Here is a 144,179-nt window from a genome sequence, read left to right as displayed (position 1 = left end):
TCACACACACACACAGGAAATGTTTGTACTTTCCTCCCCCTGCTTCTCATTTTCCACCTAGAATAGACCAAAGCAGGGCAGCAACAGCAGTGCTAAGAATTGCAGAAAGAACTTAGTGATTGTTTAAGTCTTGCACAAATAGAGCTATCTCATTACGTTAATCCAGTGAATCATTTCCTCCCTAACCAGGCTGCATCCTGTTTGGTTTGCAATTTTTATTTTAAAATTTCCAAATCAATTTTTATTTGTCCGAATGAGTTTGTTTTGGCAATAACAGAAAGTATCAAGTTTCCCCAAACAAAGGCTTTCACTTCATCTCTTTGTGTCTTCGTCATTCTATGGGAAACCCAAATAAGGTATTTGATCTGAATCTGACTTCTGAGTCCAGAAACCACATGGACTTTTGCCAAACAATTTCACCGAACAAGTCCATGAATTTAAAGATACCAGATTTAAATTGCAGCCTGGAGTTGTGGACCATGGGTTAGCCCATTAATAATGATTAATGCCTGCTCTGAACCAGGCACCTTTATAGAAATTACTTCATTTCGGGGCGCCTGGGTAGAGACCTCTGCCTTCGGCTCGAGTCATGATCCTGGGGTCCTGGGATTGAGTCTCACATCGGGCTCTCTGCTCAGCAGGGAGCCTGCTTCCTCCCCTCTCTCTGCCTGCCTCTCTGCCTACTTGTGATCTGTCAAATAAATAAATGAAATCTTTAAAAAAAAAAAGAAATTACTTCATTTCATCATGACTCTATCTGTGCAATGTAGGAGCCATCATTATTTACATTTTAGAGATGTATAGATATTTGACCAATAATCTCTGCATGGTGCTATTTGCCACTGCTCCCTAATGATAAAAGTAGTTAACAGTAACGAAACTCATAGTGTACTGTTCTAAACACCTTTGCATATTAGTTCATCTACAAAGTCACTAGGTAATCTCTGTCAATATCCATGATTTATTGCTAAGGAAAAGGGAACATTAAAAAGTTAACTGGTTTATCTAAGGTCACAGATTGTAACTGGTGACCTTAGAATTGAAACCCAGCTAGTATTACCACAGAACTATCATTCTCGACCACTGCTCTGACTCTATTAGGTGAACTTAACATATATTCTGGTGAATCCCTTAGTATTATGCCTTGTTAATACCTCAAGGACTAAGAATCATGTTTCCTTTCTTTATTTTTTTTTAAAGATTTTCTTTATTTATTTGACAGACGGAGATCACAAGTAGGCAGAGAGGCAAAAGTTTCCTTTCTTTAAAGCACTGATTTCATCTTGCTTCTCCTCAGATCACAGTCTCCTACTGTTCTGCATTTCCAAAAGAATAAAACCCAGATTGTCATCCTGACGTCCAATAGACTCCAAATATGTCCTGGCTTCTATCAACACCTTCAACCTGAATCTTCCAATTTGACCATTTTACACATTTTACTTGTGTCTTTTATTGTGTTTCCGAATCCCAGTTGTCCGTGCTATTTCTCCCTATCCATGCAAAGTCCACCCTTCAAACCCATCTCAAGTTCCAATTCTACCCTGAGTATCTCCTCCATCTAGTTCAACCCATAGCAATTTCTCTAACCACTAAATGTCTGGAGTAGTTCTCAATATACCACTTGTTCATAGGACTCAGCCACATTGTAACCACAAGGCTTGCTCAGAATATTCATAACCTGCTATGTACTGTTTTTTGGTGTGTATGTGTAATCTCCCCAGTTAATATAAGAACTCTTTGAGGACATGGATAATGTCTTATATTTTCCTGGTATATTATAATAATATATTGTTATTAATATATATATTAATAATATATTGTTGAATGATACCTCTCTTGATCGGTCTCCAATAATTATTTTTTTGACCATTTACTACATTCTGTATTCCTTGTGAGTGACTCTTCTTAAGAGTGTAGACTATATAAAGCTCCAGTTACAGAGTTGGGCGTGATTACTTTACAAAAGGTTACTTTCTAACTAGTACCAACTATTTGTATCACTCTGGAAGGTCAGTATCACTGTGAAGGTAAAATAATTCCATTTCCATTTCAATAGTAGACCTCTCAAAGATGAATTCCCCCCAAACATCATGTTTCGCAAAAGAGCAAAAGTTGTTTTAATTTCTTAATAGTTTGGTTACTTATGCCAGGAAATGGAAGGCCATTATTAAACTTATTTCATCTTTTTTAACTTCATTATACCTGTCATTTGTATGAACAAATACGCTACCCCAAAATGGAAACTTGTATTATCCTGAGCACTCAAGTTTGTGCACTCAGGTTTTAACTTTTAATAGTCATTTGTTACTTAGAATTAATCTAAAAGTTCATTTAGTCATATGTGAACAAAATGTTAGCAGTATTCCTGGACTGGGTTTTCTGCAATTGTGCCAAGAGTCCAGAAAATTGACGAGTTGACTTTTCGAGTCTATTTCAACTCATTGATTCTGAGAATCCAGGATTCTTTGCCTGTCTACCCGCTTCTGGTTAAAGGCAACCACTTTGGTCTCATTCTCTCTCACACATTTTGGAAGGTCTCCAAGTGTAAAATGGTACAACATATGTAGCCTGCAAGCAGGGCAGGCATAAGAAACACCATAAGGATACACTAAAGCAAACTTCAAGCTGTGGAATGCTGGGAAACAATCACAGGCAACACACCAACTTGGCATAAAACAATCAGAGAATGAGGTGGCTCTTTTTGAGCAAAAGCATAATACTGGCTAGGAAGCATAGAAGGCCACAATAGAAATATTGTACCCAGCAGTCCATGCTGCTAGCCCAACGTGATCTTCAGAGGTACTAAGTGTGGAAGAACTGAGGGTCATTCTTTCATCCCATTTCAGTCACATGCCTGAGAATACTTCCCCAACAGCAGCCGTTTTGACTCTCCTCAGCTATCCATGCACACTGAATAAAACTTCTCCCCTTCTAGCAATTCTCTGCCAAGTGGAATTCCTACTCATTCAGAGGTCATCTTTTCAACAATCCCTGATTTTTCCAGGAAGAATTAACAGCTCCTTTTTCTGCAATCTCTCAGTATTTCATTGCATTTATATCAGTATGCAGTATTTATTTACTCTTGGGTCTGTCTTCCGGGATATACTATAAGCTCCTTCAGAGCAGAGACCATGTTATTTTTCACTATCACACCCCAAGTAACCACTATAGTGACCCACACATAGAAAGTACTGCATAAATGTTTGTTGGAAGGATAAATAAAGTTACTTATTTTTCCACCATTCATTTATTCATTTAATAACTATTCATCAGTGCTTCATTTATTCATTCAATAAATATTTATCAGTGCCTCTTATATACATTTTTCCAGACACTTAAGACATAGCAGTGAACAAGAAACACACTCTTCCTCTTATGGAGGTTGTATTTACTGAGAGGAGACAAAAAATGAACATAAACAACAAAAAAGATCAGACAGTAACTGTACTTACTGTGGTGAGCATTTCACAATGTATATAATTGCCGAACCACTGTGTTGTATACTTGAAACTAATATAATATTGTATGTTAACTATACTTCAATAAAAAACAAGAAGGATATCATTGATGTTGCATTATGATGAATAATGGGGAAAATAATATAAAGCAAGGCAAAGGATAAGGAATCTTAGACTCGATAAAGACTCAAGGAATTCTGAAATTGTCGCTGAGTTTTTAAGGTGATGAAATTCCCAAGCATTCTCTATTTATCAACTCAACGAAACCTAAATTCTGTATTGCCCTTGTAAATGCTACCATCTTTGTCAGGGCTGGTATGCGCTATTAAATAGGGAGAAATCTGTTAGGCTTGGGAAGACCAAGTAGGGAAATCTTAGTTTTTCTTCCCAAACAGACCCACCTCTAGATAAGACTTCAGTATGATTGGGCAAAACCTCCATTTCACAGGTTTTTTCCTAGTTCCTGATTCATACGGGATTCCTTTCCTCTTTCCCAGTTATACTAACTCTTCGACTTCCATTCTCACATTTCCTATTTCTGACCTCAATTCCCAAATCTTATGGTCCACCTACCTCTTTACCACCACGGTAAATGCTCTGGACAGACCACCAGATATGTCTCAGACTTACAGCTCAGACTCCACCCATCAAACTCTCAAATCAGCCCTATGGTTTTGGGAATTCTCTTGCCACTCTCACTGACTCAGCCATCCCCAAAGTTTGAGACAGTCAGTCATAGCAAGTGAAAGTTGTCCCTTATTTTGCTTCCCTCCTCGTTTCCTTACTTTGCTCTTTTAAGCTGCTATGTCTGAGGTGTATCCATCATTTAGTATACAAAGCTCATAAGAAAATAGTAAATCTTACTTTGTATCTAACTTTATTTATTTAAAATAATTATCCTATGATCTTATATGTGTGAAATAAGGTTTTTATGGAGTATAATTATACTATAACCAATACCTTAACCTTGCATCATTTCATAAATATGTGCATTTTTCAGCAGAGAGAACCTGTAGTCTTTATCAAATCCCCAAGTGTGTCAATTACATATATTTTTAAATGTTAAGAACCAGTATCTAAAAAAAAAAAATCAACTTGCACAAACCAGAAAGAAAAGACTTTTGAAATGATATTTAAGCATGGAGGGCAATACATATGCATCCTAAGTATAGGTAATGTTGAAAGAGATCACCGATCAACATTAACTTACATGTTGGTCAATGATCTGTGTCAGTTAAAATATCTAAAAATGCCAGCCAAAGAAACAAATATACATTCCCATTCTTAACTATATATTTCTTTATAAAAGTTTAAATAAAAGAGAAGAATCTTGGGTATAGGTCATCTACATGAGACACTTCAACTAATAGCATTGATGAATAGTAACCTTATCATAGTATTTAAAAAATGTTTGCATACATGAATAGGGATGTAAGTGTATCCTTTAATTGTAGAAACATAAATATTAAAAACACCAATGTAATTGTTTCAGAAAACTGGGCTTGTAGGCCTACTTTCTATTCCAACTTTTGCCTGAGGCTCACTCCACAAATCTTGGGAAAATGACTTAGTCTTTCTATCTCCATATTTTTCCCCATACAGCCATAACCAGCCACTTGTAAATCACTTATTTTTAAATCCATTCAAAGCAAATTTTTAATCTCAAGCCATTTTCCATTACTACTCAAGATATTCCATTCAATACCTCATAAGAACCCCATCAGGAGATGCAAATTACTTACACTATTATCTTAAGAACTGCTAAGTGAAGTCAAAGAATCAATCAGTAAGTCACATAATATATGTCCTATAGACAGATATAAAATAATTTTAAATTATGTTTTTGTTGTAGGAACAATTCCATTAATGTTCTCTACTAGAATAGGCAGCATTCAGCAAAGGCGATGCGTGAACCTCAGGGTATTGTACAAGAAGGTCAAGTAAGTTTGAAAGGAAAACAATCAGTCCTGTGTTTATATTTATATTTACTTTCTTATATCATACTCTTTGTTTCCTATATGTTTTATGTATGTTACAATATAATGTAAACTATATTATTTTATAGTATACTAGATACTAGCTTACACTAGTCTATATAAATATATTAATTTTAAATATACCATATTAACAATATTACTATATTATTAATAAATTATTAACATAATATGAAATATATAGTATTGTGCTGTAATGTGATGATTAAGGATTCACTCAAAACACAGATAAAACTCTTAAGATAGAGAAGCACACTGGGTAAGGATAATGTTTGCTGCAATTACTATTGATATCTGAGAAGTGGAATTTTAACATAGCATATTGTAGGGGTTGTTAAAGAGAGGATTATGCTGGTTAGCATATGGGCGGAATATGCTTCTTTAAAAAGAGCAAGGAACACTCGGAGGTCTCCAGTTAAGAAAGGAGAAATAACAGAGGTACATGCCCCTCTCTTAAGTAGCTTGCTGGCCTACTTCTCTTGGGCAATCTGTAATTAAGAACCACAATTTCCACTGAACAAGGTAAACCGGATTCTGATTGGGCCTGGGATAAAGAGATTATACATATTAAAAATGTATAAAACATAGTTCCTAGGAAGGAGGAGCGACACAAAACCCACTTTGGCACACCAGTGAGATCTCCATGACCCTGAGCATGAAATGTGAGAATGGAGAGGCATTGTACCTTGTGCCCATTTCAGGGCTTTTCAGAAAATAAATTAGAGCAGTGAATTTTTTTTTTACATGTTGATTAAACTGCTATATGAAATTCACTTATTCTTGAGTTGAAATAGAATGAAAACTCCAGGTTCTGCCTTAGAGGATGAGGAGGTGAGGCTGGGTCAGACAAGTTTTAGTTGCAGAAGGTAAACCATATTGTTCCCATTTGAGGAAACAGCCCAATGACTAATACTTTTACAGTCACCCTAGACTCTAACAGAACGCAGAAGAGGAAAAAAAGGATCTGCAAAGCACTTGGTGTTCCGTGGCGGATAGGCACTCCTTGAAGCCTAGTACTTCCTACATGACCCATGTTCCTGTTACTGTAGTAATATTCAAAAATGATGGCATTCCAAAAAGGGATAGGAACAATAATGTCCAAGACTACCTAAAATATAAATATGGCTCAGATTTTAGAAAATAAGTGTGGAAATCAAGAGTACTTGTGCTTTCTTGAAGTTGCTGGAATTTTTAAACTCAGTGGTTGTTGGTGAGTCGGTCCACACACCCGTCCTCATCTCCCCACCCCCACATTCCTGGAGATGCTTTGGGATACTCCCTGAGGCACACTGACGCCCCAGTAGATGGTTTGTGCTCACCCTCATGTTTTTTTCTCTCTCCTTCAGTTGTCATTCCTTCTCAGTTTATCATCATCATCGATAAAGCCTAGAGGTAGCTTGTCTGCCATAAATACTTATCTGATAAAGAAGGGAAAAAGCCTTTTGGAACATGACTAGGTGGCCTGTCTTGTCCTTTATTTGCCTGGGGAAATGTGAGAATTTGTAATCCCTATTGCTAGAGATTTCTGGTCATTTTGAAGCACCATTAAAATGATTATCAAAGCTTTAAATTCAGCAATGAAACACATGATTCTCTTAATGACAAGGTCAACTTAATTGGGTGTCTGTCCTAAGTGAAATATTGCTCATAGCTTGCATCTCCCAATGCAGTTTAACATAAAATAATATAAGTTGGAATTTTTTAAAAGGCGGTGTATAGAAAATGAAACTGAAAAAAATATAACTCCAGGCTTGAGTTTTCTAGAAGAAAGTTCAAGAAAATATAACTAATCAACAATCCTTATCAATTAAACATATTTTAATTAATTCATGCTAGTGGGCAAATCTGACTCATATCATTTCCAGGCCCATCTTTTAAGACAGACTTGTTTAAAATATGTTAACTTGATTTCTCATTTATTTTCAATACTAGCAAGGTTCTATAACCTTGCACTTCTTAAGTCTTGTGATTATGCTTACTGGTAAAAATGTTAATATGTGACCAAATTCTCCCTCCAATCGATGCATTTAACCTCAATTTGAAGATTTGTAATACATTTGTACCAATCCTAATTATTTTCCAATATTCACCAAGCTAGGAATTTTTGTGAAACCACATTTTTCACCCACTCTTTTTCTACAAATTGTAAATACATGGCACAGCAGAAGCCCTCCCTCCCTGACCTCAGGGAAACTGAATTAAATAGCACTTGGCACCAAGTGTTCAACGTGTATAATCATTATGGTAGGCCCTGTGCCAATCCCAGTTATGCACAACCCTCAGTATGCAGTATGAAGGAACAACAAGGATGGCAAGCATCCCATTGAAGAATTAATTAGCGGACCGCCTGGACTCATCAGGATGGTAAATAATTATCCTCTGACAAACTTAGTCAGATGTGAGAAGAAATTGCAGTTTGAATTGCTGTCAATGGTCACAATTCATTATATAAAAGGTACCAAGGGCTACATTCTTACATAGGACTTGAAAGATGCCCCAGTCAGATAGTGAGACATCAATGTTATGCTCTCCTGTCTACAGACCTCCCCAGCTATCCTGCCTTCCTGATCTCACCCCAAAATTCTTGAGCCAGCGTTTCCTTTTCTTTGACCTGAATCCTGGGACCACACTTAGGTGCCAAAGCGTTGGATTATTTCAAGGTACGGACCTACGTTTTTCTGCATGATTTTAATCCTATCTGTGGCTTCAAAATACAAGGACAGCTTCTTATCCATTCCCACCCTTGGCAGAAGAGACTTCACAGGTGTTGCTTGTTCTCTTCCTTTAGTACTATTATCAGTTTTGGTCAGAGGACAATGCTTGAGAACTAAGTGACAGATCATTGCGTAACCTACTGATGTTAGAAATGTATGGGAAGTGGGGCGCCTGGGTGGCTCAGTGGGTTAAAGCCTCTGCCTTCGGCTCAGGTCATGATCCCAGGGTCCTGGGATCGAGCCCCGCATCGGGCTCTCTGCTCAGCAGGGAGCCTGCTTCCTCCCCTCTCTCTCTTTGCCTGCCTCTCTGCCTACTTGTGATCTATGTCTGTCAAATAAAGAAATTAAAAAAAAAAAATCTTAAAAAAAAAAAAAGAAATGTATGGGAAGGACTAGATGGAAATGTTACTTCTTTCATGCTCTAAGTTGAATAGAAAATGTAGTTCAGTGTCTTCCCAGACAGTAGACATCCTTAAATTATGCAAACTGTGAACCAGGCCACTTGAAGAAACTTGAGGGTAAAAAGAAAAAGGCAAGTATAATTAGATACGGACTATGTGCACACTGACTACCACACTCTGAATCACTCTCTCACCCTCATATCAGAACACCTTATATACTCATGAGGAGAAGAGTATAGGATACTTTCCCATAGAAATATAATGCGACATCATTAAAATATATTTTACAACATGGCAGATACTCCCTTCTCAATTTAACAGGACAGTGGGCATGGGAGACCTGGAAAAGAAAAGTCATCTGAATTATTTTTACCCCAGCAATGTGTGCTAAATAGTCCTTTTGTCCCCTCAAGCAGCTAGACACAGAAGCATACCACTCATTGACATGTTGCCCTAAGTAGTCCATGCACTTTACACATTATTAACCCAAGATGGGTGCAGATCACAAGTCAAGTTACCTTTACTAACCCCGCTCCCCCTTAAAACATCTCTTTTTCACAAACAGAAGTGCTCTGCCTATTCAATCTTCTCTTAGGAGTAAAGAATTTAAGAAATAATGTCACTCACGATTGTGGTAACATAATTCTTGAGTCAGGAATTATAAATGTGACTTCCCCTCCGATGACTAAGGATTTTTTTAGTACTACACAGGAACCACATGGTTTGATACAATTTTAATACAAAGCAACAGAAAAACCTGTCTCAACTCTCCACCCTTGGGAACAGGAAAATCGGTTGCTTAGTAGAAGTGGTTTTTAACAAAAGGTCAAATGAAATTGTTTTGGAGACTTTGGGAGACTTTAAATAGCTGCTTAAGACAGGGAACCACTTACAGAGGTGAGTCCTTTATGCAGGTGTCTCCTTGCTCCTTCCATGTAAGTTAGGTCAGGCCACAGTCTCCTCCTTCACCTTCCCTCTGCTTCCCTCCCCTTCGACCTGTAAAACCATTCACACACAAAGGCTTAAAAGAAAAAATGCAGGAGTGTATCCATTTAGTGAACATTTATATTTAAAAATATAAAATAATGGGGTTGCCTAGGTGGTTCCATTGGTTAAGCATCTGAATCTTGATTTCAGTTCAGGTTATGATCTCAGGGTCCTGCGATCAGGCCCCATGTAGGGCTCCATCCTCGGTGGAGAGTCTGCTTGTCTCTCTCTCCTCCTGCCCCTCCTTCTCTCTGTCTCTCTTTCTCTGATGTGAGTAAATAAATCTTTAAAAATATAAAATAATGGTTACTGAATGAAAAAAAAAAAAGACTATGCTTCACAGAGACAGCATTCATTCTTGTGTACTGCTATTGGGATCAGGCAAAAATCTAGCAGGTAGAAAAAGAAACATCTAATCAGTGTGAGATTGAAATTTGAAGTAAGGTGAAAGCTTAGTCCTAGGTGAAAACTCTGAATGTATTTTATAATTTTTCCTTTAAACTTCATGAAAAAATTTGGGATACAATACCTCCAACAACTCTGCCGGGCAGGTAAGTGATGACTCTTTCTTCAAACATAATTTGCTTTAGTGGCTTACATTTTAAAAGGCAAGATATAGTAAAATTATGAGTGAAACTATTGATCTGCAGGAAACTCTCTTAAGGCAGCATAGTCCGACACAGGGTTAGCAGATTTAAAAAAAAAAAAAAAATGAGCAGAGCACTTGACAAAAAGGAAAAAAAAAGCTATCACAGAAAGTTTCTTGTTGATGGCACATGGACCAGACTAATCAAGAGATGATACACAAGGAATGCCTTCTCTGGCTAAGAGTTTGAATGAAAGGTATTTAGGTATTTACAGGCTCTTTAACTACGGAGTTTAAGTCCATGACTGTCTTGTGGAAGGAATAAACTCAGTATGGTATGAGACAAGAAGTCCTTTTAGGATAAAAAAACAAAAGGAGAATGAAACGATGGCATATATGAAAAAGAAAGCAAGGCATCTTGGATGCAAAGCACATGACCTCCATTTTTAGAGGACTCTCTTTTTACCTTCTTGCTTTTAGACTCAACAACATTGACAAAAACCACATACCATGACTAGCAGCATTTCACAAGCTCCAGTTTGGGCATCTTAATAAATGGGTCTATGATATGTCAGGGATTCTACAGTAATATACTGGGAGAGACTTTCCTCAGCTATGAACAGAAATAACAAACACACTCAGAGTCACAACCCTGCTTAAAAAGAGATAAAATGAATTGTCCCAAAGGATTAAAAAAATGCTTTTCATTTTCACCTTCATATTAACATTTCTTACCCAAGGGTGTAGTGAGGAATGTTTTTTGGAAATGATAGCAAGCGCTTTGAACTCTAATGATTCTTATAAAATTAGTCTTTTGTCAACCATTTTAAAAAGATTTTACTTTCCCAATGGAGATACAGAGTGCAAAAGCACCATCTTGTGGCTGAAAAGAAAAAATATTTCAATGCAAGCCAATCTGAGTCACAAATAACTTTTTTCACACATATTTTTTATGAAATATTTGTCAAGTTTAATTTTAAGCACTTGGTAACTTTCTCTGGAACAGATGGCTAACTGACTTAATACAATTTAGAACTGAATATACCTTTAATACATTTGTATACAGATAAGATTCATGATTACAAATCCCAGTACCTAATAACCATATGAGACTTAAATACCGTAGGCAAATTTGAAATAAAAATAGAATTTAATTATAATAAAAGCTTAGTCTTTGTAATTTATTAATAAAATTTTTCCTATTGACCATTTTAAATTAGAAATACAGTCAGTAATTTGTCCAATAGGAAGTAGCATTTTTTTCTCACAGAATTAATACAAATAAAATCAATTTTAAAAAATATTAGCATTTGTATGTGACAAATTTCATTCACAGGGAAAAGAGAAGGATTGAGATAAGAATGATTTAAACAGCAGTAAATATCCTGACAGAATTTGGTAGACTATGGGTACATAACCACAGAATATTTTTCTCTTTTAACAATACTGAATATCATCTGTCTTCTTATACATTGCAACTTTATTCCTATTTTTTCACCATTCCCACTTTAGAGCTGAAATAACCAAAGTATGGGAAGGTCAAGTAACTTGCCCAGGTTCACAGCACTGAGAGAAATCAGAAGCAGAACTGAATCCAGAACTCAGGGTCCCCTTCCTTTTTTCCAGTAGCTTCCAAACCCCATTCCCAGGTGTAGCTGGACTGGCTGCCCCAGGATTACCAAGGATGTGTTTCTAAACCCTGGAGATTTTGATTCGTAGATTGGCTCTGAAGTCCAAGAATCTATGTTTAAATAACTCCCTGTGGTTCTAGTAAAAGAAATCAGCGTATTTGAGCTGAAAATAACAGGCACAATCATTAAACAAAGTCAAAACTGAACATCAGTGAATTCTCTTTATTTTAGCTATCTGTCTTAGACTATCTTAATTCATAACTCCCCTTCTTCACAGTCTACTGCAAAGCATGTCTACTCTAAAATTTCTCCTGATGAACCCAACTACTCTTCTCAATTTCTCCTTCATTACATTAAAAGTAACTAACTAAAGGTAACATCAACAACCATCATCTATGCAGCAGATATCATGAAAGATATTCTAGGTATTTTGTTATGCTTATATAATAATAAAATATAAAATAATTGGTACTGTAAATTCTTTATAACCAACTGATTCTCACAGAATGCTTTCACTGATTTTTATCCATCTCTCTATCTGTAGCCAACCTATGGTTGCAAGTGAGAAACAAGTGTAGTTCTGACATGAATGTAATTGATATTTTATTTAGGTTAATTAGTAAGATAAAAATGAAAAAAGGTGTATGTTGGGTTTCATTCATTCATCAGTGAGTAAGTAACTGTTTTGTTGAATTGCATAATTGTTTTCAAATAACAGAAGAACATATTCTCAGTTTTTTGTACTATTCACAATGTAGAAGGTACACACAATGATATTCTTTTAGATTTAATCCACAATATTAACATTCACCATCATTTCTTATTTCTAAAAATCAACAAAATGATAAAATCTTATTTACATGGTTGTCAATTTATGTACAGCATATACTATTATGTATTGTTTTCATCCTACAAGTATCATTGACATAAATAATATTAAACACATATGTAATACTAAAATGTAATACTATAATTAGGAAGTCTTGAGTTTTTAATATATATTACCTTTGGGTTTAACATTATTTAATTAAAAGTTTATATAATTTAATTTTTTAATAATGACAGTTGTAATAATTAGATTTCTAAATTGCTAAAAAATTAACAATTGGCTTTTGCAAGGCACTGTAGTAGACTTCAGCACACCTCTAATTATTAATGTAGGGAAACTGAGTAACCCAAGTGGCTGATTTATTCTGTCTTAAAATAAATTGCAGGTCATAACCCAAACCCAGATCTCTTCACTTTCAGTTGGTACTCTTGCCCAATCTCTGAATTACCTGCCTACCCTGCTCATCTGTAAAATAATAATGATCTCTTATTTATATATTGCTTTAAATATTTTTCAAGCATATGTATGTGTGAAGTTTCACTCTTGTAATTTAAATTTTGTGTCTTTTTTCATCTAAAATCTCCTTTAACATCTGGGTTGTTTGTTTTTTAGCATAAGTAAATTCTCAATATTTTCTTACCTGACAAAAAGAAGTTAAATTAACTTAAAAACAACTGATGTCTAACTTCAAGCCAACATTTAGAAATTAAAATTAAATTTTGGAATCCTGCTGAAATATTTTCTTTTGAGATGCATTCTAAGTCTAGAATTCTCTTTTGAAGTTATATATTAACGATTTTTCTAAATGGGCCACAAGATTACATATCTGGAACAAAAGTCACTTATGAAAACAATATGGCCTGTCATCACAAAATTCATCCCAGCAATAGAAGAGGGAAATGAATGGTGAGAAAGAAAAATGAAAACAAACAAAAAAGTGGTGTAAAAGAGAATTCAGTTTTTCTAATCAACTGGAAAAATTTAATTCATATTTTTCTAAAGTTCTTATAAATTTTTAAAATAAAATTTTAGTGAAAAATCATTTAAGCCTTATTTATACAAACTTGCTTCTTCCTTTCTCACTTTATTTGAAATGAAAAATAAAAACTTTCTGAATGGTAATGGTAAGTGTAAAATTTTATTTGCACTTTCAACTGGTTGCAGAAAGTTAGCTTGGTAAATATATTGTAAATTTGAATTAAAAAAATAAGTATTTGGGGGCGCCTGGGTGGCTCAGTGGGTTAAAGCCTCTGCCTTCGGCTCAGGTCATGATCCCAGGGTCCTGGGATCGAGCCCCACACCTGACTCTCCGCTCTGCAGGGAGCCTGCTTCCTCCTCTCTCTCTCTCTCTCTCGCTCTCTGCCTGCCTCTCTGCCTACTTGTGCTCTCTATCTGTCAAATATAAATTTTAAAAAAGTCTTAAAAAAATAAATAAATAAATAAATAAGTATTTTGACAGCTACTTTGAAGGAAACTAACCAAGAGTTATTCTTAAAAGTGTTTGATAGATGGCAAAAGGAACTAAATTACAGCAAAATAAGTCAGACTGAAAAAGAAAAATACCATATAAGTCCACTTATAAAGGATCTTTTTTGGGTTTTTTTTTGTTTTTTCAAATAAATGAAATCTTTAAAAAACGAATAAACAAAGAGCATAATCAGAACTATAAATATGAAGAACAAACTTATGGGTGCCAGAGAGATGGAGGGTTGGACACAGTGGGTGAAGGGGAAAAGGAGATACAGTCTTCCAATTATGGAATGAGTAAGTCACAGGAATAAAAAGCAGAGCATAAGGAGCATAGTCAATGATATTGTAATGATGTAATGGGACAGATGGTAGCTATACTTGTGGTGAACATAGCATAATGTGTAAACTTGTCAAATTGCTAGGTTGTACACCTGAAACTAATGCACATTGAGTGTCAACTATACTCAAATAAAAATAAATAAATATATTTTTAAAAAGGAATACTGAACAATAGCTAAATATTAGAATGGGATTAAGGGTGACCCTAAATATTAGAAGATATGTGCTGCATGTAATATTATATGAGAAACACTGAAAGTTTCCCACCCACCACTTAAAAATATCCCTAGTCATCACCAGTCTACAATGGTTGCATAAATTCCCATATTAGTCTTGTAGGTATTTCAAGAAATGGTACTTCCACATCCACTGAATTGTTGTCAGCCATTAACTTCTCACAGAAATGACTTTACTACATTAGCTAGTCACTTGCAAGAAACTATTTAGGAAACTCAAGTTATGAAGTAATTGGAGTAAAGTTAGATTTGTGAAAAATTGCCATCATTAATGAAAAACTGCAGTGAGGAGATATGGGAGACTCGTAAATTATGTGGTCCAAATATAAATGGGGCAACACTAAAATGATACCTTTTGTAGAAATTTTGTTCCCTCAGAAAAAACAGATAATAAAAGGAAAGAAGTTTAGCTCTTTCATAGTTTACATTTCTTTCAATTTATGTAAAATGCTATTAGTTCATAACTCAACTGCTGAAAAATATTATTATTCAGTTAGAGATTTGTATTTTTCTAAATTTTGTTTTGTTAAATCAATGCAATTTAGATTATGGATATTTAAAATGTTCTATGGTCAAGTACTAGAATAAAAATCAACAATTAATTTTAGTTTCAGTTTAGCTACTACCTGAACTTGATTTCAATGAGTAAGGTCCTTAGTCCTCTGAATTTGTCCCTTTATCAACAAAATGAAGATTTTTTACTAAATAAACTCTATGATAGTTTCTTATTCTCTTCTACCTTTACAGATTATGATCAACAAATCTCGGGCAAAATTTCATTTCAATAATAAATACTTCAACAGGGACACCTGGGTAACTACGTTGGTTAAGTGTTTGCCTTTAGGTCAGGTTATGATTCCAGGATCTTGGAATTGAGTCCCACATCAGGGTCCCTGCTCAGTGGGGAGCTTGCTTCTCCCTCTGCCTGCTGCTCCCCCTGCTCGCACGTGCTCTCTCTCTCTAATAAATAAATAAAATCTTAAAAAAATAAAATAAAATAAATAAAATAAAATTCAACATATGCCTCTAAAAAACAAAGGGTTTTTTTTCCATACCTAAATGCAGTGCAGTTATCACAATAAAGTCTCAACCCTGCCTAATATCCAATTAACATTCAAATTTCCACTATTGCTTCATAATTTATTGGTTTTAGTTGATTATTGCACAGAGTGCAAAAGCTACTAGGTCTTTCCTGAAATTATGTATCCCTCCACCCCCTTATTTTCTTTCTTTTTTCCCCCAATGCACTTGCTTAAGAAGCAGAGTTTTCTCAGTAGAATTTTTCATACTCTGGTTTTTGCTGACGGGATCCCTTTGGTGTCATCCAGCAAGTCTCTCTATCTCCTCTCCTATGAGCTGATAAAAGGTCTTGAGGTTTGATAAAAATAATGTTTAATATTTTGGCAAGATTACCTCACAAGTATAATGTATACTTCTATTATGCATACTGTTTTGGCTGTTAAGATTAATCAGGGTGTTATCCTGAACCATCCATTTAAAAATTCCCACCAGTTTTTCACCTGTTTTAGCACTTATTGATGATCATTCCCTATATATATATATATATATATATATATTTTTTTTAACTAGGGATAGTAAAAGGATGATATCCTGATTTTATCATTTTCCCACACTTACTAATTGGAATCCTTCCTTAAAGAAAAACCTCCCAACTTCATTTCTGGTCCAATATGTAGTGAGCTTAGAAGTCCACTCCAAACTATCAACAAGTTAAAAAACTAAACAGACTGAAAATCAACAACTCCTCTTGGATTGTAAAGAAATGAGGTCACAGGGCTATCTTCCGTGCTTAAAACTGGAGAGACAAACAGATGGATACAGAGAAGCACTACTTATGAAAGCAGAAACCCACAAGAAGAAAACTCTGTGGGAACCAGTGTCAGGGTAGGGAAATCTGAACTGTAATTGACAAATTATTGGAAGCTAAGCATGGACAACCCTGAGAGTTAAAAACTCCAAAAGGGGGGCACCTGGGTGGCTCAGTGGGTTAAGCCTCTGCCTTCGGCTCAGGTCGTGATCCCAGGATCCTGGGATCAAGCCCTGCATCAGGCTCTCTGCTCGGTAGGGAGCCTGCTTCTCTCTCTCTCTGCCTGCCTCTCTGCCTACTTGTGATCTCTGTCAAATAAATAAAATATTAAAAAACAAAACAAAACAAAACTTCAAAAGGTCCAAGTCATGGCAAGGGGACGGGTGAGGACCACACTTTTCTGAGTTTTACCACGAGCAGTTAGCAGATTCTCACAGTGAGAATCAGAGGAAAAAAAAAAAAAAAAAATCCCCTCATGCTCTAGCAAGAGGAGAGGAAAAGAACCATATTGAAACACATCAGAGTATTCCATTTTTGTTAACAAGCTGTGCCCTCAGGAGACACTGTCTTAGTAGAAGTAAACTGCTGGGGTTTTACCAGAGCCTAACCAACCTGGGAGAATAGAAATACACGACTCCAGCCCACTCTCAGCCATTCTTTTTTACTAAGGGTTGGTGGGGAGAAGCACTGGTGATGTTCACAGTCCAAGTGCACAGCCTCACTAAAAGACCAAGACTTAATTATAAGACTACAAAACACTTCCCCTATTCTCAAACCACCACATTAGGACTATTTACCAGTTCTGTTGTTATCGTTGTTATTGTTTTTTACCCAGTACATCATGCCCATCTTTCTACAACAACAACAACAAATCACAAGGCATACTTAAAGGCAAAAACCAAGCAAACAAAGCTAAGACCAAAAAAAAAAAAAAAAAAAAGAAGAGATTGCATCAAAAGCACCAGAGTCAGACATGGAAAAATGTTGAAATTATAAGGTCAGGAATTTTTTTTAAAACTCACTAGTATGCTACGGGCTTTAATTAAAAAAAAAATAGACAACATGCAAAAGCAAATGGATAATGTAAACAGAGAGATGGAATTTCTAAAAAAGAATAAAAAAGAAATGCTAGAAAAAAACTTCACTGTAACAGAAATGAAGAATGACTTTCATGGGCTTATTAGTCGGCTGGACATAGATGAGGAAAGAATTTCTGAGTTTCAGGGTATGGCAACAGAAACTTCAAAAAGTGAAAACAGGGATGCTTGGGTGGCTAAGTGGGTTGAGTGTCTGCCTTTTGCTCAGGTCATGATCCCCAGGTCCTGGGATCAAGTCCTGCACCAGGCTCCTTGCTCAGTGGTGATTCTGCATCTTCCTCTGCCTGACACTCCGCTGCTTGTGCTCTCTCTCTCTGACAAATGAATAAATAGAATCTTTAATAATAATGAATAATAGAGAATACTCTTAAAAAAAACAAAAAGTGAAAACAAAGACAAATAAAGACAAAAAATATATAACATCAAGAACCTTTGGGCAGCTAATTAATCTAACAGAAAAGTTAATTCAGAATAATAGCAACAATCTATTTGAATGTGTATGCTCACACATATATATACACATATATAAGCATCTGCTTTTATACATATACTCACATATGCTTAAATATACTGTGTATAAATGAAATAAATGACAGCAATTATGTAAGAGATGGGTGGGAGGAATTAGGAATATTTTTTAATAAGGTACTTTCACTACCCATGAAACAGTACAGTGTTATTTGAAACTGGACTTGGATTAGTTGTAAATATATTTTGTAAACTGTAGTCCAACCACTAAAAAATGTGGGAGGAAAAGGAGTATTACTTACATGCTTAAGAAAGGACAGAAAATGAATCATATAACATGCTCAGTTAAAACCACAAAAGGCAGGAAAAAAGTAGGAGGCAAAAATAGCAACAAAGAACAAGGGCAAAATGTAGAAAACTAACAATTATAGTAGACATTAATCCAACTATATCAATAATCACTTTAATATCAATGGTATAAATACACCAATTAAAAAAACAGTTTGTCAGAATGGGCCAAAAACAAAATTCAACTAGGGTGCCTGTGTGACAGAGTCTGTTAAGCATCTGACTCTTGGTTTCAGCTCAGGGCATGACCTGAGGGTCATGATCTCAAGGTCATGAGATCAAGCCTTGTGTTGAACTTCACACTCAGCTTAGAGTCTGCTTAAGATTCTCTCCCCATCTCCCTCACCCCTCCCCCATTCTCTCTAATATAAATAAATAAGTATATTTTTTAAAAAACAAGATTCAACTCTATGTAGTCTATAAGAAACCCACTTTAGGGGCACCTGGGTGGCTCAGTGGGTTAAACCTCTGCCTTCAGCTCAGGTCATGATCTCAGGGTCCTGGGATCAAGCCCCACATCAGGCGCCTGCTTCCCCCTCTCTCTCTGCCTACTTGTGATCTCTCTCTGTCAAAAAAATGAAATCTTTAAAAAAAAAAAGCAAAAGAAAGAAAGAAACCCACTTTAAATATAAACAAATATAGATTAAAAATTAAGGGATAAAGAAATACCATTAACCTAATCAAAAGAAAATGGGAGTAACTATATGTATTCCAAACAGAACAGATTTCAGAGCAAGGAAAGTTATCAGAGATAAAGAGGGACAATACATACTGACAAAGGTGTCAGTACTCTAAGAGGACAATTCTTGATGTGCATGCACCTAACTACACAGCATTAAAATATGTGAGACAAAAACTGATAATAGATAAAAGAAGAAATAGGTGAATCTATTAATATTTAGAAACTATAACAACCTTGTATCAGAAATCAGTAAGGTAGAAATTCAGTAAGACATAGTTGAATCCAACAATATCATCAAGCAACTGAATATAATTGACATATATAGGCTACTTCATCCAGCAATAACAAATTATTCTTCTCAAGGTCACATAGAATATCTACCAAGATAGAACACATTCTGGGCCATAAGACACACCTTAACAAATTTAAAAAATAAAAATTATACAATGTCTGTTCTCTGACCACAATGGAATTAAACTAGAAATTAATAAACAGAAAAAACAACTGGCAAGTCCCCAAATATTTGCTGATTAAATAATACACATTTAAATAATACAAAATTAAAAGGACTCTCAAGATAAATTTTAAAATATTTTGAATTAAATGAAAATGAAAATATAACCTATCAAAATTTGTAGGATGCAAAAAAAGGAGTACTTACTTAGAAGGAAATTTTTTAGCATTGAATGCATTTATGAGAAAAGAAGAAAGATCTAAAATCAGTAATCTAGGATTCTACCTGAGGAAACTAGAAAAAGAAGGGCAGATTAAGTTCAAAGTAAACAGGAGGAAGGAAGAAAGGAAAGAAGGAAGGAAGGAAGAAAAAGAGAGGAAGGAAGGAAAGAAAGGGAGGGAGGGAAGGAAACAAGAGAGAAAGGAAGGGAGAAAGGAAGAAAGAAAGAATTAAAATTAGAGAAACTCAATGAAGTTGAAAGCAGAAATCAATAGAGAAAAATCAACAAAGCAAAAATCTGATGCTTTCAAAAGACCGATAAAATTGATATACCTCTAACCAGGTTAACTAAGAAAAAAAGAGAGATGATACAAATTAGTAACATCAGAAAGAAAGAGGGCACATCAGTATAAATCATATGGTCACTAAAAGGATAATAAGGAATGCTATGAACATCTGTATGCCCAGAAATTTGTAACCTAGTCAAAATGAACAATTCCTTGAAAGACAAAATCTGCCAAAGCTCACACAGGAAGAAATAGGTATCTGCCAATCTATGTCTATTAAAGAAATTGAAAGCACCGGGGAGGGCAGGATTACCTTAATACCAAAATCAGACAAAGATATTACAAAAAAAAAAAAAAAACTATAATCCAATATTTCTTATAAACACTGATGCAATAGTCCTCAAAAAAATATTGGCAAATAAATCCAATAATGTCTAAAAAGAATTATATACGACAACCAAATGAGATTTATTCTAGGTATACAAGGCTGGCTCAACATTTTAAAATCAATTAATGTATTCACATCTATATATAGGCTAAAGAAGAAAAACTCCATGGCCATATCAGTAGAAGTAGAAAATGCATTTCACAAAATCCAACATCCATTCATGATAAAAACTCACCAAACAAGGAATAAAAGAGAACTTCCTCAACTTGAAAAGAACATCTATTAAAAAAAAAAAAAAAAAAACCTACAGCCAACAACATATCAATGGTGAGAAACTTGAAACTTTCTAACTACTTTTCAACATCATACTGGAAGTCCTAGCCAATGCAATAAGACAAGAAAATAAAGTAAAATAAAATATTTAGAGATTGGGGATAAAGAAATCAAACTCTTTTTGCTTATGGATCACATAATTGTCCATGTAGAAACTCTCAAAGAATTGATGAAAAAGTCCTAGAACTAATAAGGAATAATATCAAGATGTCAGGACACAAGGTTAACATACAAAACTCAATCCCTTTCCCACATACCAGCAATGAACAATTGGAATTTGAAATTAAAAACACATTACCACTTACATTACCAGTCCTCATTATGCCATTCCAAAAAATATATAGAAAGATCTATATGAAGAAAACTATGAAACTGTGATGAAAGCTTTCAAAGGATAACTAAATAAATAACCAAGACAGCATGATACTGGTGAAACAACAGATGAAAAACAGATCAATAGAACAGAAGGGAGAGCCCAGAAATAGACCTATATGAATATAGTCAACATCAATTTGACAAAGGAGTAAAGTCAATACAATGAAGCAAAGATAATTTTTGCAACAAATGGTGCTAGAACAACTGGACATCCATATGCCAAAAAAAAAAAAAAAAAAAAAATCTAAACACAAACCTTACACCCTTAACAATAATTAACCCCAAATGGATCATAGTTCTAAATGTAAAATGCAAAACTATAAAGCTACCAGAAGATAACATACGAAAAAACCTAAATGGCCTTGGATTTGGCAGTGAGGTTTCAAATACAACACCAAAGGCATAATCCATGAAAGAAATAATTGATAACCTGGACTTAATTAAGAACTTCTGCTCTATAAAAGACAATGTCAAGAGAATGAGAAAACAACCCACAGACTGGGAGAAAATATTTGCAAAATACACATCTGAGAAGAAACTGTTATCCAAAATATACAAAGAACTTTTAAAACTCAACAATAAGAAAATGAACAACCCAATTTAAAAATGGGAAGAGATATGAACAAATACCTCAACAGCGATGCCAAGTAAGTATGTGGAAATATGCTCAACATCATATGTCATTAGGAAATACAAATTAAAACGACAGTGAAATACAACAACACACCTATTAGAAAGGCCAAAATCCAGAACATAACAACACCACATGCTGGAGAGGATATTCAACACCAGCTCTCATTTATTGCTGCTCAGAATGCAAAAATGATAGTCACTTTGGGGGACAGTTTGGTATTTTCTTACAAAACTAAACATACTCCTACCATATGATCCCGCAATCATGATTCTTGACATCCAAAATAACTAAAAATTTGTGTCCACACAAAAACCTGCATACAAATGTTTATAAGCAGCTTTATTCATAATTGCCAAAACTTGGAAGCAGCCAGAATATTCTTCAGTAGATGAATAAAAAAATATAGTATATCCGGACAACGGAATTTTATTCATTACTAAAAGGAAATGAACTCTTAAGCCATGAAAAGACATGGAGGGACCTTATATTCATATTATTAAATGAAAGAAGCCAATCTTCAGATATTCTATGATTCCAAATATATGATATTCTGGAAAAGACAAAACTACAGGGACAGTTAAAAAAAAAAAAAAGTGGTTGCCAGGAGTTAAGGCGGAGGGAGAAATGATTAGACAGAAAACGGGATTTTTTAGGGCAGTGAAAACTATTCTGTATGATACAACAATGTTGGGTATATATCATTATAATATTGTCAAAACCCATAGACTGTACCATACCAAGAGTGAACCTTCATGTAAACTGTGAACTTCAGTTGAAGATATATCAGTGTATGTTCATCAATTGAAATAAACGTAGTACCATGATGGGGAATACTGATAGTGGGGGAAGATTAGTAGGGTGATAGGGGTGGAGGATGGTAATGAAAATTCCTTGTACTTTCTGCTCAATTTTGCTGTTAACCTAAAACTGTTTTAAAAAACAAGGTTCATTAATTTGTAAAAAGGTACATACAAAGGAAAAAGCAAAGAAAACTTCCCTTCATCAACTGTTTAGTTGCCCTGAGATAGAATTCATACAAAAAGTCAAGATATCAAGATGGCACAAGAAATGAACAGACATTTCTCCAGAGAAAACATACATACACATGGCCAACAGACAAATGAAAAAATGTAAAATGTTGAACACCACTTGGTATCAGAGAAATACAAATCAAAACCACAACGAGATACTATATCACACCAGTCAGAATTACTAAAATTAACAAGTCGGGAAACAACAAATGTTGGTGAAAATGTGGAGAAAGGAAGGGGAACCCTCTAACACTGTCAATGGGAATGCAAGCTAATACAGCCGCTCAGCATAACAGTATGGATGTTCCTCAAGAAGCTGCAAATAGAGCTACCCTATGACCCAGAAATTGCACTTCTAGGGATTTACTCCAAAGATACAAATGTAGTGATCTGAAGGGGCACCTGCACGCCAATGGTTTTAGCAGCAATGTTCACAATAGCCAAATTATGTAAAGAGCTGAGAAGTCCATCAATGGATGAATGGATAAAGGTGTGATATACATATACATCACATCTTCTTCGTATGCATATATATATATATGTATACACACACACACACACACACACACACAATAGAATACTACTGCCATCAGAAAGAATGAAATCTTACCATTTACATCAACATGGATGGAACTGGAGGGTATTATGCAGAGCAAAATAAGTCAGAGAAACATAATTATATGACTTCACATATATGAGAAATAAAAAAAAAAACAGTGCAGAAGATCACAGAGGAAGGGAGGGGAAAATGGAATGGGAAGAAATCAGAATGGTAGACAAACCATTAACTATGGGAAAGAAACTGAGGGTTGATGGAGAGGCAGTGGGTGAGGGGATGGGGTAACTGGGTGAGGAGCATAAAGAGGGAACATGATGTGATAGGCACTGGGTCTTATATACAACTGATGAACTAGTGAACTGTACATCTGAAACTAATGATCTATGTGAGGGTTAATTGAATTTAACCTAAAAAAAAGAAGAAGAAGTCAAGATAAACAAACATGTATTCTTTTCCATTATTTACCAGTTAGAATAATGAGATATTCTCCCGCATTTTCCAAAGGTTTACTGATTTTTAAATACCAACTTAAAAAACAGGAGCAAGAATAAATAGTAGATGTAGCCCCATGTCCTTACTTTGCAACCAGGCACATAAAACTTTTTAAAACTCATAATCATCTTTTTACAATTATAATTTTAGAACAATTTGTTATATGTATGCAAAGCAGTTGAGAGAAGGGTACAGTGAGATAGAATATGTTAGGAGTCAAAACACCTACATTCAAAATGCTAGTGACACTACCTGGTCAGATAACCCTGAGATTGTGTCTTAACCTCTCTTCACTTCTTCCACATGTAAGTGGCACAATAATACGTACTTTATTATGATAAAGACAAACACAATGCATCTAAAATATTGGTGCTTGACAACATAAGACTTCCCTTTATGATACAAAATCATGGGACAATCTACTTCATTTTCCCTACCTCTGGAAAAACAACTTTTGGAACAACCTAATAGGAAGTTGTCTAAATAAGTTTGTAGATAATCAAGATAACCGTAGTAAACCTCTCTACACTGTTGTGATGACACAGACATATCCTCTGGACATTGCCAAACATCCTGAGGTGGGGGAGTAGGGCAAAGTCACTCCTGCCATAAAGTAATAGTGACTTCCAAAAGGTAAAAGGTGAAATTATCTTGACCTTATTTTCAAACAAATGCCCTCATATTTGAAGGTACTGCCCACTGTCTTTGTGGTCCTTTGAAACTTCCCCTAGTTTTCAATTATCTGAAAATGTAAGTAGTAAAAGCCTAAGTATTAAGTTCATTTGAACCTTTATAATCACATTTACATATCCCATTTTCTACTGTTAGCAATTTGTTAGAGTTGTAACAATACTATGAACACTAAATATGTTCAGATCTAATTCTTTCTCTAAATATTGAATATAATCATTAAAAATAAGATTATGAAGCAAAATATTTCAAATTATCACTTTAAATAGAAAATCTAAAATTTACATACTGTATTTTGACATGTTTTTAGGGGCTAGATTGAAGATTGCAAAAATCAATCAGTTTCCCATAAGACATCAGCAAACATGCAAAGTCTTCAAGCAAGGACCTTCTAGAAACCCTAAAAAATAACACATCTTTTAGTTTAGCCTCCCCTACAAGACCCCATAAAGTCCTCTACCTTTGTCACCTTATATACCAGGAATGACAACCTTGGTCAAAAAAAAACTCATTTTGACTAAACCTGCAGCAAGCTGTTCACCAGAATTTCTAACAAATAAGCCCTTCTGTTCACTTGCTAGAGTCATAATCAACAAGGAGCCAAAATAAAAGTGCTGTTAATCTACTAGGTTCTTTAATCACTGAATAAAAGAAAGATTTGGTCACTGATCTGACAAAGTGTTCACCAATTGTTTAAAATGGAACATATAACAAAGAGCAAAAATATGTTTTTCTAAAAGTCAATTTCTAATATCATGTTAATGTGGTTACACATTTTAATGTTCAAGTCAAAGATAAATTTATAAGCTGTTGTTCATGGCTTTATCATAAAAGAAAACTATTTCTAGTAGGAAAAAGCACACATTTAAATTAGCATTTCCCATAATTCAGTAGTATTTACATAATATAATTCCGTCCTCATAGACCAACTATAAGGAGGCATCAAAGCAATCTAATAGATTTAATAGATTTATTAGATTTAAGAAAGTTAGGGAGAAGGAAGAAAAGAAATTGAAAGAAATGGATTTAAAATGCACTTTGATTCTTTTTCTAGTGACCACACCCCCAAAAATGACTATACATAAAGAAGGAAGAAAAAAATGTAAATTCTACCATAAATTTTCTTTCTGATCTTTGCAGGAAGAGTTTAGATATTTACAAACATTTCCTATTGAAAAGATAAGCCTTTTAAGCAAGAAAATTCTTGAAAAGAATCATCCTGCTTTAGATATCACTGCTAATATTACTGTTAATAAAAATAGTAATTACAAATAGACACCACTAATTTGAGCAGCTACTATATGCTTTATATAATCTTCACAACCACTAATGAAAATGGGATTCTTATCTCGGTCTATAGATAAGAAAAATGAGACCCATATTAAACAAGTAACTTTTTCAAAGTCACATAGTCAGTATGCTCAAATTATATTCTTTTCAAGATTCATGTTGTGTGTGTGTGTGTGTGTGTGTGTGTGTGTTCCATCTGAGAAATCTCTGCCAAACATGAGGTAGAAAGATTTTTCTATGTTTTCTTATGGAAATTATTTTAGCTTTAGATCTTACATTTTAGATCAATAATGCTTTTTTTTTTTTTTTTTTTTTTTTTTTTGAGAGAAGAGAGAGAGAGAAACTGTGAAATGGGGATGGGGGAGGGGGAGAGAGGGAGAGAGAGAATTTCAAACAGACTCCACATCCAGCATGGAGCCAGACCTGGGGCTCAATCTCACAACATTGGGGTCATGACTGGAGCTGAAATCAAGAGACGGATGCTTAACTGACTGAGCCACCCAGGCTCCCTGCACCAATTATTTTTTTATATGATCTGAGATAGGTGTTGAATTTCATTATTTTGCATTCAGATCTGAAGTTTTTCAATTTCATATGTTAAAAGGACTATTCATTCCCATTAACTTACCTTGGCACTTTTATCAAAATCCAATGGACCATATATGTGTGGGCCTAGTTATAGATTCAATTCTGTTCCTTTATTTAATTTGTCTGTCCTTAAATTAATATTACACTGTTTCATTTAGTATAACTTAATGCAAGTTTTGAAATCAAGTAGTGTGAATCCTCCAAATTTGGGAATATTTTAAATTTTTCAGGGTAATCTAAGTCTTTTTAATTTCCATATAAATTCTAAAATCAGTTTGTCAATTTCTATGAAAAAAATCAAAGCCACAATGAGATATCACCTTACACCAGTCAGAATGGCTAAAATTAACAAGACAGGGAACAACAAAAGTTGACGAGGATGTAGTGAAAGGGGAACCCTCTTACACTGTTGGTGGGAATGCAGGCTGGGACAGCCATTCTGGAAAACAGTATGGAGATTCCTCGGGACATTAAAAATAGAGCTACCTAATGACCCAGCAATTGCACTGTTGGATATTTACCCCAAAGATACAGACGTAGTAAAAAGAAGGGGCACTTGCACTCCAATGTTCACGACAGCAATGTCCACAATAGCCAAACTGTGGAAAGAGCCGAGATGTCCTTCAACAGATGAATGGATAAAGAAGATATGGTTCATATATACAATAGAATACTACTCATCCATGAGAAAAGATGCATATCTATCATTTACATTGACATGGATTGAACTGGAAGGTATTATGCTAAGTAAAATAAGTCAATCAGATGGTTTCATTCATATGTGGAACATAAGGAATAGTGCAGAGGACAACAGGAAAGGGAGAGAAAACTGAATGGGAAGAAATCTTTGAGGGAGAAAAACCATATGAGATTCTTGACTCCAGGAAACAAACTGAGGGCTGTAGAAAAGGAGGTGGACAGGGGGATGGGTTAACTGGGTGATGGGGATTAAAAAGGGTACAAGATATGAGGAGCACTAGGTGTTATAGTCAACTAATGAATCACTGAACATTATATCAAAAACTAATGATGTACTATACCTTGCTTAATTGAATTTAAATTTTAAAAAAATGGGGAAAAAAAGCCTGCTGGGGTTCTGATGAGAATTGACATTTTTATCAAAATTGAGTCTTCTGATCCATAAACTCAGTGTTGCTTTCTAGTTATTTGCCTTTATTAATTTCTTTCAATAATATATAATTTTTCACTGTAATGGTCTTGCATATATGTTTAAAAATTTTATTCCTAAGTATTTGATGTATTTTATGCTACATAAATAGTATTTTTAACTTCAATTTCCAGTTGTTTGTTGCTTGTATATAAAAATACAATTAATTCTCGTATATTGACTTTGTATCCTTTTCCATATTCATTAACATAATGTTATGACCATTTCCTTTTTTAGGAAAGGAATCTTCCTAGTTTTAACACAATAAAGGACATCAATTGCTGTTTAAATGATTCAACCAATCTTGCAGTCCTGGTTTAAGTCCAAGTTGGTAATTACATTCTATTATTTTTTCATATTTCTAGATTTGAACTTACTAATGTTTTGCTGATGATTTTTCCATCTATAATTATGAGACATTTTGATCTGTAGTTTCTTATCTTGTGTCTTTCTAAAATTTTTGTATCAAGATATAAGAGTAATATTGACTTCATAAAATGAGCTTAGAAGACTATCGTCTTAATTTCTGGAAGAATTTGTAAAATGTCGCTATGATTTCTTCATTAAATGTCTAAAGAATTTACCAGTGAAGTCAAGTAGTCTTGGAAGTTTCTTTGTTAAAAGATTTTTAACTACAAATACTACAAATTCAGTGTTTTAAATAAATACAGGACTATTCAGATTATATATCCCTTCTTGCATGACGTTTGGCAGATTCTATTTCCTAAGAATTTTTTCCCTATAAGTTGTCAGATTTATAACCATAAAATTGCTCATTATATTTCCTTACTATTTTTTAAAATATCATTTTAAGGTCTGTAGTAATGTTAGCTTTTTTCATTCCTGATATCTGCAATTTCTACATCCTCTTTTTCCTTAGTTTGGCTAAATACTTATTCATTTTTTTAATCTTTTCAAAGAACCAACTTTTGGTTTTGTTTCTGTTATTAGCTTTGGTTTTTTTCTATTTTATTGATTTTGCTCTCATCTTTTTATTCCTTCCTTCTTTCCTTTATGTTTAAATTATCTTTTGTTCTTATGGAGTCTTAAGTGGAAGATTAGATTATTGGAGTTAGCCCCTTCTTTCCTTTTCTCTCTGCTTTTTTTTTTTTTTAATCCAGCCTTATTGAGATGTAATTGACATTCACATTGTTAAACTTTAAGGCATACTGTGTGATGGTTTGATACATATATATTATGAAATACCACAATAAGGTTCATTAACACATCCTTAACCTCACATAATTAACATTTTATTATTTTATTATTATTATGAGAACATTAAAGCTCTACTCTTAGCAACTTTCAAATATATAACACAGTATTGTTAACTATAGTCACCATATTGTACATTATATTCCCAGAAATATCCTTTGCATCCTTTGGCCAAAATTTCCTTATTACTCCCACTTTTCATTTTCTTTGTTTCGCCACCCATCAATGGATACTAGGTTATTTCCTTATCTTGGTTGTTATAAATAAAGTCACAATAAACATGGTTATACAGATATCTTTTCAAAATAGTGATTTCATCTTCCTTAGCTATATTCTCAGAAATGTGGTTGCCAGATCATATAGCCGTTTGGTTTTTAATTTTTTGAGGAAACACCATACTCTTTTTCACACTGGGTATACTGATTAACATTTCTACCAACAGTGCACATGGGTTCCCTTTCCTCCACATTCTTGCCAGCATGTGTTATTTCTTGTCTTTTTGATAATAGCCATTCTCATAGATGTGAGATGGTATCTTATTGTAGTTTTGATGTACATATTTCTGATGGTTAATGATGTTGAGTATCTTTTCATGTATAAATTGGCCATTTTTATGTCTTCTTTGGAAAAAATGTCTGCTTAGTTGTTTTTTAATCAGATTGTTTGGGTTTTCTGCTATTGAGTTGTATGGATTCTTTATATATTTTAGATATTAGTCCCTTATCAAAAGTATAGTTTGCAAATATTTCTTTCATTCTGTAGTTTGACTTTTCATTTTGTTGATTGTTTCCTTTGTTGTGCAGAAGATTTTTAGTTTGAAGTAGTCTCAGTTGTTAATTTTTGGTTTTGTTGCTTGTGCTTTTGGTGTCATACACCCCCCAAAATTGTCTTTTTTTTTTCTTTTGTAATAAAACCATTTGACTCTATACATTTGGAATTCAGCAGCTCTTTGGTTGAATCCCCCCAAATTTAATATGTTGTATTTTTATTATCATTCAATTCAAGATATTTTCTAATATACCTGTTATTTATATTTTACCTATGGGATTATTTGGAAGTGCATTGTTAAATTTCCAAATATTTAGGGATTTTCCAGGTATCTTTCTGATATTAAATTCTAATTTGATTTATTTTGGTCTAAATGTCATAAATTATATGGTTTCATTTCTTTATCATTTTTGGCATTTTGAATGGCATTTTGAATGGCCCAGAAAAAATGTTCTTAATTACTGCTCCATATGCATTTAAAAAAGATGTATATTTTGTTACTGTTTGCTGAAATAGTCTATAAATGTCAGCGAGATAAAGATGGTTAATAGCATGGCCCACGTCTTCCTACTGATTTTTTTTTTTTTTGTCTATGTCTTTATGAGGAGAGAAATGTTGAAATCTCCAACCATAACTGTGTATATCTCTTTATTCATTCAGTTCTATCAGTTGTTTTGTTTTTTTTTCTCAAACGTTTTGGAGGTCTAGTTTTGAAAAATGCATATTTAAAATTATTAAAATTCCTGGATTAAATAATTCCTTTATTTTGTTGTTGTTGTTCAAAAATTGAAGCAAGCTTTATTTTCTGCTGTTCAATTTACAAACATTTTTGTCAATCAGTAACTTTGGTCAAATGCTCCAAATAATATATTTTTTTGTAGTTAAGATATTCTTTTTTTTTTCATTTTATTTTATTTTATTTCTTTTCAGTGTTCCAAAATTCATTGTTTATGCACCACACCCAGTGCTCTGTGCAATACATGCCCTCCATAATACCCACCACCAGGCTCACCCATCCTCCCACCTCCCTCCCCTCCAAAACTCTGTTTCTCAGAGTCCACAGTCCCTCATGCTTTGTCTCCCCCTCCAATTTCCCCCAACTCACTTCTCTCCACCTCCCAATGTCCTCCATGTTATTCCTTATGCTCCACAAGTAAGTGAAACCATATAATTGATTCTCTCTGCTTGACTTATTTCACTCAGCATAATCTCTTCCAGTCCCGTCCATGTTGATATAAAATATAGTCCTTTAGCATTATGTAATGTCCCTTTATATCTCTTGTAATGTTTCTTATTCTGAAGTCTACTCTGTCTAATGCTAATATACCTGCTTCACCTTTATTTAATTAGTGCTTATATGATATATCTTTTTCCATCATTTAACTTTGAATCTATCTATATCTTTATATGTAAAGTGAGTTCTTTGTAGACAGACCATAGGTGGATCTTGCTTTTGTTGATCCAGTTTAATAATATCTAGATTGCTTTTGTTTGTTTATTTATTCATCCATTCATTCATTCATTACTTCTTTTTTTTTTTTTTTTTGAGAGAGAGTAAGGGGCAGAGGGAGGGAATCTTAAGCAGCCTCTACACTTAGCATGGAGTCCAATGTAGAACTTGATCTCATGACCCTGAGATCATGACCTGAGCTGAAATCAAGAGTCAGACTGAGCTATCCAGGTGCCTCAATAATATCTAACTTTCAAATGGTGTGTTTGCACCATTTATATTTAATAGAATGATCAATAGGTTTGTTTTAAATCTACCTTTTTCCTTTTTTTCCTTCTTTTCAAAGACTTCTTTATTTATTTTAGAAAGAGAGAGTAAAATTGTGGGGGAAGGGCTAAGAGAGAGGGAGAGAGAATCTCAAGAAGATTCCATGTTGAGCACCAAGCCTAGTGCAGGGCTCAATCCAAGGACCTGAGATCACAAACTGAAACTAAGTGTCTGACACTTAACTGACTGTGCCACCCAGGTGCCCCAAAGCTACCTTTTTACTATTTGCTTTCTGAATGTGCCAAATATTCTTTGTTTTTTTTTCTTTTTTTTTCCTGCCTTCTTTTAGATTAAATGAATATTTTCTGACTTAGTTTTACTCCACCATTGGCCTATTAGTTATAGCTTTTTATTTTCCTTTTTAATGTTTTCTCTAGGATTTACATTTTACATCTTCAACTTCTCACCACACATTTTCCAAAAGTATATAATTTCAATATGTTTTAAGAACCATGGAATATTATCTTCTTCCACTAATTCATTGTTATTATTTTTATATTTTTTACCCTTATGTTATAAATACCACAATATATGGTGTTATTATTCTTGTTTTATACACTCAATTATCTTTTTAAAGTGTTTTAAAAACAGGAAAAAAAGTGTTTTAACATCTTTTCATGTGTCTTGTTCAACATCACTCATCATCAGGGAAATACAAATCAAAGTCACAATGAGATACTATTTCACATATATCAGAATGTGTAAAATTAACAACACAAGAAACAATAGGTGTTGGCGAGGATGTGGAGAAAAGGGAACCCTCTTGCACTATTGGTGGGAATGAAAACTGATGCATCCACCCCAAAATAGTATGGAGTTTCCTTAAAAAAGTTTAAAATAAAACTTCCCTACAACCCAGCAATTACACTATTAGGTATAGAACCAAAATATACAAAGATGCTGATTCAAAAGGGTTTATTCACCCTGATGTTTATAGCAGCATTATCAACAATAGCCAAACTGTGGAAAGAGCTCAAATGTCCATCCATTGATGAATGGATAAAGATGATGTAGTATATGTATACAATGGGAAATTACTCAGCCTTCAAAAAGAATGAATCTTGCCATGTACAATGACATGGATGAAGCTAGAGCTTTGTATTATGCTAAGCAAAATAAGTCAGTCAGAGAAGGACAAATACCATATGATTTCAGTCAGATGTGGAATTCAAGAAAGAAAGCAAATTAACATATGGGAGGGGGGAAATAAAGAAAAAAGAGAGAGGGAAACAAACCATAAGAGACTCTTGAAGGTAGAGAATAAACTGAGGATTGATAGAGGGAGGTAGATGGGGGGATAAGCTAGATGGGTTATGGGCATTAAGGAGGGCACTTGTTATGATGAGCACTGGGTATTATATGTAAGTGATGAATCACTGATTTGTACTCCTGAAACCAATATTGTATGTATGCTAGCTAATAAGAATTTAAATAAAAATTTGAAAAAAGAAAAAGAAAAAAAGGAAGGTCAATTTGCTTTACTCAAGTCTACAGATTCAAATGTTAATCTCATTCAGAAACCATCCTCACAGACATATCCAATAATGATTTTAATAATAATAAAACTCAATAATAATACATAATGTTTAACCAAATATCTGAGCATCTCATGGCCCAGTTAAATTGACACATAAAATTAACCATTGCACAATTTTCTTCTTTTGAGATTGTATGACTTCCTCCTCATTTTGCTGTGCTCTATCAGAGGCAAATCTTTTGTAGACCTCCTCTCTTTAGAGAGGCTTATCATTCTTTGAAATTCAGTGATCCTAGTTTCTTTGCAACTTCAGTCCTCTGATGAGAACAAATAAATTATGACTTTATAGATGATCTCATATTTTTGTTGTTAGATTAGGAGTAATCTATATCCAAAGTAGAGGCAGCTTTCCCCAGTATTCCCAACATTCAGACTAAAAAGTTTTTGAACCAAGACATGTTTATTAAACACCTGTCAGTTTTGGTTGTTTGTTTGTTTTACAATAACAGGAAAGGCAAATGATGATGCAATGTCTCTACTCTTAAGGCTTTACAAATCTAATGCATGAAAATGATGAGTTTGCAACACTAATTCTAATAGTTCAGCAAGAATAATTAAATATAATTCTTTAAGCTAAGAAGCCAGAACATTTAATCTACAAAAAATAGCTTTGCTGACTCAAATTTTGCATAGAGCCAGTCCTATGTTGCTCAATATCAAAATAATACTAACATGGTTTATGGTATACTTTTGTCTCTAGATTTTTCACATGTAGAATATTTGTAATAGCTTTGTCTTATGTTTGTCATCATTTGTAAGAATAAAATTAAGCTTCCTTATTTTTTAGATAATCATTCTAGGCTCCCTAAATTTTATTCCTAAATTTTAATAAGCTAACATCATGCTTAACATTTTCTTGTTCTTTATGAAGTGTATTAGAATTATTAGCTAAAATGTAATGGCCTTCAACTCATGGTAAAGATGCACCTCGTTTTTTTGTTGAATAAAAGTGTGGAAATAAGAAGGTAGTTTGTCAGATGGCTCCATTTTATATTAAAGTTTTCCTCATAATTAATATAAAAAATTAACCCACTTCCCACATCAAATACTATTTATATCTTACTGTTGAAGAGTTTAGTAAAATAACAATTGATTATTTTTTTTAATTACATGTTTTAAATAAGCAGAAACTTACTAGTTTCAACTTTGGCCTCATATTATAAAAATATGTTTTTAAAAGTTCAAGATGCAAATATTCTCTGGAACCTTAAGAAATTCAAAGGTTCTTGGCACAGTGCCTATAAATGTATTATAAATAAAATAATCTTACCCTTATATCCTTTCCCGAGTCCAAGGGTGGTAATAAAGGCAGGGAAAAAGACAAAGGCCAAAGGACTAGTAGCAGTAGCTCTGTAGTTCCTAAATCAACAATGAAAAACTTTATAAACTAAAACTAGCAGAAAAAAAGCATACTTTACATCCTAATAGGGAAAAGGGGAGCTGCATCGTAATGGATCATACATGTTTATAATTAGTCAGATTCATATGAGCAAACACATGAAAAAGGAAAGTGTTTCTTTAAAAGAAAATACAGGTGGGGCACCTGGGTGGCTCAGTAGGTTAGGCCTCTGCCTTCAGCTCAGGTCATGATCTCAGGGTCCTGGAATGGAGCCCCATATCAGGCTCTCTGCTCAGCGGGGAGCCTGCTTTCCCCTGTCTCTCTTTCTGTTTGCTTCTCTGCCTACTTGTGATCTCTCGCTCTGTCAGATAAATAAATAAAATCTTTAGAAAAGAAAAAAGAAAAAGAAAATATAGGAAAATATTCCATTGGTAGGGGATAATAAATTATTTAAAAAATTACATAAACCTCAGCAGGTATAAACCATGTAATAATCCCCTCACATCTGGAGAATTCTATTAAATAATTCAGAATATATATTTTCTCCAATATATGAACTGTGTCCCCACCAAAATCTCCACCACTTTCAACTGTTTGTTGTTCCTGTTATGGATGTGGTGCAAAATTCAAATCTACAATTAACCAAAGAGAAGTACCTGAAAAAAAAAATGATTCTTTCCTCCCATCCCCAGTACTATAGCCAAGAATGGCCTGAGTATGAAAATCATTACAATTTCAATGCCTTAGAATTTTCCGATATCCCACTGAAGATTAAACTGTTTTATAAAATTTTTATTTCAAAAATTTCTTTCAGCTTCTCTAAGAATTATTCAAGAATTATTCATTAAGAAGTAACAGCATCAAGGAAATTTTGTGGGCAGTGGCCAACTTCCACTTGCTCTTCTCCCTCTGTTTTCCCTGTTAACAGGCAGTGGAAAGATGTCAGTACAATTGGTATTCCCTAATGGGAAAATTTCCCACTCATTCAAAACTGTTCAGCCGACTCAGTACAGAACAAACTCATGGTCATGGGTCAGCGCCCACAGTTCTTTGCTGTTTGTCTTGTTATTTTTTAAACTACAATATATGATGATTGCCTTCCGAATTTCCATTTTCTGAAGACAGTATTACAAATTTATTTCAACTATTCTGATGTAGAAAGCTAATTAAGTAAACTAGTTCAGCAACTGATCACATTTCACTAATTTCAACCATCTGCCTCAACATTTGTTCCTATGTACACCAGCTTTCATAGCTTCATTCCTCTAATAGCAATTAATGAAACTGTTAATAAGCTACATATATCATACAATGTTGTAACATTTTACCAAAGGATAACACTAGGAGATAAATTACATTTAACAATTGTAGAAAAATGACTCTGATTATCAAATGTTGTACAACATCAACTAGTTTTCTCCTTAACTCATGCTTCTCAATTAATTCCCAATTAATTTAACACACATTCTATGTATAATTTTTAATTTTAAACTCTTGGTCAGATATGCCATCTATTTTTACAGGCTCTCTGCTTATATGAGACACATTTTAATGAAACACAACCTCTGCACAAATTACTAAGCCTTGATTTTATTTTCATTTACATTCTGAAGTTCACTGTGGGTTTTTTTTCCATAAGAATTACTTTCAATTATTATGGAATGCATAAAGATGCAAACTATACTGTTACCCAGGTTTTGTCCTGTATTCAAAGAACAGTACATTTATATTATGATTCTAATTTTTAAAATGAGATTAATTTTTAAACACCTTGAATAAAACAGTGCATTGAAAAACAACAGATTAATGGCTTTGATAAAATAAGCCCTATCAAACTTATTTAATCTTTTATAATAGCTTGTTGGCTCTAGTAACATTTGTACAAATAAAAAAACATAAAACATCATTTGAGTTTGCCAAAGATTTAGAGTTTATTTTCATGGTGACTGAGAAAAAAAATCAAGAAAAATATATTAACATGTCTTTAATACATTTTTATGAAATACACAGTGAATGCTGAAAGTTCACCTCATCAATACTAAGTAGCCCTCTCTAGCCACTACTCTCATTGAAATATACACCCATATGCATGTACTCACCCATACCCACAATTAACATACTGTTACAGAGGGAAAAACCCTGGCTATCATAATCTATCCCAGACATTTTTACAAAGCCACAAAATAGAAATAATATTACACATTTCTCCTCCAATAAGTTGTTTGGATAACGTAGCCCAAAGCCAAGAATTTTCAAGATGTTTTTATCAATTTCTAGTGAGTGATATGAACAAGAAAATATATCTGAAATCATAATGGCAAAAGAATTTTTGGTTAACATCATAAAAGTCAAAGTATGACCATCAGGTTAGATAGTTACTTGACTAGAGACCTCACTCGTATTATCTGTGCACAGCTCATCAGTTGTTCATAATCCTTCCCTGCTCTTCACTTAACTTGCAGATTACGTTGTCCTGTCACAAACTTAAAACTAACCTACTGAGAACACCTGTACATACATCTCGTGGAAAGTTACTTTTTAGATTTTGCTTGATACTATCATTTATAGAGATAAACAAGTATATATTGATATAGTTAAGTTTGGAATAAATGTTGAAGGACTATAATGTGCTATGCAGTCTTGGTTTTCCTGTGTTTTGCCTATTTTTTAATAGCAGCAATTCTTATGGAAACTACTGCTACTGAAATAGCCCAGAGAAGAATAATAAAAATAGTTCAAAAATAGTCATTAAATTCTTGGAAGAATGATGAACAGGAATTGGAGCCATACCAGAAATATTAAGCTCAAAATAATAATATAAGGCCTTTAAACTTGAGCATTTTATTATATAAATATGTTTTATTTTACAATTGCTTGCATAACTAAAATAATTAGGTTGAAAATCCCCTAAACTGAAGAGGCAGTGGAACTGAGAAGCACTACCCTTTTCAATTCATAGGAGAATAATCCCATCCAAGTTTAGAATTCATTGAAATTACTTTAGCTGTAAATTACTTCATCGATTGTATCCATATAATTTCACTCCTTAAAATTAAAAAAAAATCTTTTATATCTCCCATTTCATCCTAAGAAACATTCACTCTTAATTGTTGTGCCTACAATACTGAAAGCAAGGCCTACTAATCACAATCCTGTAATTTCTCAATAACTTAAAAACAGAACTAAAATTATACACCATGCCCCAATGAAAGAAGCTGTGCATGTACCATAGGGAAAGACAGACCCTCTCCCTTACGTCAAAAGAAGGAAAGGAAGGAATGAAGGAAGGGAAGGAGGAAGGAAAAAACATTTTGTGGTTATATATTACCCAAATATCACACCCAAAGTCAAAACTTAATCTATCTGCATTTCACTAAGGACCATGTCAATGATGAATGAGTAAGAATTCAACAATGTCCAGTTCAAGACAGTATCACCCCAGACAAGCCACAATGCATCTCATAGACTGAGTATTATGACCCAGAGCAATTTGTGTTTCAAAAGGTGTAGCTCAAGTGCCCTCAATAGTTATTCAACACATATGAGAGCTTTTAGGTTTCGTTCACCATTTTCTAACGTTGTTTACAATCACAATCCTTCCATTGTTTGAAATATTCTACCTTTTTTTTCTTTCCTTTTTCTTTTGGAATTTTTCTCCCTTTTTAAAAATTTCTTTCTATTGCAAGAAACCTATGGAGTGCTTCATGTTAATTTTCCGTAAAAACTTTTTATAAAAGGCATACAAAGGAAAGGAAGACAAAGAACCAATCCATTAAGAAGACAATAATGGGAAAAAAATAAGCAATTTGGCACAACCTAAAATAGTTGCAATTTTTTTTAATGTAGCAAAGGGTGGTTGCCATATTTCAACATCAACTTAAGCTGTGAAGTCTCTTGCACCCAAGGCCAAAAAACGAAGATGAAAATACTGTTTTTGACTGCTCTCATTATTCAGTCTTATGATGGCGCTTCCTGTGGTGAGGAGCAGAATACAAGCAGCACCAGTAATCATAACAGAGGCCCTCAAATTAGCTGGTCCCCTAGACATAACGGAGTCCTGAGTTCTTTCTGGTTCTGTCCCTCTTTCCTAAACTAACCTCTTAATCTTGACCTTAGTAACCTGGACTGCGGATAAAAGTAGAGAACCACACCGCAAAATTCAACAAGTACCACTCAATGATTGGCAGTGAGAAATCTGGTTTTAAAGAATTCATAGATCTGGATCTAACTCTGCAGGCTTGCAATGAGTAAAAACCTCAGACCCTACCCTTTCCCTTTACCACCATTCCAAACATAGCCACTCAACAGTCATATTTCTTTGAGTTGGTGAGACACGAATTCCAAATTAATGACTTTTCTCATCAGCAATCTACTGTTTTCCAACCAAACCTCCAAAGATTCAAATGTATCATTTGGAAAACAAGTAACAAAATCTAATATGCCTAGCATTATCAGGAAGATCAACTATTTAGCATGGATTTTGAAGCAAATCCTTTTAGCAATATCACTCTTTGAAAACCAACTTCTTTTTTTTAAAGAAGATAACTTCTGTAATGATAACTTCAGAGGATATCATTTTGATTATAAATTATTGAGCCTAGGAATTCATGAGACATGTAAGGTCCCTTGTTCTGGGTAAATTGTCCCTAATACACTTCTCCTTTACACAAGGAGTTCTCTAGCCTTCTTTGAAATCAGCTGTTATTTCTCATGGTTTTCACTATATTACTAATTTTCATCTGTTATCCATCTGTATATAATTGTCTGGGTAAGATTTTGAAAGTGTGCCAACCTCTTTTCTGGAAAAAATCTGGACTCTCATTTATCATTTAGAGTGTTTTTTTTTTTTTTCATTTACTCCCTGGTTCATAATTTGGTTCCAGATTATGGACTAAAATCTGCCTTCTGGACCCATTGGGATTCATGGTATTGTATATGTTATTGGTGCTTTCCCAGAGAGCATCATATGTTTAAAATAATTTGGCTTAGGTTACCATAAATAAGAGACAATAACGTCCCAGGAGATAATATATAGCTTATTAGCCTTATAGATATGTAAAGAGCCTTGAAATTTCATTCTCATAGGCATCTTGGGTTTCCAACCAAAAAATCCACTTAAATGAGAAAAACATATTCATTTCTCTCATGGTTAGCTCTGGCTCTTTAATCCAGGCCAACTCAAATACATACACATACCACAAACCATTAACACAAACCATAAATATCCACAAAAGTTTACAGCTTTTCTCCTTAGCCTCCTCTTACTTATTCCCAATCAATTCCCTCATTTCATCTTTACTAAGCCCCAGTCTTTTGATCTGTTGCTCTAAACTTTATTTCTGCTTCTGGTATTTGAGTTTCAGCTTTTCCAGTGAGCTGGGATGTTCTGGCTTTTGACTCCATGGGTAACCTGTGATAGAAATCCCTTGCTATGGCTCTATGATTTCTTTAAACATGTATTTCAATCACATCACAGGAGTAAGTTTGCAGAAATTTAGTCGGAAACATGTGAACAGAAAGTTAGTAATTGCTTAATAAGAATATTTAACTCTTTTCAAAACCATGAAAATTGCCAACCTGCGGACTACTCTATAAGGGAATACAACAGGATGTCGAGGGAACTTTTCCTATTGTTGTGGGAATTCTGCTGAAGTCCCAATGATGAAAATCATAGGCAAGAAGCATATTCACCTTCCAAAAAAAAAAAAAAAACAACAACTTGAATTACACCTATGCTAAATTTAAAATGGCAGAAATGATGTAACAATTTTATTGATCAAAATGACTGACTTCCTGCCTCTACAGAGTGGAAAATAAATTGGAAAGGGGATTTGAGATGGATCATAATATGAAGAGTGTTGTGTCATTCATTTCCTTTCCCCAACATATAAAGAGAAAGGAACTGCTTCCCACCCTTGAGCAAAAAAGACTGGAGTGTCTGAAATTCAGACAGACATTTAACTTTACAGCTAAATATTTGCTAAACTAAGGAGATATTAGGGAACCAGAAGTGAGTGACATGATGAGGTGATTGCAGAGTTTGTAAAGTGTGCCAGGGACACTGGGAACATCGGCGAGCAAAGAGATTGGAATCGGTTCTTACTTGGAAAATTTTGAAGGCAAGGATCTTGGTGGATTGTGAGAGGAGACAGTTCAGCTATGAGATCAACCTGTCCTTTTCAGCAGTTGGTGTGCTTAGAAAGCCTAAGTCTCCTTAGGCCAAATGATCACTACTTAGATAAAGGAGATAGGTTCAAAGCAAGTCTATAGGATTCTGTCCAAGATGGCTACATTCTGGGCTGAGGAACCCCATTGGAAGTGGCTAATTGATATGTTCTCCTGGGGTTAGGAAGTAAAAGAGGTCAGGCAGAGTCAACACTGTGTCAGAGAATGGGAGCAGGCTCAGAACAAATTGAGAGCCTGTCATATCATATTACCCTGACCTGGCAAAATCATCATGTGTTCTGGACAAGGGGCAGATGACTGTTTGCCAATGATTTAAAAATTTAGTATATTTAGTGTGAATTTCAGATGATAAATCGTAATAAATTTTTAAATGTAAGTCTTAAAAATCCATGATGGACTCTGCTGCAGAAACAGGTTTATGCTTAAAATAACACCAAAAAATCATGTGTTGGAGCATTCTAGCACATTTTATACTATCAATATCCTATGCCTGATATGGCTCTGAAGGCTGTATAGTGAACAGAAAGAAAGAAATGTGAATATAAAAGCCGTAAGTCATTTTTCACATAATGAAATAAAGCCTTAATTTAATGTTAACAAATAGAGATATTTCAAGTAATAACTTAGACATTTGAAAACAGATATTGAGGAGAGTTCCTGGAAAACAATGTGGAAATCTTGGCAATACTCTCAAATTGATAGACTATCACAACTCAAGACAAGGACTCAGCCAAAGTGGCCATCCTCACTCATCCATTAACAGACAGTGAAAGACTTTGGAATTTATGTCAAGATCAATCAAAATACTAAATGTGAACATTTCTCTCCTTTCTAAAAATAACCATCTGACTTAATACAACAAACCCACTGAATACATGAAAAGACAATCCAAATCTGACTTTTTTTTTTTTTTTTTTTTTTTGGATTTTGTTTATTTACTTGAGAGAGAGAGACAGAGATAGAGACAGAGAGTAGGAGCTGGGAGGAGAGGGAGAAGCAGGCTCCCAGCTGAGCAGGAAGCCTGATGTGCGACTCGATCCCAGGACCCTGTGATCAGGACCTGAGCCAAAGGCAGACACTTAATTGCCCGAGCCACTCAGCACCCCTCAAATCTGACATGTTTAAGGAAAAATTAAAAACAATACCTTTGAAGCTGAAGTGGTATTCTGAAAACAGGAAGATAGAGATCAAAATGTACATCATTTAGAAGAAGGGGAACACTTTTAAATTTGAACAATTTGATCATGTGGTGAAATCTTCCATTATGAACTGCATGTCTTCGAATACTTTCAAAATCTACTGTTTCTATTCTAGGCACAATTCTTCCAAGTTTAGATCCTCCTCAAATGTCATGATTTTGATTTCTAAAATGATCTTGTTTAGATGTAGCAAGCTGCATCTTCTTGCTTTCATTTTTTATGTTTATTTGAACTACTATGAAAGATCTTTTGAAGCAATACTTGGAATGTCTGAAAAAGAATCCAAATCATTTTGAAATTCACCTTAGATTCAACATTCTGTAGGAAAAAAAAAAATAAGAGGGAATAACATAGGTTACAGACTTGGAGTTTTTTTGCTTTTGTTCAACTTAGGATTTAACTGAACAGAGGATCTTTCCAAACTCTATATGTAGGGAGTTTCCTGTTCTTCCTGGTAAGAGAAGAGATTTTTTTATAGACATTTTTTTTATTAGAATCATATTCTCATTTTCTTCTCTCATATTTCTCATTTGTCTACTAAACTTATAGACGGTTGCTAGGTAATTAAAACATGTTTACATTTTCCGAGTCCTAGAAGCCGCTTTAAAAATATTTCAATGTTAGAGGTAAATAGTAACAACCACATCTTTAAATTAACATAAGAGTGGAAAGTAAATGTTATGATTATAGGTCCAGATTCCATTCAGGCATGTCTTGCTTTCCTTCCTTGTTTGCCAGTTAGCAATGTGTGGTACATTAGTGTGGCCCAGCTGAAGAAACACAATAGGCATGCCTGGGATAAAAATCAGCTGCAGAATGTAAAGCTTATATGGATTCTTTCCTTTCCAAAGATGTAGCAAGATACATCACACAGATGGGGGTTGGAGGAGAGCCCCAGTACCAACTCTTTTTCTGAATCCTTTATAACTAAGGAATGATTACTTTTCTACCATTGTGTCCAAATGATACAAGAAAAATACAAAAAAAAATAATTTTGCATGTGTTAGGTACCACCTACATCTGCCTACAGATCTTCATGACGCAGATTGAGAACAACCTGCATATGTCACTAGACAGAGGGGGTTGGAGCTCAGAGCACAAATCCCATTGGCAAGGATGTATTTTAGTGGGTTGAATTACACCCATTTGATAAACAACATTTGGGATCACCACAGGGAGGGCTTGGAAAGAGAGAGCCTGCTCACGAAGAGATGCTGATACCTGGGAAGAAGCAGGGAGGAAGTGTGGCAGAACAAAACCCATTTAACTATTGGTGATGGGTTTTCCAGCATGAGACTTGGCTGTCCATTGCCCTTGAAAGAAGTTGCATAGATATTGATATGCCCAGATAAAAGAAAAAAAAATGCTCATTCTTCAAATAACTTCTTTCATTTAAAGTTGTTCTTCAAATAACTCATAATACCTATAGGATTCTACTGCAAAAGACTATAACACAAACTTCAGAGAATTTTACAGTCTTCTGGGATAGAATCTTTTCACAAATTCAGTTGGGTTAAAAATAATTCCACTTCTGAGTCTGTCTAAAATTTTGCATTCGGCTAGGTGAGTTAGCTAAGATTTATCTTTGAAGTTTATTTCAGATCCTACACTGTGCCATATATATGAATGCAACTGATTTTTTTTCAATTGACCTCTTTCATAGCAATCTTGTTACATTAACTTACAAATTATAATAACTTATCAATAGATGGCTCTAATTTTTTTATTTATGCAATCATATTATCTAAAATACAATGACAATTGCATTTCTTCCCAACTGTCTTGGATACTGTGGATGAATAAATGAAAAAAGAGAAAAAGGAAAGTTCTTCAGATACTTGCAGATCATAAAATGGTCTCCTAAAATAATAATAATAATAATAATAATAATAATAATAATAATAATAAATAAATAAATAAAATAAAATGGTCTCCTGCTACAAAATTCTTCCCTTCTTGAGTGGTGGAATGCACAGACACTAGAGGTTTCAGACTGGGTTCACTACAGTATCTGGAATACCCTGACATTAAATATGGTAGCTATTTCTATATTAAAATGAAATAAGAAACTCTCTTTGAAAAGAAAGGAAAGAGAAAAGTGTACATTTCCACCAATTATAAAGTTCTCTAAATTAAATTTCCAATAGCAACTTGTTATTATGTCACTATCTTTTCATTTAAAAAAGATTATTATGTTTGAAAGAGGTGGAGGAAAGCAGAGGGAGTGTTTGGAGAAAATGATGTCTGTTATTTGACACAGCTCAGTTGTATACTTGATCATCCATAGTTTCTCATAAAGAGTCCTGAAGATAACCCTCTATACTTTAAAACTTTGTGCTCTTGGCCTGAACTCTGAAAAATATTTCTTTTTTTTTTTTAAGATTTTATTTATTTATTTGACAGAGAGAGATCACAGTAGACAGAGAGGCAGGCAGAGAGAGAGGGAGAGAGGGAAGCAGGCTCCCTGCTGAGCAGAGAGCCCGATGCGGGGACTCGATCCCAGGACCCTGAGATCATGACCTGAGCCGAAGGCAGCGGCTTAACCCACTGAGCCACCCAGGCGCCCCCCCTGAAAAATATTTCTATTAGTCTGGCCAAATATGTCCACTGCAAGCACTATAGACTGAGTTTCTCTACAAATAAATTACATATTCCTGTTTATTTGAAAAGCATTTCCTCCCTTGAGAAAAGGGAGGAAATCTTTGTATGGATAAATTGATTAGTTAAGCCTGTCCCACTCCAATTTTAAAGTATCATGAAGAGCTATATTTCAGCATTCAAAGATGTAGAGTTTCTCAGTTAAGTAGTGAGATATCCTTCATAGCAGAACAAGACAAATATTCTGTGTGACTAGAAAGTTTCTCCAGCTAATGATTAAAAGGAAATTTTAAAAAATGGGGACCAATATTTTATATAACTTGAAGGAAACAACAAAACAGAAACCAAGTCTGTTTGAGGGGCTTATGACATTTGGTGGTTATGCTGATACATTGTCCATATAAATGTCTAAGTATAAATTGACTGCAAGGCTGGCCTCTGTGTTCAAAAGACATAAAAATGTACTATAGGTAACTTAACACATGTAAAATTTACTTTTGCTGCAAGTGGAAGCATGTAATCAGGGCAAATTTATCAAAGAATAAATAATCATGGCACTTTTTACTCACTCCCCTCAACCCCCCAGAACTCAGTGTTGAGACTAAACTAAAGTCAAGAACAAGAATATCTTATTTTATTTTAGTTAATATGGACAATGTTATTGTGGTTTGCCAAACAGAACATTGAGCTGAATGGGGTATATGAACAGAAAGTGAAAAGCACAGGTTAAGGAAGAATGGAGTAACAGTCAAGATGAAAACAGACAAATATCATGTGCTTACACAGCACACAAAAGTATTGCATAACTCCAAGGACACCATTTTCAAAGAATAAAGTAGTGGAGTTTGCCAGAACCATGCAATGGTATTTCCTCTAGGAACTTGCCTAGTGAGGAAATATGAAATCATAGTCAAGATATTAAATGTTGCATCTGTTACAAAAAAAGGTTTGATCAGTGAAAAAGTTGGTTTCTGTCATTATAGTTGCTGTTCAAGACAGATCAGAATATTGTCAGACTGCAGTAGGGATTATTGACTTTGGCAATTCTTTCAAGCAGATCACTAAAATTTATAGCAAACTCTGAAATTGAAAAGAATGAAAACCCTGAATTTTAGCAAGGCAATTCCTCAGTGTAGCAATATCAGTGACCTCCTTGGGTTGAGTGTTTTAAGAAAAGGCAAAAGTCCCCTTTGCCCAGAATAGTCCCCAAGTCAGCCCACTAAGATGGCATTCCATCCATGGAGGCCTATCTTCAGTTTTGACACTAAAAAATTTTTTGTGGTAAAGGTATTTCTTTCTCCCCACTCTTTATTTGTTTCTACGGTCTTATTTTTTGAAAATTTGAAAATGATTTACATTTACACAAGAACTTGCACATAGCAGTTTATAGCAGCCTTATTCGTAATTGCCAAAACTTGAAAGTTACCAAGATGTCCTTTACTAGGTAAATAGATAATAAATTGAGATACATCCAGACAGTGGAATATTATTCAGCACTAAAAAATGTGAGCTATCAAGCCATAAAAAGACATGGAGGAAGCTTAAATGCACATTACTAAGTAAAAGAAGCCAATCTGGAAAGGCTACACGCTGTGTTATTCCAACTATTTGACATTATGGAAAAGGCAAAACTATGGAGACAGTAAAAAAAAAAAAAAAATCACTGATTTTCAGAGAGTGGGTGTGAGGAAGGATGAATAGGTGAGCACAGAGGTTGTTAGGACAGTGAAAATATGATCTTCTGGTATCACAGTTCTGTATGATACCACAGTAATGGATACATGTCATTATACATCTATCCAAACTCACAGAATGTGTACACTAAGAGTGAACTGTAATGTGAACTATGGAGTTTGAGTGATTATGATGTGTAGATGTAAGTCCATCATACGCACATTTCAATCACACAAGGTAGTATTCATGTATCTTGTCTCTGAAGTCTTTGGCCTTTATTATCTGGGAACTGTGGGATTCTGCCTGCTGACTAAATAGCAAATTATTGGGCTTAGTCTCCAATCTTTTTGTTGTTGTCATTATTGCTACAGACACTACTCCATAGTGTCATAATTGAAAACAAGGGATAATACTTAAACAAAACTCATTTATCAAAAATTTTAACATCAGGATAATAATAGCAACTGCCTTTTTTTCATGTGTCCCTTGGCCATTTGTATGTCTTCTTTGAAGAAATATCTATTCATATCTTCTGCCTATTTCTTGACTGGATTTTTTGTTTTTTGGGGGTGTTGAGTTTGAAAATTCTTTGTAGGTTTTGGATACTAGCCCTTTATCTGAAAAGACATTTGCAAATATCTTCTCCCATTTTGTCGGTTGTCTTTTGGTTTTGTCAAATGTTTCTTTTGCTGTGCAAAGCTTTTTATCTTGATGAAGCCCTAATAGTACATTTTTGCTTTTGTTTCCCTTGCCTTTGGAGACATGTCTAACAAGAAGTTGCTGCAGCCGAGGTCACAGAGGTTGCTGCCTGTGTTCTCCCCTAGGATTGTGAGGAATTGCTGTCTCACATTAGGTCTGTCATTGATTTTGAGTTTACCTTTGTGTACAGTGTAAGGAAATGGTCCAGTTTCATTCTTCTGCATGTGGCTGCACAATTTTCCCAACATCATTTGTTGAAGAGACTGTCTTTTTTCCATTAAATATACTTTCCTGTTTTGTGGAAGATTGGTTGACTATAGAATTGAAGGTCCATTTCTGGGTTCTTTATTCTGTTCCATTGATCTATGTATCTGTTTTTGTGCCAGTACCATACTGTCTTGATGATCACAGCTTTATAATATACCTCAAAGTATGGCATTGTGATGCTACCAGTTTTGGTTTTCTTTTCAAACATTCTTCTGGATATTCAGTCTTCTCTGGTTCTGTACAAATTTTAGGATTATTTGTTCCAGCTCTATGAAAGAGATCAGTAGTATTTTGATAGACATTGCATTGAATGTGTAGATTGCTTTGAGCAGTATAGACGTTTTAACAATATTTGTTCTAATCCATGAGCATGGAATCTTTTTACATTTCTTTGTGTCCTCTTCAATTTCTTCATAAGTATCCTGTAGTTTCAGAATACAGATCCTTTACCTCTTCGGTTAGGTTTATGCCTAGGTATCTTATGGTTTTGGGTGCAATTGAAAATTGGAAGGATTCTTTAATTTCACTTTCTTCTATCTCATTGTTAGTGTATAGAAATGCAACTAACTTCTGTGCACTGATTTTATATCCTAGCATGTTGCTGAATTTCTGTATGAGATCTAGAAATTTTGGGGTGGAATCTTTTGGGTTTTCAACATAAAGTATCATGTCATCTGGGAAGAGTGAGAGTTTGACTTCCTCCTTATTAACTTGGATGCCTTTTATTTCTTTTTGTTGTTTGATTGCTAAGGCAAGGACTTCTAGTACTACATTTAACAGTAGTGGTGAGAGTGGATATCCCTGTTGTGCTCCTGACCTTGGGGAAAAACTCTGTTATTCCCCATTAAGAATGGTATTCACTGTAGGCTTTTCACAGATGGCTTTTATGATATTGGGGTATGTTCCTTCTATCCCTATACTGCGGAGAATTTTAATCATGAAAAGATGATGGATTTTGTCAAATCCTTTTTCTGCATCAATTAAGATGATCATATGGTTCTCCTTTCTTTTATTAATATGATGTATCATGTTGATTGATTTGCAAGTGTTGAACCACCCTTGTAGCCCAGGAATAAATCCCACTAGGTCATGGTGAACAATCCTTTTAATGTACTGTTGGATCCTATTGGCTAGTATCTTGGCGAGAATTTTGGCATCCTTGTTAATCAGGGATATTGGTCTGTAATACTCCTTTCTGGTGGGGTCTTTGGTTTGGGGATCAAGGTAATGCTGGCCTAATAGAACAAGTTTGAAAGTTTTCCTTCCATTTCTATTTTTTTGAAACAGCTTCAGAAGAATAGGTATTAATTCTTCTTTAAATGTTTGGTAGAATTCCCCTCGGAAGCCATCTGGCCCCAAACTCTTTTTCAGGGGGAGGTTTTTGATTGCTGCTTCAATTCCCTTGCTAGTTATGGTTCTGTTCCCATTTTCTGTTTCTTCCTGTTTAAGTTTAGGTACTTTATTTGTTCCTAGGAATGCATCCATTTCCCGCAGATTGCCTAATTTGTTGGCATATAGTTGCTCATAATATGTTCCTATAATTGCTTGTATTTCTTGTATTTCTGCAGTGTTGATAGTAATCTTCTCTTTCATTCATAATTTTATTTATTTGGGTCCTTTATCTTTTCTTTTTGATAAGTTTGGCTAGGGTTTATCAAATTTATTAATTCTTTTTTTTTTTAAGATTATTTATTTATTTATTTGACAGACAGAGATCACAAGTAGGCAGAGAGGCAGGCAGAGAGATGGGGAAACAGTCTCCCTGCTGAGCAGAGAGCCTGATGCGGGGCTCGATCCCAGGACCCTGGGATCATGACCTGAGCCGAAGGCAGAGGCTTTAACCCACTGAGCCACCCAGGTGCCCCTCAAATGTATTAATTCTTTCAAAAAACCAGCTCTTAGTTCTGTTGATCTGTTCTACTGTTCTTTTGTTTTTATTTCATCAGTTTCTGCTCTAATTTTATTATTTCTCTTCTTCTGCTGGATTTAGGCTTTATTTGATCTTCCTTTTTCAGCTCAGTTAGGTGTAAGTTTAGCTTGTGTATTTGAGATTTTGCTTATTTCTTGAGAAATATGCTATATACTTCTCTCTTAGGACCACCTTTGCTGCATCCCAAAGGTTCTGAACAAAAAATCCAGTCAAGAAAAGGGCAGAAGATATGAAGAGACATTTCTCCAAAGTAGACATACAAATGGTCAACAGACACATGAAAAAATGTTTAATATCATTCAGCATCAGGGAAATACAAATCAAAACCATAATGAGATACTACCTCGGGCCACTCAGAATGGCTAAAATTAACAAGTCGGGAAACAGCAAATGTTGATGAGGATGTGGAGAAAAGGGACATCTCTTACACTGTTGGTGGGAATGCAAGCTGGTACAGCCACTCTGGAAAACAATATGGAGGTTCCTCAAGAAGTTACAAGTAGAACTACCTTACAACCCAATAATTGCACTACTAGGTATTTACCACAAAGATACAAATGTAGTGATCCAAAGGGGTACCTGTACCCCAATGTTTATAGCAGCAATGTCCACAATAGCCAAACTATGGAAAGAGCCCAGATGTCCATCGGCAGATGGATGGATAAAAAAGATGTGAGATATATAGATAGATATAGATGATATAAATATAGATATAGATATAGATAGATATAGATATAGATGCATGCCATCTGAAAGGATAAAATCTTACCCTTTACATTGACATGGATGGAACTGGAGGGTATAATGCTGAGCAAAATAAGTCAATCAGAGGAAGACAATTATATGGTTTCACTCAAATGTGGAATTTAAGAAGCCAAACAAAGGATCATAGGGGAAAGGAGAGAAAAGTAAAATAAGATTAAATCAGTGAGGGAGATTAACCATAAGAGACTCAACTATAGGAAAAAACTGAGGGTTGCTGGAGGGAAGGTAACTGGGTGATGAGCATTAAGGAGGGCACCTGATGTAATGAGCACTGGATGTTATATGCAACTGATGAAGTACTGAACTCCACATCTAAAATTAATGATACACTATATATTAACTAAGTGAATTTAAATAAAATGTTAAAGAAAAAAATATCATCTGGCATTAATTGCTACCCTAGCATATAATAAGCATCTACTATACGCCATACACAGAGCTAGGTGTTTTTACCCTACTTGTATCCAATTCTCACAACAAATTTAACAAATAGGCATTAAAATCCACAGTTTGCACATGAAGGTTCTGGGGTGTCTAAGATCCATCACAAGAAAACAACACAGCTGAGATATAAATTTAAGATTCAGTGACCTCAAACTCTGTCTGTGCTTTACTATACCAGGCTGTCTCCCTAAGAGAGTTTTGCACATATGGTTCTCTATTCAATGTTTTCATTTTTTACAAAAAATAAACACGGGGTAAATACTCATTTATTTTTATGCAACTAGACCTTTAATGCACAAAAGCACTAACAAACAGAACAATAAAGATGAAAGAAAACAAAGCAAATGATACCCAAAACTTGGCCATGTAAACCAGTGAACCTAGAACACTTCAGAAGAACAGCAGTACCCTGAGCAAGCCAATCGTATACCCATGAAGACCATTGTTGGCTTTCTTTCCTAAGATGGGCCTCCTCAGAGACAGACAAACACAAATCAGTAAATAAAGCTCCTTATTAAGTCAAATTCTGGTAACACTTTCAGTGGAGTTATGGGTGAAGGTACACATGAGAGGAAGGAAGTCATTTAAAGTTTTGATTTTATAAAATTTTATAATTTTTTTATTTTATAAACCCTGAGTTATTCTATTATTATTATTATTACTAATTATTACTACTACTACTACTACTTTACAAGCTCAGTCTTAATTCTGGTAGTATGTTTGAGCATTTAATAGACTTTATTTATTTATTTGTTTGGTTGTTTGTTTGTTTATTTTTAAGAAAACTCTATGCCCAACCAACATGACGGCTTGAACTAATTACCCCAAGATAAACAGTTCTATGCTCTACTGACTGAACCAGCCAGGCACCCCAATAGACTTTATTGTTTAGAGCAGGTTTATTTCCACAGCACAACTGGGCAGAAAGTACATACAGTTCCCATAAACTTCCTATCCCCTGATTTTCACTACTGCCACCATTATTAAGATCTTGGACCAGAGTGATACATAGAGTACTCCTAATTTAATAATTATACACTATTTCTATCCTCTCTGTGGAATTTTTTGAGGGCTGGTTCATCATGTTCCAGCTCTCTGAAAACCAGTTAAGGCATACACAAATTCTCATATAATCAACATGTAAGATAAATCTAAATAGCTCATTCGCAGCCATTTCAGAAATATCAAAATTGTAGCTGACACTTGCTGAATATTTTATTTGTCTGTGTTTTTCTAACCCTTGACTCATAAGAAGTCATTTAATCCTCATAACAAACATCAAAAAGTGGGCAAATATACATTTTAGTAAACTATAAAATGTCTCCATTCTTTCTATGGAATGTGTGGCATCCACACAAGCAGGCTACATGGGCCACGGGTAGATCAGCAAATGCATGCAGGAAAGGCAGGAAAAGTTTTAACACTTTTCAATATAGATTTATAGACAAATACAATAGTCCTCTTAAAGGGGAGTAATATAGTTCAGAAAATACATACCGTCATACACACTTGTGTTTCTCCCCCAATGGCCACTCAAAATGGGAAAGAGAAATTATTTAAACAAATAGGACTAAAATCAATTGGAGATATTGTTCATTGTACCAAAATACACGTTATTCTGAAGGATCTTGACCCTGTTTGCATAAAATAGATTAAAAATGACAAGTAAACAAGCTAATGCCAGGAGTTGTTTTTTTTTTTTTCCTAAGAGGAATTTCTACATTGGTACTATGTTTTAACAGATTCTCCTTAATTAAATGTGCCTCCTAGAGCTGGTTTATGATAGAATTATCATAAATGTCCATGATTCTGACCTTGAGATATGGCAAATCTTGAAATGCCTTCTGAGTCATTCTTTAAAAAGAAAATAATCTTCATTATCAGTGTAGAATTAAAAAAGATCTATAGTATGAATCACAACCTGTTCCAGCATAAGGAATTAAAGAAAATTTTTTTTCAAAATTCTGTTGTCCCTACATGTTGTAAATGTACTCTTGTATCCACTTACTGAGCAAATACATAGTGACAAAACTCCTAGGACTTTAAATGAATTCACATTTTATTAATTACAACTATGTGTGGGATGTATGTGTGTGTGTGTGTGTGTGTGTTAGGGAAATGTTTAGGAATGTTTTGCATATGTACGAGAAGGAAAAGAAAGACTAATTTTACCTTGCCAATGCTTACTGCCCATATGCGTCCATGGTGGTGTCCCAGCCTCTCCACAACTTGAAGGGGTCCATCGGCCACACTTTGGTAAGTACTGGTTCATTATGTTTTCTTTCCCTGAAAGCTGGTTAATTTTAGCATGTAGAAACTCACATATACTCAGTGTGTAAAATGAACCCAAATAGTCCATTCCTGGCTATTTCGGAAAATTTAAAATCATTGCTGACCCTCATTGAGTGTGTTTTCTTTGTCTGTGCTCTTTTGAGCACTGGGCTCATTAATTCATTCCATCTTCACCACAGCTTTGTGAGGTGGATGCCCTTTTTACCCTCCATTCCACAGATGACAAAAACAAAAGCCCAGGAAAGTTAAAGTACTTGTCCAAGATCACAAAAGGACAACTGATGGTCTATCTCCAAAACCTTCTCCTACGGGGTGAATGGGACTCTATTGTCATTTGTGGAGGCAGAATACTTGATTAGATTAAACTGTCCCTACCCATATTAGGACACTGAGCATTCCCTTCCTTCTCCCAATTAAATGCTAGTTGAAGTCCCCAGGCATTATGACAATTAAAAGTGGTTCTCAAGCACCAGCTTTTCCAAACATCACTTGGGAGAGAAATAGTCTAGGTTAAAAACACTACGAGCCTTATTTCGCCAGCAATAGCACAGCTCACTGAGGATTTACACACATATACATACACATATGCATATTCACATACTCATACACAGCCAGAATTTGAAGTGAAAATATAATTGAGTTAAACATTTTTCTTCCTCATTTTACTTTCTCAACAAACATTACCTTTACTCCATCCCTTACATCTAGAGGGCATAGACAGGATGAAGGAAAGACAAAGAAAAAAAAAGAACAGAAATATAAAACTTCAAGGAGACCAAATGGAAGGAAAAATTATCATTAACTGTAGGATCTATTGAGATAGGAGTGAGCTGCTCACAAGTCACTGAACAAGATAAAAATAGTCATAAAGCCAAAACCATTATCTGACTTGACTTGCCTCAAAATATGTTTATGTATTTTCAAAAAGCATTGAATTTCAGAATGGAGATGGCCCAGCAAATGACTGCAGTCCCAACGCCCACCAAATGGAAGAATGCCCCCGACAACTTTTGTGACAGATGGCCATGCAGCCTCTGCCACATGTCATTTCCAAGAGCTAGGCAGATCATTATCTACTTTTAGAAGGAATCCATGTCTCTCTTGTATGGTACTAATTGTTAGAAAGTCTTTCTCACTTAGAATAGAAATCTGCTATGCCTCAGCCTCATTTCTACCCCCTGGAACCATATGGAATAAGTTACATCCTTCTTCCACATGATATTGCTCCCAAATTTTGAAGCAGTTGTCATGTTGCCCCTGAGTCTTCTTTTACTCAATATAAACATATGCAAAACATATGATATGTCCTCCAAAAAACAGGATAACTGGTAGTATGACCAATGTCTTTAAATGCCCTGTTTCATTTCTTTCTCAATAGTAATTTTTACAGAGCTCCAAATCAGCACATGTGGTGTGCATTTGTTTGGGTGTGCTCTGTAAGCTCATACATACATATGCATGTAACTATGAATGTGCACACAAACAAACCGCATGTGGAGTTTCTGGGTTTGCCTGGAAACATACAGACACATGTATGTGCTCATGTGGAAAATCTACATGTTGCTCATCTTTACTTCTTTCTCAAGTGTTCCTTCTTTGTGTGGCGCCAGTCTAGCCTCAATATGTGGGGAGAGTTTGCCTAATTCCAGACTTATTTCATCCCCCTGGAATTGGTTGGGGGTGGGTGCTCTAGCTGTCTCTACCTTTCATAACTCAGTTATGAATGGATGCTTGCATACTTCCATGGCCTATGTACCCAGCACTGAGTAATTAATTAATCTTCATTTTCCAAAGGTAAAGAAAACAGTTAGACACACTATATCAGAGGACCTGAGTAACTCTGAAACTGTGTGATGATGTAAACAAAATTCAGATCTTGCGATTAACTACAAGCCTGACATTAATCTGAACCTATTTGTCTTTTCCTTTTTTAGGTTCATTTCCAATGAGGTATTGTTTGCACCATTTCTCAGTTAGTGCATCACTTGACCCTTTCCTATTTTGTTTACAGATTTGAAAAATCTACTTTGATATTGAGGGAAATGTCCAAAAGGCCTTGAGTTCAAATCTCTTTCATTTCTCACATTGGAATTTCAGTTTCACAGTTCAGTACTTTAGCAAGCCTCAAATGAAAGGGTTGTTTCCAGGTTATGATAATGTAATTGGATCCAAAGTCATTGTCAGCATTTCATCCCACAGAAAGTTATTTTGATCTTTCTCCTGGGGGCAGAAGTTGAGTTGGTGGGGGGAGTGGGGGAAAGAAGAAACAGCATCTTGCTGTGTTTGAAAGGCTTTAATTTCATCCCACTTCTTCACAGCACATGAAAAGTGCCCTCGTATGCCCTCCATAGCTCCTGCTATCTGCTCCTCCCCTGACACTTCTTTTTCTACTCCTCTTTTTTTCTTTGCTAAAATGGAGGTGATAGAGAGAATAGGAAGATTCCAGAATAGGAAGGATGAGAAGAGAAAACAGTGTCAGGATATATTCTGGGGACATTTTTGTGTAGACACAGGGGATAACACAGAGGAGGCCCAACACGGGCATGTGGAGCTCCTTGGGGGCACCAGGTGCTCATTTCATTGCAGCTGGCAACTTTGCTTTGGCCAAAAACTTGCCCACATCTTTTTTCTCTTAACCCAAGCTCTACATATGAGTCAATGAAACTTTTAAGTGAGTGATGTCAAAGAGCAGCTGAAGATTAATCCAGTTTCTGCCAAAGTAATGCAGGAAGAATTTTTATATCATTGGTAATAGATTTTCAAAAGATAAATCCCTTGCACATCTGTGGCCATCATCGTATATCTCCTTCCACCAAAAAAAGCAAACAGCAACAGCAGCAAAAGAAAAAAAAAAACCCAAACAAACAAACAAACAAACAGTATCTACCTCCTATTCTAACCTGTACAGGTTCTATGAAATGCTTCAAGATCCAGGCATTCCACTTCCTGTAAGAGGTAAGAAGTGTTCCATGAAATCCTGCTTCCCATGAAGCTGGTCAGAAATCACCACTCTGAGGGTGCCTAGGTGGCTCAAGCAATTAAGCTTCTGACTCTTGATCTCAGCTCGGGTCTTGATCTCAGGGTTGTGAGTTCAAGCCCCACTGTTGGGCTCCACCTCAGGTGTGAAGTCATCTTGAAAAGAGAGGAGGGGGCGGGGGGAGAAGAGAAAAGAAAAGAAAAGAAATCACCACCCTGTTTCTGCTTCCCATCACCCTCTGTCACTCTGCCACAAATGCTGTGTGACTGTCCAGATCCCCACTCTGTTCCATTGTCACTCAATCTGTTTTCCCCTGGATTAGAGACATTGGTTTAAATGTCAATAAGACTTTCAAAGTTTTCTGACAATTCTTACTCTTGTTCTGAGTTAGCTGCTTTTCTTTCTCTTCATAACTGATTCCAACCTTTTGCCAAGTGCATTGACCCCCTTCTCATTGGTACCCAACTTGTCTTGTCTGCCTTGTACTTATTTAAAACAATCTGAAGCTTTTGGACACAATTCCCCCAACTTCCCTTGCTTCCATTCATTCTTATCTGCCCTGAAACAGGTACAATATCAAAATCAAACATGCCCCTAGTCTTTTCTAATGAATTAAATCATCCACCTGAGTTCTTAGGCCTATTTTATGTCTCCTCTAGGACTTCACTTTCATCTGATAAGGCCTTATCTCTACTTTATCTTCAATCTTACCATTTTCCTGCCTTATTCTTGAAAAACATTCAGGTCTTCTCCGTCCTCAAATAAAAGACAGTCTCATCAAGTTACTGACTTCTCCTTTTTATTCCCTTACTTGTAAGAAAAGTTTACAATAAAGGTATTTATTTAAAAGACATTATTTATTTATAAGAAAAAGTATTCCTTTATTTATAAGATTTATATACAATAAATTTTACCATAAGTTATGTGCTTATGAGAGGCATTACAGTGCAGTGCGTGCATTTTTTTTTTTTTTTCTCAATGAAATGATGTTGCCCTTCATGGGGTAAAAATTGGTTCTTTGGAGACAAAAAGTTCTAAAATACTATAATTGTTTCTGGTCTTCCAAAGTTCAACTCTACTCAATAAAATAGTAATTCTTAGTGATTAATTTATTTCTTCAGGGAGAGTTTTAATTTATTTTTCTGCCGAGGAATGGGGTCCGATAATGAAAAGGAGATTGAGAAAAACTGGTGTGGATCCAGACTACCTGGGTTCACATTCTCTACCCACCAATGCTTCACTGGTTGTGTGAGCTTTGGCCAGTTACTTAACCTCACTGTGCTGCAGTTTTCTTACCTGTAAAATGGAGATATTAGCACCTTTTCCACCCAGCTGATTTTTTAAAAAGACTAACTGGAGTAATCTTTGTAATGCCATGAATTCTAGTCCATTCTTTCAGCCAATTCAATCGTATATACAATAATCTAGCTAGGAAATCTGGTTCCTGCCTACCTCTCCAAATTCACCTCTTTTAACTCCAGTTCTCACCCCTTCCATTCCAGCTGCTCTCGCATTTCTACCCATACCCCACACTCCAGGCTTGGGTTCAATTTCAGGTCTTGGCTTTTTCTGCTTTCTTCACCTGGAATCTCTTCCCCAGGATGTTTTTATACACTCTCTCACTTGGTTCATGTTTCTGCTTAGATATTATCTCTTTAAAGAAGCATGCCTGGTTTCTAATCTTCTTCATCTCTATTCCCTTTTATTTCTTTCTCTAGCATGCATCAATAACTAAAATTGTACTTTTTGTCAGGTAATTTAGTTGTGTCTCTCCCACTGGAGTGTGAACTACAAGAGGATGGAACCTTCTCTGGTTTAGTCACTCTTATATTCTCAGTGTCCAGAAAATTGTGAAAAGGTCACATATTGTATAATTTCATTTACATGAAATATCCAGAATAAGTAAATCCATAGACACAGAAAGCAGGTTTTCCCGGTCCTGCTTAAAGAGGTGGGTGTCCTTTTAGGATGATAAAATTTGAGGGGCTAGATAGAGGTGGTGCTTATCAACACTGTGAATGTATTAAGAGGCACTGAATTGTTCATTTTAATTTAATTTTCTTACATGGATTTCATCTCAATAGAAACAGATCCACTGGAAGCCCACTGAAGAACTGTTAACTAAAAAATCTAAAAGACTATTTTTAGAATATATTTGGCTTAACTTCTTAGACACCTCTGACCTTGTTGACTGTCTTCCATTCTCTCCTCCATGGGATCTCATGATATTATTCTTGTCCAGCCTTCCTGCTCTCTATTCTTTCTCATTCTTTTTTATTGTACACTTCCTCTACCTTATTTATACAAGTTTCCCAGCCATTTTCATGGCTGTGCTCTCTGCCATATTAAAGTAACCTTATGCACACAATATTAAACATATGCTTATGAATCCACAGAGGGCTTGAGCCCTGGCTTCTTTCCTGAAATCCAAACCAATTTTTTTTTTTTTAAGCAAAGAGCATATTTAATCAAATATCCATTGGCATCTGAAACTCAGCATGACCAATCAAAATCATCATCATCCTCCACACATTTATTTCTCCTCTACTGTCCTCATTCTTTGCAAAAGCCAATGTTTCTCCAAGTGTGGTCACCTGACTAGCACAATTAGCCTCATTAGGGAATTTATCATAAATTACAAGTTAATTCTGGGACTCCCTCCAAACCCACTCAATCAGAAACTTTGGGAGTGGGGCCACTAGTCCTCTGGGTGATTCTGGTTCATGCTAAAGTTGGGGAACCACTGGATAAAAATATATTCACCCAGTCACCTGAGTAGAAATCTTGAGTTTGTTCTGTACTCCCTGCATTTATGCCATATTCCTTCTCTCACTCACAGAGAAATTATAATTGATTACCAAACCCTCCTGATGTGGGAAACAGAGGCAGAAGAAAAATTATTAAATTTCCTTACCCACTGAAAAGCCCTTGAAACAGGCAGAGTGACACTCCTCTAGGGACTCAACTACCTCCACCTTAGGGCTTTATTAAGGGCAAAGGGCAATCCTAGCCTGACCGACCCCTACCCCCAGCCAGGATCCTGTCAGTCTACTTTAACAATTCCTTTGGAAACTTCCTTTATCTCTAAACCCTCCAAGATAGTGTTGACAATCACTCCCAAGCATATGGCCCACTGATACACATCTAAAGGGTCTCACGACAATGGTTTTATTACCGGTAATAAATAACTTTTTCCCAACAACAGCTAGCCCCTCAAGGTCCTGGAAACCTTGCTTCCAAAATTCCTTAGAGACTTACATCCAACTTGCAAGCATATAATGGACCACTCCTCACAACCCCCGGGCAGCAGCTCTTTCTGCCCATGGGTCCTGTCCCCGTGCTTTAATAAGCCACCATTTTGGACCAAAGATGTCTCAAGAATTCTTTCTTGGTCATTAGCTCTGGACCTCACCCCACCGAACCTCACTTACATTCTAAAACTTCATCACTCCTAAGTATTAAGTTCCCACCCCTCTCACCCTTCCTTCATATACTTCTAAAGCCTTCACCATCACTCTTGGAAATACTGAAATAGTGAAATAGAAATAGTGAAATAGCAAAATTTTGCCCTGAATCTGGGTCTGGAATCCCTCCCTATCCATAAGGTGAATTCACATACAATTGTTTTGGGATTTCTTTTCCTTCAGTGCCCACAGTTCTTGGTCATGCCACTTCATAAGAATGAATAGGTAGACCAGATGAAGAGTGGTGGGCAGAAAAGTAAAGTTTTTTGAGTGATAGTACAAAGCTCCTGTAGAGGGAGGGGACTGGGAGAGGGTTCCACCAGAGTTTCTAAATCTAGGGGGTTTTATGGGCTTGTTGGCAGGCTTTTTTTTTTTTTTTTTTTTTTTTAGATTTTATTTATTTATTTGACAGACAGATCACAAGTAGGCAGAGAGGCAGGCAGAGAGAGAGGAGGAAGCAGGCTCCCGGCTGAACAGAGAGCCCGATGCGGGGCTCGATCCCAGGATCCCGGGATCATGACCTGAGCCGAAGGCAGCGGCTTTAACCCACTGAGCCACCCAGGCGCCCTGTTGGCAGGCTTTTTTAATCTGATTAACCCTCCATGCACCTGTCACCTAACTATCCAGTGGGAAAGGATGCAAAGTTTCTTCCAGAACGGTGCAAAATCCTCTTAAGGGTGTTTTCCTCTTATGGTGGGGTCCCTTGTCCCTGTCTGCCTTTCTTCCAACTATCCTTCATTAGTCATCACCACCAGAAGCTTTCTCAAACACCCTCAATAAATCAGTTGCTTGTTTCACTTTTTTCCTTTAATATTAATATATTTGCCTCTGCCATTGAACCACTGAGATTCAAAGTATGTTTCTTGGTTCACCTGTGTCAGAATCATCCAATAATCTAATTAAAAAATCTAGATTCCTAAGTCCTACATCTGACCTCAAAATCTCTGAGGGTAGAACATGGAAATCTATATTTTAACAATTGCTCCCCATGAGCTTTTTTGATGTACAAGAAAATTGAGAACTACACTAAACTATGAGCTTCAGTTTCTTTGTTTTCCCAGAGCCTACTGCATGGTAGGTACTCAATAAATATTTGTTACACACACACACACACACACACACACGCACACGCAGAGTTTTATATAGATGTGTGTATATACACACACATACATTATTCAAGTATAAATAACATGCAGTGTTATATTAGTTTCAGGTATAAATATAATCATTTAACAATTCTAAATGTTTTTCAGTGCTCATCAAGATAACTCTACTCTTAATCCCTTTAAATCTAACACATCCCTCCACCCACCTCCCCTCTGGCAGCCACCAGTTTCTCTGTATTTAAGAATCTGTTGAAAAATAAAATATGGTAAAGACAGAGAGGCAGGCAAACCATAAGAGACTGCTAACTACAAGGAACAAACTGAGAGTTGCTGGAGGGAAGGGGGGCGTGGGGGATAAGGTAATTTGATCATGGCCATTAAGGAAGGCACTTAATATAATGAGCACTGGGTGTTATATGAACTGATGAGTCACTAAATTCTATCCCTGAAACTAATACAATACTATATGTGAATTAATCTGAATTTAAATAAAATTTTGAACGAAAAAAACATAGTTCCTTTTTTTGGTCTTTTTTTCTTTGTTCATTCATTTTGTTTCTTAAATTCCACATGAGTGAGATCATACAGTATTTGTCTTTCTCTGATTGATTTATTTCACTTAGCATTACACTTTGTAGATCCATCATGTTATTGCAAATGGCAAGATTTCCCTTTTTATAGCTGAGTAATATTCCCGTGTGTGTGTGTGTGTGTGTGTGTGTGTGTGTGTGACATTATCTTTATCCATTCATCTAACAATGGACATTTGGGTTGTTTCTATATTTTAGCTATTACAAATAATGCTATAATAAACATAGGGGTGCATATATTTTTTCAAATTAGTATTTTTGTTTTATTTGGGTAAACACCCAAGAGTGGAATTACTGGATCATAAGGTAATTCTATTAATTTTTTTTGAGGAATCCCCATACTGTTTTTTCTTTCTTTTTTTTTAATATTTTATTTATTTATTGTATTTGGCACAGAGAGAGAGAGAGAGAGAGCACAAGCAGGAGGAGCAATAGAGGGAAAGGAAGAAGCAGGCTCCCTGCTGAGTGGAGAGCCCAATGCTGGGCTCCACCCCAGCGTCCTGGGACCATGACCTGAGCTGATGGCAGATGCTTAACTGACAGAGCCACACAGGTGCCCCATGCAATCCTTTTCAAGAACAAATGTCTAAAAGAATATTACAGCAGCTCTCCTTCTGTGGGCCTTAGCCACTGAGGCCGTTTTTTTTAAATTATGTTATGTTAGTCACTATACAGTATGTCATTAGTTTTCGATGTAGTGCTCTATTTCTTAACCAGCTTCCAAAACTTCTAAAGAAGAAGACACACCAATGCTTAGATGGCTGCCAGAATTTATAGTCAACCATCTTCTTTGGAAGAACTGGTTAAAATAGAATAAGATTCTGATTTGTATTTTTAGTCTACCCATGGATTTTGCAATAACTCCAGCCTCAAAATTATAATTTTCAATCTTCTCTCTTTTTTTGTGGATTTTGTTCACAGGATGGTGTTATCTTACTAAATACAATTGTTTTCTCAAAAAAAAAAAAAAAGAAGTTTGAAGGAAAAGAATGACCATATTAAAATAAGAAACCAAAATGATGCATAATATTTATTTGGCTTTCCCATTTGAATTTCTCAAATGAATAATAACTTCATCCCATATTGTCTTTAACTAGAATCTCTAAATTTAAATCTAAATTCAAATTCAGTGATATATCTATAAATTATCATTATTCTCCATAAAATATATGTCTAGATGCATTTTTTCTTTTTATATCTTTGTACTTAGAGCTAAGCAGTTAGGTAAAAATCATTAAAGAAAAACAGATATTAATTGGAATATACATATATACTCAAGCAACATTCAAATATCTGGAGAAAGTAACACTATTGCAAATCCAGAGAACTAGAATCAGTACTTCTAAGATTCTGTATTTCCACTAGGGAAGTTTGAGGCTAGAAATAAAAACATGTTTATTAATCTTCAATTAACAATGAGGATGATTCAGAGATATATGCCATGGAAGTAGTATAAAGGTTCAGATCCTGCTCTAGAAACAGAGCTTTCCTGTTGAACAGTCTATGATCTAGTCCAGGAGAACCTAGTGGCAGGTATTCAGTAATTTTCAATAAGAGGTTTTTATTAATATGATATTTGACAGCAACCAAGTAAAGGAGAGCACTCCCTCATTAATATACCCATTTTACAGAGAAAAAGCTTAAACTATTTTTATTTTTTTACTACAAGTTGAAGTCAAAATGAAAATTAGAATAGCACCTCCAAAAGCCTCCCAAGGATTACTTCATAACTCAATATTTTTAGACTGATAGTCACTCCAACTAAATATGTATAGATTCTTAAGAAATTTGACCAGCTAAAGCTATGATTTAGGATGATAGCCAGAAGTATCTTAAATAGTCAACTCACCCCTATATTTAGTTTTATGCTGGTAACATGGAAATAAATACAACTAAAATAAAAAACAGCATCATTTACCTATATGAAAGGTCTTCTGTTGGATAACATGTGTTTTGACTTCTATTAGGTGTAGAATTTCTTAATTTCTTTGTTTTCTATTTCTTTTTATCTACACTCTGTCATTGGTATGAACATCATGTGTCCAGACAAGAGAGGAAAAAGAGCAGATATGTATAGCTCCTGGAGGCCACCAGAAATTATTGCTGGGTTCCTGAAGATCCATCGCATTAGGACTATAATGTACCTTATAACCAACTTCTGTCATTCCTACAGATTCTTATAGACTCGCGGTGGGGGGGGGATGGAGAAGTGGCTGGAAGAGGCCTTTAGAGGAGCTCTTTCCTGTGTGATCCTATCCATGATCATGTCTATTAATGGTCAAGTCAGTACTTTAGACCAAATCTGCCAATCTACTCCTTCTGTTGCAAGGGACTAGGTCAACATTTCTTTTCTCTCTTATGTACTCTTCATGTCTTATTCTGTATTCTACATCAGTTAGAACTCAAAACTAAACCAGAGTTAATAAGTAATTTTGCCTAAGGTAGATAATCCAAGACTCTTCTTTAATTTTCTTAACATTTTTTCCTCCTGTTGCAAGTGCTTTATGTTTTGATTTATATGGACAGACCAGAGAGAGAGAGAGAGAAATCATTGTTCTTAGATCAAATAAATATAAAAGACTTAGGATATTTTTCAAGCAGTGTTTTAAAGCTGTCAAGATTAATAAGGATGTAATAAGTGTTGACTTTTCTAACAGGAGTTTGAGTAATTCCAGCTGCCATTTGAGGTGGGGATGTGGTTGGACAAGATTTAAATCTTGGATAGTAAAATATTCCACAGCATTCTGTTTTCATATCTAAAGCAATATTGTAATGTAAACCATATATCCGTCATATGAAAAACAATTTCTCACTTTATTTTGGAACTTGGATTCTAAATAGTTGTGCTGTGTTTGATGTCGAAGGTGTTCTATCCAGTGGCATTTTAAAGTCATTAGGACGCAGAAACAAAGTTACCTCCTTCAATGTTTTGGTCATAGAGTGAGTTCTCAAAGAACAACTGTTCATTGATCGAATCCAAAATAAAGGAACTAGGAACAGGAAGCCAAAAATAAAATACTCAAATATCCTTCTTGCCCTGTTGCCAAAGGCATGTCAGTCATCAGTCTTCTTATTCGATTTTCGAGAAGAGATGTTATGTTGTCTCCCCCATGCACCCCATACTCCTATCACACAAAATATCAGCAATCGTATTAGAGGCAGTGACTATATCGTTCAATATAACAAGAACCTTAAATTGTTTTCTCTAATCTTTACATTCACCTGCAAGGTAGAATTTATTTTCTTTTTTTAATCAAAGAGTAAACACACAAAATTAACTAACTTACAAGATTAGACAGCTAGAGAAGCAGTACTGTGTGGCGTTTAAGTACATGGACTATAGCGTCGCACAGTCATTTAATCGAGATCCAAATCCTCCTTTTCTACTGCAAGTTGTTTCACCTCTCTCAGCTTTGTTTCTTTGATAACAAAGTGATAGTTCTCACTGCATCTCCTCTACTGGGTTTTTTGGAGATTGAGTGAGATATTCAAAGGAAAGAGATTAATAAAGTGTTTGGGACATATTGGGCACATCCCCCCCCACACACACACACACAAACTCATGCCCATTAATGGCAAAGCCTGTGTTTCCAGTCATGCTTGTTCTCAGACATTTGTGCTTTCCCCTCATGTACTGTACTCTGTCTTCACTTCTATGATTTTGCTAATTTAGCTGCCTTTCACCATCCAAATATTTCTTTTCTCGGACCACAATACAAGCAGAAACAATTATGTTCTCATTCACCCCTCAAGTCTAAGGATAGTTTCTTTGAAAATTATTCATGTAGCCCAAAACTTAGCTAGATCCCTATAGAATCCAGTAGAATATTCTCTTGTATTATTTATCATGTCCCCCGTAAACCCTCCTACCTATCTGTATCCACCAATAGAGTGTGAGATCTCCAAGACAAGAGCTATGTCCTTTTTTTGTTTTTAAGATTTTATTTATTTATTTGACACAGAGAGATTACAAGTAGGCAGAGAGGCAGGCAGAGAGAGAGAGGGGGAAGCATGTTCCCTGCTGAGCAGAGAGTTGGATGCGGGGCTGGATTCCAGGACCCTGAGATCATGACCTGAGCTGAAGGCAGAGGCTTAACCCACTGAGCCACCCAGGTGCCCAAGAGCTATGTCCTTTTACTCCGTATCCCTCAACACCTAACACAGGACCTAAGTCATAAAACATAACAGATATTGGAAAGGTGGATGAATCACAGCAGGCAGGAAATGACTGAGATACCAATGCTGTCCTCCATGTGGACAATCCAAACCAGAGTAAGCAGGCACCGAATAAAAAAGAGAATCATGGATTCAAGACACATGTTACCACAGCTGCATTTATCAGGCTTTTCTCCTTTGGGGCAAGGTACAAATTTAAAGGCCAAATGCTACAGAAGGTAATGCAGAAGTATAGAGAATTCAGACTTTGTCCTTCTTCCCTTCCCAAGTCTGTAGGAGGCTAAATTTACCCGATAACAGAGATGCTATGGGCTCCCAACACTAGAGTAATAAGTGGTATTGCCGTCTACAGATCCCTCAAAGTTCCCAGGAGATCAGTGCTCCTGGAAAGTGCTTCTCAAACTTCACGGGTAATGTTTTTAACAGGTGATGTTAAAATGCAGATTTTGATTCAGTTTTACTCTGTCTGGAAGGGAATTTCACAAAAATTATGAGCAGTGCTCAAAAACAAACAAAAAACGTGGGGCGCCTGGGTGACTCTGTCATTAAGCGGCTGCCTTCAGCTCAGTAAGGATCCTGGGGTCCTGGGATTGAGCCCCACATTGGGCTCCCTGCTAGTGGGGAGTCTCTTTCTCCATCTCCCTCTGCCACTCCTTTTGCTTCTGTGCTCTTTCTGTCAAATAAATTAAAAAATCTTTAAAAGAAAATAAGAGGTATTTTATTCTAAACCAGTGTTTCTCAGGTTTGACTGTACATTATAAAGACCCGGGAAGCTTCTTAAAAGCACAACACCAGGGGCACCTGGGTGGCTCAGTGAGTTAAAGTCTCTGCCTTCAGTGGAGGTCATGATCCCAGAGTCCTGGGATCGAGCCCCGCATCAGGCTCTCTGCTCAGCGGGGAGCCTGCTTCCTCCTCTCTCTCTCTGCCTGCCTCTCTGCCTACTTGTGATCTCTGTCTGTCAAATAAATAAATTAAAAAAAAAAAAAAAAGCACAACACCAGACCAACTCCTGTCGCTGCCCCCGCCCTCCATCAATCAATCAAAATTAGGGGCCGGGGGACCTCTTTAGAGTGAGTCTAACATGAAGCCTGCATGGGGACCACTGCTCTGCCAGCCCCCCAGTGCCATCCCAAGTCTGTCCAGCCCACAGGACACTCTGCAAGCTATTTGTTACTGCTCTGTGACAAGATAAGCATGGTAACTGAGAGTAAGCGTTTAGAAGTTATTACAGCAGTATGACAAATTAAGTTGATGTCTCGTCGATCTAATAATGAAAATAGAGTCATTTTAAAACACCATTGACTTCTAAAGAAAAGTTTTGCTTCTCACTCAAGGAAAACCATTGAATAATTAAATATCCACTACTGGAATTGAGATCATGCTAGACCCCTTCTTTAAGCTGTTACCTCTCAAAACCAAAACAGGAAGGTCAGAGATTATTTGCTGGACCAGATCATTCAGAGACCTGGGCACAACAGGGTTAATGAGCAGGCATGGGGTAGGTGGGGTTACAAACCAGGAACACGTGCCCTCCAAGTTTTCTTTCCCTTTAATTGCCAAAAAAACATACACACTCTCACATAACACGGAAGGTGAGAGCTGAATGAAGTTTTCTGGGTAATGGCTTGAAATGTTTTCCTTATGAGAAGTGGTGTTGAGTTACAGCGTGCAGACGGAGCAGAGCACTGGGAGGAGAGAAGTGGCAGCCCCAGCCCGGCCCCCACCTTTTCTTGGGCTCATAGGACGGTGGACGTGGGCTCGGGGAGACAAGTGATATGTTGAACTGTCTGGTGGCTGGAATTGACTGCTCCCAGAGTGACCTAAGGACAGTGTTTAGCACAGTTTAGCCAGGGGCCAGCTGAGCAGGCACAGATGCTCCGCTGGGAAATGCCACGCAGGCACAGACTGACAAGCGGTAGGAGCTGAGCTTTCCCCTCTTGGACGGCTGTTTCCTGCTGTGTTCAGGGGAGGGGGCATTTCTGGCAACTCTGCTGCTGCTGCTGCTACTTCAGCTCTCTCACCGCTCAAGGTAAGCAGGCTCCAAGGGAGGGTAGGCAGCAAGCAAAGCCTCTGCACCATGAACAAGATCCGAAAGTTTTTCCGAGGAAGTGGGCGAGTCCTGGCATTTATATTTGTCGCTTCTGTCATCTGGCTGCTCTTTGACATGGCAGCTCTCCGCCTGTCATTCAGTGAGATCAACACTCGGGTCCTCAAGGAAGACGTCGTCAGGAGGGAGCGGGTAGGATTCCGAGTTCAGCCAGACCAAATGAAGATCCTTTACAGCAGCATAAAAGAGATGAAGCCCCCACTGAGGGGACACGGGAGGGGCATGTGGGGTAAAGAGAACTTTAGAAAAACTGAGAAGAGTATGCTCAAGGTTGAGGATGACTTGGACCAAACCCAGAAGGAAAGAAAAATGCAGAATGTCCCAGGAAGGGGCAAGGTTGCCCCTTTGTGGCATCCTGGGTACCTACAGACCCTTCCAGTGACTTTTACCAAGCAGAACACAGAGAGGCAGGACCTCAGACCTGAAGCCTACTCTCACCGCTTGGCAAAGCTAATGAGAACTCAGGGGGCTCAGAAAACCCCATTCATAGCTGCAAGAGAAACTCAATTGGCCGAAATCTCTGTACACACGGGACCTGTCGGTGTAAACCAGGAAGCCCGGAAGAGTCATGGTCTCGGCAGTGACACATCAAAACAAGCAGCTGAAAGAAATCCAAATGTGACCATCAGACCTAATACTGACGGATCAAAGCAGCAATCACAGGCAGTAGCAAATGAGAGGACACACCCTGCCGGCCCACTGTTGCCAAAATCTAGGGAAGCCATAGCCTTAAATAAAACTGAGACTCAGAGCAGAGAACTAGATTCAAATAAACACGGAGCCAATAAGAGCCTTCCCTTTTCCAAGTTTATTGCCAATTCAAATCGCTCAAAGAAGCAATCTATTAACGAAGTACTATTGGGAGGCTTGCCAAAGGATGATGGAGCCAAAGTGGCTGGTGGGAAGAAATTCAGTTTCTCTGAAAGCCACGTTGTGATTATAACCAAGGAGGAGGAGCTCAAGACAGACTCCAAACAGGCCCCCAGTCTTAAAAACAAAACTATACTCCCTATTATTTTGGGTGAAAGCCGAGGGAAACATATTTCTGGGAATAGAAGTGAAACATCTTTCCCCACACTTGCTCCACAGAGAGCAATGGTATCTCAGTCTCATCAAGCCTTAGCTGAGGGGCTAGAGCCAGCAAGAATCAACTTGACTGCCAAGGCCCAACCTCCAGAACTCAACCAAAGTCACATAAAAGCCTTGTTACCTGAAGAACATGGAATGCACCATGTGTTAAGAATTGATGTGACACTTTCTCCAAGGGACCCCAAAGCTCCAGGCCAATTTGGAAGGCCTGTAGTGGTTCCCCGTGGAAAGGAGAAGGAGGCAGAAAGAAGATGGAAAGAAGGAAACTTCAATGTCTACCTCAGCGATTTGATCCCAGTGGACAGAGCCATTGAAGACACAAGACCTGCTGGGTAAGATCCATTTCTCTTCTCTTTCTTCCACCTGAAGTATTTTGGCCCTTGTAGAGAAGATTTATTTCTAGGTAATTTTGCATATTTTTGGTCACCTAGAGAAGGAAAGCAACATTAATCGTGAGATAGAGCCCAGGTAGTCTACCATTCACATAGAGAAAAATTCGGATAGAGCATACCCACTGTGTTCTCTCTCTACACTTAACTTCTCTGAGACTTTGGCTCTCACCCCTATTAGCTCACGCCCATTCCTTTCCTCTACTGAAAACCTATTAAAACTATTGATGAACTTAATTCCTAATAAGGTCTATATGAATGGTAGAACTTAAAATGTAATTCCATTAAAATAGTGACAATGACATGAATTCCCAATTTCAGAACTTTACATTATTAGCAAATTTGTTAGGGATATATTTGGGAAATGATCACAAAAAAGGAGCCTTCTAGGCCTCCCTGGAATTATATTCTAACCAGCAGAATTCCACCTAATCATGACTAATGATCACCATAATAGCAACCGAAGAAATGACTTTACTCCCTAAAATTTAATATCCTTTGTAGGTGGGATGGTAGATATTATAAGAGTTTAGTTATAGAGGGAAAAATAATGTTGGGAAAAGTCAATCAGTTAATAATTTGCAGCACCTGCAGGATGTATAAGAGCATATAAACAACCACTTATATGTTTAGAATTTCACCATTTACAAAGAGCCTGCATACACATCACATGAACTGCATAAGAGCTCCAGATAGGAGCCAGAAGATATGATGGGTTCAAATTCATAGATGAGGGCCTTCTGAAATTTTGTCACTTTCCCAAGGTAGCACAGCTCCAAAGCTGCCCAGTGAGCCTTCATGAGCCAGCTCTTCAATGAATTGAAGTCCTGTAACTACATCACCAGGAAGCGGATCAAATCACAAATATCTCATCTGATTCAAATGCAGTTTGGTTCCTGGTTCTTTTTGGCCCCCTCCTAAGTGAGGGTACTTTGTAGTCATATGTTCACTATCCATTAATTGATGATACGGTTCCATGTAGGTCTTGATGGTCGATTCCTGAGCCAAACGATGCTTGCCTTCAAGTTAGAATTAGGGAATGTCATAATTCAGAATTAGCACCTGGGTAGTTAAGCCAATGGCCTTGTTTGGCCTCAGTGGAAAACTCTTGTTTATGATCTAGGTGGCCAGTTACTAGGAGGAAGGCAGGTATAGATGGGCCTCTCATATTAGTAAGAGAAGCCTCTTCATGATGATGTCTATCTATCTATCTTGAGCTCTTTCGGCCAATGGCAGGTGGTTATCATCAAGCACCAACGCCTGCTAGACTAAGGACAGTGCCACTCATGTCCCTTACCCTGGGAAAACTCAGAACCTGGAGAACAACACAAATATGCCCAAAATAAAGATGATAAACCCGAGACCATGGGAAGTTATATTGTCTGTGGTCATAGAACAGTAAATGTAAAGAAATCATGAAAATCCATGACCAGAATTATGCTGTGCTCTTTATCTCTGGCTGATTACCCCCCAAAAGGATCCTAAAAATTATGTGGGACCAGCTCTGATCTGAAATCCTGTACATCACATGTCACACATATATTTATGTACACATATGTAAATTTGCCGGTTTGGAACACAAAATGCCAGAAAACGAAGCAGTAGGTCAAGTAGCTCCGTTTTGATGTCCTTTTGTGGTCTGGCAGACCGCTCTGGAACCTGGGGAAGAGTCAGGCACTGCACAGAAGCTCGGACTGCAGTTCCAAACCAGAGAAAGGGCAATCATGTGAGGGCCGGCAGCAAGTAATCATGAGGCTATCGGTCCTCTGAGCTATTGAAGGCTCAGCGGTGCCCAGCACCTATTAGGTTCTGAAAATTGGTGTGTGGAAGATGAAGGTGGCAGAAAAGTCACAGTCAGGCTCAGTCTTCTGATGGAGGCTGTCCCAACTGAGGAGACTCTGACACGTGTGCTTGAGAGCATGAGTCAGACAGCATGTGGCCGGGCCCCCTCCCTCTTATCACACAACCCACCTTGGCTAAACATAGGCGCTCTCCGCAAGCTGCTTCCCTGATGCTCCCCGCCAGCAGGAGGGAGGTGACTCTGTAGCCACCAGGGATCCTAGGCAGAGGGCTCGCTGAGGTATTTACAGCCCATGTGTGCCACTCTTCCTTGAAAGAGGGTAAATCATTTTTCCTCTCTTTTACCCGAACACCCTGACTATAAATGTGTGTCAATTATGGATTCATATGGATAAAGGTTGGGAAAAAATACAAACGAAAAACATTTGATTCATCAGGTTGGCACGATTTGAAGTCTTCTTATTTTGATTTTATTTATTTTCAGCCTTGCTCAGAAAGTATCTGAAATGGCTTACAAGAATGCACACACTAAGATTTTTTGAAGATAATACATTTTAGAAGTCAGCATAAGGGGAAAACTGTCATAGAATATAATAAGAAAACATGTGAGAGGGAGAGACAGAGAGAGACAGAGAGATCTATAAGGACACAGGAGGACAGGAGGGCTTGCCTTGAAATTAGCCACAGTAGCAACCCACTGAAGCCCTTAAATTTTAAGAGTTCTGGGGAATATCTTCCTCACTGCTCTTTACATTTCCCAAAATGCACCGCTATGGAACGATTAACACAGTAACTGGCATATCTAACTGCCTATTGAATACACACTGAGCCAAATAGAGGATGAAAACCTTTTACTAGATTGGCTAGTACGTTCCTTTAAATTCAATTCCCCTGAGTAAAGGTATTAACCAGTACCAGTGAAGTTAATATCTTCTTAAGGATGATTTAACTGATGCGCCAGGATGAGGTTGGCCCTGAGAAGGAGAGGAGACAAGCAGGATGTCCAGGACAATTTCACCGGCTCTCTTTTCAAAATCAAACTCTCTTTTCCAAATCTCCTCTTCCCTCCTGTTCTCCTGAGTCCCGGAGAACCATTTCTAAGCTGTTGAGGTGCAGTCATGGCCTCTTCCAAAAGCATAAGGACCCCTCAGTCATCAACTTTATTCTCGATCTCCTTTTCAGTGTCATCCTAACCTCTGTCCCTTGCATGATAGCTGGAGCTTTCTGCATATGACCTTCTCTCTACTGTGGGGTCTTTGCATTAGGAAAGTATCTCATTACATTTTCCTGCAATCATGGTCAGTACCATCCACCGATGTTCCTCTTAACTGGTGCCTTCCTACTGGCCCCACCAGCCTCACCTTGCGGAATCCTTACCCTTTCCTCCCACGCACACTGGTCTGACATTACTCAAAACCCAGCTGCAGCTTATCTCCTCTTAGACCACGATTTGACCGTGACCTCTAAATTCCAACAACCTTTAATGTGCCCACAGTCACTGAAATACTCCCTATCATGTGCTCTTCCTTCACTAGAGCCTTAAGAATCTGTTTGCCTCCTCAGTGAAAGTATAAGCTTCTCCGGGAAACTGTCTTTTCCTTCATTTTCTGCCCCCTTGGCCCTGAACAATATGGTTTCAAAAGATGTTTCTCAGAAATGCTTCTTGAAAATTGATACTATTTTAAAACAATAAATGAAAGGTAATCATTCAAATATGGCATGCAATCATTCTTTTTATAAACTAATAATGGCTTCCTAATTTTTCATTTTGGATATATAGAGTATGTTATTAGTATCTGGCTTAAGGTAAATACATCCTGTTCTAACACTATGATCTATTCATTGATTCGTACTTGTTCTTCAGTCCATAATTTCATTGTTTGGTTTTTCCTTTTAATGTTTTGGCTTTCAGGGGAGGAAAAATCTCCTTATTTTGTTTATAACAATGCTTGGTGTCTGTAAGTAAAAATACAGTTGCTTTTTTGCCTAGAACTTTTGCCTATAAAATACGCTTCAAATGAAAATTTTTGATAGTCATTTTAAAGTTCCGTATTTAATTTTTTTTCTTTATAAAGAGCTAATCCTTACAGTTCTTGCTCTCAACTACTGAAGTCCGTTTCAGTCATCAATAATCAATACACACAGATTTTGCTAAAACGCAGTCCTATCTATGGGAAAGGCAGGACCATTGTATGGCAAGATGTCTGTCTTCTGGCCTGCCACGATCTAGTTAAGATGGCATTCCAAAAATGAACTTATTTTAAGAGTGCACTTCCGGAATCTGTTTTAGAGAAAAATGACTCAAAAATTTTTTTGATGCCAGCATTTAGTTTTTAAAGTACAATAAGAATGATAGCATGCTGTCCTACCACTGCTGCGTCGTCATGAGGTTACTCGGTTGCTTAATTTAATGCTTTGCTTTTCCTACAGAACTCTGGCAAGCCCCTTTATAAAGCAATTAAAACTGATCTTTACTCTCTTAGCCCAGAGCCAGGACTGTCAACCAATGACTTGATTCCTTCCCACACAGCTACAGAGACTTTTTCTTTGGGAGCATAGGAAAAGGAAAGGATAGCGCCACGCGTTTGCCACAGACCAGTCTAAATTACTGAGGGGAAAGAAAACCCTTTCTAGAACCTTAATTTCCACTCCTTCCTCCCCTCTCAATCCTACTGAGGTCAAAAACTGTAACTAATAAATTACTAGGGGAGGAGGAGCGATCAGGAGAGAAAACATAAACCGACCACATGTGTTTCTGAAGTTCGGGCTCCTGAAAGTTTATCTGGTTGGGAGAAAAGAGAAACTCGAACGTTAAATGAAGTTCGTATTCTTCATTTTTACACAGTGTGGATATTTTAATTGATGAAAGGAGACTGCTTTTGTGACTAACAGTGAAAAGGGAAAATTATCTAAAACTGACTGCAGGAGCTCCCTGGGAAACTAAACAGGAGCAGGAAAGAAAGATCTGATAAGATGATTTAAAAGGGTCCTTTCGGGTGCTCCTGAGTTGTGTGTGTGTGTGTGTGTATGTATGGACATTGGTGCACATTTGTGTGTTTGTGTTTTAGAGCACAGCGTGCTATTTCACTGACAAGTCATGTCGGAGAGCAGGAAATAAACAGCAAAATTTGTTTAAACGGTACAGGCTACACCACAGCAATAACAAAGGTTAAACGTAGCTGAAAGATGACACGGGGCCTTTCAATATGTTCATTTATCACACTCTCCCCGTCACTCGAGAGCAATAGGGAGAAAGATGAGCAGAGGACACCAAACACATTTCTGCTACGAACTCAAAGAGAAGAAAACAGTGAAATAGTGCCTGATTATGTAAAACTGAGAAATGTTAAAGCAGATCAGTGACTTTTTCTCCTAAATACTGCCAAAGACCCAGAAATGTCTCTGGGAGAGAGGAGTGAATAAATGTAGGAATTCGAACCTTTTACACTTCTCTTTTACTCATCTAATCCATGTGCCTAATTTAACCGCCGGCCTAATTTTATCAGACTCTGGCTGCAGTATTGCCCTGGGTACGCTTTGTCTCAGAAAATAACTACCTGTTGGGCTGTTCTGGGTGACCCATTCCCCGCAGAGCCTCTCAAGAATGAAACACTGTTTGCTCAAGGGTCAGAAAATTGGGGAAAAATAACAGTGTTTAGAAGCTCTCTTTTGTTGTTTGCTTTCAACATGAAAGGAGCTTTTTAGAGTCCCCTCTATGTTTAAAAAAAGTCTACATTATTCCAAACTAAATTATCTCCAAAATTGGCTCTGCTTCTAAAATGTTGTTATATGGACATGTGTGAGAAGGAGCCGTACGGAGAAACAGTATTTACAAGGGCCTCCCCGACTTGCCTCCTGTCATCTGATCCTTAAAACCGTTCCTCAGGGAGGGGACAGTCACCGTCCCAGCCCTGCCTGTGAAGCAACTGGACCTTGAAGAGGCAGCTGAGCTTTTAGACGGTGGCCGATAATTCACCGGTGGCCGTCCGCTTCCCTCCATGCGCTGTCTGCTCAGCGCCTATCGCGAGTGGGGCTCCCTGTACCAGGGAGCTGGGACCGTTCATCCTTCACAAACACCTTCCCACTTGAGCCTTACAATAGTCGTGCCAGACTGGTAAGCGTTACATCCCCTGAAGAGAGGAGGGGGTAGGAAAAAAAACTCAAGGAAAGGTATTCTGGCCAAGGGTCCAACCGCTCACAAGTGACATCATTGGAACCCAAGCTTCAGCCTTCTGATTCTTCCTCACTCCGTAAAGATTCCACCACCTGGGGCCGGCTTTCTCCCCGAACCAGCTCCTCCTGCCTCAGAGTGACCATCACCCTCACCTCTCCTGTGTTTGCCGAGGCTGTCTGAATAAGGGGATTCTCACTGAAAAAGTGCTTATTTATGTTCTAGGCAATGCTGTATTTGTGTGTGCACATGTATGTGTAGATTTTGCAAGTGTATGTGTATGCATACTTTTATTCCAACCAATCCTCCCAGCAACGCTATGAAAGACATATTATCACTCAGATGATTTACAGGTGAGAAAATGAGGCCGAGGCTTAAAAAGAACGGATGATGTATCTGCTGTCCCTGCAAGCCAATAGCCAAATTGCAACTCAAAAGAAAATTTCCTAACATCTAATCCCAGTCCTCTTTCCATAAGGATACAGCTCCTCCTTCCTTTTCCTTTGCTTCCTTGTAATCATACAACTTTGACAGAAATTAAAACATCTCTCTTCCTCTTCCTTACACATGAGTCAGAGTTGTGTGAAAGGAACTAGTGTTGTATATCAGCTACCTCCTCAGAGAGAAAATTGGTAGGAAAGTATTTTCTATACAGCAGTAAGCAAAGGGGAGTCTAAAACTGCTGTCAACCACAGCAAATGGCCCTGAGCTCCCACTAGGTGATTTACCATCTGAGCAAGTTCCCTGCCTCCAAGGCGAGGACAGCAGAACGTTTTGTGGTAGCACAGGGTACTCCCAGAAAGGAAGAGAGACCCTGCACCTGGCCTGAGAGAGGACAGAGACCTGAAAGGGTAGGAGTCAGAGAAGTGGGGGAAAATGGTAGGAAAAAAAAAAAAAAAATCCATTAAGAAACTGAAGGAAATCCGACATGAGGTTGGGGAGTGTTGTGGAAATGAGACCATGGAAAGTAAGCAGCACACAGATCCCCTCAGAACCTTGTTAAGGTTCTTCTAAGGACCAGTGAGAAAATGTGGAAAATAAAACCATTTGATTTACCTTTTCTCAAGGGTCTTGTGACACAGAAGCACTTACAGGTGAACAAGGCTCAAGTTGCATAGACAATCTCAGAATGTTACTACTGGATGAAGCATCAAAGTTGATCTAATCCAGTCCTTTAGGTTAGAGAGAAGTCTGAGAAGGGAAGTGACTTGCTCAAGGTCATAGCTACCCCCAAGGTGCCCTGACCGTCACCCAGAACTATTTCTGCCACATGACATTACCCCTGTTCTTTTCCCTTTCATGCTGATTTCATTCCAACAGCTGTCTGCTCAAAATAGCCGATTGTTAAAACGGAGGAATGTTAATCCAGAGTCCAGTAGCTTTGATGGATATAAGGCGACCTCAGAAACCACAGCCTCAGCTGGCTGAGGCCTTTGGGTAGAGGTAGTGAGTGTAACTGAAATCTTCTAAATTAGCAGTCAGGCAATTTTGACTGAATGTCAGGGTTGTCTACTCTAGAAAGAACAAAACACAAAAGTAAACTTTTTATATAACTATACCCTGTTGTCAGGGAGAAGTCAAGAAGCCCCAATATATCAAACATCTCCTAGAAAAGAATGTAATTCTGGAGGAAGCTCCTCAGTGGGATGCCCTATTCCCCCTTCTGATCCTCCCAAAGATAGCAGAGCTTAGAGAGTGAAGGCCCCTGAAGGCTTACCTCCAGGCACTAGTTGAATTGCAAATTGGACTTGAGAAATATTCTCCACGACCTTCTGTTCAAACCTGAGAAGACTGAGACTTGACCCACATAGTACATTTTGACGGTTTCGGAATAAAATGAAAAATTCATAAAAATGAGAGAATGTTATCATTTCCCCAATCTTATGATTTGAAACCTTCTTTATGGGATAGACAACATTCAAATCAGGTTAGTGGCTGAGCATTCAGCACTCACAAGCCAAAAAGGCAAAACACATCACTCCCTGAGTCTCTTGATAACTGACGAGCCCTTGACAGATCTGAACTAAAGGTTTGCCTGAGAAAAGGTCAGTGTACCCAGTCAAAATGTGTGTGTTTGCATTGTGGATACTCTCAGGTCCTCACATGGGTTTTTGCTATGGACCCTACACAATATTTTTATATCCATTATCACATCAAATCTTCACAGACACTCTGTGAGGAAAGCATTATAATCTTCACCCTAAAAGTGAAGAAACTGAGGATGTGCACAGTTACACGGCTTACTTGTGGTCACGCAGCCAGTAAGTGTCAGAAAGGAATCAAAACTTAGTCCCTTCTCATCTTTCTCAAGTCTAGAGAAAGTCCAGGAAGCTGTTCCACCAAAGTAGTTATCAGCCATGCGCTGGTCAGCTGACCTCACGACAGAGCCTCCATTCGGTCGGTACCTGGATTGGCTGCCATGATGTAAGTCTAGGTTTCCCCCAAACGGAACAGATAGGCTTAGTTTTTAGAAATAGCACGGAGTCTGTGAGCTCTAAACACCTGACTTGTGAAATGGATGAGCATCTAGAATAAAAATATGACTTCTTAACCTCAAAAAAGATTACAAACCCAGGAATAGCTTGCGTTTAAATGAGACTTCACCTGAGCTGCAACTCCTCCCCTCACTACAGAAGAAGCAGGGTTTCCAATAGGCAAATCAGAAGGAAGGAAATTTGCTTTTAGTTGGTCAGTGGAGGATAATTTGAAATTCATTTCACAACCTGTGGTAACCTAGATGACTGTCAGTACATAAAAAGGGTGCAGGCGTTAATGTGGAAAGCCCTTCTGGTCCGATGTACTGTGCCTTTAAACAAAGCTAGCTTGCTAGTTTTTCTAGACACCTGGAAACTTGTTTAACCTGCTGAGTTGTGCAGGAAACCAGGTACATATAAATGTTAGCGTGGCCCGACTTCTCAGCCACCCAAAGCAAGGCACACTCTGTAACTTTGTATTTCCAGCCTCTCTCAGCTCCTTCTGTGCCCCTTTTCCCCATCCTTTGATGCTGCCTCTTTTTCCAGGCACCAGTGTGACCTGTACAATATAATCTCCCACAGAGTCATCTTCAGTGGGTTCTTTAAATGCATCTGAAATACATGTCTGTCAATAATCAGTTTCTTTACTTTTAGGGTCAAGATTATAATGCTTTCCTCACAGAGTGTCCGTGAAGATTTGATGTGATAATGGATATAAAAATATTGTGTAGGGTCCATAGCAAAAACCCATGTGAGGACCTGAGAGTATCCACAATGCAAACACACACGGGTCCTACTTATTTCCTGGGATTCTGACATCTAGTGGAATCCTTCATGACCCCACCCATTTGGATTTCTAATTTTAAAACTAAGGCACCATGATGGGATGGGGAGAATAGAAGCTCAAATATTTGGTTAGTGGAGGTTCCTCTCCCCAAATCTCAAATCTCTGAGAGCTCTTCCAATCTCTAATTTCAAACTGGCTAACATGACAACACTTCTTGGAACTTCCTTCTAAAAGAGACCAAAAATCTACTGATTTATTATTATATGAGAAGATTCATCGGCATTAGCCTGCAAGGTTAACTCCCAGTTTTATTCTCGTTTATAACTAGATTTTCTAATATCAACCAAATTTTAACAGTAAAGCAATTCTCAGGACTTCACAGAATTTGTGCAGGCAGAATTTGTGCAGCTGACCCTTTCTTTTTAGAACTGGTTTATTTTTCTTAGCATGGAATGGTGTAAGGAGTCTTTAAGTGTAAAATGTGCATTTTCCATGCATTTGCATTATAAAATTGGAGATGAGGAAGTCATAGGGAGTTACTGATGTCTTCCTCAGGCTATTAAACTCCTCTTAGCTTTACTTATTTTCTCCCAACATATAGCTCACGATGGAACTTTTACCCATCTTACACCAGTATCCTCAAAATCCTCTAGCATTTTTCTTTCTGTTTCATTTGCTCTGATGACCCCTAGACTTGGATTAATTTACCAGTCTTCTTTTATCTCCTCCTAAACTCAGGCTGACAGACCCTGGTGGAGTAAATCACAACAGCATTTTGACTAAAATTTTCAGATCTCCTAATTCAGGAAAGCACTCAGTGCCCCTCAGAAATCCTTTCATAAGTAGTTGGCCAGTACTCCCTCCCATTATTCATAGTGTCAGTTTGAAATACTCTCTATTCTTCTCAAAGCCCTACCCTATCACATTAACAAACAACCTTTCCTCCAACATGAGCTACAAATTCTCTCAACTTCTCTGTGCATAAACTCATCTGTATACATTACCACCTTTTTTCTTCTTATCTCAAAGAAAAATGTCTCTTCTTCCACCATTAATCTTTTGATTTAAGCTCCATTCCATTTTTTTCATCCACCCATTTAATACACATTTATCAAATATTAATTATGTGTAACTATGCTAGAAGCATTGTAGTAAGCAGAAATTCTGGATGCAGAAAATAAGAAATAAAATCAATAAATTAATGCTATGGCCTCTAGAACTGTGAAAGAATATGTTTCTGTTTTTTTAAGCTATGAACTTGGTTATAGCAGCCAGAGGAAACTAATATAATGTGGTTTCAAAGAGTGGGTTGCTGCTGTCACAAACACCTAAAAATGTGGAAGGATTATTCAAGTAATATCGAAAGAATCGAATAATAGATAAAAGCAGGGAAAACTTTGAGAAGCACAACAGGCCAAGCCTGGATTGCCTTGAAGAAAGTGTTGGTAGGAACATACATGTTAAAGATGCTACAGGTGAGGGCTTGGAAGGAAGTGAGAAGTACAGAAAAGAAAACTTCTGTCCTCTTTAAGAATACACATACCGACTTGAACAGAATGTTGGTAAAAAAAATATAACCATTCTAAGTGCATCTTGTGAGGGTTCAGAAGTAAATGTAGAATACAATACTGGGAACAGGAGTGAAAATGACCCTCACAAGACAGTGGCAGAAACCTTGTGTAAATTGTGTCCAATAGCTGTGTGGAAGCAGAAATTGTAAGCCATGAACTTGGATAGTTAACTGAAGAGAATTCCAAGTCAGATGTTGAGGGTGTGTACTGGTATTTCTTTTCTTCCATAGTAAAATGTGAGAAGAAAGAGATAAATTGAGAAAGAAACTGATAGGCAGATTTTTTTTTTTTTAATTTGTTACAGCAGCCACAGGAAACTAATACAGCCCTTAGGGATATCTCGCATTATTTAGAAATGCCAATTTGTTGATCTCTAATGTAGAATCAGATCAGTTTGAGTTGCCTACTAGCTGATGTTAACACTGGGTACCTGTTTACTAGATCAGGGTATCTGGTAAAAATGTATCATTTTGATTTTACATCACTTGAAGATTCGGGACATGCTCCTATCAGCCCTCAATTTATTTATTTTTTAAGATTATCTACCAATGTTAAGTAAAATTAAGTCCACTTTGTCTTAGAGCTCAGATTCCCAAACTGGCCTATCACAACTTGTGGGTTATCTAATTGTTTGTAGAATTTTACTTACATTGTTTGTTTGTTCTTTAAGACACAGGTTCTCAGGGACTATTCAGAACTGCTGGATAGAATTTCTGGGGCTAGTGATTGGCTATGTATGTTTTCATAAGGTTTTGTAGATTAGTATCATAACCATCCATTTTAGGGAACCATTGAAAGTACAGACCAAAGCTGGATTTGCCTATCTTTTCTTAAGTATCTGCTGTGTGTCAGATAAATAGTAGGTGAGTTTTATAAAATATTTGCACTTAATCTTACAATAAATCCATTCTTCATCTCTGCTTGGATGTTCTTAATCTCTGGCAAATTCAGGTTCAAATTTATCTAAGCCAGTAATTAGGGGATCTAGTATTTGACCACATACTTACCTGATTCCAAAACCCATGCTCTTAGTACAGAAAAATCAGGATAGTGCAGTGAATGACAACAATTTGTTCACATTTCCATATATATCCTTTCTAGGTGAATCATATTGGATAAGCCATCTAACTTCTCCAGCTTCAGTTTCCTTTATTTAGAGAAGAGGGTAAAAATATGGATCTCAGATAGTTGTTATAGTTATCTACATGATAATACTTTATTAAGTACTATTGATAAATGGTGAGTGCATGGAAATATGGTTCTACTATGGTTTTTGCTCTTATCTATTTCTTTTTTAGGGACTAAGCTAAGTGTAGCTATGTCGTCTGGCAGAAGTGCCTGCTCCCACAAAATGCTACATCTGCTGCCAGCTTCTTTTATTCTTGAGAACTTAAGGCTTCCTGAATGGCTATTTCTGGAGCCAGACTGGACCAGAGTTTGAGTCCCAACTCTGCCATTTACTAACAGTATAATCATGAATTGCTTCGCCATGATTTCAATTATTCATCCATAAAAAAGGGAAGAGATGTTGTTGGTTTAAATTGAAATAATACAGCATGCCTATAATATTTATTTATGGTCATTGTAATTTAATTACGACATTATAACAGTAGTTGTGTCAGAGGATGGCAAATACTCTTTGTGAGGTTCCACTCAGCACCCTCCTATGAAGAGTAACAGGCAGGGATGGAAGAATGCCAGCAGTGAGGTAGTACACATTGCAGGGTGTGGGGAAAATAAAAAACCCAAGACCAATTACAACCCACCTGAATACCAACTCCCACTGTAGCCTTATCCTCCTCTCTATCCCAGGACTTATTTCAACTGTGGTTATTCTGTAGCACAGAGAGTCTCAGCAAGTAACCCCTAAATAGATAGAGAAGATGAAGAGTTTAATTATATATCTCCATATACATCCATAAATACACTCACATGCAAGGTGGGAGAAAAAATATTTCCTTTGGCACTTGGCAGGAGGCCCTTTGGAAGGGCAATCAGAAACTACTTGGTAACATTAAATAAGTCAGAGTGTTCTCTTGTGGTATATGGTCTAAGTAAGATAGCACTAGCTACCATTTGGTGAATTCCTATGCCAGGAACTGTGCTAGACATTTCATGTGTGTTCTCACTAGACTGTAAAGCTCTGTTGAATAAGAAACTTTACCTAATTTTAAAGATGTAGAAGCAGAGATACAGAGTGATTAAGTATGGTATCAATGGATAAAGACCTGGGAAATATTGGGGGTGAGTTCAAAATAGTGTCTAACCACCTGCAAAGCCTATGTCCTTCCTGTCCACTATAGCGAGTTGCTGCTACAGGGACTTCTCACGTCTTGTCTTGCATTGCTAGTCCTTTCACAGCAACTACTGTTACTGGCTATTCTTACCCTGCTTGTTTATTTTGCTTATCACCCTCCCCAAGAAAAACACATGATAAAATCATCACTGATATATATAGTAGATGTTGGATGGATGAATGAATAAACAGATATATAGACAAACAGATAGATACACAAACAGATAGACAGAGCATGTGAGTGTATGTATATCTACATACAATTGCCCTCTGTGACTTGTAAAACCATCTCATTAGTTTTAAAATGAGTCCTGCTTGTGTCCTGGCCCAGGTGTGCAGAGCAGCTCGTTCATGATAACCTCCCGACCACCAGTGTCATCATGTGCTTTGTGGATGAAGTGTGGTCCACTCTCCTGAGGTCTGTTCATAGTGTCCTTAATCGCTCTCCTTCACATCTCATCAAGGAGATTCTGCTGGTGGATGACTTCAGCACCAAAGGTAGGAAAACCACTCCTGAAAAATTGAAGTTTGATATGAGGCAATAGCAGTTTGGGTGGATGGCAAAAATATCAAATCATTGTTTCATGTGGTGCTTTAGAGGCATAAAGCCAAGCGTCTATGGGATATAGAAAGTGAATTCTATCTTCAGTTAGCTGTCTCAGACTTCCCTTCCGCTGTGCCTTCTCTGCCATGTAGAAATGATTTTCTAACTATAGCTCCTTGGAGCACTTTGAAATCCCAGAGACCAGAAGATACTCAACAGTTTTATGAAATCTAATAAGCCAGTACCCCCGCAATTAATAGGATGCCTTTCCCACTGGTAATAACAAGTCAGAGTTAGACTCTATGGAAAACAAAGAAATGGAAGGCCGATGGTTTCTCCCTCAATAGTAAAGCACATTATGTGTTAAGTGTTGAGAAGACAAATTGCCAAAAGAACTGAAGAGATGAGGCTTCAACAGAGTGCAAAGGCAGAAACAGTCTGGAAGAAGTGAAGAATATTCTCTTGGGGACCTCACATAATTTGTGTACGTAAATGGTCCATTTCCACCTGAGGTCCCATAGCCACCACATTACAAATTCCCAAAATGCATGCACTTTAGAAAATTTTAGAAAATAGCAAAGAGAGGACAGCCCCAATAGAACAGCTTAGTTCTGTTCATGACCACAGCGGCATGAGCCAGTTTCCTCAACCTCAGAATTCCTACCATAATCACCTTGAGGTCCATTAGCACTAAAATGCCAAAAAAAAAAAAAAAAAAAAGGTTGAAAATCTTGAGAAAGGGCCTTGAAAGCATAAACAGAAATAGTATCCATTCACCAAGCAAATAATAGTATTTTTATGAATGACAGATCCAGGGACCTGAAGAACCATTTGGAGAGATCTAGAGCTTAAATGGTTTTCAGGGTACTCTTTAAGAAAAAAAAAAAAAAATCCCACAAAGTCAGTAGGAAAGTGAGCAGCAGAACTACTTCTGGAAACCTTTTCTACCTGGGATATCTATCAATAGCTTAATTACACATAGAAGTGATTGCAAGTCATGTAAATATATCCCATAAAACCCCAACAACATTCCTTTAGGTGGATTCCTCCTTGGCCACCCAAAAGACAAAAGAGGTGCGGCTCAGATAGTATCATAGTAGGGAAGTGACAGCGCCCTAACCAATTGCAGTTGTAATACCTTTCTTTCATAAATTTTCCAATTTGAAAACCATGTTTAGCCTTTGGTCTGGGTCTTGGAAGGGGGCCTTTGTAAGCCAGGAATTTTGTACAGAAACCTGAGTTTCATTTATCTCAGGGCAAATTTGCCCCTGTCCTGACAAGTATTTAGAAAAGGTGAGCCCTCCTATACGTCACTTGGCAACACTGAAAAGAAGGATTTGGAATTTGAGAAACAGAGAGCTTGGAGTATTGAATACAGACAAAAATTTACCCAAGAAAACAACATCAGAAAATGAAATCATGGCCCGAGGAGTAAAATTTACTGACTACAGTAAACATGGTTTCTGGAATTTGATGTTGAGAAGCCACGGCTGGTATTATCCCAGTATTGTTACTTAACATGTGTCCTTGTCTATTCTTACTGTGATATAGACTACCTAAAAGGTAATTTGGATAAATACATGTCTCAGTTTCCAAAAGTTCGGATTCTTCGTCTCAAAGAGAGACATGGCTTAATAAGAGCCAGGCTGGCGGGAGCACAGAATGCAACAGGTAAGAAGCTGCCAAATTTTTTATTTGTTTGTTTTAGTTATATTTTTGTTTTATTTTATTTCCTTTCAAATATATAGCAAATTTGAAATAATACTTCAGTGAACACCCATGTGGCCATCATCATGCCACCAATTTTTAACTTTCTGCACCATGTGCTTCATCATACACATACACAATCACGTGTTTATATGTACACAGTTTTGCCTTCAGCTTTTGAATTCACAGACATCATGACACTACAGCACTGTGTACCTTAGTAGGCATCTCTGCAAAATACAGACATTCTCTTAGATAAGCACACTTCCCTAACTAAATATCATCTGGTTTATGCTCTTTCAGACCTCCTCATTGCTCCTAAAATATTTTTTTTAAAGATTTTATTTATTTATTTGACAGACAGAGATCACAAGTAGACAGAGAGGCAGGCAGAGAGAGAAGGAAGCAGGCTCCCTGCTGAGCAGAGATCCCGGTGCAGGGCTCAATCTCAGGACCCGGGGATCATGACCTGAGCTGAAGGCAGAGGCTTTAACCCACTGAGCCACCCAGGTGCCCCTCCTAAAATGTTTTGTAAAGCTACTTCTCTTTTTTGAAATTTGAGATCTTATTAAGTTTCATGCAGCACATTTAGTTGTTTAGTCTCCCCAGCTCCTCAGTCTAGCATAGACAACACACTACTTCCTGTTGATGTGTTTTTAAAAAGTCCAGGCCATTTGTTTTGTATATGGGACCACATTCTGAAATTTTCTCATTGTTTCCTAATGTTACACTCAGTATAAATGTTTTTGGCATAAATGGTGTGTAATATTCTACTATGTAGGTGGTAGGAATTATGTATTGCTTAATGGTTTCAAATCATTGACACATGATGTCAGTGTCCCACCGTGGATGATAGTAATTTTGAACATTTGGTTAAAATATTGACAGCCAGATTTTTCTTTGGGGGGTAAGAAGTATTTGTAATGTGATACTTTGATCCATATGAATACTTTTTTCCTTACATTTTACTCAATCGTTTTGCACCCATTGATGATAATTACTTGAATCAATTATTACACCGAGGGCTGTCCATTTCTCTGTCCTTCCCTCCCTCTTTTTATTCCTCCCTTCCTCTCTCTCTCTCTCTCCTTCCTCTTCCCCTCTTATGCTCCCAACAGCAGAAATTTATGCTTTAAAAAATTCTATGTGTATATTATTAACTTCCTTTCTTCTGTCTATTCTTCTCTCCTTCTTTCCTTCATTTATCTATTTATTTACCTATTGTACTCAGATGGTCCCAAATTGGACCACTTGGAGCCCCTTCAAGCCTATGCTTTTTTGACCTCATCTCATTGGTATTTGTGGACTTAGAATTGTTTACTTTTCTCTTCCTTGACCTATGTGCATGCCTGCTCTTCTAATAGTGCTGTCTTCCCAAAGAGCAATATAATCTTCTTCTCTTCACCTCTTTTTACTGTGTGGGTGTTGGTGAGTGAATGGGAGGAGCCATATCTCTTCTGCCCATGAGTACTCTAAAAAAAACATCAAACATATCGATTTATTTTCACAGCCTTCTGTGAAAAGACCCATTCCCTGTAATAATTGCTGGACTTATATACCAGGTTCCATTCTAAATACTTTCTACAGTAATTGATTTCATCCTCACAATAACTCTAGGAGCTAGGTACAATAATTTTCCTCATTTTACAAATGAAGATATGGAAGCACAGAGATGTTATGAGTTGCTCAAGTTCTCCCAGCTAGCAAGTGCTATTGCAGGATTGGAACTCAGAAAACTTAGCTCCAAATCTGCACTCTTAACTGCTACATTTTCCTACCTCTAGACATCTAGCCACTCTTGCCCTAAGCTATGGCATTACTGATCTCCACCAGCTTGAATTTAAGCATGTTCTTTTTTTTTTTTTTTTTTTAAGATTTTATTTATTTATTTGAGAGAGAGAAAGAGCATGAGCTGGGGGAGAGGCAGATGGAGAAGGAGCTCCTCACTGAGCAGGGGGCCTGACGTGGGGTTCCATCCCAGGACCGTGGGATCATGACCTGAGCCAAAAGGCAGATGCTACTGACTGAACTACCCAGGTGCCCTGCATTTAAAAGCATGTTCTAATGATAAATTATCTGTTCACCTAGTTACACTTCTTGTAACTAGACCCCAAATTTTGAACTTGTTTTATCCCATTGGTTTGCTAACAAATTTCTTTGGCCTGTAATGGAAATTTAAAATGAACTACAAATACATCACACCAAAATTGACATTGCAGTGATAACTAAGATTCTTAATGATAGACCGCATTTGGAACATTAAGTAAAAATCCATGTTTGATTTCTTTTGGGAATAATTACACACAAATGATACAAAAATAGGATAGTGAGGAAATAGTCCAAGTAGGCAAGTTTGGGGCTAAGATCTGGTTGAAGAACATTCCCAGGCAAGTGGATAAAGGAGGATAAGGTCCGGTGGAAACATATGTTCTGTGTATTAAAGTTAAGGAAAGCTTATTATGGCTGATGGGTGCCGAGCATGGAGAGAGTGACAGGAGATTCATCTAGGGGGCAAGGCAAAGGTGGGCTTTTGTAAAGCTTTGAGTCATTCAAGGAGTGTAAGCATTATTCTTGGTATCATATGAAACCAATGAAGTACATTAAAGAGGAGGATAAAATTGTTTGGCTTAATTTAAAGCTCACTTTGACCACCTGTAGACAATGGGTATTAGGGAGAGGAGGGAGGAAGGAGGGAGACCAATTAGGAGGTTATCATAGCAGCGCCTGGGTGACTCAAGTCAGTTGAGTGTCCACTTCTAGCCTCAGCTCAGATTGTGATCTCGTGGGTGGTGGGATTGAGCCCCACAGCCGGCTCTGCACTCAGAGGAGAGTCTTCTTGTAGATTCTCTCTCCTTCTGCACTCCCATCACTCGTTCTCTCTCTCTCTCTCAAATAAATTTAAAAATCTTAAAAAGAAAAAAAGGAGGCTATTATAGTTGTCCAAGCACAAGGGGGGTACAAGGACAGATGAAGGAAAGGGTCAGAGTAAGAATATATTGTGGACATGGAGACCACAGGACTTGTCATCAGAGAAGATATGAAGAGAGTAATAATGAAAGGAGTCCAAAAAAAGCCCCCCCAAAACAAAACAAAACTCTAGAATTGGCATCTGAGCAACTTGGTGGCCTGTAGGGCCATAACCAGAGGAACAGATTTGGGATTGCAGTTGAGTTCTGATTTTGTCCATGTAAATTTGAGATGAAAAGGAGACATCCATGTAGAGAAAGCTGACAAGTGCAGAACCAAAAATGTACTGCTTATAAAAACCTTCTCTGTGCCTGCCTGGAGCACAGATCATGCTGGCGATGATCTCCAGAAGAGTCTAAACTGTGAGACAATACAGGATTCCTCTTCGGATGGGCTGCACGAACTCGCTCAAAGCAGTTGCCTAATCGGCCTGCTCAAGTACTTGCGTTTATACAGCCAGCAAATAATTTCTTTGAATTTAGAAAATCCAAATGTAAAAATATTAACTTGGCTCTCAGTCAGTCATTAACACGCTTGAACACATTAGCTCAGTTTTTGTTGGGTAACTCTCAAACTATTTGGACCATGACCCATGTTAAGAAATAAATCTTACATCACAACCCAGTGCATATATATGTTACCCATATAACTACAGTAGACATTTCATGAAATAACATGTGTAGCAGATTCTAATACCTTCTTTTCTATTTTATTTGTTTTTTAGAGTCTGACAAAGCCCACAATATTGTTGCAATGACTTGCTAATGGGTCACAACTTTAGTTTGGAGAGTCCAGCTAGGTATATCTTAATTGCTTGCCACTGTCTAGTGAAGAGTTGCTTCTCAAACTATCAGAGAAGAACTTTTTTTCTTTCTAATTTCCAAATTTTGTGGACCTACCCCTTTGTAAATTATAATAAAGATAAACTACCTAAGAAAGAAATAGAAAAAATAAAGCTATAATCACAATTATATATGCATACATCTATACTATATGTATATAGATATATGCATAATTTATTATGTACAACATATACGTGTGTGTATATAACATAGATAAAATACATAACATAAAAAATGACATAACATAAATACACAACATAAATAATGACATATATGTTATATACATACACATATATAAAATAGAGAATAAATTAACAAATTCCAGCAACCTGCTGGAATTTTAAAGCATTCGTTTTCAATTTCTGTTCCTGTCTCTGATGGCAGGGTCTGTGGCCCACACTTTGAGGAGCATTGGCGGGACACCAATCCCTAAATTTGGAAAGAAGCTGAAAAGTGTGTTCTGTTGGGATTAGTAACAGCCTTGTCGAAGGATACATCCAAAAGCTCTAAAGCGTACCTGACTCCTGTGGGCAATTCAAGGGGATTCAGAAGCCCGTACCAGTTTTGGCTGAGGAAATAATTCAAGGACCATTCGGGGACTGGCCCTAAGTGGTGCTGGCCAGCCTGTTTGTTCTCCCAGATTCTCCCTGGACATTCTGCAGCCATCACAAGTAAAGCACAGGCAGGAGACATTGTGGGCCTGAAAAGTCTCTTTAATCAGAGATCAGCAAAGATACCAGGGAAGAAATTTTCTCTAGACCGCCTCAGCCAAACAAAGAGATGAGAGACAAGAATCTGAATTCAAAATCTGACAGGCCCTGACAGCTATTGTTTCCTAAAGGATTTTTCCTTTAGGATTCAGAGAAAAGGGAGAGGAAGCCACAGGCAAGGATGAGATCAAAGATCCAAGGACCTACAGAAACTGGTCAGATGGCCCCATTTTGGTCCTAGGGTTTTATTAGACTCTCCAAAAGTATGTAATACGAAATAATAAGGGCAAAACAGTAACTCTCTGACCACTAGCAAAGTTCACTACATGTTCAGTTTCCAGTGTATGACAGGTTCTTCATCTGGATATGATTCAGGCAAAAAGATCGGGTCCAATCAGTTATTTCCTGAGATGAAGGAGATAGAGAGTTCAAGTAGGATTTAAAAATCTGAACGGCAGCCCAGGGTCAATGGGTCTCTAGGGAAAGTGTCCTGCAGGAAGCCAACAGGAGTAAAAAGAGATGCAGTAATTGAGGTACAAAGTGAATAAGTCGACCATTTGGATCTCATGTGAGTATTGAACAAAAGAGCAAGTTATTGCCCTGCCAAGACGAGGCTGCATGGGCAGGTTCAATAGTACACTCTGGAGAGTCAGAGTAGAGATCAGATTCTCATTTCCTTTATAACAAGGGCATTTGGCAAAATACATGACATTGCCGTGAGCATTCCAAAGAATCAGTTGGCTAACTTTAAGTATGTGAACTAAAATGACATCTAACTCCTGGACAGCCCTGAGGTCTCCTGAAAAGCGATAGTCCTTCTGTAAATTTTTACAACTTGTTTCTGTTGCAAGTAAAACAGATCGTTTCCTTAGCATCACTTACAAATTATTACATAAAATTAAGCAGTCAGACAGGCCCACATCCCTCACGGAACCCTAAACACAACACTCCAACACTAATTGGTGCTGGCAACAATATCCCAAGCTGGTTGGCTAAATAGAAATGGGGGGCCTGTACTCAACAAGGAACCAAAGCTTTCTGGCACGTTGTGCATCTCTAGGTTGGTCAAAAAGTAAATAAATAAATAAGTTACAATCAAATCCATCTGCGAACAATCCAGCATCACTGGGACCTACTCTCAGGAAACAGAAAAGCCTGTCACGTGGTCATCAAGATAGGATTCTTTGGGGCCCTGGCTTAAACACTCATTGAAAAAACAGTAATAACACTAGCTATTTATAAGGAATTTAGGTATTAGATCTTAGAACTATCTCCATAAGGTAAATCTCAGAGAAGTTAAGTAATTATCCAGTGTGGCTAAGGAAAGCAGAGCTCTGTGGCTTTGATCCTATGTTCATTTCTCCATGACACTTGGGGTTAGGAAGAGTGTATGAAATGTCCACAGACCATACCCACTACAAGTAGAAGTCCTAGCCAGAGTCAGCTACATAGACAGCTCCCTGGTCTAGTTCCGGAGATCTTATTTTAAGTGAAAGTGTCTGAAAGTGGAGCAATGACATTCATGCATGGGAGGATTCTTGTCTCACCCAAAATAAAACAGTATAAAATTCCAGTCTATGTTTTGGGCAGAAGCTGCTTCCTTTGGGTTCTGGCAACAAGTGAATGAAAATCTGTATGGGAATCTGGGCCAGGTGGGAAGTGAATGTAGGTTTGGGTACCCATCCTGCTGCCACCAGGGATTTAGAAAGTCGATCCAGGCGTCTTTGACCCTACCAGCTTATTCTGGGGATAGGGACTGGTAGTCTGGTAGAGACTGCTCTTTGGTTTGAATGGACCAGCAGTTGAAGTAGTGAGAAAAAGGAGGTTATTCATAGCCAAGTGGGACCTTAGCAGGCCATGCTTGCATATCCTACATACCTAGATAACCCCTGTGAACTTTCCCACACAGGGAGCGGGCTGTGCAAAATAACACCCTTAGTTGATAATGAGTCATAATCAACTAACCCATAATCTCTGAAAATAGGACTCCACCAGCATGGTAGGGGTTGTAACCACTGTCTCCAAGAGTTGGGGGTAGGAGAGGAGGGGCTTTCGTCTAGCACAGCCTGGTTATGCCTAGAGACTTCTCAAGGACATTCCTCCGCAAGACCTTGGCTAAGGTCAGTTTCTTTACCCTCATGCAAAAATACCATTGTTGATCAGGTAATAAGATATGGAACCACTAATTAAGAGGCAGTTTATAGTTTTTAGTGGCTAACTTTAAGCTTTCCCATTCTTTATGGCCATTTTTTTCTTTCTTTTTTTAGGAACACAGACAATGGAATAAACTATGTGTTTTCTAATATCAAGCTGCCACTTGGCTGAGCAAACTTGAAAAAAGTGCTTAAATTCTTTGTTTCTTTTAAATGGGAATAAAACTCAGACCCACATCTCATTTCTTAAATGGAAAGACAAATTAGATTTATACTTCAGGTTTGTTGTGTGGATTAAACAAGACAACCATGAAGAATGTTTAGGACAGTGTCTGGCATAGAGTAAGCACTTAATAGAAGGTAACTGATGTTGTTATAGGTTTGTCAAGAGCTGAGGGGAGCAGTCAGGTGTCAGAGTGGTCAATTCAAACAATAAAGCCAAAGGAAAGTAACACTCAAATCTTTATTTCCTCCACTAATATAACTAAGAAGTATAAGAACTGAAACAGAAGAAAGTTCTGACACCCTGAATGTTCCATTGGGCTGGTGGATTGGGCAGATGTGAGAATCATCTCACTGCCTAAGGAGCCCAGAACAAAAAGCTCCTCCTATATACATTACAGCCCGGGGCCTACAGTGGGAAAAAGAGAGGACTTGGAGTGGGAAAGTACTGAATGTTGAGACAGGTGGAAGAAACTGTCTTGGAGACCTCCTGACCTCCCATGCAGTAAGACAGAGATCTTGGGGCACCTCGGTGGCTCAGTGGGTTAAGCCTCTGCCTTCGGCTCAGGTCATGATCTCAGGGTCCTGAGATCGAGCCCCACATGGGGCTCTCTGCTCAGCAGAGAGCCTGCTTCCCCCTCTCTCTCTGCCTGCCTCTCTGCCTATTTGTGATTTCTCTCTCTGTGTCAAATAAATAAATAAAAACTTAAAAAAAAAAAAAAAAAAAGACAGAGATCTTGGCCTAAAGGAGGCCTCCAGTGGAGGAACCTGAGATAGGAATGAAGCTATGCTGAGAGCATGTCCTCTTGACTGCAGGTGCCTTCATAGGCTGTGGTGTACTCGCTGCAGACCACGTCTGGTGTGAGAGGACAGCCTCCAGACATGAGGACTTGGATTTGCCGGGAAAGCCTTTGTAACTTGGCTATGGTTGGGCCTGAAAAAGCAAATCTAGGATTTTGGTCATAACCCAGATTCCTCAGGTTATTATTAATCTTCTCTCTCACACACACACACACACCCCCACACACACACCACTTGTATAAAATCATTTGGAACAATGTAGATGCTACAGAGAGAGTGTTACCTCACACAATTAATAGGAAAAAAGAATTTTTAATGCTTGTTTTTTGAACTCCAAGTTTTTTTTTTTTCTTTTTCTTTCTTTCTTTTTTTCTCTCCCCTGCAAGCTTTTGATTTTTTATTGTGGTAAAATAAACATAAAATCTTAATTATTTCTTCAGTGCACAGTCCAGTACTCTTTTTTTTTTAAGATTTTATTTATTTATTTGACAGAGAGAGATCACAAGTAGGCAGAGAGGCAGGCAGAGAGAGAGGAGAAAGCGGGCTCCCCACCGAGCAGAGAGCCCGACATGGGGCTCGATCCCAGGACCCTGGGATCATGACCTGAGCCGAAGGCAGAGGCTTTAACCCACTGAGCCACCCAGGCGCCCCCACAGTCCAGTACTCTGAAGTATATTTACTCAGTGGTGCAACCAATCTCCAGAACACTTTTCCTCTTGCTAAACTAAAACTCTGTACCCATTAAACTATTCCCTCTTCTCCCTCCTTATCCCTGTAACCCTTTTTACACTACCTTCTAGCTTTGCTGATTTTTCCTCTTTTGTTTTCACCCCTGTTATGCAGAATGATTTCTCCTTTTTGTCATTCCTAAAGCCCACCTTGGAATACCAAACTCTGCCTGGTCCACAGGCCCCCATTCCAGGTTAATGGGACCCACCCTCCTTAGAAAAGACAAAGCAGCCGCCTTTACTACTAAGGATTCCCTTCAAAGTCTTGGCTATCCATTCTAAGTGGCTTATCAAGTTTTCACAAACGAAAATGATGCTTGCCCCAAGGACTTCTAGAAACAAAATTCATTTTATTTCACTATAGAATGAAATTCTAGGGACCAGGAATTCAGTAAGAAGACTATTACCCTTATCATCACCTTTCTGGAGCAATCCCCAAGACCTTTGAACATGAAGTACAGACAATCAGTAAATCGGCATTTTCAAATGATTTTTTTTTTTTTTTTCTGGCTCTCTAGGTGATGTGTTGACATTCTTAGATTCTCACGTGGAATGTAATGTTGGTTGGTTGGAACCTCTTCTGGAAAGAGTTTATTTAAGTAGAAAGAAAGTAGCCTGTCCAGTAATTGAAGTCATCAATGATAAGGATATGAGGTAATATTGTCATATTCTACAAGATACTTCTAAGTTATCTTTAACTAACAACAGCAGAAAGTACTGGTCGTATTCCTAAAATGCACATTTTTGGAAATCTAAGAAATATACAGTTCATCCATTTAAATAAATGAAAATACATAATAGATATCTTGGGATCAGAGAAAGTCAATCCAGTAGTAGTTTATTTGGTCATCAAAATACTTAAGTCTTAATAGCAATAAATCCTAATATTCATTGTCCAGTTCTTTCCTCTTTCTAGTCAGCTGTATCTGAACCCAGAAAATATCTACCTTCCTTAAGATTAGTTCATCTTTTTGTGGGAAATATACATTTGCTCCTAAATTGTTTTTCCCCTCAAAAATAGTCAGAACATTATTAAAAGTTAAGTATAAGTTAAAAACTAACAATCCAGCCAGTTAGTCACTAATATGACTTGCACTCATAAATTTGCTTGAAATGTTATTAAAAAGTTTGTGATAATCTAAAATCATTTGTGTAAGCACTTGTCCCATTCATTTGAACAAGACATGGTATCAGGTTGATAAAGTTTATGTGTATGATCTCAGGGAGCACTTTTTGTTTGTTTGTTTTTCTTTGTTAGTTACATGACAGTAGACAACTTTCAAAGAGGCATCTTTGTGTGGCCCATGAACTTTGGTTGGAGAACAATTCCTCCAGACATTGTTGCAAAAAACAGAATTAAAGAAACAGACATAATAAGGTAAGTACCTGAAATTTAAGATTAGAAAGCAATCATGTATCTTTTTATAAAGGTGTAGGAAGCTATTCCACAAAACGAGTATTTCCTGTCATTCTGTAGACCATCAAGAATTACAACTTTAACCAATAGATGATCAAAAGCTAACAGAGTTTTCCTAAGGTATTACCTTCCCACTACCAAAACTCATTTTTTGTATGGTCAGTTGCACCTTATTCACCCTGAACCCAGAGAAATTCACTATTATGATTCCTGTTCTCTGGGGTTTACAACCTAAGAAATACATACTAATTGAATATGCTGCATAAATGCTATATAAACACACATAACGTTAAAGCCAACATGAGTAAAAATTAGAAGAGTAAGTATTGTAATAATAGCTACTGTCAGGATTTCCTTTTCAATTCTAATTTTACCCTTTCCATGGGAGGGGTGCCAAATTCTGTGAATGAATTGAGGAATAGATACAGAAGGAGGATGTGAATTAAAAGTGAGGCTTTATTGCTGGAGAAGCTGAATTGAAGAACACAGCTTAGACCTGAAGCCAAAGTGAGAACTTCTGAACACTTCCCCCGGAGTACAGACCTGTAGGATGAGCATGCAGCCAGCCTCAGGCAGAACAGCAGGAATCCCAAAGCCTTCCCCTTTGGAGAGAGCAGTTGAGCAGACCAGCGCCAAGAGAAAGCCTCAGGCCACAGTGGATTGTAGCACTATTTCTCAGAATTTAACCCTCAATAAAGCATGCCTCATTCCTTGCTAGGTGTGATCCCTTCAGAATTGTTACTCCTAGTGAGTCAGGTAGGAGGACTATCCTTGACTAAACACTGTGCATTTAACCCTCTCTGTTACCCTAGGAGAGAGATGGTAGTATTGCCATTTTAGAGATGAGGAAATTGACCCTAAAAGAGGTAATTTTCCCAGGGATGTACAGTTAGTAAAAGAACAAATTGGGATTCAAACCCATATCTGTCTGAATTTAACACACTTAATCTGATCCCACATCTAAAGAACCTCTGCTGGGGCACCTGGGTGGCTCAGTGGGTTAAGCCTCTGCCTTCGCCTCAGGTCATGATCCCAGGGTCCTGGGATCAAGCCACGCATCGCATCGCATCGCATCGCATCGGGCTCTCTGCTCAGCAGGGAGCATGCTTCCCTTCCCCTCTCTCTGCCTGCTTCTCTGCTTATTTGTGATCTCTGTCAAATAAATAAATAAAATCTTTAAAAAAATAAAAATAAAAAACAAAGAACCTCTGCCTTTTTCAGACTCCTGTTTTGAAGGTCAGTGTAGTGATTGAGCTCAGATTATATTCCACATAACATCAGGAAGAGAATGCATTCTGGATGGACTAGAAAGGACATCTGGGCATTCAGACAGAATAAATGCATAAATTGTAGGGGAGGGGAAGTAGATGTGGGGCAGAAATTATCTTACATCGCGTTGTACCCTAAACCCAAGACAGGCTCTCCACACAAACCTTTCAACTGAGTCAGTGGTTGCCACCATGGGAAGTGATTACTGCCTTGTCCAGTTGCTGATTCAAGTGTAGTTTCTATCCCCCATAATCTGTAACAGTCGTGAAGGCTCTGGAATCTGACTCTGGATTTAAATCTCAACTCTACTTCTTCCTAATGGTGTGAGCCTTAAAAAGTCTCTTACCCTCTCTGAATCTCATTTCCTCATATTTTGCATTAAGACTTAAAAAAGGAGCTACCTCTATCATCTAAGAATTAAATCCGATTATATGACATGCTTTAAAAAGTGTTTGCCACCTAATAAGCTGTCAGCAAACTCTGTCTACAGTTGAGGCAGTAAAGTGGAGTGAGAGATCATAGAGTCAAACCAGACCACCTAAAGTGAACCCCTGATGTACATCAGAGTAGTCTGTGACCTTGGGAAATTCCTAACCGTTTCTGTGTTGTAGTTTCTTAATGGTACATACTTGTAGGATTTTCATAAAGTCTGAGATAGTACATATATAATACAACCGTGCCTGGTACTCCCTTTGCACTGTTAAATAATCATTGTTAAAAATAACCTATCTGGAGACTTTGTGTCAGAGAGTAAAGGGCAAATAAGAATCCTACTTCTAAGCCCCATCTTTCCTGACCCTGATCAAGCTCTGCCACCATGAACCAGGGAATGATGACTTCAGGGCTATTTGTGACTCCATTCCAAGACCTTCCCACGCTTGGTAGCTATTTTGAAATATCTCTTAATGCCATCACAATTGCACAGGAGACCCAATTGAAAAGTGAATTCCCATGACATGCAAGCTTAAAAACACAAACATTTCTTTTTGTAGGTGCCCCGTCATGGCAGGTGGATTGTTTTCTATTGATAAAAATTACTTTTTTGAACTTGGAACGTATGACCCTGGGCTTGATGTCTGGGGTGGAGAAAATATGGAGCTCTCATTCAAGGTATTGCCACGTGGTCCTCAAATTCTCTCTACAATTAAGACTTTATCATTTGGTTTCATTTACTAATATAATTAGATATGGGACTGCCTCAGGGAGGAAATTCCACTGAAATTTTAGGGCCTCTAGATTAATGTTTTAATATCACAGGTTAAATTTGGGTGAATCAATGGCTCTCATGAAATTTATTAGAATTGCCTAGTATTTTATAACACTGTTTCTACATGTGACTATGGGGGAAATAATTGTCTGCCATTCTGTATAAGTGCTGTGGGATTCATACTTCATACAAAATATCTCCAGGAATGTTTTTCTAGTATATCGGAAGTAACGAAATCATTGAGTAACGGGTCATGTTAGACAGCGCAAGTGACAGAAGTACAAAAAGTGCCTTTAGAGCAGGCCATCAACAGGCAATGTTGCAGCTACTTTGGACATGTCAGACAGCTCTGGGTATTTATAATCATTGATCAACTGTTCAGCAAGCCTTGGCAGCAGCCAGAGTAAAGAGAATCCAAAAGACAACTGCTTTCCTGAGGAGTGGGGTGATACATAGTAAAAGGGGTATTACTTTGAGCTCATTTTCAAGTTGTGCTCCATATGGGTCATCCCAAGATGAGAAGGGAAAGTTGAAAACATGGAAATATATACTCCTTTCCCTGATCCAACCAAAAGAGGAATCCATATTCTGTATTTTATGCTTTGGGATTCAGTGAGAATTTCTTCATAAAATAAGAAGTACACTACAGCGTAGGGAAAAAATATATATATATTTTATGAATCCCTAAAATGGTCCACAGCAATGTACAAAACTAAATAAACCTGTTGAGTTTAATTTGAAACTATAGGACAAAACTACTTCAAACTGGGGGGAGGGGGGAGTGGTCACTAGGTGGTTCTTTGTTATTGTTAACTAACGCCCATGATTTGGGGACATCATTTGATAATTGATGTTTATTATCAAACTGTTTCAGGTGTGGATGTGTGGTGGTGAAATTGAAATCGTTCCCTGCTCCCGAGTGGGCCACATATTCAGAAATGACAATCCATACTCCTTCCCCAAAGACCGGATGAAGACAGTAGAGCGGAACTTGGTGCGGGTTGCTGAGGTCTGGCTCGATGAATACAAGGAGCTATTCTATGGCCATGGGGACCACCTCATAGACCAAGGGTTAGATGTTGGAAACCTCACCGAGCAGCGGGAACTTCGAAAGAAACTAAAATGCAAAAGTTTCAAATGGTACTTGGAGAATGTTTTTCCTGATTTGAAGGCTCCCATTGTGAGGGCTAAGGGTGTGGTAAGTTCAAGCAGCAATTAAATTCTGACTCCATAAAAATAAAGTTTAAAAACTCTTGAAAATATGTGGAAAAGAATAAAGGTTTACGTTACAAGTAAATACCAAGTATGAGTGCAGATGAGAGAGCACTGTTAAGGATTAAATACAGGTGAACTTGAGGGAAGCTTTTAGGCAGTCAGGTTCATTGATTACTTCAGCAAATATCTACTGGGTATCAATAAACCAGACAGCATTTCAGAACCGTACTATACGGTGATGTATAAAGCAGACTTGATTCCTATTTGTGGAGCTTACAGTTGAGTAGGGAAAACAAGGTACGAGTATGTAATGTTTAAATACAAAATAGAATGGCTCTCGTTCAGGGAACTGGTCACAAGGGATGAATCTTTCTAAGCTAGAGTATTCAACTCCAAGGAGATGTTAAAGCCTAGGCCTGAAAGACAAGTGTCAGCCAAGCTCTGAAGGAGAGAGTCTTAGGCAGAGGATGACCTTTGCGCAAAAACTTTTAAGATAGATGACTGTCCAGGCCCTGAAGACCTGCCAAGAAGATGAATGTTGTCAGGGTCTGAAGGAGAGGAATGGCACGATATAAAGGGGAGGAGGGAGAAAGAGTCAGGTCACATAGTCCTTGTAGGCAGAATAGGATCTTCCTTTCTTCCTTCCTTCCTTCCTTTCTTTATTTTATTTTGTTTATTATTTGACACAGCGAGAGAGGGAACACGAGCAGGAGGAGTGGAAGAGGGAGAAGCAGGCTTCCCACTGAGCAGGGAGCCCGACATGGGGCTCGATCCCAGGACCCTGAGATCAGGACCTGAGCAGAAGGCAGAGGCTTAACAACTGAGCCACCCAGGCGCCCCTCTTGCTTTCTTTCTTTTTCTTTTTCTTTCTTCTTCTCCTGCCCCCTCTACTGAATGTAACAGGAGGTTATTGAGTAAGGTTAAACAATGGGACGACATGATTTAATTCAATTTTTACAGATGTCAAACTGGTTGTATATAAAAGAAATTGTCAAATGATGACAAAGAAAATTCCAGCGCACAGTGTAATGTACCAAAAGGGGAAGAAACCACACTAAAGAGGTTGGACAGAGTACAAAGTTAGGAATTAAAGCAAGAAAGCGGAGAACCTGGATGAAAGCCATTTCAAACCCATTCTAAGAGTGGGGCTTAATTTGAAGAGGATGGCAAGACATGAGGTTATTTACCACAGAATGGGTTGAGAAGTGATTAGTCAAGCCTTGACCTAGAGCTCTTCCCCAGTCATGCAGACGGTTAATCTGTTTTATTGTTTTCTCATTTATTTTTATTTATAAATATTCCTGGCATTTATTTCATTTTCTTTAAGAATTTTCTTTTTCTTCATAAAAAAGGTTCTCAGGCTTGATCATCAGTAAGCCTGCTGTTTTAGGCCATTTTTGTTCAGTTCTCCCTAGAAAGTGAATTGTACAAACCGATCACTCTCCACCTAGGAAATTTCCTGATGACAAGGACTTAGTAGAGCCATTCTCCCTGACAGTACAGGGGAGAATTCTGGAAGAGTATGGAAGAGAGGAAATGTAAAAAATTAAACTGACAAACTGGTACATGTGACCTGTTTGTATGTAACATAATGTAGTATAAAATTGTCATTTTTATAGGTCAAAATAGAATAGCAACTATTTCTGGTGGTTCAACCTGGTGTTTTTTTCTAGGTAACTCATTAGAAAGAATACTCTGGATTTATATGCTGCTCAAAAAATGTGTCTATAAAATAAATTTACATTTTTCTTTTTTAATTCTAACTCCTGAGTAAGAGAAAAAGAAATTCTCACCATAGTAATTTTTTTTCCTGTCCTAACAGACTCTCAACAAGAGCATTACTGAACTTTAACCACCAGAGGGAACTAAAAAACTACCTTTTGCCTCCTCTGTGAGGTTAACTTATAATTGCGTTCCCATGAAATTTCTGAAACGCTCTTAAAACAGCCCTTCCGCTGATGCCTGAGCTATAATATATTAAAATGCAAAAAATATTTTTAAATTATTTTTTAAAATTCTATTTGTTGTTTTCCTTACACAAATCATAAAGAAGATATCATTTCCTCCCTTCTGAAATAACCAGTAAGGAGCATTATCAGTATTTTTTTTAAAGATTTTATTTATTTATTTGACAGACAGAGATCACAAGTAGGCAGAGAGGCAGGCAGAGAGAGGGGGGAAGCAGGCTCCCTGCTGAGCAGAGAGCTCGATATGGGGTTCGATCCCAGGACCCTGAGATCATGACCTGAGCCGAAGGCAGAGGCTTAACCCACTGAGCTACCCAGGTGCCCCACCGATATTTTTTTTAAAAGATATTTTCCAGACATTTCAGACTAAGATTAACTTGGCCATTATTTTGAACAGACAGTTTTGAAAAGCCCCAAGAAAATAAAGTCTACAACTTTTTGTTATTTGTTCCACATTTTCCTTCTTTCAACTAATTTAGGAATTTAAATCCAGTGCAAGGTCTTTTGTTTCCTTTTCTTTTTTTTATAAGAACATATCAGATCTTTTTGAACCAAATATACTTAGTGAATGAAAGAACCTCACTAATAATGTGTCTTTGTATTGAATTAGATGCTTAGCAAATAGCCTATAGCCCAATGTTTAGTAATTCTGTGATAAACTGTGGGGAACTCCACCTCCTAAACTGGAAAGTGAAATAATTCAAAATGGGTGATTTAAAATTTATATACTGACTGATTTTTTTTCAAAAAGATTGAAATGGTTTACAATAAAAGCATAAATATAATTCCTTGAAAATAAATGAAGAATCAATTTTTAAAACCATTCATAATGAGATAAAGAGTAACAACTCCTTAGGAGTTCATAAATCATTTCTAGGTGAAGAAAAGTAGTTTCTCCAGAAATTTCTGATAGGGAAGAAGGGAAACAAATCTTCAGAGAAAGCGAAGGGTGGCGGAAAGCAAGGGAAAGAAAAATTTCCCCCTCTATCTAATGCTTTTCTATGCTTGGCAGACGGGACTGTACAAAATAAATACAAAGAAATCAGTTAAACCAGGGGTTCCCATACACTGCTTTGGGCAATGTTAGTTGTGCTGCCAGAAACAGGATCCCGGGCCAACTACACTTGGCAGACGCTCACGCTGCATTCCCTCTTACAGCAGAGAGCTAAACATTAACGTACTGGAAGTTCTGTGAGATTCTGGAGCAGTACAACCTGTTCGGCTGTATTGAAACCAGGTTTCTGAACCCGTGGGAAGAGAGAATGTTTTCTGGGTAATCCACAAGTACAGAAGTTTAGGTTTATCTCTGTTAAAACCCAGAGAACAATTGGAGAACATTTCTTTTCTTTAATCTCCAGGATTATCCTACGTTCATGCATTTCTATTAAATCTCTTCTCTGAAGTTAATTCCTTTTGTGCGTCCTTACGGCTCCATTTACTACTGGTGGATAGTCTCTTCCCATATTTGTCACTCTACATTGTGAATAGAGCTTTCTTTGAAAATGAAAGCTGGAAATTCTGAAAATGAAAGATGGAAATTCTGTCCTTCTAGATTTGTTTCACATGCCAGCCACCCAAGAAAGTAACCAATCTGGTACTTTTTTAAGATTTTTTTTACTTATTTGAGAGAGAGCGGGGGGGGGGGTGGTGAGCTGGCGGTGGGGGCAGAGGGAGAGGAAGAAGCAGACTCCCCTCTGAGCATGAGCCTTTTGCTGCAGGCCTTGAAATTGAGCTGATGTGGGTCTGGATCCCAGGACCCTGGGATCATGACCTGAGCCGAAGGCAGATGCTTAACCAACTGAACCACCCGGGGACCCCCAACCTGGTACTATTTTTATGTCTGTCAAAGTTCCTATCCAATGGAAGTAGAGTAAACTTGTATTTCAAACCCAGATGAAGGTCCACAGAAGGTTCAGATTCCCAAGGGAGACTCTAGCTACCACGTTGTCTCCCTGTGCTATGGGGTAAATTGTTTTTCCTAGGACACAGTTCTGCTGAGGGTCTAATTCTTTCGTCATCCATCTTTATGTGAAAGACTGCAGTTTCAACCCCCTGGAAAAAACCCCAAGTTTTTTCTCCTGTCCTTAATAATGTTGGTCACTTGCCTACCAGTATTTGCAGTTTTCCCACTTTCTAAAGGGTTTTGTTTTACTTCATTTTCTGGTCCCCGAAGATGCCCCTGATTTTCTTGCAAGCTAAGCTATGCATGTAAAAGGCAGGGCCAACCCACAGAGCACCCTGTTATGAAGGCTTTCAACTCTGAGCTACACAGCTCTATCATACAACACCCGCAGAAGAGGACGGCACACAATAGCGCCCTTGCCAACAAAGACTGCGTCGCCACCTCCCAGCTCAGAAGGCTTTCCTGAGTGTAGACTTGACTCTACACTGCTCTTCCAGAAATCTAAGAAGTCTAAATTGCACTATTAACTCACCATCTCGTTAGCCTTGCCCAAGATGTCAAAGGGGGCAAGGGAATCAACATTTTTCTGCATTAAATGGTGACTTATAGAAAGCTGCCTCCATATTTGACCCTGCAAATCCATTAAAAACCTGGGGGCCTGCCAGATAGTGCCTTTAAGGTTGGCTCTGTATTAGCTTTCATGACTTTCCTGTAATGAATTGTGGCTTGCCTGAGTCATTAGGAAGATTCTGACAGGGAATCAGCTGGAATCTGCTGTTCTTTGAAGGACTCAATTTATCTATGATTCAGTGCCTAAGCAGTGAAATTGCTTGAAGGGGTCAGCCAGGGAACAGAGCCCATAACTGTTGGTTTGATTAAATTGCAAGTCTGTGCATTGACTTTTAATGTATGCATCAGAAAAACTTGGGACAAGAAAATAACTACTTATCATGCTACCTTTTGCTCATTCCCTATTCAGCATTCCAGGCAAGGGTTAATTAAAAGCTTCTGTTTGTTGGCTCTGAGGCTGAATCATAGGCTTAAATTGACAGATTGAAGCTGTACTTTAGCAAGATTACATTATGTCTCTGTTAGAGATAGCAACCAATAAAATCGTATAGTGCTAAGTAATGCTAAGCTATCAACTTAACTATCTTTTAACCTTATTATAGTTTTATAGTCTGTGCTTTCTGAATGTCTTGTTCTACTTTAAAATATTTTTTTTCTTAATGCATATTTTATATTTTGTTCCCTAGCTTATTAATGTGGCCTTGGGCAAATGCATTTCCATTGAAAACACCACAGCCACTTTGGAAGACTGTGATGCGAGCAGCAAGGTACACTCTGGGCTGGGTTTTCTCTCTCCTCACAGACACAGTTGATAGATGGCCCAGGTGTACCTGATAAGTGCAGAGTATGGTACATTTACTGCTCACTTGAGAAATTCATTTTTGCTCTACAAACAATAATTAATTTATAAATTGCTGCATGATCATAAGGTTGGTAGTAAGGTAGCCCGCCACTAAGTGTAAAGATAGTAACTAAGGGAGTAAAATTGTGCATACCAAAGTCAACCCACCAGGGACCCAGTTTTGGCTCCATCACTTTCAAGTGTGTTAACTTTGCAAATCCTTTAACTTTTAGGTAAACAGCAGTTATAACAGAGCCTACCCCTAAATCATGTTGGCGGATCCAATTATGTCATACAGATGAAGCATATAGACCAGTACTTAACCCTCCGTGCTCCATAGACGTTTACTGTTCTGATAATAAAGACAAAAAATGTGAAAAATAAAAATTACATCTAAAGATAAAATAATAAAGGAAATAAAGCAGAGAATATTTTCAAATAATCTAAGGGAGCCATTTTATTGATTCAGTTCGCCTACCTGTGGAGAGTAATGCAAATTACATAATCTATGATCCATGGTGGAAACCCTTCAACAATCTCTGACAAACTCAGAAAACAATGGTTAGGGGAGGAAGGAGGGCCAGGGAGAACAGAGACTCTGCAGGGCTGGAGGTGAGTTCTGAGTGATGGTACCTCCCTCTTCAGAGTATGTTCCCCACCCATTCTCAGTCTGTGCAGATATTATTGGTTTCGATGCCAAATAGAACTCATAGAAACATCAATTCATGAGTAGAACTCAGCTTCCTAAAATTGTAGATCACTCTTTGGTAAAGAAATTCTTTTGTGGTGAGAATCTAGGTTTCTCCGGGCTTACCTGTTTGCTTTGACTTAGAGATATTGCTTCTATTTCTGATCACATCACCTCTCTACCTCTTAATTGAAAGCGGAAAAGACATTTTTGTCCTCTCTGTTGCTACAATTCAGCTGCAGGCTGTAAACTTGAGGCTGAGGAAGCTCTTTCTTAATTAGGAAAGAGAGGAGGTAGAAGGAAGAGAAACGTGTCAGAAATCATTTGAAAGATACAACTCATATTAACAATTCAAAGAGGAAATAAAATCATAAATTGCAAAATAAAACCACAAGTAGTCCAAATTATATGAGAGTAAAGTATTATTTAATTCAATCCTTCAAGACGCATTCTTCTTGTGATTTTCTGTACCTGATTAACCAGGATTTTTTTTTTTTTTTAAATTAGACAAAGTAGGCAGAGATCACAAGTAGGCAGAGAGAGAGAGGAGGAGGAAGCAGGCTCCCCACTGAGCAGAGAGCCCGATGCGGGGCTTGATCCCAAGACCCTGGGATCATGACCCGAGCCGAAGGCAGAGGCTTTAACCCACTGAGACACCCAGGTGCCCCCAGATTAACCAGGATTTTATCTGAAGACCCAAGTTGTGGTCTGGATAACCACTGAGGCTCTCAAGGGGATACTGGGAGACAAAAGTATGAATACGTAGCCCCTGCTTTCCACAAACCCCCATCTCCCTTTTTGTCTTGTTCCTCATTTTTAGCTTGTAGTTTGTTTTAATAACAAAAAGTAAAGGAACTTGGAGGAAGTTAATTTATTTTGGCAGAATTAATGAAGTTTAATACCAAGCCAGTTTATAGCATTCATCCAAAAAAGCTCAAAAGGAATAAAGCCCAAGGATTGAACTACCAAGCCTTAACCTTCACTTTACCTAGAAAGTCCCCTTAGCTATTAACTTTTCAACCATTTGAGATGTCCCTTTTAAAGGTAATGTCTAGTTTCTCTTAGTAGCCACATAAACTTCCTTTTATTATGACAGAAGACCATGCTTCTCAATTTTTAATGTGCATACAAATCACCTGGAAAGTTTGTTACAATAATAGATTTCTGATTCAATAGGTTCATGGTGGGGCTGAGATTCAGCAGTTCCAGCCAGCTCCCAGGTGATGCTGTTGTTGGTCCAGAGACTACCCTTTGAGTGGTGAGGTCTAACCCAATGACATACCTGATGATTTAAGTTAAATCTCAATTACATCACAAATGATTCTCTACACAAAGGCATTTAGATAGATTTTTACCAGCAGTCTACTTTTTTTATGTTCACATTGGTGAGAAATAACAAATTTCCCGCAGACCCACAGACTTAGAATAAATTGACCAGGCAGATGATACTAGGGTGTAAATAACTGGAAAAATTACTTACAAAAACAGAAAACATGGTTCCATTACCTGAATCAGTATTTATTTTAGACATTGGCAATTCCCCAAAACTGGACTTCTCCCAAGAGTAGTTCTTAGGAACCACGGGATACTAACAGAGCAGAACCTGATGATTCTTTCTGCTATCAGCAAAGAAAGATTTTTAACCTTTCTTAAAATAGGAACCTTTTTTTAGATTTAAGAAAGATTTTTAGCCTTTCCTACAAAACCTCCAGGAATCCGGTTATCTGGATAGTCTTAAACAAAGAAGCATAATAATTTCCACCAAAGCAATTTAGGACTGTGACTTGGATCTCCTTATGGCCCTAATGGCTACAGATGGTTTGAATGTTCCACTACTTTAAACACCAGGCTTGTCTAGGATTCAGACCACCTGAAATGACCTCCATTTGCAGATATACACTAACTGTACTAAATAATTATTATTATTGCAGCTCACGTTTATTGAGGGCTGACAGTAACTTCACAGTCATTACCTCAACTCTCTGAGATACTCCCTATTGCTATCCAACTTAAAAATAATAAAAATGAAATTAAATATGGTAATAATATACCCATGCTGTCAGAATTGAAAGTGGCAATACTGGGATTTGGGTACAAAACATTTGACCCGAGTGCCTATATCCTTAACCACCGCTAACCGAAATGTTTGGCAGACCCCCTACCTGTATCTACTGCCTAAAGTGACCTTCTCCTTGTCCGTTTCCCGACAGCTTCAACAATTCAATTACACCTGGCTAAGACTTATTAAACATGGAAAGTGGTGCTTAGCTCCTGTCCCTGAAACCGGCACCCTGAGGCTGCACCCTTGTGATAACAGAAACAAAGGGCTAAGATGGCTGCATAAATCAACATCAGTCTTCCAACCAGAGCTGGTAAGCAAAATATGGGTACCTCTTCTTTATCGCAAATCCAACTTCCGGTTAAATGGGGCATAAAACTCTCATTGTCCGCGTCCTCAGTCGGAAGCTTTCAATGTGTTTATGGCAAAAGAGGCAGTGTAAAAAGTTCATACAGAGAGATAAACAGATATTTTTGCAAACTGTCAAGTCCTTTTTTTCTTTTACAAAATTTATTGCAAATCTGTTATTTTTTAAACATAAGCCACCCGTTGCTTTGGTTATATTGCTATCAGCATCTTTGTTTCTATAAGTCATTCGCTTCAGTCAACTAACAATGCCAAAAATCCTGCTTATGGGCTAGAACCGGTTCTCACTGGTTATCGGAGAAGCCTGAAGGAAAGCATATAGGGAAAGCAAGAAGCAGTGTTCTTCCTACAAGCTTTGCACTTTAGAATGACTCTGCTTTTCAGCGTTCTAACTCCTTTCCATAAAGGGAGACTTTTTCTCATCTCCCACCCCCTCGCTCCCAGAGATCTGGGCCTCAACAGGTGTTGGAGGCAGCTCCCACCTGCTTGTCATAGGAGCTGACGGTGTGCCGCGTGCACTTCCAACATCACATTCAGTGACATCACCCTGAAAGCTTGAAACCAGCCATGGTGGGAGGAATTACAGAACCCTATGCTACTAATCCAGGGATGTTTTTCCAGAGGTCCAGTTATTAATACTTACCAGACCACCCCTGCTATATCCTATTCACCTTCAAAATGATAAATGTTAAAGTTCTGATCGGTTTCCCCAATTCTATTTTAACAAGATACAAAGTTATAAGTTTTGGTATAAGACCTTGAGGTGACAAAAATAATTTCAGGTCAACCTTCTTAAATTTTCTATTATCTCACTGCAAGTGACCACCAAATCCACAAAATACACTGGGTATACGAAGACCATCATTTTGCTCAGGGTTGTCGCCAAAGTATGCACTTTGTTTCCTCCTTGGAGTGTCTCCATTTCTTTTGATGTCACAATCAGTGACTACTCCCTTCATGGCATTTTTCTTCCTACTTGGGGTCAAAATCATATTTCCCAGTCTTTCTCCTTTTCAGTCTTCTCTGTTATATTTCAATTCCTTCTGGGCATTTTTTTTTCTTTTTAGTGATAATGACTACTATTGAGTTATTTAGAAAAATTAGGAATTAGTAGTGCACCAGTTACTAATTTTATGTTGCGTAATGTTGGAAAAATCCATAAACATCTATCAAATATTACTTTCTGCTTCCTTAACCTTATGCCAAAGAAAGCTGGAGGTGGGGCCAGGGGTGAGAAAGGATGAGAATGAGAACACATTTTTAATCTCCAGAAATGAAGCTGTTACCAGAAAGAAATTCAAGCTAGTTAGAAAATATATAGGAGCCAGCAGCCATTAAATCACATAGGTCTTATTTATAAATTGGGTTGGCCCCATTGAGAACTTAAGCCCTCATTAGCTGATTTTCATATAGGCTTAATTTTGGTCCCTCTAAATGGCAAACCAATTAGTAAGAAAGTAATTTAATTAAGATGGCAATAATTCAATGTTTCCCAATGCTGTTTGTGCTTATGACTTTGTAGCATGTCACACAGCTGTCTTCTTCTGCCTTAAGTTCCCCTTTCCATGCTGCTAGATGTCATGGAGATTAATATCTTGATAATAGTCTTCCCTATATTTTCAGTATTTTGGTAATTTTCATACTAAACCTCCTGAGTCCTCCAAATCTTATTAAGTCTTTAAAAAATAAACGGAGAAAAAGGCTGAATAACAGGAACATGTCTCTCCCTTTAGCATTAGGAATTGAGAGCTTCTTAGAAGGAAATAGGGTAACAGTGAGTTTGATCCTGAATACCAATGAATTGTTAAAATTATACATTTCTAATCTAGATTTGAAAGATATTCTCTAGGCCAGCTCACTCCAAGTGTTGTGGATTATAGACCCCTAAGAGGAAATTCTTTCATAGGTAGTTCCTATGTACTGTGACATGGAATGACTCTCCACCACTTGTCCCTTCATCAAGTATCTTTAGATTGGGGACAAGTTATTCAATTACCTCTTTACAATCCACTGACAGAATGTTGTAGATAATCAGGATGATTTTGCTCAAGGCCAACTCCTTTACAAAATCTTGAGCATACTCAAACATCATATTTCCAAAGTCCTACAAGGATGACAATGGTTTTGTAGGAATATCTTTAAAATACACTATTATGAAGTTACCCCTATTTGACATATTTTTTTAAACATTTCAAAATAGTATACATATAATTAAGATTATCTTTGTCATAGTCATGGAAAAAATGAGAGTATTAATAGGTGAAAAAATTATAAAGTCATAAGCAAGTTCTAAGTTGGTTATCTATTATTTCTAGGATATTCAATAAATATTAACAAATAATAGAACTCTGAAATACCTTTGACTTTTTTCTAATTACATCTGGATTTTCTGGACATCAGGCATTACATACTATCAGATATTATGGTGGATAGCTTATAAATAAATACATAATTTCTGGCACTTTTTATTCCAAGTTTGCTATCAAAAGTATGAACTTAATTAAGAAATTTACTGACTCGCTTTTTGTGATGATTGTTTTTTCATGACCACCATCAGTTAGAGAGCCATCATCCATCAAATATAGCAAATGCCATATGGAATTATTTTCTTTAAATAATACAGTTACCAGACCCATCATCAGAAAATAAATCTTTTGCTTCCTCCCTAAGGAAGTCGTAAAAGTCTTAAAAGCCCTGTAGCTTGAAGAAGTGAGAAGTTAGTTTGAGATGGAGACAAATTTAATACAGTCCAAAGACTGTATTCATGTTGTTCATTTAGTTCAGAAGAATTCCTAATGAATCAAAAATATAATTATCTTTTTTTTTTGTTAGTTTTCATTTCTTTATATTTCAGTTGTCAAATTCATTCTGTGGCTCATTCCCAGATCCCCTTTCTTTCCAGGTGAATCACATTGTTTTTGGGAACTATCATCAGTTGTTATGCTTAGAAGGAAATGTTTCTCAGAAGACCCTGAAAGTTGCTGCTTGTGACCCAGAGAAGCAATACCAAAAGTGGAAATTTGAAAAATATTATGAAGACTAAAGAACAACTAATATTTTTATCTAGGAAACCCATTGGACACTGTGAAAATGACAGTGGACGTAGGGACAGTATTTCTACATGGTAGTTTACATTTTCAAAATTAGTGGCATTTGAATAGGAGATTTAAAAACCCACAATATTTGAGAAACCAAAAGTGAGCTCAGGGAAACAACCTAACATTGAACTGGAGTCCGTCTTCAGCTCTAGGTGGACTTTTGAATTGCACACTTCCTGCCCTCTGCTGGATGGACCTCAGCCTGCAAACTTCCCCATGCAATCAAACAGGTAACAGGAAATACAAGAAATGAAGCCAAAAGTACTTGAAGAAGTACAATGATATTCATGATGACTGAGTTGGATAATAACCAGCTCTTTTGGCCCATAAGTAGGTATAATCAATGAGAACCTATTCTTTTATTTGCCCTTCTTTTTTTTTTACTTAAAAAAAAAAAAAAAAGTCATTTGAGTTCCTATGACAAAAAGACCTGAGAAACACACAGCTGTCATCTTGGTGAAGTTCTTCCCAGCGACACGCCTGTGCACCTAACAGTTTGAATGAGTATCGGTATCATACTACTCAATGGTAGGACTTTGATCTAGATAACTACATAATGGTTTTTGTTTTTTGTTTTTTGTTTCCCAATCTGAGTCAGTGGAAAAAAACTTTAAGTGAGGAAGTAAAATGTTTATTCAGTTCCAGATATGGACATTGTTTCAATTCATTTTGTGCTTTTAAAGCTACGCTTTTAAGAAACTGCCATACCAGTAACTTCCAAGACTTAGGTGGGTATTTAAAAAAGAAAAAAGAAAAAAAAAAAAAAAGGCAAGCAAAAGAGGCTAGGTCATAAGGCACTGTAGTCACCAAAAAGGCACCAAAAATACACTTAATTGCACTGTAATGTAAGACCAAATAAAAAGAGCTGAAACATAATAAAGCAGTGACAGAACACTAACAATTATTAAAGATTTATACAAAATACGACTTTAGATTTAACAGCATTCACAAGGATGAAATATGCTAAAAGTAAGCGCTAAAAGATTTCAAAGTAGGAATAAAATGAAGTAAACACAATGAAAGGGAAAGAGAATGAGGTAAGAAACCCTCTGGAAGAGAGTTAAGAAAAAAATTGACCTAGACTTGCCAGAAAAGAAAAGGAATCTGGCACCTCTGTCGGGTGGGGCTGGGAGATAAGGCCATAGGTGTGGGTCTAATGATAACATTGATAAATCTGAGGCAACAATATTTCATCAATCCACATTGAATTCCTAACCTTACATATGCCAGTATTTAGGCATACCAAAAGAGAGTCTAGAAATCCTAACTTCCTTTATATTCATTTTTGGTAAGAAAACTGATGCCCAGAAAACATAATACCTAAGAGTACCACACCAGTTAGAGATGAGGATTAGAATTTGGATCTCTAGAGACAGGGCTCAGTTCACTGCCCCAGGCCGCTGGCCTAAACAAATCTGTTCCACAGCATTCTAAATGTTTTTGCTGGGGTTGGGTGTCTGGAGGGAAACCGTGCTATATGCTTGTTAATATAAAAATGAAGCTTTGTTCAGTTGAGCTGGTGGTTAAACTGGGCATCTTTAGTTCTGACTTCCTATTTAAAATTTAATTTTATCTCCCAATTAATTGCACAAAAGCAGAGCTATAGCTATGACTCAGAAGGGGAAAGAGTTCTGCCTATTTGCATCATATTTAAGATGTTTTATTTAGATAATTGACATTGCAGATGAGATAAGAGAATGACTAGAAAATGAGATAATTCTTTTCAAAACAGAGCCATATGGGGGATAAAACACAAGTCAGTTGCCAAAGGACTAACTGAATTGCTGACCAAACTAAATGTGCTGAGTGCCTCATACAATTCTTTGTGTAACTGCAAAAATGTTGAAAGGTTTTTTTGCCCCCTGTCTGAAGACGCTTTTTATTCAAAAACAGTTTCCACAAAACACATCAAGTCTGTTCAGAAAAAGACAATTATGGTTCGAAAACACTTACCTCAGGGCATAGCAATGAAAGAAATTAAAATGTTTTTTCACAAAAAAGACTTCTACAGCCTGTTGTTCAGTGTGTGCTCTTCCTGACTTCACCTTGACATAATACAAAGCTATATTGTTGTCAATATAGCAAAGGATTGTTTCCATACATGACATGTTTGTTCTTGGAAAAATTTTTTTAAAAGAGCTTTTTCCATGTATTTGCTCAACTACTCTAAGATGCAAGGAACTAATCACTAATTGGAAATCTTATAGACCTAAACGTCAGAGTATTGACTAATTGTGAAATCTCCTACCAACACTTTTTTAAGCATTACCCTCTATATTTTGTTTTCAGAAGACTAAAATAAAAGTGTAAATGCTACTAGGCCTCTGTTACTTCTAGTGGGAAGTAAGGGTGGGAGTCCCACCCCTGAGTGGGACACATTAGGGTCCTATTCAACCCTAAATTCTTTTTCTTTTTTTTTTTTAGTTTTTTTTTTTTTTTTTTTTTTTAATATATTTGACACAGAGAGAGAGATCACAAGTAGACAGAGTGACAGGCAGAGGGAGAGAGAAGCAGGCTCTCTGCTTAGTGGGGAGCCCCATGTGGGGCTTGATCCCAGGACCCTGAGATCATGACCTGAGCCAAAGGCAGAGGCTTTGGTACCTGAGCCACCCAGGTACCCCAACCCTAAATTCTTTAGTAGGAGACTATGTTATGGGAGACATCAGAGTTTTCCTTGGGTTGGCTTAAGTCATTGCCTTTTCTTAGAGAAGTGTCTATACGTTTTGCTACTTTAAATACAAGCATAGTTTCGGTATTTTACAGGACTTATTTGATCAAAACCTAATTTACCAGACCATCTGAGTGCTTCTGAACTTTTTGGTTTGTACCGTTCCTTTCTCTTTTTCAGCAGTTACCCAGAGCTTCTCCCTGAAGGATGACACAGCTGTTGTTGGTACAACCATGTTTTATCACCAGCCTCAAATTTGCTCAATTCTGCTTGCTGACATTCAATCAGCTGTCATTCACAGGGCCAAAAACCACCATATGCCACAATCACAATGTATTGTTAGTGTCTCCATAACTAATTTGGAAATATTCTCTTAAATAGGGAAACACCTTGCTTATAATATTGCCTTAGGTATTGTAGAGGGGCAAAGATATCAGTTATAGTGTATAGGAATTCAAATTCTCCAGTCAACCCTGAATTTATGAATGGCTTAGGATGATTTTCAAGGGATTCTCATGCAAAGAGAGTGGGGTTGAAGCTGGCCAGATAGTACCATCTTTATTTGTTTTAACAACTTTAACTTCCATGTTCAAACACAGAAAAGAAATTATGCCTCAGATGAGGGTCCCAATATCTTTGGTATTAACAAGGAATTTACAGGGAATAAACGGAAACCAGATGAGAACTGATTATCTTTGAGTACCTATCATGTGCTAGGCACAAATTGTTCCCTATCTCGCTGATGTGCACAACTCAGAGAGTTAGGTCTTACTCTTCTCATTATGCAGACAAAGAGGATGGCTGAGAGGTATTTTATCTAAGAGCATCCCACTAGTAAGAGACTAAAAGCTAGTTTCCATTCTACCTGACTGGAAAAAAAAAGAACAAGGAGGAGGAGGAGGTGGGGGAGGTAGAGGAGGGGGAAAGGAGGAGGGAGAGGGAGAGGGAGGAGGAGAAGTAGAAGAGTCTCATGCTCCTAAGACTTGTTTTTTTCTCTAAGTGGGGGAGTCAACTCAGGTAGCCTCAGTTAAAATCCCTTTATTGTGAAGTCTTAGGTCTCCCTTGGTTGTGATACAGAGGCTGAAACCTTTCTCTTAATCACCTGAAATGTGGGCTTAAGTTCAGCTATCCCCACATGCTTTCCAGTGGTCTATCTCCTTGACTTCATGCAGGACATATTCTTTTCCATTTCCTATAATAAATATGAGAAGGAGAAGCAGACATAGAGAAATTGCTTCCCCTTAAATAATACTGCCAACTCTTTCTTTCCCCAACCATTAATCAAAGCCGACAGATTGCCCAATTTGAACAGAGGTGGGAGGTAAACATTGAAGAGTCCTTTAATGGAAGACCATTCCATGCTCTTGGATGGGAAGAATAAACATCGTTAAAATGTCTATACTGCCCAGAGCAATCTATACTTTTAATGCCATTCCAATCAAAATTCCACCAGTATTTTTCAAAGAGCTGGAGCAAATAATACTAAAATTTGTATGGAATCAGAAGAGACCCCGAATTGCTAAGGAAATGTTGAAAAACAAAAATAAAACTGGTGGCATCACGTTACCTGATTTCAAGCTTTACTACAAAGCTGTGATCACCAAGACAGCATGGTACTGGCATAAAAACAGACACATGGACCAGAGTCCTTTAATTTAAAATACAAACCAAAACCTGTAACTTTTACTTCATTGTGTAGTTTGTCACCGTAGTGCTTTTACAACTTTTGTGTAGGTTGTTTAAAAATTGCTATGAGCCACAAGCCTTGAAATGAGAAAAGGAACACTAACCAAAGCTAATGTACAAAATATTTATTTTTGGCAAACAGCCATTCTGTGGACAAGTTTGCATAAGCTATGTAAAGTATTAAATACTCCTGATGAGGTTTAATGGATGGTATTTCAGGTAGGTGTTGGTACCTTGAAGAAAGGGGAAAAAATCCCATCACAATAAGCAGATTCAATGCCTCTGTTTTCAACCTAATGAGTCAACTAGTAGTTACCATTCAAATTAGGGTCTCTTTGCAACTTTATGTGAATCATTGTTTTGCAAAAACATAGGAAAGTTCTCATTTTTCAGCAAATAGAACAACTTCTAATATGGTGAGTTTCTAATGATGACAGTTGCCATTAAATAAATAACAGATAATATCTTTGAAAACAGAGGCTTTCTATTTTATTATTGATTGATTGGTATTTACCAGTTCAAGGATTTCAGTCACAAATATCTATATAAAATAAAACCTTTATATTAGATATAAAAACCAATTTTTTGAGGGACTAGATTATCGTTACTTGACCAAAAATGTATCTATCTTTGTAAATATATATGTATATATACATACATATATATTCATATAGAAAAGTATGTGTATATATTCATATATGTGTGTATATATAATTATATATATGAGTCTCTACATTTTATGCTTTGAAGTGGGAGAAAATAAGACCAAAACTTCCTGCTTACATATATAAAGAAAACTATGAAATGTTTTTGGATAATTTTAATTCTTTTAAGTGCACAATTTTGTCTGCATCTGGCCTTCTGTACAAAAGTATCTCCCGTGCACTTTGACTCTGGGTATCACTTTCCATCCTTGAAGAACCAAACTCTAAATTATCAAGATTCTTATACATTTTGGATTATGCACATGTCTTAATTCTCCTCCTTCAAACAACTGCCCAAACATTGGCAGATCTTACATGACTTTTAATTAGCTATTAAAGGTGGACAGAAAAATAAGAGAAGCAAAGGTCAGATTAGTGGATTTTCTTAATTGATTACCTAAAAGCTTCTGTTAATGGGAGAACAAGATTGAAACAATGGAATATAAAGGAATTTGAAGTTGAACATTTTGAAGTACCCAATTTTCTGCCTCTACTAACTGATGTTATCATAAAGAAGCAATCAAATATGTAATTTTAAGTCACTAACTAAAAATTCAGATTACTTTCCAAATTCATTTCCAAAACTCTCCCACACTGGCAGTTGATTACGAGCCATTGTCCTTTGATCTTGTAGTTTGCCATGTATCTGTTGGGTGATTTCTGCTGTTGATTACTACCTGTGTCATTGTGTTTATGTTGATTGTGTGGCTGAGTCACTTCATGTTCCTCATGAGCTGTATGCACATTTTGGTATTCATATTTATTATGTTACTGTCTGATATTTTAATATTGGCAAATGTTTGCTACAATTTTTGACATTACTTTTTATAGCCCTCTTGTTTTTATAGAGCAATGAAAGTTAAGCCTTTAAAAGTAGTTGCCTTTCTCATATGGTCAAACATATTTCTTTTTTATAATACTCTGGTGCTTCATCTTTTTCCATAATTCTCTATTATTACTTATTTTAAGTGTTTTTCTTATCACTTTGAAAAACTTAAATGTCCGTTCTTCATTTGAAAATGTGCCAAAAGTACTAGCCCATGTAAATAGGCAGAAACAGTTACTATAAAAGTGTCAGCATGGTTTAAATGTATTACCTTGATGGCTAGAGAGATACATATGTGTTTTTCAAGTTGTTGGAGTTAAGGTGTATCTAAACAAGAGCTCAGTTCCTATAAAAATAATGCAAATTTTGGGGCGCCTGGGTGGCTCAGTGGGTTAGGGCCTCTGCCTTCGGCCCAGGTCATGATCCCGCAATCCTGGGATCGAGCCCCGCATCGGGCTCTCTGCTCAGCGGGGAGCCTGCTTCCTCCTCCCTCTCTGCCTGCCTCTCTGACTACTTGTAATCTCTATCAAATAAATAAATAAAATCTTTAAAAAAAAAAAAAAAAAAATAATGCAAATTTTTCAGGAACATTAGGTATCTACCTGCCAGAAGTTTTTGAGTTTTTTTGGTTTTGTTTTTGTTTTTACAATTGTGTACACAACCATTTTAAGAGCTTTTTGTAATAAATAATGCTTTTTGGATTTAAATAAAGTGTTCTCTTGATTTCTAAAGCATCATTTCTTAATGGTCTTTAATAGCTGCTGCTATGCAAGCATTCTTCCTAAATTTTAAAGGACAGCAAAAGAAAATAAATCCTTCACACCAAAAACAAGGACACACACTATTATTGAGAGCAAGTCAGACACAGCAGTTCTTTATTTAAACTGTAGACAGATGATAGGTGGATTCTGACATATTCCATGTCTTCCAATATAGCATTATATGAAAAGTAAATTTTATATTGACAAAGAAATAGAGATTTTATTAATTCATATTCACCCCAAAATTATGAAAAATTAAAAGTCATGTAAGAAATAGCAACATTCTCGCAAGAAATCAGTTCTCCCTCCTACCAGGTACCAGAGTCCTTCTTCCATCCAACCCGAACCTTAGATCACAAAAGCAGTAAATCTTCCAGTATTATTACCAATTTGTGTTCTAACTTGTTCTGTAGGAATGTCTAACATGTTAAATATCCCTCATGAAATTGCCTTTCCTGGGTTATAAAGAATCAAATAGTCACCTAACCCCATCATGTTGCTTCTGATCACTTTAACTCTGTTGCCCTAGTGTAAGATGGGAGCACAGGCACCGGGTGTTAATGTCAAAGAGTAGCTTCCGTGCTCTTTTGTAACTGCACTGCCTCATCCATAAGCATTAAGCATTTGCTCATTGAACATACCCCGAAAAAGTCTTTGTGGACAATATCTTTCATGTTTGGTTAATTATACGGTAAGAGCACAAAGCTTTAAAGGCCAGTGTTACTATGTACTGGATCCCCATAAGAGCCAGTCGCGTGATTATGGCACACCATAGACCACCCAGCTCACTCAGATTCCACAGGAATTCAACACTTCCGTTAGAACAATTAAAAATAGAGGCTCTGTTGATGGTAGGTTAACAACATGCTCCTGTTCCTTGATGGATAACACAATACTGTGCTTTGAAGTTAAGTAGAAAATTGTAGGGCTCATCAGGAACCCAGGAAGAAAATGGGTTGCCCAGGTGGAATGATTTAGAGGATCTAAATAAATAGGAAATTGTCTGAGTGCACCAATCTTTTACCTAAATTTACCAATAAACACCTGATTTCTCTGGCTTTCTTCTGAAAAACCTGCATCATCAAGAATGAAATCTATAGGTTCTACAGATGAATAGCACTTTTACATGATCAGGTTGTAAAATATCTGTTTGAAAGAATAACAGAAGCACTTCAATCTTGAATTCAAAATTGAGTCTTGTAAACAGTAAATAGTAGTATATGATATCCTGGAAATATATTATGTGACCAGGAAGAACTAAAGAAATTTCCATTAGAATGTGTGGGATTTGTTACACATAAATAAGCAATAATCTAAGAAGGCCTAACCCGGGTTTTTTCACAAAATGAAAAAGAAATAAACAAAGGGTTGAATAGTACAATGAAGACTGTATTACATTCAGACAATAAGGAATTGTCTTTTTATTTGCAGAGCCAAAAATATCTTTATCTGTGGTGACAGAAAGTTCAGGGTGATATATATGGAAGCCTGAAATGAAAAATTATGAAACTATCTAAGAATAAAAATATAGACTCTCCCTTTTCATAAATATTTAATACATTATTTGATACACTGGCTTGAGTGAAACTCCATAGGCACAGTTTTAAGCATCTTGATTTGGGCTGAGGTCCAGTAAATTATATATTCCCAACAACTATCAGAGCTTTCTTACTAAAAATACATGCTCACACTCTACTTTGAAAATATCCTAAGATAATTATTTCCATTTTCATAGTAACTAGTACAGTTATGACTAGAGTTGTCTTGGGTTTCTAAGGAAAGAAAATTATTCTGAGATACTGTTAATAAGAGAAAGTGTGGTAATAGAGAAGGGTATTTTCTTAAAACTGTGCTAAAGCTGTCATTTTCACTTTTAATGACTTTAACTGTGCTAGACGAGATTTTATTTTCAGTCACAAAAATAAACTATCTAACTCCTTAGTCTATTGCCCACCAACCTTCTAGCCCCTCCCTGTATCAGCCTCACAATGGATTTTATTCATCTTGACTGCTAAAGCCAACATTTAGTCAACAGAATTTTCCTGACTTGACCATTGCTCAGCCCCTCCAGTGAGAAAATTCCGTGAATGGTAACACCTAAGAAGGAGGCCTATACAGATTTTTCACTCTGTAGATGCCAAGGAAAGCCACTTAAAATCTTTTCTGAAGATAATAGGAAAGGCAAAACATTTTGGACAGCTTATTGCCAGTGTCTATAAAAACAAGTTGAAATGAAACAGAGGTTTAATACCAGACTTTCTAGCACCCTCAATGTATAGGAAGAAAGACACCAAAAGAAATACAGGTCATTTCTCACAGCCCTCTTTGATTTGATGACTGTATTTCCCAATGTTGTTACTTTTAACAAGCCAAATCATGCCAGATTCTCTAGGGGTGCTTGCTGTTTGCTGTTTAGTGCTTATCACACAAGGCCATATTAGTGAAATTTTAAAAAGCAAATGCCCATGAATGAATCTAAAGCTTTTTGACTTGAGGTTACCAGACCGAATTTTGTCTAGGATTATTTCCATATTTTTCTACAGTGAAATAGAGGTTAAGCTTTCACATCTTTAAAGGGGATGACTCAAATAAGACATGCAAAGATGAGTCTCAGGAAAATAGAATTAGATTTTGCTTTAGTGGGCAGGAGAATTCCTCAGTTCCATTTAATTTATAAGTGCATCATGGACTCGAATTCATCAATTCTCTGCTTGGTGTTCCCCTTCCTGATTTTCCGATAGGATATTGTATTGTATCTTGAATAAGCATTTCTAGAGATATCACTTTTCTTCCCAAAGGCTGGCTGCTCCTCAGGTGTCACAGGTTGGGAACTGGGGCTGCTCAGTGGGGAGTCCTCGTTTGCATCACCTTCCCCTTTTAATTGAGAACCCTCTTCTTCATTTTTTTTCTTAAATTCTATCACTCGAACTTCATCTTCATCATCATTGCAATCATCATCATCATTATTAATTTCTTCATCCCAAACTTCTTCTTCCTCCTCATGTTTAGAATGCAACACATCAACTTGGCTAGGTTTCCGAAATCCCAACCATTCAATTTCAGTTGCCTGGCGAGCTTTGTTCTTCCCATCCTCCTCTTCCTTCTCTTCTAGAAGTTGTTCAACAAACCTTTCCTTTTGTCTACTTATTTCCTGGTTACTGATGCTCAGAGGAATCTTCTCCCATTGATGTCCTGTAGCAAAATCAATTGGTAATTGAGATACCCAACTCTTTTTTTAATTTTATTTTATTTTATTTATTTATTTGACAAAGAGAGAGAAATCACAAGTAGTCAGAGAGGCAGGCAGAGAGAAGGGGGAAGCAGGCTCCCCGCTAAGCAGAGAGCCCGATGCAGGGCTCGATCCCAGGACCTTGAGATCATGCCCTGAGCTGAAGGCAGAGGCTTAGCCCACTGAGCCACCCAGGTGCCCCGAGATCCCAACTCTCATTCTTTAAATTATGTTTCTGGACAATCATTTCCCTACACATACCTTATAGGATATTATTCTGTGGGTTAATAATATGTTTTACACAATAAAATGGGTTCTACTATCAAATTAGTTTGGAAAATACCACATTAAACACAGTTAAGTAAGCCTCAGAATTTATGCAAGCCTTTAAAATGCCAATAAATATTGTGGATCTCTAAAAAGTTGATGACTCAACTTCATTTGACCATAAAACTTTTTTTTGTTGTTGTGGACTGTTGTATCTAATGAGACTGATGTTCCTGAGACAGACTTTTAAAATCCTGTTTAGTCTGTAGTGACTAGAAATGTGAACATAGAAAATAAAATATTTGGACCTATCTCTTACACACATACACACACACACTTGCCACATTCCTCAAGGAAAATTAGAAAAATATCTCACAGGAGAAAAACGGTTTTCTTCTAGTAGTAAAAACAATGACTTCTCCCAACTGGGCATGCTCAGAGTAGCACATTCACTATTTGCCACCATGATTCTCAGAGTTGTGCTAAAGTACCAGTTGTGGAAGGAGGAGCAGGGAGCCACGGGTGGTCAGGAGTCCTATGTTGGGCTAACAGTGATGCCAAGCCCATCAAAGCACACACAATGTCATCTAAGATCTGCCATTGATTTCAAGAGAGCCAGACTTTAAAAATCTTGTTGTGGTCATCTCTATATATTGGTAGATTAGCCTGTCATGTTAGACATATCCCTAATAACGACTAATTAACTCAAGTTGTTTGGTACCGTGCAGTGACTTTTACAAGGCTTAATTCATGTCAAATTTCACTTTTCAAACAGATCACATCAGCATATCCTTAACAATATTTATTGAGCTTGCTAGAAAGAATTAGAGTGGAGGTTGTTCTCTGGGCTTTCACCTCTAAAGTGACTACTATGAGCAGCTTCAGTCTATGTGTGACTTTAAAATATTGTCTAGATTGTGTGCCTTGTCAGGCTTCCATTCATTATTCCCTTTCAACACCATAAGAGTCTTTAAATAAAGTGAGAGGCAGCGTTCGTCTTTGTCTTTCCCCATCACAGCTTTCTACTTTCACTGAAAGATGTTCAAAGTCCATTTCCATTCAAGATTTTTCATTCTCTTTTTGTTTTTGTTTATTTGTTTGTTTTGTTTTCCCAACACAGGGATCAGATTGTACACTTACCAGAAAGAGATAGAAGTCAAGATGGATTTTCATTCCTAACTGGTTGTACACAGTTCCTATCAGGTTGTTGGTGCCTAGTCAATGTTCTTTACGTTATAAATAAATATACATTAGCATGTTTTCTGTAATCCTAAGTAAGCTTTCTTTTATTCTATTTTTTCCCATAAGAGCCAAAGAAGCTGATCTTTTTGCTCACACCATGACTCAGGCATGGAGTTGTCATGCATGAAATTACTTCTTGAATTTAAATTATAGTTTTTCCTCAATATTTTTAGCATCTTGCTGTTTTTCAACCCAGGAGTATTCTCTTTGGAGACTTTATAGCTGTTTGTCATTGTGAAAATAGAAGACACCAACATGTGCCTTACAGGAAAACCATATGTTCCACCAAACACAAAAGAATTCATTCAGGGAAAAATTCACCCTGACACCGTCTACTTAAAAATCCAGACTGCTTTCATTCTGTATTTGACAAAACAAAAGATCCTAGCAAACTGTTATCTCCAGTGGACTTCCTGATCAGATATTTAAAAGGGTCTCTGGGCACCTGGGTGGTGCATTTGGTTAAGAGTCAGACTCTTAGTTTCAGCTCAGGTTGTGATATCAAGGTCATGGAGATTGAGCCCCCAGTCAGGCTCCATGCTCAGCTCAGAGTTTACTTGAGATTTCCCCCCCCCCGCCCCTCTCCATTGTGTGTGCGTGCTCTCTCTCTCCTAAATAAGTAAGTAAATCTTAAAAAAAAGAATTGAAAGGGTCTCTACATGCACTTTGGGATCCCTGCCTGTGAGAACTTGTTACATTGGAAACAGAAAGATAAGGGCAGAGAAATTGTTTAGTTCATTTCATGGGGCTTAAGGCTTAAGTTTTATAAATTACCTGTGTTAATATAAAAGCTTAATAATGGTTGTTCCTTACTACATTCCACCACTACCTAGGGACAGCATATAGTCTGGGAGGTATCCAGGCAAAATGGACAAACCCAAAAAATTGCCAGTCATATCCCTGTCTTCCTTGACATCTACAATTTTATGTGATGTTCTAATATTTAAAAAAAAATAATTCCATATTTTGCCTATTAAGGTCCAAACTAAGCTAAATTGCTCAAGGTCTAAAGAACCAACTTCAGTTTTGAGATAGGATACTTATGGTTGCAAAAGAGGAAATGAGTGATTAATTAATATGTGTTTATCCTGAACTTGATTTGGAAATTGCTTCAACATAGGTATCTTCTTAGAAGCAAAATCTAAAAGGTTTTGTGTTTCTTAGTCTCTTGAGTTTATCTGAAATATAAGTCACTTAAAAATCAATGTTCTTTTTATTGTCTCATTTTCTGAAAGAACACAATTAAAATTACCTTCATTACCTGGTAGATTTCTTTAACAAGAATTAGATAACCATTTTCAGCTTACATAGAAGCCTAGAATTTTTCTATAGATCAATTAAATTTATAATATTATTTTAAAATGAATGTCAATAGTAAGCTTTTAGGATAAACCCATTTTTAAAACATTCACATTTCACAAGGTGCCTGACACAGATTTAGAAACAGTAAATAAATCTTAGCGGACTAACTTATTAAGAGACTGATACCATTTTGTCAGGTCAAGGCATGCCAATCAGTTAGACCAATACATGCAGTCTCAGTCTTGGTGCTTCTGGAACACTTTTTAAGGTGAAACCCACAGATAATTAAGACTACTCCCTTATCTGCTTATAGCAGCTTTGAGCTTTTGAAGGCACTGTCTGGATTGCTTTTTCAACATCACACTCACAGAACATCCCATGCAAAAACTACCATCCATATTCAGTCAGACAATGTCTGTGTACAAAATGGAAGTTCCTCTCACCTTCTCTGAATGTCATTTCATCAACACTTGTTTCTTGGAGAGAAAGATCTGTGATAGCCTTATGAACAATAAAAAGATTCTCTTCTGGTTTTTCTGGGGGAAAGAAACTCACAAGATTAATACTATATTTAAGCAGTTTAAGTTTAAATAAATTATCAATTTAGACTCTAGCTATGTAGATTGATTTGTTTTGCAGTTGTGATCACTAAAAGTAATTGTTTCACTCTCCTAACTCATTTCTTCATTGGTTCCTACTTATAAACATAAGGATAACCTCTCCTTTTCCATCTAGTAAGTTATAGAATCATGAATTCAGACAAGTTCAGGTATATTTCAGAAAGAAAACTTGAAATGCTGAATTTCCTTTGCTTAAATAATAACGGGGCTGTCCATAATAATAATAAATATTATAGTGAACATCTAACCAACACTTAGTAATCCTCACGACAACCCTACAAATATCAGTACTTATATTTCTGCTTTCTGCTAACGGGGGAAAACTAAGGCTTCAGGAGGCTGGGGAAGTTGTCCAGGGTCATAAAGCTATCAAATAAATAAGCCTGGATTTGACCTGAGGCAGAGGTTTGGTCCTGAGCTATCCATCCCCAGTAGAATAAGAGACCACATTTGGGCAAGGCCATGGGTAGGAGGATGGACAGCACATTTCCGTCGTAACAGTTTATCAAAAGAATTACGGATGAGTTTACAAACTGAATCGAGCAAATCAAAGAGAAAGGAAAAATGCTTTACCTTTTAGAATCTTCTCATCCGTGGACCAGTTGCCTACAATATTCCCTTGTAATTTTTCACTCTTCTCTTGATTTCCTTCTGTGGGTAGGTCTTCAAGATGGGGTTCTATGCGGTAGTATGGTGGGGTACCATCCACATCACTGGCTTCCTCATTTGTTTTAGTGATCGATTGTTGACCATTTTCAGGTGGTGTATCCCCATTGCACTCAGCCTGACTGAGTGTCCCTGGAACGTCTGTCATGATGTAGAGTTGAGTCCAAGGATGCAGAGAGAACTGTGAGGAAACTGAGTGAAAGGATCCTTGATAGATGTGTTCTCTCTCCTTCAAGTTCTATAGTTCAAACTCCTACTCTAAGAATACAAAGTGTTTGCTTCAGTACATAGTATCAAGCTGCTTTTCCTAAAGGTGTCCAGATAGAGCTTAGAACAGAAGCAGTAGGATTTGTCAGATTTGCCACCAGCCCAGAAGCAAGCATCCAGCCAATCACCACCTTCTTTGTCTCCGAGCAGCCCACTTGCTGAATTAATAGCAGCATTTTGATTTACATAAACAAACAATCTGAGGCAATCAGGCTTTTGTGTTGGCATGTAGAAGGGGACTTTCAGCTTGTCAGTCCCCCTCTGGGAACAGAGATTTTTGTCCCTTTTCATAATGGCCCTTTGTCATTTTCCTTGTAACAGGAGCCACTATTGTTCCACAGCTTTAATCCAGAGAGAATGACCACCTTGAGGCATATTAGTTCTGTGTAACCAGCTTAACATTTCCAAACGGATTTTGTTTAAGTAAAACCTTAGCTATTTTGTAGGGGATAATGGCATCGTTTCTTATTCATTAAAGAATAAAATCAGCTTATCAAAAACCTGTAAATAGGACAACTTTATTGTAAGTGGTTCTGGCAGCAGATTCCATGGTGTGCTTCAGGAGCCCAGAGGAAAGACCTAAGGAAAAAAAACACAAACAGGAAATTCTACCATCTTGCCAATACCAAAAATTTTACATTTAGATAATTCTTTTGATCTGTAGCTTCTTATTCTCTAGTTTATTTATGTTTATTGAGGCCCAAACTATCCTTTGAACCCTTAATATAATTTTCTCCATGGAGTTTTCCCTTTCCCCTATCAGATTTATTCTCAATTTTCCCTACTGATGTTGCATGATGCTGGTAAAATCATATAGCACCAACAAAGCCTGCCCTTGGGGGAAACAGGTAATTATGGAAAACATCCACTACTTACCAACCTTTACTTTTTTAATTTTAATTTTTATTTTTCTAATTTTTAAATTTTAATTTAATATTTTTAATTTTATTTTAATTTTTAATTTTAATTGTTTAATTTTATTTATTTATTTTAAGATTTTATTTATTTATTTGACAGACAGAGATCACAAGCAGGCAGAGAGGCAGGCAGAGAGAGAGGAGGAAGCAGGCTCCCTGCCGAGCAGAGAGCCCGATGGGGGGGCTCGATCCCAGGACCCTGAGATCATGACCTGAGCCGAAGACAGAGGCTTTAACCCACTGAGCCACCCAAGCGCCCCAATTTAATTTAATTTATGACACAATGAAAACTCATTAAGTTTCAATGGAAATACATTAAAGATTCACATATTATTTTCCTTGTAATATTGAAAATATGAATTCAAATACACGTTCACAAACAAAATGTGCAAAAATATTTTCATGGCAGTGAATAATTCACTAATTTGTTTTCTGTTAGAAACAAAATGAAAACCAACTTCTTCAAAGTTTAGGTTCTTTTCCATATGAAAATTTGACTCATGGTACTCCAATAATTTAAGAACTGGAAAAAATTCCTTTAAGACTTAAAGGAGACAGAGCAATAATATCAAATATAACTGAAAAATAAAAGTGTTAGTTTGAGAATAAACTCTAATAAAACAGTATGATTCCTTGTAAAGTAGATCAGCATTTTCTAGTGATTGGTTATCTAGATTAAATCTAGATAAAATCTAGTTTAAAACCATACAAGTTGCTCTGACAAACAGGAGCAGAAAGAGGGTAGTTTAATGTAGCCAAATACTTTAAAAATAAGAATTGCTGCATTACTTTCTTAGAATATCACAATCATCACTGAGTTAAGAAACCAGGGTTTTTTTTTTAACTTAAATTCAAGTTACTTAACATATAGTGTAGTACTGGTTTCAGAAGTAGAATTTAGCAATTCATCCCTTACCTATAACACCCAGTGCTCATTACAAGTGCCCTCCTTAATATCTATCACCCACTTAGCCCATCCCCTGCCCCACTCCCCTCCAGCAACCCTTAGTTTGTTCTATATAGTTAAGCCTCTTATAGTTTGCTTCCCTCTTTCTTATTTTATTTTTCCTTCCCTTTCACTACATTCATCTGTTTTGTTTCTTAAATTCCACATATGAGTGAAATCATATAGTTTTCTCTTTCTTTGACTGACTTATTTCACTTAACATAAATACACTCTAGTTCTATCCATTTTGTTGAAAATGGGAAGATTTCATTCTTTTTAGTCACTGAGTAATATTCCATTATTATATATGGGATTATATTCCATAATATTTCATTATATATATATATATATACACATATATATGTATACATACAGATATATCACACATATATCATATACACATCACATCTTCCTTATCCATTCATCAGTCTATGTATTTTTTTTTATTTTTTTCTTTAATTTCATGGTTAACCCATTCCTTTTTTAGTAAGATGTTCTTCAACCTCCATGTATTTGTAGTCTTTCCAAATTTTTTCTTGTGCTTGACTTCAAGTTTCATAGCATTGTGGTCTGAAAATACGCATGGTATGATCTCTATCTTCCTATACTGGTTGAGGCCTGATTTGTGACCCAGTGTGTGATCTATTCTGGAGAATGTTCCACATGCATGCAAAAAGAATGTGTATTCTGCTGCTTTAGGATGAAATGCTTTGAATGTATCTGTTAAATTAATCTGGTCTAATGTGTCATTCAAAGCCATTGTTTTCTTGTTGATCATCTACTTAGATTATCTGTCCATTGCTGTGCATGGGGTGTTAAAGTTCCCTACTATTATTGCATTATTACCAATCAGTTTCTTTAAGTCTGTTATTAATTGATTTATATATTTGGTTGCTTCCAAGTTGGGGGCATAAATACTTAAATTATCACATTCTTTTGTTGGATAGAGCCCTTTATTATGATATAGTGTCCTTCTTCATTTCTTATTACAGTCTTTGGTTTAAAATCTAGTTTGTCTGATATAAGGATGGCTACTCCAGCTTTCTTTGATGTCCATTAACATGGTAGAAGTTTCTCCATTCCCTCATTTTCAATCTGGAGGTGTCATTGGGTCTAAAATGAGTCTCTTGTAAGTAGCATATTGATGGGTTTTGTTTTGTGGGTTTTTTTTAATCCATTCTGATACCCTATGTCTTTATATTTGAGCACTTAGTACATTTACATTGAGAGTAATTATTGAAAGATATGAATGTTGTGCTAGTGTATTATGTGGAAAGTCACTAGCCTTATAGATTGTCTCTGTTCCTTTCTAGTCTTTGTTGCTTTTGGTCTCTCTTTCCCACTCAAAGCATCCCCTTTAGTATTTCTTGCAGAGCTGGTTTAGTGTTCATGAGCTCCTTTAGGTTTTGCTTGTCTTAGAAACCCTTTATGTCTCTTTCTATTCTGAATGACAACCCTCCTGGATAAAGTATTCTTGGCTGCATATTTTTCCCAATTAGCATGTTGAATATATCATGTCACTGCTTTCTGACCTGCCAAGTTTTAGTGGACAGGTCTGCTTCTAACTTTATGTGTCTACTCTTACAGGGTAAGGACCTTTTGTCTCTAGCTGCTGTCAGAATTCTCTCTTTATCTTTGTATTTTGCAAGCTTCACTATGATATGTCTTGGTGTTGACCTGTTTTGTTGATTTTGAGGAGAGTTCTCTGGGCCTTTTGGACTGAAATGCCTTCTTCCTTCCCCACATTAGGAAATTCTCAGCTGTAATTTGTTCAAATAAACATTCCACCCCTTTTTCCCCACACTTCTTTTTCTGGGATTCCTACGACATATACATGTCTTTATTCATGATTTAATAGCTTCCTTTCTGTCTTATTTTCAGCTTCATTATTTTCCATAATTTTATCTTCTAGATTATGAGACTCTTAAGGGCAGGAAGTGACAAAAATTCAACAAAATGTCCAGCTATAAACATAGAAATGGAGAAATGCTCATATTAACTTTAAAAACCTGACTCCAATCATTCACAATTCCCTCAAGACTGCTGTACACTTCAATTCAGGGATGCAGCGGAGTCTAGAGAGTTTAGTTTATCTCTCTCTTACACCTAGATTTTTATGACCCTATAGCAATGTGCAATTTATACTTTAGTTTTTATTGGAGTTTCATTTTTCTTTTTTGGATTATCTTCTTTCTGACTGCCTTGGTTTGACTTTTTTTTTTCTAACATTAGAATTATTTCAGATTTGGAACACAGAAAAATAACTCAGAGTTCTGTGTAATCAGCATGTTCACCTCTATAAAAAGCATAGTTTTAATGTTGTCCTATGGAATAACCATTTACTTGTAACTGGTTTATAACATGCATTATCTTTCCTACAAGCACATGGCAACACAAGATACATTTAATACCAAGATCTGTGCTAGATCACCAAGATCTACCAAATAAAATATAGGGTATTTCGTCCATAAAAAGTAAGTTGTCACTGATTGTTTGTAATGTTGGGGAGGAACAATTTTACTGTACCTTTCAAGACTCTTTAGAAGACTCTTAACAAGAGAAAAACAAATGAAAGTTTAATAACACATATACATCCTATATACACAAGAGAGACCCTGCAAAACTAAGTAACTCTCTGACACAGCTGAAGCCATCAGTTTAAATACCATCTTTAGCTAAAGATAAAAGATGTTAAGGATGGGGAGTCAGTTATGGAAGCTTACCAGGAAAAGCACAGTAAATAAAGGTAAGTTTCTTATGTGGATTTAAGTCATTGTCTTCCCCACTGATAAGAGTTTCTAGAGATTGAGTCACTCTCTGCTTTATGGTAGAGCAGCAAGACTCCCTTACAAATGGAAATTTCCTTTGTAAATGTGAATATCTCTTAAAAAGGGTAATTTGTACCTGTTTTTCAAAATTTTTTTTCGATAGTTTCTTAAAGGCTCAAAATAATCAACATCCCAGAATTATATATTGGGATGACAAAAATTTTTCCTCCTCCATAACAACCTATGATTTGCACAGTATGTTAAAATTTGCACTAATGATTCTTACTTCAAATACTATTGCATAATCTCCATGCATGAAATATGACTTTTTTTAGATGGTTTAGTGGAATATTTGTCTTTTTTCCTAGTTATTATGCTTAATGATAAAGGACATCATATAAATGTAACCATTATCAAGTCTATAACAAAATATGATAATAATGAAAGGATCATCATCTGGGAATGAAAAGTATCAAAATGAAAATACATAAATAACCACACTCCATTTGTCAAATACCAAATGATTAATGTTAAGACTATATTGGGTCCAGAAATAAAATTTGGGGAAAACTCATAAAATTCTGACCTTTAATAATAAAAAGTAAAAAGCCAAGCCACAAGTCAATGTTATATCTAAGAGATGACCAATGATCACTGAATAACAATAATAAATCAATTTGAAAGATCAGCTTGGAGACAACTCTTATACAAACAGATTTGTATGACTGAAAAAGGCGTACTCTAACAATCAGGGTTGAAACAGAAAGGTAGGAAAACTAAGAGATCTATAGATCAATCTATTGTGATCTGTCTATCTACCATGCCATGGCCTAGGAATCAGAGAAGCTGAAGGAAGCTCCAGAGGAAGCTGGGGCACTTGCAGGCTCAGTGCTGTCATGCAACAGGTAAGCCAACAGGTTAATAAGAGTGTGTGAGTTACAAAATAGTTGCTGCTTCACTTTTGCCCCACAAGTCTCACACAAGAATGTCTTTTTTAGTTCACATTTCTTTTCCTGGAAACAATTAGGAAAGGGAATTTTGGGAAATGTAGTTTAGACTGGCCAGCTTGACAAATAGCATCAGCACTATGGACTTTCAGCACCTCTCTGAACCAATGTGGTACCACATGTAAATTTTGAGCTCAAAATCCTACCCACAACCCATAGAATCTTCTATATGGAATAGGTAATGCTTCAAGGGAATGTGCAGGGATATGGGATAATCTGAATTGCTTCACTTAAGGGATTAACATTCCAAATTAAAGGAGCAACCCAGCTAAAGTGAACAGAAATATAAAATATAACATAATAAAGTCTATCAGTATCCCTATATTTCACTTCAAAAAAAATTGCCTGCCTCTTAGTATAAATTAAATAAAGTTGATTATCTGATATCATCTTAGTACCTTGCGCTTATATTTGTGCCTGGTCTAAAATAACAGTTGCCATTTTGGCCCTGTAAGATCTTAAAGTATAGAGGATGTTTTGTGGTTTATTTTTTGTTTTTTTTTTGGGGGGGGGGCGTTGTTTTTCCCAGAAAGCCAATAGTGAAGTCTATGGATAGCATCTGAGTTTTAAGAATTTAATGTAATAGGATTTGAAAATTTAACCATATCTCACAAGAAGCATGCTTTCCAATCTTGGAGGTAAGTCAGGATTGGGGGCTGGGGGATGCTCCTCATCTCTGTAAAGATAAAGCCTCCCTTATACCTCAGTAAAGGTATATCTCTGTGTGGTCCTAGAGTCTGTGGCCTAGAGTCTCACTGAGTCACTGTTCTTTTTAAGGAAATATACTGGAAGAAACAAGCTGGGTATTTGTTGAAGATGAGAGAAGAGTATACCCTGAAAGAAAGGAGCCACAACGTAAGTCCCTGTGGCCAAGATAAGGAGGGGTGGGTGGGGCATGAGGATGAGAGCATCAACGAAGAATTAAGAAAAACCCTCAAATAAAGAACAAATGGGCATTATCATCAGTGACCCCTACAGTGGTCAAGAGGATGGACTCAGACATCAGGTGACCTGACAGGAAATCCTAGCTTTGCTGCTTTTTAACCCTGGGCAAGTGTACGAATCAGGCCTATTTGGATTGTAGATGATAGAAACTCAATTTGAAGAATCTTTAACTCTGTGAACCTAACAGATCTTTTAACTAGAAAGTCTAGGGTTGGTTTTCTACTTATTTGGATCCAAGCATTTAAACAGTGCACAGGTAACCTTTCCCTCTCTATCACAAACAAGATGAATATTAGAAGATTAGGAGGTACTTGGGTAAACCTCAGGGTTCAGTCTTTTTCTGGGTCCCCTATCTCCGCTGAGTATAGTAGACTGAATGATGACCACCCCAAAGATGTTCAAGTCCTAATGCCTATAGCTTGTGAATTGTTACCTTACATAGTAAAAAGACACTTTGCAGACATTAAATTAAGGAACTTAAGGTAGAAAGATTGTCATGGACTATCAGATCTAAGGTGATAATCACAAGGATCTTGATAAAAGGGAGGCAGGAAGGTCAAAGGGAGTGGTAGGAGATGTGACAAGACAGCAACAGTTTGGAGAGAAACTGAGAAAGAATCCTGAGCTAAAAAAAGCCCAAAAAAGCTGGAAAGGCAAGGAAACAAATTCTCCCCTGATGCCTCTAAGTGAAATACAGCTCTACCAACACCTTGATTTTAGACTTCTAAACTCCAGAACTGAAAAAGAATAAATTTGTACCATTTTAAGCCGTTAAATTTGTTGTACTTTGTCATAGCAGTAGTAGGAAACTAATACACTTAGTTTCTCACGTCTTTGCCTTCATTTCCATTGACTGTCTAGAGGAAGAAAATTTAACTTTCCAACCATTTGTGGGATATATATTTTTGAATTCCAGCTATCTTGGACTGTTTGTTATAAGACAAAAAGACCTCTCATAATAAGACTGTATTTTCTTCTCTCTCATCTTTTAGATGGTACAGTTCTGACTGAAATTTGTAGCAGTTTGTGTGGAGTTCGATCACTGAAGTAGAATCAGTAGAAGACAATGTGGAGGCTTACACATGCCTGCTCCTGAGACCTGTGGACATACATGGAGTTTAGATCTAATGTGTCTTCAGTCCTGTCCCTTCTCATAGTCCCTGGAAATATTTTAGTTATTGGCACCTTTAAAACGGCTTGTTATAGGGGATCATTGTAAATAATGGTGGCATCTGTTCCATCTAATAACACACACTGGGACGAGTACCATGACTTCATCCTTCTTACCTGGGATTGGGATTAGTGTGTGAGTTCCAGTTTATGCTGACTACAAATACCCCATTGCACTGACTTGATGGAAACTAATCCTTAAAAAGTATGAAATAATAGGATAGCTCTGTAAATCCTGACCCATGGACCTATCTCCCACACGAATCCATGTAGTAGAGAATGAATTATGTTTGAGAGTACTGGAGGGCAATTGCACAGATAAAGAAGAGGGAAGCCCCAGAAAATAAGTTTAAGAGTATACTATCCTGCATGCATAAGGGAGTGTCCCCAGTGGACTGGATTCTCTACAGCTTTTAGCCAGAAAGTTATAATCCTATTTTACTTACAGTGGGATTTTCCTTGATGCTTTTTAATGGAAAGGATTGTTTCTCTATTCATGAAGAGTCTGTAAGTGCTCAGTAGATAGAAGTGGGATGTGCACAGTGTTTACAAAACCACAGAAAAAGAATTTTTAACTGTACATGCATATAGACTACTTGGTAGTTTAAAAATATTTTATAATCCTCCTGGGGAAGCAGAGCTGTATGAAAGTAATATCACTCTCAGCAGCATCTCTCCTGAACTATTTTGAATGTCACTAGGAGTTTAGGGCAGCATGTTGTTTTTCAGTGGAGAAAATCAACAAAATAATTAGACACATTTTTCCTTAAAGAAAAAAAAAAAAGCCATCTCTGCTTTTGTAAGAAGGTGATAGTGTTGTAACCATGAACAAATAGAATTTTTCCTAAGATGCCTCTGATAATTTGGCTCAGTAAACTTTGTCTCAGGGTACAAAGGAGAAATTCACACATTCTCGATGAGTGAAATAAATCTACAGATATATTAGCAACTCTTGTAAAACCTTTGTGTTGAGTCCAAGGAACATTGTATAGCTGTGTAGATTCTCCCGACCTTTAGATGAACAGGGTTTGCGGGGCAGGAGCCAGTGTTTTTAAAGCTTTATTGATTCACTTACTCATCCCCAAGCATTTGAAGGCAAACAGAAAATGTACTTCAGGAGCTGAACAACTCAAGGCAAAAGTGGTTAGACAGCACACTCACTTAGTGGGGTCGACACAGTAAAGTAAATTGAGACCCTTGGATTTGTTCATGTGGACCATTTAATAGTCTTCTGCTACTATCTACAATTTTTTGTCCCCCACCTCCAAATTGAGATATTGTGAATAATCCCATAGTACATTATCTGGTTTATTGTAGATGTTCAATAAAAACTGAATTTTTTAAAGATTCTCTCTTTGCCATAATCTCCTACACGTGCGCACGCGTGCGCACACACACACGCAAAGTTAGCTTTTGCCCATTTGCTCCATTGTTTGTCATTTTAAGTACAAACTCACAATGTGATGCAGCTACTTTTCAGGTTTATTACTAAAATTTGCCTCTTTCTTTTTCCTACCCTTCTCACTGACAGCTATTCTGTATTACCAAACATGGTTTCCTATTTCCATGTCTTGACTCATTATTTTCCATACATGGAACACCTGTGTGAACATCCTCACATCACCTAGCATCCTCTGCACTCTGTACATAAGTCAGAGCCATGTTTCAAGGCCTATCACAAACATTATATCCTCTACAAAGTATCTTAAGACACTTTTACTCACAGTTTCTACTTAGATTTTTTCTTTGAGCCTCCTTCACAATTAATCTCTGTGTTTTATTGAAATCTCATTATTTTACCTTGCATTATTTGTACAATTGTTTTACCTCACTACCAAAAAATTTTATGTTGTAAGAAAGATCTCAATTTAAATCTCATTTTTGCACTGAAAATCTACATGAACTTAGGCAAATTACTTAATTTTCAGAGCCTCAGAGCATCCAAAGAGTGCTAACCTCATGGAATTTTTCAAAAGATTAAATTATGTGACAAAATATATGTGGATAACCTATTACAGTATCTGACACATAGTGAGAGCCAAATTATAATAGCTATACTATTTATTAACATATTATCCATTCCTTGCAAGTTTTTTATAATTCTTTTTTTTTTTTTTTTTCCTGCAGGAGTAAGCATTGCACCTGGTTCATGGTCTGTGTTACATACATACACTTTGAATTGGCCATAGAGGTTTCTGTGTAACAGTAAAATTCACTTGAACATATCCTTGACCCAATTTTCCATCCTTCTTTTATAAATTTGTCTTTATTAAATATTAGGGATTCAGGATCTAAACATTCATTGAGTTTTCTACAGTGTAAGAATTAGAAGACACCACCTACTGGTCAGAAGACAGAATTTAAGTTCAAAAATGAAACAGCTCTATGGCTACACAGAGGCTGTTCTCATCCACCTTCTGGCTGCTCACTGGACAGACCTTCTCAATGTAAAGTGTACATTGGTTAATACATCTTTCCTGTATTAGAAGAGTATATTACATATCCTATAGTAGAGGGGTTTCTAAGTCAGCCCTAATCTAAAAGTGAATATTTTGGGTCAAATTTCCCAGAGGAGAAAGCTTCCACAGAGGAGGAGCATGTGCTCAGACAGGATACGACTTTAGTTTGACATATTTAGGACCAGATTCTGGCCAGATAGACCCGATCCCATCTTTCAATGTGCTGCTTACCAGCAGATCTTGGGCAAATCATTTAACTCTTGAAAGTGACAATTCTTGATCTGAAAACCTGAGATTATGTATGATAGGACCTGCCCCGGGAGTCCTCTTGTGAAGATTAAGAGGGCCCCGTGGCTGGTGTCTGACACGTGCTCTCAAAACAGCCTGCCATTGTGATTGAGCTAAAGCAGCGCATGCTGTCTCTACTCAGTTGTCATCAAAGTTCAGTTTGCCCTAAGACCTCTGAGCTCCTCATTTAAAATGTGGATTTCTACCAGCTGTCAGATATTCTGATTTGCTTAGGGCCCAGAATATGTATTCTAAGCAAGTACCTGGGTGATTCGGGTATACATTCTAAGAAACAGCACTACACTTTCTGACCTCCAACACACCTCTAACCAAGGAAAAAGTAAAAGGCAGCAACTGTCTTGGAGGCCTTAAAACTTAAAGCCTTGAGATAAACATCTAGGAATAGTAATAATAAAAAATAATAGTCATAAGAGTCATAACCAACACACTCTAGCACTGATCATGCACCAAGACTGGTCAAAGAGCTTTTAATACAATAGGCCTTTACTCTTCAAAACAATCCTTTGAGATAGGCACTCTTGTTGTCATCATTTTATAGATGAGGAAACAAGGAAGTTTAAGTAACTTGCCAAGGTCTTTCTGTACGGGACACAGCCAAGAGCCAGGTTCTGAACCAAAAAAGTTGGGCTCCAGAGCCTATGCTCTTAAACACAGACCCACCCTTTATTAAATGTTTTCAAACATTATTCTCATTTAGTTATTATAGCACGACTATAAAGTAGTCAGCATTATTCCTATTCTATAAGTGCAAAAACTAAGAGCCTCAGAAGTTGCATGTTTTACCCATTGTTTTACATCTATTAAGTGCCAGAGTTAGAGTGAAAAAACAGATCAACGGTCAAATAAATTTGGGAAATGCTACCAGTTCTTTATCCTCTCGGCAAAAATCATGATGAACTTGAGCACATTAAAGATTCTAAGACAGTCTTCAATTAAAAAAATGGTTTACCTAATGTATTTGAGGTTTGACCCTTTTCTTCTTTAATACCCCAAAACACTTTAGCAAACCATTTTAAATATTTTGGAAGCTGATCCTCACTTTTGGGTCATGGTAATCTAAATGATGACTCAGAGCCCCACATATTTTTCGTGTCATTGTTAAGGATCAACTTACTGGTCCCATCCTTGAAAAATGTGTTTTGAACCCAAGGACAGGAATTTAATATTCTTCCTCCTTTATTACCTTTGCTTGAATTCATGTTATTGTTTCAGCTTGTCAATATCACAACTCTGTCATCCTGTCTGGTCACTTGGTATAACTCGTTCTTAGACTGGCTCACCATATTTTCTTCATCTTTAGATCAAGAATTATAAATGTTAAACAGAGGAATTGAGGACTTCTATTTTCAGCTTCAATACGTAATGAAGTTGGAAGTCATCCTTTCCATCCTTATGATGAAAATATCTGGATAAACTGAAACTAAGTGACTTTTCTTGTACCTGTCAGAGAACTGAGGTTTTAGGACAAAGCATCACTCTAATCTGGAGAGACATAGTTGATATGTGTTTACTTAGAGCAGAAGATACTGGAATCATAAACCATTAGGAACATTTACAAAGTAATTTTGACAATTTGCTAGAGGCTGAGTGAGGATTAGTGTGTGAGGAACAATTTCTGCGTGTCACGGTCTTAGGGGTGACCCCACATATCTATGAGCTTTACCTCCAGAAACCCAGCCAGTTTCTCCCCATGAAGACCTGAGAAAGATTCCCTATTGTCTGTGGCAGAAAATGGGGGAAGAATCATCGGTGTGAAATATCCTGGAGTCTTCTCCATAACAAAAGCCTACCCTTGGGGGTGGAGGTCAGACTGTCCTGAGCCTTATTCTAGCTGAGGGAGGGCATTCCCCCAGTCCAGCCCACTCTAGCCTTCCTGTACCACCTAAGGGAGAAATTAAAAAGTTATGCCACTGAATAAACAGTTGTGAAGGTGGCAGTCCAGAGATACAGCACCACCCCCACAGAGAAAGACTGAGATTTAATCATGAAATTATTAAATGCTTCCAGTCCCCACACCTTCCCACCATAGCAATGGGCCTCTGATGTAACAACAGTGGGTTACAGATGATAGAGTTGCAAGACAAAGGCTCTCTGAAAAAAGTACATAGAGAAGCCCAAATTAGGAGGGGAGGTATTGAAGAAACAATGTGAAGCCACTGGTAACTGAAGTTCTAGTGAACATTAAAGACAGCCCAACTGCTAGCCAGCTTAACACAAATCCTTACATGGAAGTCTTATTACATATTTACCTGACAGATTTTCAAAAAATAATTACGAAGCACCAAAAAGAAAAAAAAAAAAAAAATACAGTCTGAAGAGACAAAGCAATCCTCAGGAACCAGACTCAAATATGCCATAGATATTGAAATGATATTGAAAATCAGAATGGGATTTTATAATATAATTTCAATGGCTAATATGTTAGGGGCTTTAATGGAAAAATTATACAACATGAAAGAACAGATGAGTAATGCAAGAAGAGAAATGGAAAGTTGAAACAAGAATCAAAAGGAAATTCTCAAAATAAAGAAAAGAACCCTGTAATAGAAATGAAGAATGCCTTTAATAGGCTCATTAGTAAACCCAATACAACTGAGGGGGGAAAAAAATCAACAAATTTAAAGATGGGTCAATAGTGACTTCGTGAACTAAAATGCAAAGAGAAAAATGATTTAAAAATATATATATATATATATATATATATGTATATAGTAGAACATCTAAGAACTAGGGAATGATTTCAAAAGTCATAACACATGTGCAATAAAAAATCAGGAGAGGGGTGCCTGGGTGGCTCAGTGGGCTAAGCCTCTGCCTTCAGCTCAGGTCATGATCCCAGGGTCCTGGGATCAAACCCCACATCCAGCTCTCTGCTCAGCAGGGAGCCTGCTACCCCACCCCACCTGCCTCTCTGCCTACTTGTGACCTCTGTCAGTCAAATAAATAAATAAAATCTTTAAAAAAAAATCAGGAGAAAGAGAATGGAGCAGAAGAAATATTAGAAGTAAAAATGACCAAGAATTTTCCAAATTAATGACAGACACCAAACCATGGATCCAGGGAGATCAGAATACCTCGCAGGATAAATAAGATAAAACAAACAAACAAAAACAAACAAACAAAAAAACCCCACCTCACCGTATCATATTTAAACTGCAGAAAACCAAACACAAAAAGGGAAAGTCATGAAAAAAGCTGGTGGGGGCGTCCACCTTGTCTACAGGGGGACAAGAATAAGGATGACAGCAAACTTCTGCAAGCAAAAAAAGAGTAGAATGAAATAGTTAGATTACTGAAGAAAAAAAAAAGCCACCAACCTAGAACGCCATTCCTGTGAAGCTATCCTTTAAAAGTGAATGAGAAATAAAGACTTTCCTCAGGCAAACAAAAACTGAGTGAATTCATCACCAGCAAACCTGTCCTGCAAGAATGTTAAACATGGAAGAATCCTGAGAAGCAACACTAAGAACCTCCTCTTTGGATGACATCATTCTGTTAAGCACCCCTTGTTCGGGCATATGTGAACCGTCTTGCAATAGGGTATTATTTACCATTACTTTAAATGCATACTTCTCCACCCTTTCCCCAGACACTTTATGAAAAAATTGCAGTGTGCCTGTAGAATATCAGATATACTCAGAAAGCAGGCAATGTTTTTTGTTTGTTTGTTTGTTTGTTTTCTTTACTAAAAATCAAAAAGATGAATTCTGTCATGAACTGATCATAGTGAACTTTTGCTAATCGTCTTCTAGGATTTTATGAATCATCTCTTTAAAAATTCATTCTGGAAGCTTGCCCAAAATTAATTTAAAGTTCACTAATCTGGAATGGCAGAATACACTGTTTTTTTGTTCCTCTTTTTGAAATTTGAATCTACATTTGCATTTTCCTATCTTCCATCTCCCCTTTGTCCTTAAAATTTCTTCATATATCACTGTCCTCATTTGCACCCCAGGATATTGTACTCTGGGTTTCACTTTTCCCACCGCAGAAAATTCGAACTCATTTTTAGCAGCAGGTTTATCTTACACTACTTTATCCCATCTTTATCTTTGTTCTTCCATACCAGTTCTCACTCTATAAAGTTTAGCGTAGAAGTCAGTCTTTTTCACAGAAAAGACGAAGCAAAATAAGAATTAAAGAGTACTCTGCTATGTCAGCCGTCGGCTTTATCCCCAAATTGTGACATATTGTCCTATTCCTGAGCCCATTCTTATGATGATCTTATTCTTGTCCTAAATGTAACTAAGATCTTTTGATCATTTTTGGTTTTATCCTAAGTTGCAACCCATTTTGGACCTGAGCTTTTCTAAATCTGATCTTCAGATCTTTGCTTTCCACTGTGTTGTCACCTTATATTTTTTTAACACTTACTCTCCCTTATTTCCATTGCTTTAAAACAGGGGTCATCAGAAAGTCTAGTACACTTCCTATACTGCCACCCACATCGAATATCTTTTTTCTCCATACATCTAATTCACTCTATACAGATGCAGATAAATAAAATTTACTTCCAATCTAGAGCCCTCTTGAAATGAATCACTAGTAGAGGCTGACTACCTCTCTAGTTAATAAAATACCTATCGTCAAGATATTGAAATAAGGGAAATTAGTTTCTTGATGAAAAAAAATTTGTTGATTTCTATTGTTATTCACTTACTTGAGATATTTAATAATAAAAGAGTTCAGTGAAATAAGTCAGAGAAAGGCAAATATTGTATTATATCCCCTACACATGGAATCTTTAAAAAGCTGAGCTCAAAGAAACAGAGAGCAAAATAAAGGTTGCTAGGGGCTGTCAGTTGGAAGAAATGGGGGGATATTATTGAAAAGTTCAAACTTCCAGTTATATGATGAATAAGTTCTGGAGATCTAATGTATAGCATCGTGATTATAGTTATTTATACTGTATTATATACTTGAAAATTGCTAAAAAAGTAAATCTTAAATATTCCCATCACACACACACACAAAAGGTAATTAAGTGACATGATGCAGGTGTTAGGTAATGCTAATGGTGGTAATCATTTTTCAATATATAAGCATATCAAATCAACAGACTGTACACAATTTGTAAGTCAGTTATATCTCAATAAAGCTGGGGAGGGGAGGATAAAAAAGAGCTGGAAATAATAGTTGTATAATATATAACATAATGATATAATACAATGATCTTATAATGAAAAGGGATTTGTTTTTCAAAAACTAGGTTTGTCTGTTGTCTAACACCAACTAAACATAGAAGGGGTCTTTTAACCTCTTTGTGGCATTGCTTCCACAACTCTAAAATTGGGTTAGTAAATAAATAAACATGCTGTTAGTGTCAATCTCATAAGGTTCTCGTATGGGTAAATAAAATAGTGTGCAAGAACTTGACCTTGAAACCTCAAGAATTCCAAAGTGTGAGATCTGATGTTTTAGATGGCTGTTGGACATGGATTAAATAATATTACTAAGTCACATTGTAATAAAATTATTTCAATTCTCTTTAATCTTTCTAGTTATATAAAGAAGAAAATCTCTTTTTGGTGCTACTATGGTTTCACACCTGTCTAGTACTTGTTAATCTCCCTTTTAAACAGAGAGAAACTAGGTCACAGGCCACCCTTCAGCTGGCAATAGCATTTATCTCCGATTTAATTACATTATTTTGTTTTAGTTGTATTTATTTTTAACACTACCTTCTATTTATGGCAAGCAATTTTATTTTCAATTTCCCATTTCTTTTTCAAATAAACTAATTTAACTTTTTTTAATTGATATTTTAAAAAGATTTATTTGCTTATTTGACAGAAAGAGAGAGAACACAAGCAGGCAGAATAGCAGGGAGTGGGAAAGGCAGAAGCAATCTCCCCACTGAGCAGGGAACCCAAAATGGGGCTCCATCCCAGGACTCTGGGATCATGACCTGAGCCAAAGGCAGATACTTAATGACTGAGCCACCCAGGCACCTCTAATTGATTTATTTAAATAACAAATAAAACCTATTACAGATGTGTTCAGCTTTGGCAAAAGTCACGAACTTAGCATATAAAAGACTGAAGAAATATTCTTTAATTCAAAGTATATGTTTCTTATGTATTATACAGTATTATCAATGAAGTAATATTCTTATTATGAATTATTTTTTATTACTAAGAAAAAAATAGTTCTTTAGTGCTTGGTACAGGTTCTCAGACTGATTCTCAGAACTTACATATAATTTTAGAAGGATTCATCAATAAATAATAAAAATACAACTTGTATTTGATATCTGGTTTTATCTCCTTTAGGTTAGTGGTAATATCCTGCCTCCTTTGCACATCCTGCATTAACCATCAGAGTGTTGAGTGCACAACTGTTGCTAAGCAAATATTCAAATGTTTGAAATGACAATTAGGCATATAGGGGAAGTTTATGTTTAAGATATCAGTGCCTCTCAGCTCTCCTCAAAGTACCTCCAGCTATTAACTACCAGGACGATTTCCACACCTAACTCGTACTTTCAAATTTGAAGTTACAGGTCAGATAAATTAGAGACGAAAGAATCCGGTTGGGAATCACAGAATCTTCAGCTATATACTGATTCTCTAACATGTGCCAGTACCCTGCAAACAGTCTGTATGATGTCTAAGACTAGATCAAGGAACTGTACTTTTCTCCGTAGTTTATATATGCTAAGCCTTTTTACCACGCTATACTGTCTTCTCTAATTCCTTCCCAATTCAGTCCCTTCTCCCCATCACCATGACAACACATATCTTGTAAAGAGCACCTTTATCAACAGTCATAAGGTGAGACCTTTGATGTTATTCTTCAGGGATCTCATCTACATCCATACTCTCTATGGGCTGCTGATATTTCAATGTCTGAAATACTTGAATCCTATATAACTAATAAGAAAGGAAAAATAACCCCTCTACATTCTAATCACAAAGAAAGTTGCTCAAAGTCCTAAGCCAAAAAGAAATGTAAAATGTTTCCAGAACCTCATCATGGAAGATATTTAAATATTCATGAGAAGCATTATTTTTCCATTAGAATATCTAAAAGGAAATCCAAAAGCTGCAGAGGAAGGCCAGTCAGAGGTAGATTTAAAATCCTCTGCCCATGAAGCCAGGTTAGTAGGTTCATACCAATTCCAATTGATTAGCTGCTTCTTTAAGCCTATATAATCCGCTCAACTAGTACTATGTTTTTCCTTTATTTCTGACTCTTGGTCTTAAGGCCCTTAATAAGAAAGTGACATGGATGACTGCCAAAATAACATAATTGGCTAGAAGCCAAAATTCTGACATTTGTCTGGCGTGCTAGATTGTTCATTGGAGCCTCAGTTTCTGAATCCTCTGAACACTGGGCTGGCTGACTGCTTGCTGATAACAAGCTTTCTAGCAGTCTCCATCTGCCCTCAAGTAGGAATCTGGTTTAACTACTTTGTGAAAGACCAAACACCATTTTGCCTTTAAACAATTTCTCCCATCATCCTCCCAACAACCTAGTGAAGTAGTGTTGCTGGCTGCTTTACATGCAGTAAGAAACCTGAGCTTAGAAAGTTAAGTAAGTTATTCAAGGTTATGGAACTTGTGAAGGGCAGAGCAAGGTTAAAATCCAGGTCTGTCTGAATGCAAAATCCATTCTCTTTCTATTACACCAGCTAGCGCCATAATAGTGTTATTCATAATGTCAATCTTAAGAATGTCTTAGAATATTAAAAGGAGTATTTCAATTGACTTGCATCCAATATTAGCTTATCATTTGCCTTGAAAAGCAACTATTCTTCTTCATCTGCCCAATCAGAAATTTAACTCTCAAAAGATATTTAGTATCCTCTCTGGCAACTTTTGATGGTGAAACAGCTCCTCTGTTAAAATGCTATTATTGTTAGTTCATATATATATGTGGCTAAAATCAAAGATGGTTACTATGCTCTTGTCCCCTCTGCAGAAAACAGAAAATAAATGAACTTCCAAGTCTTACTAATGCTTACAACTGGACCATCATTCAGATTCCCAAGCTTCTTCTGTTCAAGTTCTATTTTTCTACTTACCTTCTGTGTGTGTGTGTGTGTGTGTGTGTGTGTGTGTGTGTGTGTGTGTTTACCATGAATAACTTTTGACTGTTTCTTTTTTGTCAAGTTCAAGAAAGTCAAACCTCTGGAGCTCATTGTCAGCATTTCTAACACACCAATATCAGCACTTGGAATAAGAATGAGCAGACTGCAAGTAATATTGCTCCCATGAATGTCTATGAAGCCTTGGGAAATATTCTATACACCCTCCAGCTTTCTCAAAGAAGACAAGATTTCATCTAGAGAAGAACAAACTTGGGACAATTGGCTGTCTTCTGAAAGCTTCCATATGTAAGTCTGTGACTCACAAATTCTGACCAGGAATGCAAGTTAGCACCTGTTTATTGCATATAGAGACAGCATGGAATATAGGGATTTTTATACTTATATATATTTCTTCATGTTCCTAAATAGTGTTTTCTTCCTTTACCATATCCTTAGGTCAAAACTCTATTTACTCTCTAAAACATACCCTCCTTCTACATTTGGGCTACCGTTCTCTGAATTCTTCTAAAAGTACAATTGTTAGACAAAACCCCAACAGGACCTCTTACACCAACAATGTTCTTATGAATTTCTAGAAGTTCTTGGACCACAGTTTTCGGAAAGCCTGCTATTATTATTTATTGGAACAGCTTATTATCACCACTCTTCAGTTCCCCATAAGAACAAGCTGCCACATCTCTCTGGAGAGAAAACAATGTGTCCTAAGTCATAGGGAGCCCGCTATGTTCCCCACAGTGGTTTCTATTGTCTTGATAAGACCCTGACTGATACAGTGATGTAATTTAATAAGAAATGAGATTGAGAACTTAGGTTATCTGACTCTGAGTTCCATGTTGTTTCTACCAAGAAATAAATGGTACACTTGTGGAATTAAGAAAATTTCCATCTCCTTGGTTACAAACTAAAGTTCAGCTTACAACTGGATAGCCCCTAAGAGTCAATCTTATAGATGAAAAAACTAAGGCCCATAATTATTAAGAGAATTGCCAGAATCACCCAGATAGAAAGTGGCACAGTGATAACATGAACACAAGTCTTTCGAGTGACATAAAAGGAAACATACTGATTAACTCGTTAACATCCAGGTCACCACACAGGAAGAAAGAGTCCTGTGGCTAGATACAAGAGGGGGACAGATTGGGGTCTTGCTAAGAAAGGGGAGACAAATCAGGATGAGCCTTCACTTTACAGAGGAAATTAGGAGTAGAAAGGTGTTAAAGATTAGTGCTGTCTTCTCCAAATGTTGCCCACATACTTCACACACACACACACACACACACACACACACACACACACTCCAGTTATGTGTATTTATGGAAATGAAAGTATGGTTCTAACACAGCTGCCTTCTGTAGGATTAAGGAAGAAATTCTGCCCTGAAATAGTAAAGGAAACTGTGAGGTATGAAAGGGTGGGGATACTGATTTCCCGTCTGTGCTTGAGAGGACCCAGATCCCTTGCATCCACTACCTGGCAGGTGAAGGGCAGAAAGGTAATGTGCAGATATAAAATTCTCCAGAGCAGTGACACCCAGCCTGGGGACTACAGATTTCCAAAGAAAAGGAAAGGGTAGACTCAGAATAATTTCAAGAGTTCTGCCCAGGGTCGCCTCGGTAGCTTAGTCAGTTAAGCATCTGCTTTTAGCTCAGGTCATGATTCTAAGGTCCTGGGATCGAACCCCACATCAGCCTCCTTGCTCAGTGAAAAACCTGCCTCTCCCCCCTGCCTGCTGTTCCCCCTGCTTGTGCACTCTCTCTTTCTCTATTAAAAAATTAAAATCTTTTTTAAAAAAGAGTTCTGCCCATACACATAGTTTCCTAACATAAAATTTTCTGTGGACAAATTATTACCAGAGGGAGGCAATGAGAATGTAAAGTAGAATGGGTTCTAATACCCCAAATGACAATGAGTTGTATTTTAAAGCAAATATGCTAGCTCAGCCACATCTTCTCCTTGCTCTGGCTTCCTTCCCTTCACCATCTCGCTCTTTTCTGGTCTGCACACCACAGCTGAATGAGCAGCTGGGGCTTTTTCTCTGTGACTGCCCCAGACACCTGGGTGGGGAAATACAAGGGAAGCACTGTTACTTCTATATAAAGAGAGGATCCACCAAAACAGAGAAGTTGCAAATATGGTCCTAATCCCTGTCTGACTTTCATGTATTTCTTTCAATTTCTACCACAGGATAAACAGAAAGAGACAAAAATCAAAACAAAACAAAACCTGAAAAGCCTTTGCAAATATTGGCCAAGATCAAATTGAGATTGGGTTCTTAATTAAAATAATTACTTTATTGCAACCAGCTATTCATTTCAATAAGCAAGAGCTGGGTGTCTGATTTAGAAGTTGGGTTGAGATAGTCAAAGAAAGTCTGAAAGTCCCTAGACCCAATGTGAACCCACCCTAGGAAGTGAGAAATAGATGGAGAGGCACATGAGGACTCCATGAGGCACAGCAAAGAAGGCCAGGTCAATACGCTTGGCAAGCATTCTCAGGAAACAGCTGTTGAATTGAACTGAATCAAAACTAGCTAACGAAGTGGAATTTCAACTCGATATTTGAACACAAGATGAAAATAACTCTAGGTAAAAATGAATACTATGAAGAATAGAGAAAGGATCATAGAGGAGTCTGGCAATTCCATTGGAAAACTGAAGGCAAATGTCAACATTTTTGTGGACTTAGATGACTAAATATAACAATATATGAAGAAAAATCATAAAGAGTGAGCTAAAAATCTTTTTTTTAATTTTTTTAAAGATTTTTTATTTATTTATTAGTCAGAGAGAGAGAGAGAGAGAGTGTGCACACAGGCAGACAGAGTGACAAG

The 144,179-nt window shown here is 37.0% G+C and overlaps 2 protein-coding genes across 3 annotated transcripts; one reads left to right on the top strand and one right to left on the bottom strand.

Annotated features, from left to right (window-relative positions):
* Positions 1-66,656: 66,656 nt before the first annotated feature.
* GALNT5 (polypeptide N-acetylgalactosaminyltransferase 5) lies at positions 66,657-108,482 on the top strand (the record flags this gene model as incomplete). The annotated part of the gene is made up of 10 exons (XM_080799591.1): positions 66,657-68,107; positions 81,595-81,761; positions 83,359-83,478; positions 92,456-92,591; positions 93,196-93,315; positions 95,616-95,733; positions 96,705-97,028; positions 102,172-102,252; positions 105,225-105,386; positions 108,342-108,482. The coding sequence occupies 10 exons, from the start codon at positions 66,657-66,659 to the stop codon at positions 108,480-108,482; spliced, it is 2,820 nt and encodes a 939-aa protein (XP_080655717.1).
* Positions 108,483-117,853: 9,371 nt separating this feature from the next.
* ERMN (ermin) lies at positions 117,854-122,656 on the bottom strand (the record flags this gene model as incomplete). 2 transcript variants are annotated; one of them, XM_080799684.1, is made up of 3 exons in its annotated part: positions 117,854-118,374; positions 121,666-121,758; positions 122,416-122,656. In XM_080799684.1, the coding sequence occupies 3 exons, from the start codon at positions 122,654-122,656 to the stop codon at positions 117,854-117,856; spliced, it is 855 nt and encodes a 284-aa protein (XP_080655810.1). The 2 variants fall into 2 exon arrangements, with proteins under 2 accessions (XP_080655810.1, XP_080655811.1); XM_080799685.1 differs by having other exon boundaries at positions 121,666-121,698.
* Between the last annotated feature and the right edge of the window lie 21,523 nt (positions 122,657-144,179).

Source organism: Martes martes (genome assembly GCF_963455335.1).
Source record: "Martes martes genome assembly, chromosome: 3".
Taxonomy (NCBI): domain Eukaryota; kingdom Metazoa; phylum Chordata; class Mammalia; order Carnivora; family Mustelidae; genus Martes; species Martes martes.
Note: the sequence above shows the minus strand (reverse complement) of the source record. Positions and strands in the feature narration are given on the sequence as shown.